Source organism: Canis lupus, chromosome 28 (assembly GCF_003254725.2).
Source record: "Canis lupus dingo isolate Sandy chromosome 28, ASM325472v2, whole genome shotgun sequence".
Classification (NCBI taxonomy): Eukaryota; Metazoa; Chordata; class Mammalia; order Carnivora; family Canidae; genus Canis; species Canis lupus.
The window spans coordinates 4,380,669-4,508,513 of NC_064270.1; the positions used below are offsets into that span (position 1 = coordinate 4,380,669).

The 127,845-nt window shown below is 41.7% G+C and overlaps 3 protein-coding genes and 1 pseudogene across 4 annotated transcripts; 3 read left to right on the top strand and 1 right to left on the bottom strand.

The window, feature by feature from the left end:
* The first annotated feature begins 13,617 nt into the window (after positions 1–13,617).
* IFIT5 (interferon induced protein with tetratricopeptide repeats 5) lies at positions 13,618–24,897 on the top strand. 2 transcript variants are annotated; one of them, XM_025466472.3, is made up of 3 exons: positions 13,634–13,767; positions 20,511–20,615; positions 21,872–24,897. In XM_025466472.3, the coding sequence occupies exons 2-3, from the start codon at positions 20,608–20,610 to the stop codon at positions 23,313–23,315; spliced, it is 1,452 nt and encodes a 483-aa protein (XP_025322257.1). In that variant the 5' UTR covers positions 13,634–13,767; positions 20,511–20,607; the 3' UTR covers positions 23,316–24,897. The 2 variants fall into 2 exon arrangements, with proteins under 2 accessions (XP_025322258.1, XP_025322257.1); XM_025466473.3 differs by lacking the exon at positions 20,511–20,615 and having other exon boundaries at positions 13,618–13,767.
* Positions 24,898–38,837: 13,940 nt separating this feature from the next.
* SLC16A12 (solute carrier family 16 member 12) lies at positions 38,838–118,280 on the bottom strand. Its single transcript, XM_035708047.2, is given in 8 exon segments — positions 38,838–41,510; positions 44,584–44,843; positions 46,830–46,999; positions 47,001–47,410; positions 49,202–49,345; positions 52,793–52,896; positions 64,805–65,051; positions 117,906–118,280. Coding segments are annotated over 7 exon segments (1,473 nt in total). The 5' UTR covers positions 64,915–65,051; positions 117,906–118,280; the 3' UTR covers positions 38,838–41,235.
* On the top strand, positions 61,389–61,788 carry LOC125753935 (SLC35A4 upstream open reading frame protein-like). The gene has a single exon (XM_049103515.1). The coding sequence runs from the start codon at positions 61,404–61,406 to the stop codon at positions 61,713–61,715; it is 312 nt and encodes a 103-aa protein (XP_048959472.1). The 5' UTR covers positions 61,389–61,403; the 3' UTR covers positions 61,716–61,788.
* LOC112672033 (probable UDP-sugar transporter protein SLC35A4) lies at positions 62,142–63,344 on the top strand (annotated as a pseudogene).
* Positions 118,281–127,845: the final 9,565 nt, after the last annotated feature.

A 127,845-nucleotide genomic window follows, 5' to 3' on the forward strand; every position in this document is an offset into this window, starting at 1 on the left:
ATGTTATTTGAAGGGGTGACGGCAAGGAGTTCTCCAGGCATGCCACTAATAAATTATGTGACTCTAAACAAGTCATTTACCTTTTGGCACACTTTTTTCACCGCTTAGATAAAGGCAAAAATTTTAAATCTTCAAACTCTTTATACTGGCCGACTAGAAGGAGCAGTGATGCACCACTCTAGGTTGTACAGCAAGCGCAAAAAGAATGGCGCGAGGCTCATGAGAGTGAATAAGAAGGGCAGTTTTTCCTTCTGTGGCTGATGCCTCCTTTCCCTGAACCGTGCTGTCACCAAGCCTTCCGCGAGGTGCCCTCAGCTAGTGCTGCCGACCCTTTGCTCATGCGGCCCGCCTTATTTCAGTTCTTACAGCTGATCAAAGGACAGCCTGCAATGACTCTTCTTGGCCCTCCGCCAACCCTCCGGGACTGACCTGCCACTCCCCTAGCCTGTCGCACTGCCCCTAGGGAGCGCAAAGACTCCACGACCCTGGAAGCGCCACCCACGCAGAGAAGGGACCTAAGCAAAGACAATTTACAGACCCGGAGTGAAAGTGAGCACGCGCAAAAGCAGCCCGGAAGTCTGAAACCAGAGTGAAAACTACATTTCCCATAAGTCTTTGCCTCGGCATCTTTTGGGTGTTTAACAAACCACCACCTTATTCCCCCAGCTCTTTTTGGTTTACAAATTGACCAATCTAGCCTTACCCAAGGAGCTCCAAAGCATTTTATTCAAAGAACGCAATAAAGGTTTGTGGCCTAGGTGATGACTCCCTCTCTGCCTGCAGCCTGCCTTGACCTTCCTACTGGCTCCAAGGCCGTGAGTAATAACCTTGTCTATTTCAACTTCTTCTGTGGTCTTTTGTTAAACTGCAAAGAACTATCTTTTTCTGTATTACTTAGATAAGACTTCATAGGCCCCTTGTTTACCTATTACAAAACCAGACACAAACCCACCAAATTCCCATTCTATGCCTCATAAATGATCAGCTGAACCATTCATTCCCATGACCAATCAGAACAAAATACCTGTAAATTTAACTTGACCAAATTTCTCTTGTCCCTGAAATTTGCCTTATTCTTAAGGTTAAACAAGTATAGGAATGCCAAACGATCCCTCTCAAAACTTGGCTGACAAAATGGAAAGATCTTTCCTGATCTTGCCACCCACTCCCCTGCTCCTGACACCCAGTTTTTTCTAGCCTTGTCTACACTTGCATTTTAAAAAGTGAGTTGGGATCCCTGGGTGGCGCAGCGGTTTGGCGCCTGCCTTTGGCCCAGGGCGCGATCCTGGAGACCCGGGATTGAATCCCACGTCGGGCTCCCGGTGCATGGAGCCTGCTTCTCCCTCTGCCTGTGTCTCTGCCTCTCTCTCTGTGTGTGTGACTATCATAAATTTAAAAAAAAAATTTTTTTAAATGAGTTTCTCGGGGTGCCTGGGTGGCTGAGTAGGTTAAGTGTCTCCCTTTGGCTCAGGTTGTGATCTCTGGTTCCCAGATTGAGTCCCATATCTCACTTGGGCTTCCTGCTGAGCAGTCTGCTTCTCTCTCTTCCTCTCTTTCTCTCTCTTCCTCTGCCCCTCCCCACTGCTCATTCTCTTTCTCTCTCTCCCTCAAATAAATAAAATCTTTTTTTTTTTAATGAGTTTCTTTCTTTAGTTTTCATTGCTCTGTTACCAATGGGAGAGTCTGCATTGTATGAATGGAGGTACTGATTCTTGAATTACCCATAAAAGATTTACATAAGGATAGATCCATGCTCCAGTAAAGACAGCCAGAAGGAAAGTAGCAAGCCCAAAGAAGTTTAATTAAGGATATTTCACCCTTGAGAAGGGAGGGTGTACAGCCCAGAAGTGGCAACTGCACTGAGTTAAAGGTGTCTTTCTTTTTACGTTTGCGGAGGCTATGGGTCTAGTTAGGGCAGTCTCCAACAGAGGTTGTTTCTTTTTTTTTTTTTTTTTAAGATTTGAAAATTTTATTTATTCATGAGAGAAGCAGAGAGAGAGAGAGAGAAAGAAAGAGAGAAAGAGAGGCAGAGACACAGGCAGAGGGAGAAGCAGGCTCCATGAACCTGACTTGGGACTCAATCCCAGATCTCCCGGATCATGCCCTGGGCTGAAGGCAGCGCTAAATCTGGGCTGCCTCAGAGGTTGTCTCTAATCATCTAAGGGTCCCCTACCAGTTGGGAGGGGGAGTTTTAGCTCAACGAGATTCTGGCCCACAACTATCCTGGCCACCTTCTCCCTTGGGGAGGGAGCAGTTGAAACTACAGTATAAATACATTATAATGAAGCTATAGGTTACCCTGGGGCAGAGATTGAGGAGGAGAGGTGTGTTCTGAACCTGTGACCCTAGGTCTGTCAGCCTTAGAGTGTTGGAAGCCCTACGGCCAGGTTGTTAAAAGCCACAAAATCAGGATGTTGTACCCTCAGATTTCAAATGTGTCACCTATTTATCACCGGCTCAGATCTAACTGCCTACTCTATGAGCTCTTTCCTATTTGTAAAGAAACATATACACACACACACACTTTTGGAACTAATCTTTCAGACATTTGCAAACCTAAGATTGGAGATGTTTCCCTATTTCCATAGTCACTCTCTCTCGTTGCAGTAGTCACCTTCTTTTACTGCAATAGGTTTTTTTTTCACTTAACAAACTTTATTTTTAGAGCACGTTTAGGCTTATTAGAAAAAATGCACAGAAAATACAAAGTTTTAATACACTTGTCTCCACCCCCTCACCCTTCTTACAGCTTCCCTATTATTAATGTTACTGAACCCAAGTTCAGCTGCCAGTCCCTCGAAAGGCCATTACTCAAGAAACAGGTTTTTGTCTGGAAAGGAATTTGGGCTTTATTCAGGAGGCCAGCAACCTGAGGAGAAGATGGGGTCTTGCTCAAAAGTCAGCTCCAAGGGTTTTGCCTGGCTCAAGGGTTTTTAAAGGGTAGTTAATCAGCAAAGGGAGTGCAGTGGCCTGCAACAATTCTTGATTATGTGCAGAGTCCATGATACCAGCTACAAAAGTTATCTTAGTGCTTGGGAATTGTGTAAAGGGAGGTCTAGTTCTTGTTTCGTGATGTGGAGAAGTACTCTGTTCTTTCTGCAAAGGAAGGCAATGTCTACAGATATATAAAGGGAGGTCAGTAAAATCATTTGTGTGAGCAAAAAAAAGAAAAACATTTTGCTAAAAAAAAATTTCTGGGTTAATCAGAAAGCTGAGGCAGCTTTAACAGACTTGCTGACTTCTGTGGCCTATGAAAGTTCTGGTCCTTCACTCCTCAAAGCCAGTGGTCTGCAAATCTCAAAGTAAGTAAATTCCTATTTGTAAAGAAGTTGCAAATCAAGGGACTTAGGTCACCAAGTAAGGAGTGTGTTAACTTGAAGCAAATCAACCCTTAACACCAATTGTCATGATGTTATACTAACATGTTGCATTTGTATGGTATATTAGTTCCAGTTGATGAACCAATATTGATACATTATTCCTAACTAAAGTCCATAGTTTACAGTACAGTTCATTCTTTATATTGTACATAACATTAGGTATCTATCATTACAGTATCATAAGAAGAGTTTCACCGTCCTAAAAATATCCTGCACTCCACCTATACCATTCCCCTTAAACCTCTGGCAAGGACTGATCTTTTTATTATTTCTATAATTTGGCCTTCTTCAGAATGTACTTGGATTTATATAATATGTAGTCTTTTGGGACATATTTTTCAGGTAGCAATATACATTTAATGTTCCTTCATGTCTTTGTGGCTTGAGCACTCATTTGTTTTATTTTTATTTTTTTTTCATTTGTTTTAATTGCTGAATAATACTCCGTTGTATGGATATACCACAGTTTATTTATCCCTTCACCCAATGAAGAATATCCAGTTTTGCTTCTGATTTTGGCACCAAAAGGGGTACCTTATCAGCTAACACCCTGAAAGGAAATGGGTATGATTTAGTTCTGCATCTCTGGTTCTCTGAGTCTAGTCTGTCCCAGATGATATTTGCCTGGCTTTGGAAAAGTAAGGGACTAGATCTCACCTACAGGCCACTGAACAATTGATGACCTTCAGGAGGTACAAGTAGCAGGACACCTGAAACAAAATCATGCTTGAGTGGACATTAAGGACATATACTAAATATTGGGCCCCTATTGTAAAACTCCCAATTTCTAGGATATCAAGTTGGTGGTCAGCAGCACTTTCACAGACACAGGCACATATTCCCTTTTATCTGCTTATGCAGAATTACTGTGACTTGAGATACAAATCTGCTTTGGTGGTCCTAGACCAAAGCCTTCTGGAAAACCTTAACATGTGCAACCAGCATCACTACACATTGCATGAGCAGCGTCTAAAAATCTCCCTTAGCAGAGCCAGGCCTGGTCACAGTATACATTCTGGGAGTATTTTCTGGGTGGGGAGCCAGCAGGACTATGACTGCCAAAACACTTCAGCTTAAACCTCAAGAGTTAACCAAAGAAGGGTTTTTTTTTTTTCTGTACCTGAGAAAAAGATAAATGTCACTTCTGTGCTTACAAGGCAACCAACGTCTACCACATTTGAATAAATGCTTATAAATCTATCACTCCACTTAGATGGCAAGTCACTTAGGAAGAGAAAATATGTATATTTTGTATACCTGGTTTATCCAGGTGCCAAAAGAGCAGCCTGCATATAACTAATGATCATGGCTTGGTGACTTTTGAAAAAAATAAGGAGCTAATGGCAATGAAGGTTGCCTTGGACATACCAACAACATGTTCAAGCCACAGGCTCCCTGAACATCTAAGGGTTTCACAGAGCTATGAAATGATGTGAATAGTGGAACCTGTGCTTTTCCGCCCAATTTAGAATTCTAAACATTGCAATTAGAAAATATCTTCAGCTCTCTTCATTTTTCTTAGTAGACTGAACTCCCCAAATCCAAGAGATTTCAGACAAATCTAAAACTGTTTGCCTCCTAAGATCCTGAGAATTTTTCCCATAGACATCATAGAAGCAGGCTATGCAATGTCTTGAGCCTAGTCCAATGGTGTAAATATTCCTTAACATTTATATTGACAATTCCAAGTGAATGAATGCTTGACCTGTAAAAATAAAACACAAAAATTCCATATATTCCTTATATTCCATATAGAATATAAAGGAGTCAGCCAGAGATGTAAATCATGGTAGGCCAAAGACAGCCATTAAGACACTGAAGATGGTATGAAAATTACTGTACCTTTCAGAGCAGTGCAGTTCATGGTAGCTGAGTATTTTCTCTATGGATGTGATTGGCATGCGTTTGCAAACATGAGTAATCTCTGAGGCAGACATCAGACACTATGTATAGAGGTCAAAGCACTTTGATCTATATTCTTTTATCATATTGTGTGAATTATTAAGGTGAACATGGGGATATTAAGGTACAGAGAAACAAAGCTGCTGACTCAGAGCCTCAAAGAAAGATGGGCACATACTGGGAATGAGTCCCTACTCACACTTCTACAGCATTTAGACCTGAAAGGGACCCAGGAATCATCTAAGAAAGTACTTCTCAAACTTTTTTTAAAAGTAGGCTCTATGCTCAGCATCGAGCCTAACATGGGGCTTGAACTCACAACCCTGAGATTAAGAACTGAGCTGAGATAGAGTTGGACACTTAACCAATTGAGCCACCCAAGCACCCCTCAAACTTAAATGTACCAACAAATCATCTGGACATCTTATTAAAAGAAATACTCTGATTGTGTCAGAGGCCTAAGATTCTGCATTTCTAATAAGCTTTAGTTGATGCCGCTGCTGCTGGTCCAGAGACCATACTGAAAAGCAAAAACCAAGCACAGTGGTTTTTTTGTTTGGTTGTTGTTGTTCTTGTATTTTAAGATTTATCTATTTTAGAGACAGAGAAAGAGAGAAAGCGGGCACAAGTGCAGGGGTAGGGGCAGAGGGAGAGGGAGAGAAAGAATCTCAAGCAGACACTTCCCTGAGCCCAGAGCCTGATGCAGGGCTCAATCTCACCACCCTGAGATTATGACCTGAGCCAAAACCAAGAGTCAGACACCTAACCAACCGTGCCACCCAGACATCCCTAGTGCAATTATTATAAATCATATTTGTACAATAAAATTACCTCAGAGTTTCTTTCTTTCTTTTAAATACTGATAATTCCGTTGCCTGGGCTTCACTACCAGAGATTCTGATTCACCAGACTAGAGATCAGCTCAGATGTCAGTATCTAGTTTTGTTTTGTTTGGTTTTTTGTTTGTTTGTTTGTTTTTAAAGATTCCCAAGGAATTTTCCTGTTTGCAGCCAGGGCTGTAACCATTGTCCAAGGCTAACCCTTTTATTTAACTGATAAGGCAACACATAGAGTTTGACTCACCTAGCTCATCAGTCAAACACAGAACTGGTCCTGGAATTCTGATATTGGACTCATAGTTCTATGCTCAAGTTTCATTTCTTCCAGTCGAAACCTTGTTCATTTGAAATGAGTTTCCCTCTTTAGTTTTCATTGTTCTTTCCTATTTGTAAATACACAGAGACACACATATACATATAGACACACTTACATACTATATTGGCTATTTCATCTCTCCTTAATGCTACTGTCCTGTGAGTTCACGGGTTTGTTTATACCAAAGACACAGTGGTCAAGATTCCACATACCTAATCAGCTAAGTCAGAGCCCCACAGAACTGGGACTGCTGCCAAATTCATAGTGATCACAAGATAAACACTTGTTCTGTTTCTCTGACATACTGTCACTAGGTGCCAACAGGTAAAGGGGATGAAGAGGTAAAAATCTTCAGTTATAAAGCAAATAAGTTATAGGGATACAAAGTACAGCATAGGAAATATAATCAATAATATTATAACAACTTTGGTGATGGTATAGACTCACCATAGTGTTCAATATATAATGTAGGTAAACAATGAATTTTACACCTGAAACTAATATATGTCAACTTCAATTTAAAAATGATATTTTATGTGCACTAATTTGTGCACAAAAATTCCAAAGCCATACTGATATTAGTGCATACAGCCCTTCTAATCTTTATTTCAGTATTTGCTTACATTTCCATCCCTTTATTTCAGAGTTAGGTTAGACCTGGTGCCTTGCAGAAAATATTTTCACCTGAAAACTCAATTGGTCTGCTAGAAGCATCCCATCTGATACAGAACTAGGAGAGAACTGAGTAGTGATCCCCTTTCCAAACTCTCTTCTCCCCCATATAGGTCAGTCCCTCTAAGGGAAGGTTGGATGCCTCCTGCCCAAGAGGCTTTGCCAAGCTTCATGTGTGGGCACGTCCAGGGCTCCCTGACTCAGGCCCTAAGATGGGAAGATTTAGATTGCCCTGGCCTGAGGATCACAGCAGAGCATTTGCCTCAGCAGCTGCACAGAGACATGACGTAATTCCCCAAATTATAATGTGGAAGGGCTCCTGCTGGAGGTTAGTGCAGACTGCCTACTGCACAGATGGAGGGACTTGTCTGAATAGTGAAAGTAACATCCACAGTTATGATGGCTCTTCAATGAGACATGATATCCATGTGTTATTTCATTTCATTTCATCACAACCACATGAGGAAAGATATATTACTATCCTGATTTGATAGGTAAGGAATTATAGCTTAGAAAAGTGAACCAGGGCATCTGGCTGGTTCAGTCGGAAGAGCATACAACTCTTTTTTATTATTATTATTTTTTATTTTTTTAAATTTTATTTATTTATGATAGTCACAGAGAGAGACAGAGAGAGAGAGAGGCAGAGACATAGGCAGAGGGAGAAGCAGGCTCCATGCAGGGAGCCTGACGTGGGATTCGATCCCGGGTCTCCAGGATCGCGCCCTGGGCCAAAGGCAAGCGCCAAACCGCTGCGCCACCCAGGGATTCCCCCCCCCTTTTTTTAATGTACATATGCATCTTAAGTGATCCATTTGATATATTTCGGCACTTTGTTTAAATTTCTTTTCTTTTTTTAAATTTTATTTATTTATTTGACAGAGAAAGAATGAGCAAGCACAAGCAGGAAGAGGGGCAGAGGGAAAGAGAGAAGCAAGCTCCCCATCAAGCAGGGAGCCTGATGTGGGGGTCTAGGGGTTGATCCTAGGACCCCAAGATCAAGACCCATACTGAAGGCAGACGCTTAACAGACTGAGCCACCCAGGCACCCCAAGAGCATGCAACCCTTGATCTCAGGGTTGTGAGTTGGAGCCCCACGTTGGGTATAGAGATTACTCTAAATAAATAAACTTAAAAAAAAAAAAAGGTGAACCAACTAGCCCATGATTACATAGCCAGTAAATGACAAAGTCCAATATTGAAACCAGACAGTGTGATTCCAGGTGGCTTCACCGCTGTGTCTTGTGTGCACAAAAGCAAATGAAGATGAAATGTCTTAATATTTTTCATTGTGCCCAAGCTGGGGAGGAGTGAAGGAATCTTGGGGGGAAAATGTCTCATTGGTCCCATATCTGGTAATAAGGACTGTTCTGTGATGGATCTTTACCTATGCAGAGCACACAGCCCTGTAATAAGTGAGATGGTGTATGCCTGATGAATCCCCTACCATCAGGTAATTCTGTCAAGGGAACAGGTCTAAGACTTCTTTCTAATGCGTTAGGTTTGTTCATCTCCCATAGAACAAGCTTTGTCTAATAGCCACTCTTCCCTTTAAGTGAATTTAGGCTCCCATAATGGGCTAACCTGGCCACGGTCCCCTTTCCTTTACTCCTTTAGGGAGTTCTATTCTCCATTTCTATGATCCAATTTTCTTTAGAGAGTTTTACTACCTACTCCTATAATTATAGTTTACTTAGGGAGTGGGATTCTTATTATTTAGGTAATCTTGATTTGTTGGGTTTGGAAATGAACACATGGATCTAAACTATATTGTGGTCATAAGATGTCAGGTGGGCCAGCACATTCTTCTAGGAACTAGGAACTAGGAATGGACAGATGTGGTCTACCTCAAGTTAACTGAGGTAATTAACTTCAATGAAGAAAGCAGACATTTCCCCCAAACTTCATGCAGCTTATAATCCAGTGAGAAAAATAGTTAAAACAAGTTCGCAGTCGATTAAAGGTCAGCTTTCTCCATGAAGAAGTTTGGAACTTAATTTGCCAAAGTGTTCCAAGCAGTTCTCTTGTTTTATGCCATTTGGTTTGAAGCACTATTAATTCAGTCATTTGCTGGTATTGATCAAGAAACATGAGAAGGTTGCTATATGATTTGAGAGACCATCAATAACAAACACCTTTGATTATGACATTTTATTAAAAGAAGTTGCATGCCATATAATATTTTTATTTTGAAAAATATTTTATTTACTTATTTTTGAGAGAGAGAGAGAGAGAGTGAGCCTGAGCATGGGGATGAGCACGGGGACAGGCAAGAGAAGCAGACTCCACGCTGAGCAGGAAGCCCAATCTGGGGCTTGATCCCAGGACTATGGGATCATGACCTGAGCTGAAGGTAGATACTTAATCAACTGAACCACCCAGGTGCCCTCACCAAGTACTATTTTTAAAAGGAAAAAATTAAGGAAACAATGGTACTGTTTTTTCATTTTTGTATTTGTTTTGGGGGAAAATATATTAATTTCCTATTGTGGCTTAATTAATTACCACAAACTTGTTAGTCTAAAACCATACAAATTTATCATCTTACAGGTCTGGAGGTCAGAATCGGAAATGAGTTTCACTGGACTGAAATCAAGGTGTTGGCAGAGCCAACTGCCTCCAGAAGCTCTAGAGGACAATCCTTTTTGTACTTTTTCCAGCTTCTAGAAGCTTCCTACATTCCCTGGTAGAGACCCATAATCCACAAGATTATAAATCCCCCAGGCATTTATAGAACTATCTGGTAGCGTTTGGATTTCTACTGAACTCTAAATCGCAGGGAAGAAATTGCAGGGAAGCAAACTTTCTATCATTAAGGGCAGACATCAGAGTCAGGTAGAAGCCATCTTCCCAACTTGTTTATCACTAAAACAAGAGACTTATTAGATTTAACAAGAATGATATCCTAAAGTGCTTGGTTTGGCGCTAAAATGAGTTTAACCATTACCAACTGTCCTAGAGTGAGAAATATTAGAGGTAAGTATCTGTTGGACAGTTAGTCAACTCTTCTCAGGTATTGCTATACATCACTTGCACCCAGAAAGCAGAGCTCATTGATGCAAAGTATTTCCCTGGATTATGTGATGTGTTTATGTGAGGCCTGTTTAACAATCTCCAGAGATTATGGTTACTAGAGTGTCTTCTAACCCATCTCTCTATCCCATCCCTCCCTACTCTGGGAGAGATCTCCGCACTTCTTGGGGCTCTAAAGTGTGGGACAGCTTGGATGTTTACAGAGAATGACAAGAAGCATCAAATCCAGGAAAACAGATGCTCTTTAGTATTGAAAATGCTACTGCCAGGGGTGCCTGGGTGGCTTAGTCAGTTAAATGTCCAACTCTTGATTTTGGCCTGGGTCATGATCTTGGGGTCATGGGATCCAGCCCTATGTTGAGCTCTATGCTTAGGGTAGGGTCTGCTTGGGATTCTCTCTCACTCTCTCTCAGCCCCTACCCCTGGCTCACATGCTCTCTCTACATAAATAAAATCTTAAAAAAAAGAAAGAAAGAAAATACTATGCCAGGCTTACACATGACTACCTCCAGGCATTAACAAGTGGTCTCTTTATTTATAAAGATCTTATTTATTCATGAGAGACAGAGAGAGAGAGAGGCATAGACACAGGCAGAGGGACAAGCAGGCTCCATGCAGGGAGCCTGATGTGGGACTTGATCCCAGGTCCCCAGGATCACACCCTGCGCTGTAAGGCTGCGCTAAACCGCTGAGCCATGGGGCTGCCCAACAAGTGGTCTCTTTAAACTGACAGCTGAAATTCATGGGCTTGTTTCTCCCATGCAAATGACTGACAGAACCTCATTTGTGTCCTTAAAGTTACCCCCACTCAAGAATTTCTCCAAGTGCCCATGGGGCATGTCTCATGGACTCCTCAATCAGGCCAAACCACAGTGCCTGCCATTCACTATTGTTAAGGTACTCTGGCCCAAGTCTTTCCTAACTGCAGCCAATATACCACTGCAAACTCCAGCTCTTTGGGGATCACCCCAACCACCAATGTCTCCATTCCTATGAGGCTGTGAAAGCTGGAATTATACTGGGACTCAGGGCCCCTAGCTGTAACCTGTCGAGCTTGAATAAATCACCCTCAGTCTGAGTCCACAGCTCTGTAGCTTGTCCCCAGCCAGGCCAAATGTGATACAGCCAACTCTACTCTGGGGCCTATGCTGAAGGGAGTAGGCCTTCTGGGACATTCCCTTTGATATCCACCCTTTCATGCAGGTTCCTCCTGAACTCCAGTACCATCCCCAACTGCTCTTTATCTGTATTCAATCATTCTTTTCCTACCTGAACTGAAGTCCACTTCCTACATCTTTCAGGCTGTGCTCTGAAGACAAATTGGAATAAATTAGTTATATACATGACGGTATTATTTACAGCAGTGATTCTTGGGGGAGGGATATAACAGAGGAGAGGATTTTGTGCCTCAGAGCAAAAAAAAAAGTTGCTTTTGCCAAATTATGGAGATAATTTTTTTTTTTTAAATCACAACTGCAGGGTGCTGCTGACATCTAGTGGGTGTATATACATAAGGATGCTTCTTAAAGATCACTAGACAGTTTTCTACAGCATAGAATTATGCAGCCCAAATGTCAACAGTTGCCAAGGTCGGGAAACCCTGCCTTCATCTATTTCAGTTTCTCAGGTAGATTTTAGATCAGTTGCCATGTTTCACTTTCTATTTCCCTATTTCTTTTGTTGCTGTGTTTTATGTCTTGAGAAGAATACATACAAAAGACAATGCACTACTGATTCTCCAAAAAACACATCCAATCCAACATTCTGTGAAAAGAAATATTGATATATAAATTCCATCAAATAATTTTAACATGTTCAACACCCACTCAACAGTCAGGTCTTTGTTTCCTTTCAATCCTGAAAGTGTATATTCTTTCAATTTTTTTATGGATGGTTTTTGTCTTTCTGATTTTGAATTCTTAACAATATAGGTAGATAACCAAGATCTCTTTTTCCTTTGATGTTTACCTCTGATTGTTTAGTTGCTACCCATTTAAACCTTAATAAGCAAAGGTGATCTCTTGGCCCAGATACAGCTAAGAGAAAGGAAGGGAAAGAAGTAGGAACAAGGAAGAAAAAACATGATTAACACATTGGAAATATTTTCAATTACTGGAGCGCTATTAAATTTTTCTAAATCCTTAGTAAGAAGGAAACTCTGTGTTTATTTTTCTACCCATAATAAACCATTCAGTACCTTTTCTAAAATATGGCTTCCTGCTTCAGAAAGACATTACAGGGCAGCCCGGGGGCGGGGCTCAGCGGTTTAGCGCCACCTTCAGCCCAGGGTGTGATCCTGAGGACCTGGGATCGAGGCCCACGTCAGGCTTCCTGCATGGAGCCTCCTTCTCCCTCTGCCTGTGTCTCTGCCTCTCTCTCTCTCTCTCTGTTTCTCTCATGAATAAATAAATAAAATCTTAAAAAAAAAAAAAAATAGAAAGACATTACAATAGTCGTTTGGCCCACCGCATTACCTCTCTGATCTCAATTCTTAGGACTTTTTCCCTGCTCTTCCCACTCTAACCATACCATCCATGGCAAGTATGCTCCACCTTAATGGGTTTGCACTTACTGTTTCCCATGCCTGGAACTTTCTTCCCTAGCTCCATATCTACAGTGCTCATTCCTTCACCCACTTCAGATCTTTGTTCAGTTGCCACTTTCTCAGTGAAACCAGCTATTACCAACGGATTTATACTAGCAAGAAATACCCCGACTCCAAACCTCTCTTCGCTTTTTCTCCATAGCACCATTTGACATACAATGTTTCATTTGTTATTATTTTTATCTCCCATACTAGAAGATAACTCCTGTAGAGTAGGTCCTCTGTTTCATCATTACTATATTGACAGTGCCTTGAGCAAGGTCTGGTTCTTAGCAGTTGTCCAATATAATTTGTCGAACGAATGAATGATTGAATTCAAGGGGAACAAAAATTGGGGTTATCGGTATTCAGTATTTTCTGCTTAGATTCCCAAGACCAATCCAGGGTTTGCTAGAATCCTACTATGGTGAGTATGGTTGGCAAGGGCACAGAGGCGAGCAGTCGCACACAATTGGGAGGAGAAATGCATAAACTTCTTTGCAAAGCTATTTGGCAACACCTATCAACTTTTAAAATGCAAGGACTTCGGTTTCAGCTTAGGATGCAGAAAGCTGAAAAGAGCATCACTTGACGTCAGCCTTTACAACAAAAATAACAACCTCCTTTTTCAAAAAGAAAGAAAGAAAGAAAGAAATGGGTTGGGTGAGAGCCCAGGCCAAAGTCCTGAGGGCAAATTCCCCACCGAACCGCCCGAAGCTCTGTAACGTGCACCCCCCGCCCGCCCCTGGCTTCCCGGCGGCCCGGGACCCACTGCGCTCCAGCACAAGTTTCCGTTTCCTGGAGCAGGACTCCGCCTAGTCCGAGATCAGGTCCACTTTCCAGTTTCCTCTTCCCGCTCGGGTCCCGCGCGTAACAAAGCCAGCGCCCGGCCACAGACCTCGGCCGCAGCCCCGCCCGCCCGGGTCGCGCACGCGCACGCGCACACGCCCGCCCGCGCGCGCCGCGCCGCCCCGCAGGCCGGGATCCCAGTCCTGAGGAGAAGGCCCGAGGGGACCGCTCGGAGCGCGCAGCCACCATGAGGTGAGGCTCCCGGCTTCTGCCCCCAGACCGCGTGGGCCTTTGTTTCAAGCCCGTGTTTTCCTCTTGCCGTGGCCAGCGCAGTGCCGCGGCCCTTCAGGGGGCCGAGCCCCCGGCGCCCCGCAGCGGGGCGTCGGGTTGGGGCGCGCGTCGGGAGCGCCGTCCCGGTGGCGGCGTTTGGGGTCGGGCCTGGCGGTCGCGGTGGCGGAGCGCGCGCTTCCCCAAGCCCCACGCCTTCCGGGCGGCGGCGGCCGGCGGTCGGCACTGCCGGGCCGGGCGGACGGGGTGGGGGAGCCGGCGACGCGCCCCGGGAGCCCGCCCCCCGCCGCTCTTCGGGGAGGCGGCGACCGTGCTTGGTTGGCCGCGGCCCCGGGGCCTTTCCGGGCGGCCTCTACGTGGCGCGGGCTTTCCGGGGCGCGTCGCCTTCCCCCCTTCCCGGGACCGCAGCTGCCGTCCCCCCGACGTGGGCCGACACGGTTCGGCCGCAGCCCTGCAGTTGTCACCTCGGCCGGCTACTGCCATTTTGCCTTTCTGATGTCTGGGTCTGAGTTCTTCCCTCGCTGTGAGCGAGATTCTGCTTATTCCGCCCAATCCGCTACTTTAGGGGGTCCCCTTTACTGCCTCGCGTGAGGGGGGCCTTTTTCTCACCCGCTTTGTGTCCCCAGAGACTGGCACCCGCCCTTTGCTGCTGGGTGAACCGTCCGCAGTTAGAGGGTAAGGCCTGGGCTCCTGAAGCAGGCAGCTCTTGCTTCTGAACCCTGTTCCGAACACCTAGGAGTCGGGTGGTCCAAAGCAAAGTTGCTTCAACTCTGAGTCGGTTGCTCATCTGTACAAATTAATGACCTCCAAGCCTTAGGGCTGTGCTTAGTTGATTGCTTAGTGCTTAATATTTGCAAATGTTGTTTATTATTATTTTAAGTGAAAAAGAAACGTAATCCGGGCTTCACCTCTAACATTTGTAGGAAGGGCCTGAAAAAATGTGCCCGAAGAAAGGAGGAGGAAAGGGTAGGTGCACTGTATGTGTATGCAGATAGGCTGGAAGGGAGTGGACCCAACTTGGGGAGCTAACTGCCTCCCAAGAACTGCGAAAGACTGCTCCTTCCTGGCAAAAATGCCAACATTTTCTAAAGATAAATATTGCCTCTTCAGATACAGTAGCTTCTCTCTGCCAGCTTCCCAGAGACAGAGTTTAAAAATTAAGCAAAGTTTAAAAGGTAAAACTTCTCACAGCATCCAGTTGTGCATAAATTCCACAGAACCTGGGTAAGGCACAGTATCCCCTTGAGATCTCACAACCACATTCATATTATTTAAGGCAGCCCTCATCATCATCCTCGAGCTGGGCTGGTATCAAAGTTCACAACAGAAGTAGATGTTCATTTTACTCTTTGAATGGGCAGATGTCTGATAAGCCCATTTGCCATGGATCTGGACAGGCTTGCCCATGAGTTTGGTGCAGTTATACCAGAGAAAGGGACAGTCATACCAGATTTCCCGGTCAGGACCATGGGAAACAGTCCAAAACGTATTTTCAAAATCCAAACATTGGGATCCCTGGGTGGCGCAGCAGTTTGGCACCTGCCTTTGGCCCAGGGCGCGATCCTGGAGACCCGGGACTAAATCCCACGTCGGGCTCCCGGTGCATGGAGCCTGCTTCTCCCTCTGCCTGTGTCTCTGCCTCTCTCTCTCTCTCTCTCTGTGACTATCATAAATACATTTAAAAAAAAAAGTCCAAATATGAAGGCACAGAGTATGCCAAGATATAAAGACAAGTGGGATAGGGAAGACTGAAATGGGAGAGAGTTGGGAGGCATTAGCAGGAGGTAAACAACTAGTAAGAATCCCCTAATCTGGAATCCAGTACTTTTTATGCTAAGCCTGGGTTAGGACATACCAGAAACTGCCAGTATATGATTGTATTCATTCAACAAATGTTTATTTATTGAGCTTCTATTAACTATTATTCTAATAATGTTTTTTATTGAGCTTCTATTAATAGAAGCTCAATAATAGATTCCAGGAACACAGTGCTGGGGGCACAGTAGTGAAAAATACAAAATCAGAACAAGGTCCCAGGGGATCCCTCGGTGGCTCAGTGGTTTAGCGCCTGCCTTTGGCCCAGGGCGCGATCCTGGAGTTGCGGGATCGAGTCCCACGTCGGGCTCCTTGCATGGAGCCTGCTTCTCCCTCTGCCTGTGTCTCCACCTCTCTCTCTATGTGTCTATCATGAATAAATAAATAAATCTTTAAAAAAAAAAAAAAAGAACAAGGTCCCAGTTCTTATGGGGCGTACATTTAAATGGGGGAAATAGATAAACAATAGATATTTGACTAAAACAATTCAGAAAGTGTTAAGAGCTACAAGGAAAATAAAATAATTAATGGGCTAAGAGAGTGACCTCGAATGGAAGGGTCTATTTTAAATATTTCTGCTATGAGTAGCCTGGGTAGAGAATATTGGACCTGAGTTACAGGAAAGAACCAGTCATGCAAAGATTTAGAAGCAGAATATTCCACGAGTAAAAACAACAGGTAGAAAAGTCCTTGAACTTGATATGTTTGAGAAAGGAAAGTCAGTATGTCCAAAACACAGTGAATGAGAAGAGTAGAAGGAGCAAAGTTTGGACAGATAAGGCCAAGTTCTTTAGGAACTTGTAGGGCACGGCAAGGGCTAGGTTAATATCTAAGGGTGTTGGGAAGCCAGTGGGAGATTTTAAGCAGGAGACTGACATCATCTGGTTTACATTTTCAGAAGTATAGTAGGACTCCGAAGGGATCAAGAGTCAAAGCTGGGAGACCAGATTTTCACCCCAGCTCAAAGGAAAAGTAATTATGGTTTAGACTAGTAAAACAGCAGTAGAAATTGGAGGAAAGTGGATGGGAAATGGGTGGTAGAATTAACAGGACTTCCATTTGGATTGGATGAGAGGTTGAGAGAAGAGGAATCAGATTACTCCTGGATTAGTTGGCCTGTGGAATTAAGAGGTGCCAAAAAAGATTAAGGGAAGAACAGGCTCAAGGAATCCAGATTTCTGGATTGCATATGTTTATTTGAGATGCCAATTGACATTCTAGCTCTATTTCTCTACTTTCTTTTAGTAAAATTTCTTGAAAGAGTGGCCTCTATTCCCCATATCCACTTCTTTACCAAATATTATCCCCTCAACCCACTCCAGTACTGTTTTCATCCCTACCTTTCTAGTGAAACACCTATCATGGTCCTCCTCAGCTTTACTCCTGACAAAATAATGATCTCTGTCCTCAATTACTCAGTCTCTTAGAATCATTTTACACATTGAATATTCATCTCTCTTAAACATTTTCTTCCTTAGGCTTTCATTGATACCCGGTTTCTTAATTTTCCAGCTCCCTCATTGTTGTGTTTTTTGTTGTTGTTGTTTTTGTTTTTGTTTTGCCTCCTTTCCTGGTCCTTCTAGTCTGCTTAACTTGGGAGTGTTTTACAGCTTAGTTGTAAACCCTCTTCTCGGTTTATGCTCAGTCCTTATGTAATTTAATTCCAGATCTTGTGGTTTTAAAGCTCATCTGCATGTCAGTGACTCCTGATTTTATATCTTTAGTTCTAACTTCACTCCTTTTAAAAAAAAAAATTGTTTTTAATTTACTTATTCATGAAAGACACATACACAGAGAGGCAGAGACATAGGCAGAGGGAGAAACAGACTCCCCATAAGTAACCTGATGCAGGACTCAGTCCTGGATCCTGGGATCACGCCAGTGCCAGTTCAACTGCTGAGCCACCCAGGCATCACAACTTCACTCCTTTTTATCCTCAGTTGTTTATTCATTAATATCCAACTTCATACTTGGCATCTTCGCTTTAGACATCTCAAAATTAACATTTCCAAATAGTGTTCTTGATTTATCTACTCATTTCCTGAAGTCGAACGCATAGGAATCATCCTGGGGTATTCCCTCTTATGGCCCTCTCCACACCCAATCCATCAGAAAGACCTGTCAGCTCTGTCTCATGTAGAACCAATCCAGTCCTGACTAACCCTCCACTAGAACTATAGTGTAAACTTGTATCATCTCTCCTTGAATTTCCTCAACAGCTGCTTTTATGTCTCTTTCAGGGAAATGTCCTCTGGTCATGCTCTTTAAATTTTAACTACTTCTCAGACTCCCCTGCCAACTTCTCATTTTTTTCTCTCTTCTGCTTTATTTTTCTCTTTATTACAATCTCACATACTATATATTTTTATTTATTTTTTGGTCTTTTTTTGACACACCCACTGCCCTATTAGAATATAAGCTACATGAAATCAGGGTGTTTTTTATGTTTTGTTCATTGGTGTATCCCTACACTTAGAATAGTACCCTCTACATTGTACGTCTCGGTAATTCTTGGTTGAATAGATAGCTTCCCTATCAGTTTCCTTGCCTCCTCCCTTGACCTTCCATTATCCATTCTCTTCACAGTAGACAGAGGAATTTCTTTTTAAAACCTATATCAAACATTATCATTTTCCTACTTAAAAAGTTTCCTTCAGTGGTTTCCTCAGTCGTTTATTCATTAATATCCAACTTCATACTTGGCATCTTCGCTTTAGACATCTCGAAATTTAGGGTAAAATTTATGTTCCTTATCATGGACTACCATACCTTGCATCATCTGTCCCTGCCTAGTACTACACCTCATCTTCTGCTATTCCTCTTTACTATGCTTCAGCCACACTTTTCTTCCTTCTGTCCCCTGAACACTCCTGTTTGTTCTCAGATCAAGGCCTTTGCACTCACTGGTCTCAGGGTTTCTCGTCTCAATATTATTGACATTTTGTTGTTGGGACTGAGCTGTGCATTGTAGGATATTTAGCAGCATCCCTGCCCTTACCCAGTAGGTGCTCATAGCATTCCTCTAGTGGTGACAACCAAAATTATCTCCAGACATACCAAATATACCCTAGGGGGCAAAAGCACCCTGGTTGAGAAGCAGTGGCTTAGATCATTCTGCCCTCAGATCTTTTATGATTGCCTCCATTTCATTGTTGAGCTCTTACTTCAAATTGTCCCTTTCTACAAAAGTTGATCCTTCATAATTATAACTAACATACCCCTCCCCCTCCCATAACCGCCACTACCCTTAATCCTGTTATTCTGATTTTTTTTTTCCTTCTTAACATTTACTACTATCTGGCATTATGTTGCCCATTTCTTTTCATATTGATTTGTCTACATATTTGTTTTGCCTCAACTCCTTTAGTTCTTTCCTCGCCCAGAATGGAATTGCCATGAAGAAAGAGCCATTTTCTAACTTGTCCACTACAACTATAGAATTACCTAGCATATGCCATGGCATATATTACATGAGGTGCTCAATGAATATTTTGGTTTTTTTTTAATTTTTATTTATTTATTTATGATAGTCACACAGAGAGAGAGAGAGAGGCAGAGACACAGGCAGTGGGAGAAGCAGGCTCCATGCACCGGGAGCCCAACGTGGGATTCGATCTCGGGTCTCCAGGATCGCGCCCTGGGCCAAAGGCAGGCGCTAAACCGCTGTGCCACCCAGGGTTCCCCTCAATGAATATTTTGATGGCACTGTTACATAGTTCTATAAACATTTATACGACTATATATTTATATTTTACATACAAGGGGGGGGTGTTTGGTATGCACCAGAAAGGGAAATAAATACACATTCATACACACATGCCCTGTATACTGTTCATCCCACAATTAGGGCATTTTCCTCTTTGAGAGAAGCCTTAAGGAATTTTTTTTTCTGTACGTTCCTTAATTATGGTTAATCGTAGACTGAGAAAGCCTTTTTAAAAATATTGTATTTATTTATTTGAGAGAGAGAACACAAGAGAGAGAACACAGGCAACATGGAGGGGCAGAGGGAGAGGGAGAAGCAGGCTCCCCACTGAGCAGGGGCCCAGACTCAGGGCTCAATTCTCTGACCCTGGGATCATGACCTGAGCCAAAAGCAGACACTTAACTGACTGAGCCACCCAGGTGCTCCTAAGAACGTCTTCTTGACTGCCATACTATTGCTATTGGCAAAACAAATAAATAAAACCAAGAATGTTAATTAGGATTTTGTCAGTTGCAGACAGTAGAAACCTAATTTAGAGTGGCTTAAGGTGTGTGTGTGGGGGTAATTTCCTTAAGTAAATAGAAGGGGCAGGGGTGGACAGGGTGATCCAGGCAAGACTGTTTAGTCACTGTCTTGAGCAGTTTATCTTCCTAAGCTCTGCTTTCCTCTATATTAGATTCTTTCTCAGGCAGGGTGACTCTTCCCAAGTTTGGAAAGATGGCCACCAGCAAACCCAAGCTAATAGAAGCCTTTGGAAGGAAGAGAGATAGTTCCATCAAAGTTCCATTTCAACAAAAATATATTTTAATTGGACTATCTCTGAATAAATCACTGGGACCAGGGAATGGCCAGAATATCATGTGCCTTCCCAGACTAAACAGTAGACAGTCCATTTCAGATTATATAGACTAAGAGTAGAGGGAGAAGATGTTCCAGAAATGGAAACCGAAAGAAAGGATCCTCACCAGGTAAAAACCACGGATGTCCACTGCACTGGACTATGTACACTTCCTGGGTCACTTCCATGGAACTTTATGCTGAATTATAATTGTTTACTTAAAAGCTCTGCATAAGCAAGGCTGTGTCTTGTTCACAGTTACATACCCAGGGTTATTTAGAAGATCTTGCACATAAAAGAGCCTCAGTAATGAATAAACATTTCCTTGTCCTCCTTCCTCCTTTGTAGATTCAGAGGTAGTGTTTCCATTGTGCCCTGCAGAGATTATACTGTGCCTTGCACAAAGGGAGCTCAACAAATATTTGTGAAGTGAATTTTAAGAGCAATGTTAAGGTAATAATAAGTATAGTTGCCCACAACCCCAGAGGTTGAAAAGATGTGGCACTTATATCGAATCTATTAAGCTTACTTAATTTCCTTGTGCCTTTCCCCCATCTTTCTGGAAATCTGTTACTCTCCTTTTACCTATCTCAAACTTATGCTTCTCCCCATCTCTTAGTATACCAGTTACTATCCTTTTCTGTCCTTTTTCTCTCTATGGGGTATCCTTCTCCTCTTTCCTCCTTTCTTTTCCTTCATCCCTCTCTCCTTCCCTTTCTTTCTCCTCTGCAAAAATGACATTGGTGTGGCTTCTGTGTCTCCTTTTTTTTTTTTTTTTTTTTTTTTTTGCAGAGAAAAGTATGTTTTATTATTTTAAACCATAAATTATAATTCTTATAAAAGTTATATAAATGCAGACTGATCATCTTTAAACTCTCAAAAAGCCAAATAAAAATAAAGCACAGAAAACTGAATTGAGAAAGTTCTGACATAATTCTTCCACATGTTATGTATCATCAGGAAGAATCACTGCAATAGTTACCCAATGTAGTATTAAAGGTAACAAACAAGAGGTTTGGTCTTAAACATAAATTCAAATGTATAGTATATCTACAATAACAGGTCAAAGAGGAAGTATATCTGCAATTTCTAACGGTAATAAACAGTTAGTTTGCAAATACTGTATTCTTGAGTGAAATAAGAAAGCAGATCAGGGTTAAAATGTTGGACAGTCTTAACGACCAGGCCACCTTTCAGGACCATTTCTCACGGTACATAGTGCTCTACCTGTAACTAAACCATGTGTTATCCTTTAGTGTACTCTTTTTCTTATTTCTCACCTCTTCTTCTCCCCCTTCATACTCATAATATAGGAATGGAATTTTTATATTAAGTATTGACTGTATATATTTACTATTCTTAATTTTCAAGTTAAGTAAATAAAACATTTAAAATTCCCCTCAGTAAAAATTGAAGGCACTGGTGAGCTAAAGACTGCCAAAAGGAAATAGATTCCTGTGACATAGAAAACCCTGTCATCTCTTCAGAACTGCTTTTGCAGTACATAATGAGAATATTTCTGGAATTTAATTCTACACCAAGGAAGCCTATATAAAGATACAGGGGACTAGTGTTTGAACTGTAAGATCAAATAAAAGGTAGAATTGTTGTTAGGCAAAAAAAAAAACAAAAAAAAAACGTATTTAAGGTTTAAAGATTGATTATTTCCTTCATTTCTTCAAAATTAAAGGGAATTTTGTCTTTCACAGTGAAATTCCTAAGGAATCCTTGAAGGCCATTCTGTTGGAGTTAGAATGTCACTTTACATGGAATTTACTTAAGGAAGACATTGATCTGTTTGATGTGGAAGATACAATTGGGCAACAGCTTGAATTTCTTACCACAAAATCCAGACTCACTCTTTATAACCTATTGGCCTATGTGAAACACCTAAAAGGCCAAAATGAAGATGCTCTAAAGTGCCTGGAACAAGCAGAAGAAATAATCCGGCGAGAACACTCAGACAAAGAGGAAATACGAAGTTTGGTCACTTGGGGAAATTATGCCTGGGTATATTATCACATGGACCAGCTCAAAGAATCTCAGAAGTATATAGACAAGATAGGGAATGTTTGCAAGAAGTTGTCCAGTCCTTCTAACTATAAGTTGGAGCGTCCTGAAATTGACTGTGAAAAAGGGTGGGCACTCTTGAAATTTGGAGGAAAGTATTACCAAAAGGCTAAAGCAGCTTTTGAGAAGGCTTTGGAAGTGGAACCCGACAATCCAGAATTTAACATCGGCTATGCCATCACAGTGTATCGGCTGGATGATTCTGACAGAGAAGGGTCTATAAAGAGCTTTTCCCTGGGCCCTCTGAGGAAAGCTGTTACCCTGAACCCAGATAACTCCTACATTAAGGTTTTTCTGGCGCTAAAGCTTCAAGATGTACATGCAGAAGCTGAAGGGGAAAGGTATATTGAAGAAATCCTGGACCAAATATCATCCCAACCATATGTCCTTCGTTATGCAGCCAAGTTCTATAGGAGAAAAAATTCCTGGGACAAAGCTCTGGAACTTTTGAAAAAGGCCTTGGAAGTGACACCAACCTCTTCTTTCCTGCATCACCAGATGGGACTTTGCTATAGGGCACAAATGATCCAAATCAAGAAGGCCACACGCAACAGACCTAAAGGAAAGGATAAAATGAAAGTTGATGAGCTGATTACATCTGCCATATTTCATTTCAGAGCAGCTGTGGAAAGAGACTCTATGTTTGCATTTGCCTACACGGATCTGGCCAACATGTATGCTGAGGGAGGCCAGTATAGCAATGCTGAAGACGTTTTCCAGAAAGCCCTTCGTCTGGAGAACATAACTGATGATCACAAACATCAGATCCACTATCACTATGGCCGCTTTCAGGAATTTCACCGAAAATCAGAAAGTACTGCTATCCACCATTATTTAGAAGCCTTAAAGGTCAAAGACCGGTCATCCCTACGCACCAAATTGGCAAGTGCTCTGAAGAAACTGGCTATCAAGAGACTTGGTCACAATGCTTCAGATGTGCAGAGTTTAAGTGCCCTAGGGTTTGTTTATAAGCTGGAAGGAGAAAAGAGGCAAGCTGCTGAATACTATGAGAGGGCCCAAAAGATAGATCCAGAAAATGCAGAATTCCTTACTGCTCTCTGTGAGCTTCGACTTTCTGTTTAAATACATACTCTAGGAAATTAGTTCTAAGTTTTTCTCTCCATTTTGGGTCATTATATTTTTTTATTTTAATCCGTTGTTCATTACAGAGCCATTTTTTTTTTAATGGTTACATACCAAGCATCGTGCTAAATATTTTATATATATGCAATGATGAATTTTTTGCTGTTTTCTTTTTTCTTAATTAATATAACCCATTAAGAAACAGAAACCTTTCAGCTATTGTAACTTTTAAAAATGGTATGGCCATTATGACTTTATACTCTTTTATCTGTACTATTTATAATAATTTTCTATTAAATTGTTAAATTTCCCATATTACACAGTGAGTATAATTCTGCATAAACCTTTGACACCTAGGTCAAAAAAATCTTTCAGGAATGCAAAATCCTATTAGTTAAGCCCTTAACTAGGTAGCTTGCAAAACATGGGCCCTTCCAGTTATAGATGTTCTGACTTAGATGAGAATATTTAACCATCAACCTGATAGTAACCTAAAGAATCCACTTTGTTGAAAGAAAAAAGTTCTTAACAATAAAAAGCTTGTCATCTGTGGTGACTTCAAAAAAGGGAGGAAAAAAACGAATAGAAAAAAAAAGATTTCTTCAAATACAGAATTTAAGTGACCCATGAGAAATCACAAGTATCTCTCAAAATGTTCATTAAATAGCTAGAAATAGTTGTGAGGGAAAAAAAGAATAATGGAAAATCATGTAAGTTTCTCTGGTTCTTTTAAAACAGGAAGAATGAACCTATTGAACTAATCTAGATGAAATTAATTTTATTCCTTCCCATTAAAATTCCAGTATTTTTAGGTTAAAATCATTGAGATAGAAAGCAGGTCAATTGAGAAATTGGGAGAAATGATAAACAAATGGATAATATAGATGTTCCTAACCTACATCCTAGATTACCAAAATTTCCATGGTTTGGTTTCAGGCCTGGACTGGATCATTCTCATACTCCCAATTTCTGGCCTTTGGTTAACTGTTTTAGTATTCCAGAGTTACTTCTGTAAAGCTTTTTCTTTTGTCTAAGATTTTCAGAATGACATGTTTTCCGATAGATCCTACAGGAATAGTTAAGCCCTACTTTCAGTATTAATACCATCTTGGAAGGGTCACTGTTTAAGGGCTCTTATTCCAGGGGACATTTTTAAATGGGATGTTGCTAAAAATAGCTTCTCTAATGTTGTTTCTTTGATTATAGACTACACAATTATATTTACCACCACAGTATTAGTGGAAATGTGTGCCATGTGCTTTAATTCTCCATACCTCTAATGTAGCTCTTAAAACTACTGTATACATGTTTGTGTGTTTTTTTACTTCTTGTTACTTAAAAAAATTTTTTCTATTATTATTATAAAAGTAATGAATTCTCATTGTAAAACTTCAAACATAACAGATGCATATGAGTTTAAAGGCAAAAGGGAACCTCCTTGCCCTTCCCTAATTCTACACCCCCATGGTAACCTGTTAACAATTTAATTTGTATCCTTCCAGATATTTTTTCTATGCATAATCAAACATACATGGATACTGCAATGTATTTCATAAATTAAATTTTTTAAAAGTTTGCTTTACTTAAGTCCCTGCTGTTTTTGTTTATTTTACTCATTTCATTGTTTATTCAAGAAGGAAGAATGAGGAAAGGAATGATACTTAAGTATTTCAGAAATTCAGGACTGAAGTCCTAACTGATCAGTATAAGCATTTGTCACATTTTGTAGCAAATATTTTATTTTGCAGCAAGTCACCTTCCTCCATTGGGATTAATATTCTAATTAATGTTATGTTCCCAAGTAGGGAAGGCACACACAATATAATACAGTTATGATATCAAAACAACAATACAACTATAAGTCTCTATTTAGATATTTAGTCTTTAAAGTTTATAAAGTGACTTTAAAATTCACTAGATATTATACCAATATATAAGAAGTCATAAATACCAAGAAAGTATAAAATCAGCATATGAAAAATATAACTATAAAATACTGAACTAAAATTAGTATATTTATAATAACTTTAAATTTTGTCACTAATTACGCTTGCCTTCCTAAAATTTAAAACTACTTAGAGATAATTTCATAGTCTTGGATTTAAAAAAAGACCTCAGAGTTCACTCACCTTTATCAATTAACCATCAAAACTTAGAGCTTGAATTATCTTCATAAGTGATATTTTCATCTTCAGATAGTCCTTATTCTTAGAAATTTGTTCCTTCCACTTAACTGAAGACTTCTAGCCTAAAGTTTAAATATTTTGAGCTGTCTTTAGGGACCTCGAAGATCTTATCCTTTATAGATGTGATATCAGGATATCAGGACTCATAGTTTCAAATGGCAGAAAACCCAGCTCAAACTGACCTAAGCAAAAATGAGAATGTAATGGCTGTTGCAATTTAATAGTCTAGAGGCAGTACTACTTTCAGATAAATTTGAAGGGATAAGTGAGTCACCAAATTATATATCATGGCTATTGTAAATCAAGTAATACTGACTAGCCAAAAACCAGATGTTTACTATACATGTCTTAAAAGTGTTTGAAGACAATCACTCTATGTCCCCTAAGAATTCAAGTTAAATATGCCATTTTCTTTAAACCTATCCCCATCTCCATCATAATTAACTTTAGTTCTCTCCAAATTATGTTTATCCTTTGCTAGTGGTTTGTGCTAAGAGGTTAATTTAATAATACCCAAAGTAAGGTTTTAGGAAGATGGTAGAATGACCTTTTCTTTTTTCTATGAAGTATACTTCAATTAAGCCAAAATAAAAATCTCTCCTTGGTAACTACCCATGTGTTGGTTTTTCCACACATGCCTTTTAAGGGATGTTTTTCACATCCTGTACCTGAACATTTGGCTTTTGAAAGTGTTTTATGTCACTTGGTGGCATTCAGCACCTCAATTCAGATAACCTATACCTCTTAAAGAAGTTGAGAAAAAGTTTGTATATAAAATGCTAATCACAGGCGCAGTGGTTTGGCGCCTGCCTTTGGCCCAGGGCGCGATCCTGGAGACCCGGGATCGAGTCCCACATCGAGCTCCCGGTGCATGGAGCCTGCTTCTCCCTCTGCCTATGTCTCTGCCTCTCTCTCTCTCTCTCTCTCTGTGACTATCATAAATAAATAAAAATCAAAAAATAAATAAAATGCTAATCACTACAAATAACAGATAATGGAAAACTGAAGTTATCTTTATAATAGTAACAAATATTTATAATAGTAACAACAAATAGTAACAAATAAATAAATATAATAGTAACAAATAAATATTTTTCAAGCAAGACCTAATAATCTTGTTTAAGCAGTGTGACCAAGACATAATCACTCTACTCAGCTGTGATCAAATTGGACTATTCTAAGAAAGCTCCATCTTTGTGATACGCCACATGTATGGCTGCCACATGTACTCTGTCACAATACAGTAGAAAAGCATGTGTCTGCTCGCCCAGGGACCTAAGAAGTCCAAGTTTGCTGTCTGATAGGACTGTCGTAGAGTACATGCCATTCTCAAATCAGTCATCATGGCCAGAGAGTAAGTTCTCATGCTCTTTAGTTAGGCCTGAGGCACATAGCTGCCCCTGAAAGTGAGGAATAGGAAGAAAATGGACTTCCCTGGAAGCATATGGATTACAAGGTGCAGGGGTGAAATTTTCAAGAAAATTGGTATTGGATACTGACAGCCCAAACACCAAGGGTATATAGATTCAAATTAATACCTTCTTCCCCTACTCCATACAGTTCCCTATAGCAAGTAAAATACTTCAAAAAAGAGCTGGAGTCCTTCTTAACATTGAAGCCCCTGGTAAACTTTCTTGAGCTTTCAGGTGCTGTGTCTTCTTAATCTGGTTCTCTTACTCCTCTTTATTCCTTCAGATCTGTTTTCCACTTTAGCATCATAGAGGGCAGACTCGTAAGGGGATGGTGTATGGCAGACAGAAGAAGGGAAGTAGTCATACATTGTAGTGATGACTACCAATTGTAATTCAGACAGCTTCAGAAAGTAAAACAACCAGAAGCATTATGACCTGTGAATGTGTCTGAAGTACCAAAGATGACAACTGAAATTATCTATATCTGTAAAGCTGAGCAATTCCCAATAAAGCCATCATCAGCTTATTCACCAGCTGCTGTGAGGTCTCCAGGCCTTGAATAGGACTAGTGCAAATTCAAGGTGACAAAGGGAGAGGATAAAATTAGGTAGGCATGGAAAGATCTGGACATTGAAGGACAAAATCAGATTACCCATGTGATCAGCCTATATATATAATACATACATATATATGTATTTCATGATGGCAAAGACCCATGTAAAAATACTGCTTTGCATTCCCTATATTATACACTCTAGTATGTCACTTTATTTAACTATCTCAACACTGCAAATGAGTAGAGACAGGCTCAGAGAGGTTAAGTCACATTTTGAAGATCATATAGCTACTAAGTGGTAGGACTAAGATTTAAAACCAGATCTGAGGGGGATCCCTGGGTGGCGCAGCGGTTTGGCGCCTGCCTTTGGCCCAGGGCGCGATCCTGGAGACCCGGGATCAAGTCCCACGTCGGGCTCCCGGTGCATGGAGCCTGCTTCTCCCTCTGCTTGTGTCTCTGCCTCTCTCTCTCTGTGACTATCATAAACAAATAAAAATTAAAAAAAAAAAAAAAAAGAGAGGGATTGAGGCAGACAGAGAAGGAAAGAAGGAAACACCCTCAACCATTTCCTGATGCTCCTGCCTTTTCCCATGATTCTGGGCCTTATGTCTTTCCTTCCTCTATTACTCTCCCTCTGAAGTTAGAACCAATTCCTCCATTTTCCTTAAAGAGCAATTCAGTTCTAAATCATCCTAACAATCAGCCACAGATCCACTTACGCATAGCCAAGTCATCAAGTTCAACAAAAGGATCTTTCCTTTTTAACACCATCCACTTTCCTTTGAAGGCAATTACTGTTATACACAAATAGTATCCGCTTTTATTTCATAAGAATTATACATTTTAAAGGAAATCCAGTCCCTGATTCTCATGATTTGTGTACAATAAACATGATGTTTTATTTTATGTTTCCAAATTGACACAGAATACACTCCTTTATGTCACTTGGTTTCAACAATTCTCAAAATCTGACTTCTGATATGTGTTAAGAGTCTGTGTCTCACATATCAAATCAGTTAACATATTAGTAGGGAACCGGGAAGGGGATCTGGGATGGCAATCTGGATTCCTAAGGAAGGCAGAAGGCTCAAAAAAAAATTTTTTTTAAAGATTTTATTTATTTATTCATGAGAGACACAGAGAGAAAGAGGGAGAGAGAGAGAGGGAGAGAGGCAGAGACACAGGCAGAGGGAGAAGCAGGCCCCGTGCAGGGATCCCAATGTGGGACTTGATCCTGTCTCTCCAGGATCATGCCCTAGGCTGAGGGCAGGCGCTAAACCACTGAGCCCTCAAAAAAAATTTTATGTTAAATTTTACCAACTGTTATCTTTAGTTAAGTCAATCAAAACCTTCATATTAACTTTAATACTCCACATAGAAAACTGACATAGGCAATCAAAATGCTGAAAAATAGAACACAGCATCTTTATTCCTATATTTTTACTGCAAGAGGAAGAGGATAAACATGGGATGGATAATGAGCAGGAACTGGGGGCCAGAAAAGAAGGAAACAATAAAGAGGGCTCCTGGGTGGTTCAGTGGTTGTGATCCACAGAGTCCTGGGATGGAGTCCCACATCGGGCTCCCTGCAGGGCGCCTGCTTCTCCCTCTGCCCGTGTCTCTGCCTCTCTCAGTGTGTCTCTCATGAATAAACAAATAAAATCTTTATAAAAAAGAAGGAGGAGGAGGAGGAAACAATAACAAACTTCCATGTTTTTTCTAATGCTGGCCTTGTCCAATTGAACTGTAATTGGAGGAGTCACCAAATTTTGGGAGGTGATCTCACTAATTCCAGCAGATGGCAGTGCTGCATAACATGTCAATTTAAAACGAAAACAGGGAGGGAGCAAGATGGCGGAAGAGTAGGGTCCCCAAATCACCTGTCTCCACCAAACTACCTAGAAAACCTTCAAATTATCCTGAAAATCTATGAATTCGGCCTGAGATTTAAAGAGAGACCAGCTGGAATGCTACAGTGAGAAGAGTTCGCGCATCTATCAAGGTAGGAAGACGGGGAAAAAGAAATAAAGGAACAAAGGCCTCCAAGGGGGAGGGGCCCCGCGAGGAGCCGGGCTGAGGCCGGGGCGAGTGTCCCCAGGACAGGAGAGCCCCGTCCCGGAGGAGCAGGAGCTGCACCGACCTTCCCGGGGGAAAGGGGCTCGCGGGGAGTTGGAGCAGGACCCAGGAGGGCGAGGATGCCCTCGGGCTCCCGGGGACAGTAACAGCAACTGCGCGCCCAGGAGAGTGCGCCGAGCTCCCTAAGGGCTGCAGCGCGCACGGCGGGACCCGGCCGGACCCGGAGCAGCTGAAGGGGCTCGGGCGGCGGCTCCGCGGAGGGGGCTGCGCGGCCCCGGGAGCAGCTCGGAGGGGCTCGGGCAGAGGAAGAGGCTCCGTGCGGAGGGGGCTGCGCGGTTCCAGGAGCAGCTCGGAGGGGCTCGGGCGGCGGCTCCGCGGAGGGGGCTGCGGCCCTGGAGCGCGAATCCACCAGCGCAGGCTCCGGAGCACAGGGCGCCGGGACACAGCCCAGGATCCCGCCTCCCCCGGGCCAGGCAGAGGCCGGGAGGGCCCAGGACAGCGAGGACGCTCCTGCCCCAGCTGAGCAGATCAGCGGCCCCGCCCGGAGCCTCCAGGCCCTGCAGACGGAGTTCCTGCCGGAGCTGAATCCAGGTTTCCAGAGCTGCCCCGCCACTGGGGCTGTTCCTCCTGCGGCCTCACGGGGTAAACAACCCCCACCGAGCCCTGCACCAGGCAGAGGCACAGCAGCTCCCCCAACTGCTAACACCTGAAAATCAGCACAACAGGCCCCTCCCCCAGAACACCAGCTAGACGGACAACTTCCAGGAGAAGCCAAGGGACTTAAAGTACACAGAATCAGAAGATACTCCCCGGTGGTTCTTTTTTTTGTTTGTTTGTTTTTGTTTTTGTTTTTGTTTTGTTTTGCTTTTTGATTTGTTTCCATCCCCCACCCCCTTTTTTTCTCCTTTCTTTTTCTTTCTCTTTTTCTTCTTCTTTTTTTTTTTTTTTCGTTTTTTTTTTCCTTTTTCTTCCCTTTTTTTTCTCTTTCTCTTTTCTTTCCTTCTTTCTCTCCTCTCTTTTTCTCTTTTTCCCAATACAACTTGCTTTTGGCCACTCTGCACTGAGCAAAATGACTAGAAGGAAAACCTCACCTCAAAAGAAAGAATCAGAAACAGTCCTCTCTCCCACAGAGTTACAAAATCTGGATTACAATTCAATGTCAGAAAGCCAATTCAGAAGCACTATTATACAGCTACTGGTGGCTCTAGAAAAAAGTATAAAGGACTCAAGAGACTTCATGACTGCAGAATTTAGAGCTAATCAGGCAGAAATTAAAAATCAATTGAATGAGATGCAATCCAAACTAGAAGTCCTAACGACGAGGGTTAACGAGGTGGAAGAACGAGTGAGTGACCTAGAAGACAAGTTGATAGCAAAGAGGGAAACTGAGGAAAAAAGAGACAAACAATTAAAAGACCATGAAGATAGATTAAGGGAAATAAACGACAGCCTGAGGAAGAAAAACCTACGTTTAATTGGGGTTCCCGAGGGCGCCGAAAGGGACAGAGGGCCAGAATATGTATTTGAACAAATTCTAGCTGAAAACTTTCCTAATCTGGGAAGGGAAACAGGCATTCAGATCCAGGAAATAGAGAGATCCCCCCCTAAAATCAATAAAAACCGTTCAACACCTCGACATTTAATTGTGAAGCTTGCAAATTCCAAAGATAAAGAGAAGATCCTTAAAGCAGCAAGGGACAAGAAATCCCTGACTTTTATGGGAAGGAGTATTAGGGTAACAGCAGACCTCTCCACAGAGACCTGGCAGGCCAGAAAGGGCTGGCAGGATATATTCAGGGTCCTAAATGAGAAGAACATGCAACCAAGAATACTTTATCCATCAAGACTCTCATTCAAAATGGAAGGAGAGATAAAGAGCTTCCAAGACAGGCAGCAACTAAAAGAATATGTGACCTCCAAACCAGCTCTGCAAGAAATTTTAAGGGGGCCTCTTAAAATTCCCCTTTAAGAAGAAGTTCAGTGGAACAGTCCACAAAAACAAAGACTGAATAGATATCATGATGACACTAAACTCATATCTCTCAATAGTAACTCTGAATGTGAACGGGCTTAATGACCCCATCAAAAGGCGCAGGGTTTCAGACTGGATAAAAAAGCAGGACCCATCTATTTGCTGTCTACAAGAGACTCATTTTAGACAGAAGGACACCTACAGCCTGAAAATAAAAGGTTGGAGAACCATTTACCATTCGAATGGTCCTCAAAAGAAAGCAGGGGTAGCCATCCTTATATCAGATAAACTAAAATTTACCCCAAAGACTGTAGTGAGAGATGAAGAGGGACACTATATCATACTTAAAGGATCTATTCAACAAGAGGACTTAACAATCCTCAATATATATGCTCCGAATGTGGGAGCTGCCAAATATATAAATCAATTATTAACCAAAGTGAAGAAATACTTAGATAATAATACACTTATACTTGGTGACTTCAATCTAGCTCTTTCTATACTCGATAGGTCTTCTAAGCAAAACATCTCCAAAGAAACGAGAGCTTTAAATGATACACTGGACCAGATGGATTTCACAGATATCTACAGAACTTTACATCCAAACTCAACTGAATACACATTCTTCTCAAGCGCACATGGAACTTTCTCCAGAATAGACCACATATTGGGTCACAAATCGGGTCTGAACCGATACCAAAAGATTGGGATTGTCCCCTGCATATTCTCGGACCATAATGCCTTGAAATTAGAACTAAATCACAACAAGAAGTTTGGAAGGACCTCAAACACATGGAGGTTAAGGACCATCCTGCTAAAAGATAAAAGGGTCAACCAGGAAATTAAGGAAGAATTAAAAAGATTCATGGAAACTAATGAGAATGAAGATACAACTGTTCAAAATCTTTGGGATGCAGCAAAAGCAGTCCTAAGGGGGAAATACATCGCAATACAAGCATCCATTCAAAAACTGGAAAGAACTCAAATACAAAAGCTAACCTTACACATAAAGGAGCTAGAGAAAAAACAGCAAATAGATCCTACACCCAAGAGAAGAAGGGAGCTAATAAAGATTCGAGCAGAACTCAACGAAATCGAGACCAGAAGAACTGTGGAACAGATCAACAGAACCAGGAGTTGGTTCTTTGAAAGAATTAATAAGATAGATAAACCATTAGCCAGCCTTATTAAAAAGAAGAGAGAGAAGACTCAAATTAATAAAATCATGAATGAGAAAGGAGAGATCACTACCAACACCAAGGAAATACAAACGATTTTAAAAACATATTATGAACAGCTATACGCCAATAAATTAGGCAATCTAGAAGAAATGGACGCATTCCTGGAAAGCCACAAACTACCAAAACTGGAACAGGAAGAAATAGAAAACCTGAACAGGCCAATAACCAGGGAGGAAATTGAAGCAGTCATCAAAAACCTCCCAAGACACAAGAGTCCAGGGCCAGATGGCTTCCCAGGAGAATTTTATCAAACGTTTAAAGAAGAAATCATACCTATTCTCCTAAAGCTGTTTGGAAAGATAGAAAGAGATGGAGTACTTCCAAATTCGTTCTATGAAGCCAGCATCACCTTAATTCCAAAGCCAGACAAAGACCCCGCCAAAAAGGAGAATTACAGACCAATATCCCTGATGAACATGGATGCAAAAATTCTCAACAAGATACTGGCCAATAGGATCCAACAGTACATTAAGAAAATTATTCACCATGACCAAGTAGGATTTATCCCTGGGACACAAGGCTGGTTCAACACCCGTAAAACAATCAATGTGATTCATCATATCAGCAAGAGAAAAACCAAGAACCATATGATCCTCTCATTGGATGCAGAGAAAGCATTTGACAAAATACAGCATCCATTCCTGATCAAAACTCTTCAGAGTGTAGGGATAGAGGGAACATTCCTCGACATCTTAAAAGCCATCTATGAAAAGCCCACAGCAAATATCATTCTCAATGGGGAAGCACTGGGAGCCTTTCCCCTAAGATCAGGAACAAGACAGGGATGTCCACTCTCACCACTGCTATTCAACATAGTACTGGAAGTCCTAGCCTCAGCAATCAGACAACAAAAAGACATTAAAGGCATTCAAATTGGCAAAGAAGAAGTCAAACTCTCCCTCTTCGCCGATGACATGATACTCTACATAGAAAACCCAAAAGTCTCCACCCCAAGATTGCTAGAACTCATACAGCAATTCGGTAGCGTGGCAGGATACAAAATCAATGCCCAGAAGTCAGTGGCATTTCTATACACTAACAATGAGACTGAAGAAAGAGAAATTAAGGAGTCAATCCCATTTACAATTGCACCCAAAAGCATAAGATACCTAGGAATAAACCTCACCAAAGATGTAAAGGATCTATACCCTAAAAACTATAGAACACTTCTGAAAGAAATTGAGGAAGACACAAAGAGATGGAAAAATATTCCATGCTCATGGATTGGCAGAATTAATATTGTGAAAATGTCAATGTTACCCAGGGCAATATACACGTTTAATGCAATCCCTATCAAAATACCATGGACTTTCTTCAGAGAGTTAGAACAAATTATTTTAAGATTTGTGTGGAATCAGAAAAGACCCCGAATAGCCAGGGGAATTTTAAAAAAGAAAACCATATCTGGGGGCATCACAGTGCCAGATTTCAGGTTGTACTACAAAGCTGTGGTCATCAAGACAGTGTGGTACTGGCACAAAAACAGACACATAGATCAGTGGAACAGAATAGAGAATCCAGAAGTGGACCCTGAACTTTATGGGCAACTAATATTCGATAAAGGAGGAAAGACTATCCATTGGAAGAAAGACAGTCTCTTCAATAAATGGTGCTGGGAAAATTGGACATCCACATGCAGAAGAATGAAACTAGACCACTCTCTTTCACCATACACAAAGATAAACTCAAAATGGATGAAAGATCTAAATGTGAGACAAGATTCCATCAAAATCCTAGAGAAGAACACAGGCAACACCCTTTTTGAACTCGGCCATAGTAACTTCTTGCAAGATACATCCACGAAGACAAAAGAAACAAAAGCAAAAATGAACTATTGGGACTTCATCAAGATAAGAAGCTTTTGCACAGCAAAGGATACAGTCAACAAAACTAAAAGACAACCTACAGAATGGGAGAAGATATTTGCAAATGACCTATCAGATAAAGGGCTAGTTTCCAAGATCTATAAAGAACTTATTAAACTCAACACCAAAGAAACAAACAATCCAATCATGAAATGGGCAAAAGACATGAACAGAAATCTCACAGAGGAAGACATAGACATGGCCAACATGCATATGAGAAAATGCTCTGCATCACTTGCCATCAGGGAAATACAAATCAAAACTACAATGAGATACCACCTCACACCAGTGAGAATGGGGAAAATTAACAAGGCAGGAAACAACAAATGTTGGAGAGGATGCGGAGAAAAGGGAACCCTCTTACACTGTTGGTGGGAATGTGAACTGGTGCAGCCACTCTGGAAAACTGTGTGGAGGTTCCTCAAACAGTTAAAAATATACCTGCCCTACGACCCAGCAATTGCACTGTTGGGGATTTACCCCAAAGATACAAATGCAATGAAACGCCGGGACACCTGCACCCCGATGTTTCTAGCAGCAATGGCCACGATAGCCAAACTGTGGAAGGAGCCTCGGTGTCCAACGAAAGATGAATGGATAAAGAAGATGTGGTTTATGTATACAATGGAATATTACTCAGCTATTAGAAATGACAAATACCCACCATTTGCTTCAACGTGGATGGAACTGGAGGGTATTATGCTGAGTGAAGTAAGTCAGTCGGAGAAGGACAAACATTATATGTTCTCATTCATTTGGGGAATATAAATAATAGTGAAAGGGAAAATAAGGGAAGGGAGAAGAAATGTGTGGGAAATATCAGAAAGGGAGACAGAACGTAAAGACTGCTAACTCTGGGAAACGAACTAGGGGTGGTAGAAGGGGAGGAGGGCGGGGGGTGGGAGTGAATGGGTGACGGGCACTGGGTGTTATTCTGTATGTTAGTAAATTGAACACCAATAAAAAAAAAACAAAACAAAACAAAAAAAAAACAAAACAAAAAACAAAACAAAAAAAATAAATAAATAAATAAATAAATAAAATCTTTAAAAAAAAAAAAAAAAAAAAAAAACGAAAACAAAAAACTTCCTGAAGCTCTGGACCCTTTAAGAGAGAAAACTTACAAATTATTCCTTTTTATTTAATTTTTTTTAAGTTTTATTTATTAACCTTTACACCCATCGTGGGGCTTACACACAACCCCAAGATCAAGAGCTGCACGCTCTTCCAACTGAGCCAGCCAGGCACTCCTAAATGGCTCCTTTTTAGAGTTGAGAAGTGAATAACGAGTATAACCCCATTCCCTGAAAATTACCGTTTTCAATTTAGAGACCCCAAATCTCAGCAATCCCCAAAGTCCCAGACACCCTTATAGATCCGCTCATCAGAACATTTATTAGTGTTAACTAGTATTCAGGGCTCCCTTGGTGTTGAGTGTATGTGGGAACCTCGGGAGTCACACACATAAAGTGGCTGCCCACACCCCTTTTCCCTACTCCCAGCTTCTTCCCCTAAAAAGAGTAGAGGCTGATTCCAACCCATTCAGCCCTATATCTTAGTTCCTTGGAATGACCTTCAGATTTCTTCAGCCCTTAATGAATTCTTCCTCTCCTAACCTCCATAATATGCAGTGCTCTTAGCTTCAGGTCAGCATTTAACAACTTCATGGTGTTGCTGTTCTCAAGGCAATGGTTTCGATTTACCAATTAGGCAATTAACTTGAAATCATGGAGGGTGTGCTCTCTGTATTTTGGATTCCCTGCCATAAAAAAATGATATCAGATCCTGATGAGGTGCGTGATAAATAGTTGTTAGGTGATTAAAGCCTCTCACCAACTCTTGAAAATGTTTGCCAGCATGCTAATTTTCAGTAATGCGCTATGAATTAGAGGACAGCCATAGGACTGTGCAGAAGACTCTAGTCTTCCCCTGGCCAAACACAGGTAGTCTTCCCTGTAAAGGAAAAGCAGCTTGTGAGGTGCCTGTACCTGAAATCCCTTCTTGTCATGCATGAGACACAATGCTCCACCTTACCCTAATGTTCTGGGGCTCCTTGTGTAAGCAGTGCCCTACCCCTGGAGCTTCCGCTCAATCTGAGCCCAACAAAACTTTCTAGTTAAGCCTGTTGGGGTTGAACACAGTCACATCACTTTCACTTTCAGGCCTCAATCAAAAGCTTTAGTCATTTACTTTTACCAACTTTTCTCTTTGCCACCTTTATTTGCTGTCCCAAACCTGTCCCATGATACTTGGTGCTCTGGAGCTCCTACTATCATGTGATATACTTCACACCAGGTGTCTTATTTAGACCCATGGAATTAGAAACATCTAACATATCATATCCATTCTGAGTGCAAGAGCAACTTCAAGAAAACCCAACCCTTCAAACAGACCCCATACTGCTGTGTTATAATTCTCATTAGCAGTTGCTTTATTCATTCTTTTTTTCCTTTTTTTAAATTCATTTACCCACCAAGTATTATAAAGTGCCTACTATATTTTAGACACTGGACTGCCTGGTGAATAGTCAGTATGATCCCCATCCTCAGAAAGCTTGTGGTTTTGTGGAGGAGATAACATTTTAAAGAATATATTCTTTAAAGGAAAAGAACAGTGTTCTGAGAGTGTAATGTAGGTGGTGATGGTGGGGATATGTAATTTAGATGGGGCAGTGATTAAAGATGGGCTGTCTAGAAAGTGACATTTTAACCTAGAATTCATTCACCCAAAGTCCACAGGGAAAAAAAAGGGGGGAATCAATCAGCTTTGTAACTATATGATCCATTAATAGGTGATACCAACCACCCATACCCTCTGGTTGCATGAATAAATTATTCTTGCCAGGTTCAGTTATTCCTTGACAGCTGAAGGAACTCATGTCCTGTCAGCATGTTTATATATTTCAAATAGTTTCATCAAAGAGAAGAGTAAAGAGTAAGTAATTGTAGATGCTATGGGATCGTTATGTCAAGTTCATTTTACTGTTTTACTTTTGTACGTTTGAAAATTTCCATAATAAAATGTTTTAAATGTCAGTCTCTTTATTGTGATTTAGTATTTCTCTATTCTATTTGTGAAATAGTTCACAAATATTTCTCTGTGTTATGGAAAGAAATCCCAGTCATCTCTCACTGGTAGCTGCTCTGGCAACAGGTATAAAAATCTATCGTTTGGGGTGCCTGGGTGGTTCAGTCAGTTAAGCATCTGCCTTCAGTTCTGGTCATAATCTTGGGGTCCTGGGATCGATCCCCAATTGGGGTCCCTGCTCAGTGGTGAGTCTGCTTCCCTCTTTCTCTTTGCCCCTCTCTCCCAATCATGCTCTCTCTCTCGAATTAATAAAATCATTTAAAACATTTTTTTAATCTGTTCTTTGTCAGAGTAGAAAAAAATAAAGACTTGAATTTTGAAGTATGAGAAGAGAAACTCCAGTATCTACCTTGAGTTCACACTATTTCAGTTCAATAAACAATTTCAGAGACCAGGAAGGTGAGTGCCAGATAGACATTACCATCTTCGTTATCACTGGGCAATGAACTGCGCAGGCACTTAAGAAAGAATTCAACTCCTACCTGCGATTCTGGTAACGCAGAAGATAGAACTCTCTTTTGGGACAAAGTATGTTTTCCAACCTTCTCCCTGATACACAAACATAAATACTCCCAAAGAGAAGCCTGGATCAATAGACAGCAAATTAAACCACTTAGCCTGGAAGTAGTGGTCTTGATAGAACAAGACTCTTGGGAAAACTCTTGGAAGTTTCCATTCTAGAATCTTCCCATCTATATGAATTGTAAGAGTGAAGCATAATCCAAAGTATTTTACTTCCTAAAAGAGGGCCTGTTTTCAAATGGCTTTTTGAATCCACGTAAGAAGAAAACCCAAGTAGACGCAAAGGGAAGAAGGCAGGTTCCAGCATCAGATTGCTTCCTAGCTTGACAGGATTTCACTGAAACCAGAGAAATGCAGTGGCCACCTGGTGTCCCAGTTTGCACATCTATCAAATGACAATAATATAGGTAATTATGGGGATTAAATAAGATAATGCATAGGAAGTACTTAGTACAGTAGCTAATACATTGGAAGTACTCAATAAACGGGGTTTGGCTTTTGGAAAATTATTTGATTATTTACACATCTTTATATGCCAGCTACATTTTAGCAATCCAGACAAGCCCAGTCACCATTCAATATAAATCCCTTGTACAGGGAAAAGATTTTTTTTCCAAACACAAATATAAACTCATTTTATTATGCTTTTGAAATAAGAAAATATTAGCATAAATATCTGATTTATTAGTAGAATCACAATCTGGAAAAAAGGCCCAATGGTACAATGTATCTATAGAAGTTAGTTTCTTTGCTTTTCTAGTCAATTTCAAAGTAGAGTTTACAGTGATAAAAAGTAATATTTAGATGTAGAATCATTGCACCATAATTTTATTCTTGATCCCACAGAACATCATTTCCACAAATCCCTCCCTTTTGAAATAAACAGTATAGGCACATGGAACCTTAACAGTAAAATCTTGTGGAGTTGACAACAGTAGACTCTAAGATCTACATTTCCCTTGCTGGTTTTCTAAAAATGCTGCTCCAAAAGGGAAAATAAGATATAAATTTATGCATGTATAAAGTAAAAATATCTGAAATATCTTATACAAATTTTTTAAAGCTCTGGTTTCTATACTCATTTTTCATGAATACTTATAATACTTTTAGAGAAATTATATTGCAGAGCTGGATAAACAAAATTTTACTGTGATCACTAGGAAAAATATATATATAAGAATATTTATAACTATATTTTAAAAAATCCTTAGGCTTGAAGATTCAAGAAATGACATTTAGTGTAAAGTGCTGTTCCAAACACACGTAAGTTCATTGTAACTGACTTTTTACAGATATTTCCCAAATATTGTTTTTAAATTGAAAATGACAAAGTAAATGGGTTCAAAAGGAAAGTCTAAGTAAAAGATAACAGGCAACATTCAAATTTATCTTTGGAAAACAACTATGAAATATTACAGCTTTTTTCCCATTCAATCAAGTCAGCATTTCATTCTGAAAGCAATATATTAATATGTAATTTTATGAAATAATCCAGTGATAGGCAAAAACTCTTGTTGAACATGCTTAGCCCACCTAGGATCTTCCTCAGTGCTGGCAGGGAATTTGTGAAGCCTCTTCAGGGACAAATGATTTCTTTGGGGTTCAGATTTTAAATTTTTCAACAATTAAAATCCCCTTCCAATTGTGCAACTTGCTCCTCATTTACAGGTATATTATGATTTGGGGATTCAGCACTATCCTCTGTGGATATAAAATGGCTGACGACTGAAGGATCTGGCCTTTCCCTTCTTTCCCACATCCTCCCTCTGAAAAGTCAGAGATTATCCCAAACTATGGGAAAACAGAGTACCTAAGAATGAGTTAACTATTCCAATCCAATGAGTGAAGGTATGTGAAAGAGTTCTATGAACTGTAAAGTATCACTTTACAAGGCCACTGCCTTCTCAAACTTCTCTTCCCTCTCCCCTGACCAAAGCTCTAATTAAGGAGTACTGTGATGCTGAGCTTAACCCCTGAAGTCTTCTCATTCAACTGAAGAGGCCCATCAAGTTTCTAATGATTCTCGATAAGGAGATAAAGGGCTGTGGACATTGGAACAAGCAAGCATTAGCACAGGGAAAAGGAATCTCACCTTTAGACTATCTCTAGAACAATATTTTTCAGGCTAACCTCCCAAGGTCTGTTTTGGGTAATGATGAACCTAAATGTCTGATCTGAAAAGAAAACTCTCATCAGAGACCTGCTGATCCAAGAATTCAATTCCTGCCCAGTTGGAATACTGCCCACATTTTTCAGTTCCTAGCAGGAATGTGTGCGCAATTCAAATAAAAGCTTTGTTTCTAAAGAAAAAAAGGGGAAACGTTGGTGTTCACATTTCAGGTAGGATTTAGAAATAACCTTGTGATTTTGTGGTGTGTTCTGTTAAATTCAGTATTATATGTGATAGTAACAGAGGTGAGTGCCTGGTCAGAAGTCAGGGCTCAGTCATAGGAAGAAAGCTTGTGGTGGAGGTGGAAGGTGAAGATGCCAAACCTTCCTCATAATGGGGTCTCTCACTAGGGCTTTAGACAGGGTTGTTGAAGAATGCTTTAGATTCTTCAAAAGGCAGTGATTAATACAGACCCTTTTCTCCATAAAGTAAAGCATAAAGTAAGCAAACCTCCATGTCATTGTTTCTGTTTACATTCTGAGGGAGTAAGATGGAGGCACAGAGAGTTTGCGACAAAGCTTCCCAAGTCTGCCTTTGTCATATTTTGAAATTACCCCTAATACAGCTAATTATAGCAGCTACATCCTAACATTCCCCATGGAGTGATGCTCATTGCTTGAAAGATAGGAGTTCAATTGTGAGTACAAATGCTAAATGAGGAAACTCTGAACCACTCCAACTTGCTTTGTGATTTGCTATTTTCCCCTATAAACATGTTAATAAAACAGTAATAATAATTTCCTTGGAAGGCAATGCTTCTGCCAAAGTTAAATGCTTCAGAGACATGTACAATCTAGTGGTCCCACCTCTCTCAGCCCTGAAGATTCCCAGGCTCAAGGCCATTGGTCATGTGGGGTTGTAACCGACAGAGCTAGAGCCACAGACTGCTCATCTTTGTGATCTAACTCTCTTGCTACAGAATAAGCCACCGATCCATTGGTCCAGAGCTGCAGCTTCGGATCAGATTCTTTGGCAAGGAACCGCAGCTGGGTTTTTTTCATCTTCTTTACAAGTCTAGCAAAGCCAAGCAACACAGAACTAAATATCATTGAAAATCCACAGAGAAGAAATGCTGCAGTGTAGCTGCCAGTTGTATCGACAAGCCATCCTGTAACAAGCAACAGCAAAATTACATTGTTGAGTTGAAAATCCAGTTGTTTACCTACTCCCAAATCTAATAATTTCTAAGGGTAATGACGATAGATTGCTATCATCACCGTTATAATTTTGACACAAAAAGCATATCTAAAAATATTGTGCAGCAATTGAAAAGTGCATTGTTTTCTAGGAAACTCCTAAAATGTACTGTTTTTCTGTAAAGTACTTGGAAGAGTGTCTCATTCTCAATAATCACACAATATATATTATTTTTAATATGGTAGAAAGGATAAAAATGGTGTCACTCAAAATATTGATGTTGAGATCATCTATGTCTGCTGAGAGAATATAATAGTACTGAACGTTAGTAATATTCCCAGTACCCACATACTGTCTATCATGAGTAACATAACATGCCTTTGGATGAAGCCAAATCCAAATTTTCCATTAGATCCAGTCATTGTACCCTATGCAGTTTGAAAATCAGAACTTTGGGCCATTGTAGAAGTTGTCAATGCAAACTTCATCAGGTATCATTCTACAATCATGGCTTTTTTTTCCTCTTTATTTCTTCTTGCAACAAATGAATCTCAATATCATATACCCTGATACTCCTCAAAATTTTTTCCAGCTCTAAATTTTGAGGAGTATCAGGGTATATGCTAAGAAAATATGGGCCATAATGATCAGAGAATCAATGGAGTCAAATTAGACCTCGGCAGGCAAGTATTTTGTGATTAAAAAGTTTTTTTAAAAAACTCCTTTAAATTGGGGTGCCTGGGTGGCTCAGTTGGCTGAACATCAAATTCTTGGTTTCAGCTCAGGTTATGATCTCAGGATCATGGGGTCAAGTCCTATACTGGGCTCCACACTCAGTAAGGAGTATGCTTGAAGATTCTCTCTCTTCCTCCCACCCCCATCTTTTTCTAAAATAAATAAAATAAATCTTCTAAAAAGTTCCTCTAAACTTAAATCCACTGTAAAAGTATATGATTTTTCCTTTCACCCACTTCAACTCATTAATTAAAAATGGTATGTAGAAGTTGTTATAAGCCTCACAAAGTTTCTTGCAATCCAAACTATTCTCAAATATTTTAGTTACTGTGTGATTTACTTATGTACTTCTGTAGCACCAAACAGAAATGATTGAGTAGAGAATTGTCATTTTAAAGGTGATTAAATAAGAGAAGTATTACAGTAAGAACTTAAACCCTAATCCTCTGATACCTGGCAACGAGTATGATGTCTGATTTGCCAAATGAAGGCCATGGATGAAAAAAGATCTAGGAATCCCAATTCCATAATGCACTGTAACTTTTTAACAGAATTACACTGCTCCTAAAGGTTGGTAAACACAAAAATTGGCTATTGAGGGAGGATGTGGGGACATTTCGGGGGCGTTTCCTAAACGCATAGTCCTATATCACAGAATTTAAACTGACCAGGATTTTTAATCTGTAGCCATTAAGCAGTTTCCCTTAGTTTGCTGATTTAGCAATCATTGAGGTTTGAAAATAATTCTAAATTGTTTATTCATAATAGCAGCTAAAGCAGAAATCCTGCCTTCTTCAAAAATTCCCTTCCTTTCTTCTAAGCAAATGGCTCATTTCTTTTTTGCCTGTCTTCAGGGATCTTCACTCTCTTGGCTTTAGTTCAGGCAGGTAATAATCAGAACCAATTATCCTCAATCTTTTTTTTCAAGATTTTAGTTATTTATTCATGAGAGACATAGAGAGAGAGAGAGAGGCAGAGACAGAGGCAGAGGGAAAAGCAGGCTCCCTGTAGGGAGCCCAATGCGGGACTCGAACCTGGGACTCTGGGGTCACGCCCTGAGCTGATGGGAGACGCTCAACCACTGAGCCACCCAGGTGTCGCCAGTTATTCTTAGTCTTTAGTGTGCATGAGCATCACAAGAAAGCTCGTTGAGAATATAGATTCCTGGAAAGATTCAGATCACAATGGAGGATCAAGGAATCTGTATTTTGTAACAAGGGCTTCAGGAGATTCTGAGGTGGTGGGTGGGTGGGCGGTCCTATGACTTCATTTTGAGAGACACTGGTCTGGACCACATACCCTACCAAGGAAGGAGGGACTTTGACCTGTTTGCTGCTCTAGTAGCGCCAAAAGCAATGCTAGTGTACACAAGCAATAAATATTTGTCAAGTTACTTGTTTAACCACACTAAATTTCGACAGCATTTGACAGTTTACAAAACATTCTAGATGCTCTTTATCTGATGATCTCCAAAACTCTAAATCTAAATCTGGCCTCCCTCTAAAGCTCAGATTTCATCCTCACACAGCAATGTTGGACATTTTATTGGGTATTTCAGATTTCTGAATCTCTCTAAACTTTTAATTCATTATTTTTTCTGGCAAAGCCACTTTTTCTAACTTCCTTCTTGCTTTCAACCATGCCATTCTTTTCTAGCTTATCTTTGAGTTTTCCCCTCCTTCACCCTCACATGCTAAATTCAGTTGATATTTGTTTCCAAAACTTCCTCCTCACCCCCAGAGCTCACTTTCATTTTTGCTGCCATGGCCCTAGTTCAGGACTTTATCAATTTGCTTCTGAACCATTAGAATGGAATCCTAACTGCTTCTCCCCTAAAGCACCAGATCGATTGCTAGGTCACGTTTTCTAAAATAGACTCTTTACCCTATTACCCCTTTGCACAAAAACTATAATATTATCCATAGTCTCTGAAGAATATAGGGACTTTTTAGCTCCTTTGGCTGGCACTCAAGACACGCTATGACAGAGTCACTTACCATTTCAGCCTCACTGCCCACTATCCCCAAGTGGGACCCTGTACTCCCTCTAGATTTCCCCCTGAATGTGCCTAACTTATTTATAAATCTGAACAGCTGCTCCATTCCGTTGCTCCCATCATTAGTGTGGAATGGAATCAGGACCTTAATTTTGGATTTCTTCTTTCCAAGTAGGTTAAGGTCCCCACTCAATTGGAAGAAAATTATCCCAACTTAACTTCCAATCATCACTGTCTATGTGTGAGTTCACTGTTTTTTCACATCAGTATAGCAAAGAGAAGAGGTGCTTGGGGGATCTCTCTGGAAACTTACCTGCAATAGGTGGACTCACCAAGTATGGCACTGCATGAAGGAAGTATACTACACCAAGTGCTGATGACAAAGAAGTGGTCCCTACTATTTCTGCAGTCACTACTGGGATCAGAGTCACGTAGGCACCATCAAAGTAGCCAAAGGTACAAGAGAAAGGCACGAGCAGGGGAAGACTTTGAAGCATTGGGAGGCAGAGATAGCAGAGCCCATCTAGTCCCACGGCAAAGAGGTAGCAGACATACTGGTAATTCTTCAGGCACCTGTAGATTTGAAGATCAAGAATGAGTGCTGTATGCACAGGTTCTATCAAAGAGTTTTAGAACCATGGCCATGCAGCAGTAAGCACTGCAGTTATTCATAGAGAATAACTTCCCATGGTGTGTTATCTATGTTGTCTGCTTATCTTTCTTTTGGTATATGAAAACACAATTCATCTTCCCAGGAAACATGGTGTGGCAGAAAATAATATATGCTCTGAAGTTAGAAAGATGGAAGTTTGAATCCAGTTCTATCACCTGCTAACTGCTTAACCCTAATCTCAATTTCTTTAGCTATAAAATGGGAAGTTTATCTATCTCATAGGGTTACCCTGAGGATAGTTGTAAAATAACATGTAGAGTATCAGGAGACTAATATTTTCTAGCATTCTATCATATTAGATGCTTTCATATAGGACCTCCACTAGTATCTGGCACATTATATATGCTCAAAAACCCAAGTTACAAGGTAGAAGCTAGAATATGAAGACATTAAAATGATTTGCCAGGGATTATGAAGGTCTTGTACTAGGACTAAGTCTTATTTTGACCCTTCCCAGTGGCACTTGCATTCCACTTTTCCTCTATATCTCCAAACTCATGACTGATACCAAATGGCATTGATACCATCACTATTTCAAAGACTCAGTAAAATATCAGCACTGTTAAAAAATAACTAAAAGCACAACACATCACTATTTCAAAGACTCAGCAAATATCAGTAGTTAGTACTTTACAAACATTTTTTTCAACCCACTGTCCCCTTTGGGCCTCACAGAATGCTAAGAGGTTAATAGAAAAATATTGCACTGGCCTGTTTTATAGATGATGACCCCTGAAGATCTGAGAGTTAGTGATTTTCCTTAGGTCACAGGGATAATAAGGGACAGAGCCAGCACAAGAATTTAGGTCTTGAACATCTCCAACTAGAGATACCTCTATCAAACCTACACTGGGCTGTTGTTGAGTTGATTGTCAAGATAGATACCTCTGCTCTCCCCTCTTTTCCTTAACCATTACATTTTTTGGAATGAATTTTAAATATTATATTCATAGCACTGGAGAATGGCAGTTGAACCCTGATTAATTACCAAAGACATAATATGTGAGAAGCCACAGGATGATTGCTCTCCCAGGTCATAGCTCAAGTGTGAAGAGTCCATCATTGATGAGAAGATGAGTACCTCGCTCTCTTCAATTCTAACAGATAAGCATTAGCTGAAGAAACTACTTGGCAGATTTCTGACAACTCTGATTTCTAAGCCTAAAATGATAATGAAATAAGTATTTGCTATTTGTATTGACAAACAGAAATATGTGCCTATAGATTATATATAGTTATTGCATCTGATCTTCCTGCCTGGACTGAATTCTGCTCCTCTCTCCATCGCCAGACAGTCTCTGAGGTCGTTAAAAAATAACTAAAAGCACAACACCCAGCCTGAACACTGACTTGACTTGGCATGGAAATAAATCTGTCACCAGGACTTGTAGTTAACACAGGTTTCTACAACTTAGACCCACTCACTATCCTAAACCATCTAGAACAGAGGCCAGCAAACTATGGCCAAATCCAGCCCACCACCTGTTTTTGCACTATCTGTGCACTAAGAATGTTTTTCTACTTTCAAGTCATTGGTTAAAGAAATCAAAAGAACATTATGTTGATATGTAAAAATTATATGAGAAATTAAGATTTCAGTATCCATAAGTCCACTGGCACATGGCCATTTGTTCCCATATTGTCTACAGCTGGTTTGCGCTGCAACAGCAGAGTTGAATAATTGTGATCATATGACCCACAGAGCCAAAAATGTTTACTAGCTATCCCTTTTTAGGAAAAGTTTGCCAACCTCTCACTAGAAAAACCAGCAATTGAATTGAAAACAGGATTCAGACACAGGTTTTCTACAGGGTAAGAGGACGAGGGGAAATCAAAACTCAAAAGTCCCCTGGTAGGGAACCAAGTGTGGTTTCAATGACTTTTACCTTCTGTCAGTTAGCCATCCAAATGTGATATTGCCAACAATGTCAATCACCCCAAGTATGGACATAAGGAAAGCAGCTTGCTGGTGACTCACTCCGACACTCAGAGCATAAGGTACCAAGTACACGAAGAGAGGACTGCAGCCGTAAGCCATAAACAGAACAGAGATGGCCTAACACGACAAAGTCTGACATCAGTAAAAAACTGTATTCCTGCTGCAAAGAGCAACAAAGGCAGGTCTGCCCCCATTTTTTAGTCCAAGTGGAGCAGAGAGATACTCGCTTAAAGTCTTGTTTCTCTGTTCTACAGACGTGATTCTGCTCTGGAGTTGTCTGGTCTTCTTTCAGAGTAATAGGCCGCATCAAGGCACCGCAAACACAGAGATTCAAAACGAAGCCCCCAAGAATGAGTAATGCTCCCCGCCAGGAAAACTGTTCAATAAGGAGTTGAACCACAGGAGCCAATATGAAGGTGCCAATGCCACTTCCCGACATGGCAATCCCATAAGCGAGAGCTTTCCGTCTGCTGAAATACTTGCCAACCATGGCAATAGCTGGAGAGTAACACAGCGCAAATCCAAGACCTAAAGAGAGAGAGAGGTCTATGAGTGCTACCATCAACAGCCAATGAAAGAAAACCTCTCAGAATACATTTATTTGGATAAAGGAGAATCTGGCCTTTTGTCAAAGCCTTTTAAAACTATTTCCTCACCAAGCTGAAGCTGTCTTCCCCACCGGTCACCCAGTTTGGAGAGTACAGTATATGTATGACTTTCCCCTTGGGAAGAAAATCTTAAAAAATAGGACTTCTTAAAATGAAATGTAGAACTTAGAAACTATTACACAAACTGAATTTGAATTAACAAGAAAATCAGGATAATGCTGACCTAACCAACTTATTCTCCCCATTAACACTCTTTTTATCATAAATTATCCAGAGAATTACCTCAACTCTTCACTGCCCATGAAAACACAACTCTGCGGGCACCTGGGTGGCTCAGTGGTTGAGCACCTGCCTTTGGCTCGGCGGGTGATTCTGGGGTCCTGGGATTGAGTCCCCCATCAGGCTCCCCAGGGGGAGCCTGCTTCTCCCTCTGCCTATGTCTATGCCTCTCTCTGTGTTTCTCATGAATAAATAAATAAAATCTTTAAAAAAAAAAAAAAGAGGAAAAGAAAGAAAACAGAACTCGGATAATCTGGACCACCCTGGAATTTGGATTTAAATAGCATACATGATCCCATGAAAGTTCCAGAGCAATTTCACATAATTGGGAAACTTTATGTCAACTTTATATGTGAACATATAACCTGAAAATATTTCTTAAAGTCAGCAGAAAGCCTCTTAAAAATTTTCAGCTCTTATTCCTGTTAAGTCAAGAAAATCTGAAGGGTGTAAAACCTGGAATTCATGGCATCTAAATGGAAAAACAGAACCACCATCAGCTCCTGTTTCCATCTGTACTGCAGGGTGACCAATGATCCTGATTTGCCTGGACTGATGGGTTTCCCGGATGTGAGATTTTCGGTGCTAAGACCAGGATGCTCCTCGGGAAACTGAAATGACTAGACACCCTAGCAGGTGGGCCCTTTGGGTGACATAGGACAGATACCTTTTTTTTTTTTTTTTTTTTTTTAGCTGACAGAGCTAGATTTATAAAATCACTATGAGATTATGTCCTTTATTGGCCAGATCATGCTAACCCTATGCACAGTACCCAGACTATGAGTGCTACTACACATCCCTCTGAGTGATGGGGCAAATTGCCACTCCAGTGCTACCAACCAATCCCACCTTGATGCTAAGTAGCCTCCTTAGGTGTGATTTATGGAATGTACATAGGTGACTTCTCTTCCTACAGGGTTCCCTATAATTCTCTAAAGTATACTTCCATAACATTGAGAGAGAATGTATAATATAAGAATATTCACAATAAGGGGCTTTTTTTAAAAATTAAACTCCCATTTACTAGACAATGATCTTCACTATAAAGCAGGGGCAACTCAGGTTGACCACAGGCAGTATTTTTATGTCTTAGCAAAGATGTTGGGAGAAAGATCACTGCTGAAAATTTATGTTATGCTGGCTAATATCTCATTGCTTCTGATACAGAATCGCAGCCATACACTATTGCCAGAGGGGAGGCCAGCAGTTACTTCTATCATATGGCTGAATTCAAGTGGTGATACATTTTCATTACAGTAGTACAATCAATTGCATTTCTAGCTCTTTTAACTGATAGGTAGGTGGGCAGAAGAGAGATCAGCTAAATTATGCATCTAACAAGATGAATATTTTATGGATTATGGTTCTGTTGATGTGCTTGACAATACCTGAATGGGGAGGGGTGAGACAAAGTGGTACAAAGTGCCCTTACCTGTTAGAACTCCCAGAGTGAGGTAGAGATGCTTCAGACTGGTGGCAAATGAGCCCAGGATGAGACCAGTAGATGCAAGCAAGCCACCCAGCATGATTCCCACTTGACAGGATAAATGGTTACTGACAACACTCCCAAGTGGAGCTTCAAAAACAATAATAAATAGGTTCAACAGAAAAGCCTTGATGGCACTGTGAAAAGGCTCTGGTGTTGTATTGGCTAAGCCAAGAATGATGGACCTTTATAGCATCAAGCCCATCCTACTCATTCTACAGATTTGGAAACTGAAGAGAGAGGAAACGACTTGTCCCTGGTCACACAGAGAACCTGTAGCAAAGCTAGACATAGGGTCGAGTCTGCTGACTTGCATTTCAGTAGCCCTTCCACTTCTCCATTCTATCATCTCAGGGCTTTATATGTTTCATATAGTATTAATCATGTACCATTAGCAATAATTATGACCATTAGCTGGTGAGGAAGAAAATGAGCAACACCGTGTGGCCAGCAGCATTAGGCAGGAAAGGCCAGGAAAAGCCCACAGACAAATTTCACAATCTGGTACTGTTTTCAGGCTCTAGGAAACCCTGTGGATGAGAAATCAAAACAAACGCTTCACGTCCATGGTGACATTTTGGTGGGCCTCACTCTATTTGTGTCAGAATTGTGCCGACTTCCAGGTTATAGAGTATCAAATAAAGTGGAAAGTGACTGAGGAGAAATTGAAGTTTGGGGGAATATGACATGTCCAGGATCACCAAGAAGTACAGCTCAGGGCACCCGACACCAAGTGCAGGGTCATTTCACCCTTTTAACTCTGTCTCCTTGGGCCTCCCAGACTGATGGCTAGGGAGATGGGTGGGGAAAGCATGTGGATTCTTTCTATGGAACAACTCATACTGATCCCAGTACTCCTAGTAACAAGATCAGAAGAGCAAGTTCTCTGGGTATTTGTGGAGTATAACTTCATATTGATCAGGCTGCACCTGGGGCCTGATTCAAAAATGTATGTGATACTTGCTATCAGGGAAATACACATGAAAACCACAATGAGATACCACCTCACACCAGTGAGAATGGGGAAAATTAACAAGGCAGGAAACAACAAATGTGGGAGAGGATGTGGAGAAAGGGGAACCCTCTTGCACTGTTGGTGGGAATGTGAACTGGTGCAGCCACTCTGGAAAACTGTGTGGAGGTTCCTCAAAGAGTTAAAAATAGACCTGCCCTATGACCCAGCAATTGCACTGTTGGGGATTTACCCCAAAGATACAGATGCAGTGAAACGCCGGGACACTTGCACCCCGATGTTGATAGCAGTAACGTCCACAATAGCCAAACTGATGGACATTTTTGATGCCCATCGAAAGATGAATGGATAAAGAAGATGTGGTCTATGTATACAATGGAATATTCCTCAGCCATTAGAAACGACGAATACCCACCATTTGCTTAGACATGGAAAGAACTGAAAGGTATTATGCTGAGTGAAGTAAGTCAATTGGAGAAGGACAAACATTATATGGTTTCACTTATATGAGGAATATATAAAATAGTGAAAGGGATTATAGGGGAAAGGAGAGAAAATGAGTGGGAAAAAAATCAGAGGGGGTGATAGAACATGAGAGACTCCTAACTCTGGGAAACGAACAAGGGGTAGTGGAAAGGGAGGTGGGTGGGGGGATTAGGTGACTGGGTGATGGGCACTGAAGGGCCACGTAACAGGCTGAGCACTGAGTGTTATACTATATGTTGGCAAATCAAACTCCAATAAAAAAAAATAAACGAAACAAAAACAAAACCAAAAATGTACGTGATGGAACCAGTCATCAGCTTGATGTCTCCTGTCTAGTTAAAACAGTGGCTGGCTGTATATACAACCTCTCAAACACAGGAAGGAGCAAACCTCCTGAGAATATATCTAATTCTCCAGGCTGCTGCTATGGCTATCAGCAAGTGAGAAAATTTCGACCAAACTCAGTGAAAAATGTTTACTTCTCTGTTTATCATAGGGCACAATGCCCCTAGTGAGTGTCCTATATATGACTCTGCAGCCTCTTGTCCATCTCCTGAACTTAACTAATGTTGCCAGGTGAGCGAGCAAGTGGGCGCATGGTAATTAGATACAGCAGGCCTGAAGTCCTTGCATGGCCTCAAGTCTTTGAATTTAAAAATGCAACATCTAACATGACCCTGCTTTATCACACAGTCACCGTGATCATGTTGGTCACCGAAGGCCATTTATTCCTCTTCTGGGGATTACAAATATTCTCCAGAAGGTAACAGTGAGGGAAATGAGTCACCTGTGTCCTCTGAGAAAGATAAACATGGCTCACTCAGCATGCTCATACAAAGGCTGTGACTAATAATGTGACCCTGAAAACAAAGTGATTGTCTTATTGGTTTTAAAAAAATAGATTAGTGAACATGAAGCTATTTTTGATCCCATAAGACCTTCCAGTGTTATCAGGAGACAGAGTCAACTCAGCCTTCTCATGAAACTCGCTAAAACTGCTTTCAAATTCCTCCCAACAAAGGAAATACATTTCAGCACAATTCAATTGATTCCTGAGTATGTACATTTTTTTCTAAAAATAATATGAATCAGTATCTAGAATAAAGTTAGTTGAGGTTATTTACAAGTTATTGAATAATATGGTACTTCGCTTTTGCCACCAAAACATGGCTTGAAGAGATAAGTAGTTTTTTTTTTAATACTAAGGATTCATCTAAAAAAATAATTAAATGGAAATAAATAATTAAATAAAATCCAAACAGATCATTTCAATTTGACCAAATCTCAGAAACTCTCTAAGATATTAGTAACTTCAGTTTAAAATGTTCAAAAAGAAAAAAAAAAAGTTCAAAAAGAAAAATCTCAAGGTTAGTTTTTCTCAATTATATGATGGATTGAGAGATTCCACAAATTTTGAGAATACTCTATATACTTTGTACCCTTGGGGTTCTTTGAATGAAATTATAGCCATGGTGAGTGTGCTTATCTCATGACTACACTCTCCTATCCTTCCCTCATACTTTTTCTAAGAATGAAGATTTATGCATGAAAAATGAAATCCATGAGCCAAATTTTGAACCTCTGGGAAGGGAACAGAGTGAAAACAAGACTTGAGATGTGATGCACATATTGTTGGCACTTGTTTAAGGAGATTGTATAGAAATGGCTCAGAGTGCTATCCAATGACTGCTTACATGCCTGGAGAATGAGGCGACCATAGCATTTAAAAGAGAGAAGCCCTGCATGTACTGTATGGTTACCTGTTTCCCAAATCAGGAGGAGTCCTGTGATGCCCAGCATCCTATCTCATTATGGGAGAACCAAATAATATGTATCTTTTTCAGAGTATTAACTACCTATTCCACCTGCCCTCAGCCAACATCATTAATTCCAAGAGCATATCTGGTTGGGTTTGGCTGAAAGTAGGATTGGTCTTTTCTTCTTACATAGTCTTAGCCAATTTTTAGCAAAGATCTGCTCTTCAGAAAAAAATGGATAAACAAAAGCAGTAGAAGACCATTGTTGTGTATAGTTCAAGATTATCCAGTAACTATTTATCCCTGGTAAGTAATACTCACCACAGAGCATGGTCACACAATCTACAATGGAATGGATCCAAGCTGTTTGTGCATAATCCTGAGTGAAGTACGACTGGAACTCCACAAAAAAAATTGAAATACATCTGAAAAATACAGTGCAAGCATTTTATTATTATTATTATTATTATTATTATTATTATTATTATTATTATTTGAATGAATGAACATGGATCTAAACCACAGCTTGAAATTCTGGTTCAGCTGTTTGAATCTCCATAGGCTTTAACTGGTTTTCAGGGGTACATTGTTGGACCATAGTAAGTGGGATGTCAGAAGCTATTGGGCCATTTAAAGGATAAAACAAATATTTATCCACTGGAAGGGCTGCTGAAGCCAAGTGGGTATGAGGATGACTGCTGTAGGGAAGGTTTTATGGAAAAGATGGCAGGTCAGAAACATGAGTTCATATTTATTTTAATATTTCACTAACATCTGTAACTTCTAAGAGGTTGTTACACCAATTAAAATTTGACAATTAAGATACATCACCAGGCAATTTCAGTTCCAGGTTTTAAAAAGGTAATAATCAAATGATGATAATAATAGCAATAGTAGATACACATGAAAGGATATATTCTGGAGAACTATTTATAACAGCCAAATATCATAATGAATCTGTTTACCCATCAATAAGGAGCCTGGATAAATACATTTTGAATTATCAATAAAATATTTTTAGGTGTTAAAAAGGATGATTTGATATATATTTATTAATTTGAGAATAAATCCACAATGCAATGTTAAGTAAAAAAGTAAGTTACAAAGTACTTTATATAATAAGGCTTGTTTTGATTTAAAAAAAAACAACCCAGAGTTCATATAAATAGAAAAATGCCAAAGTATATAAATTGAAAATACTTGAATGGTGAGATTATAAATGATCGAGAGAGAGAGAGAGAGAGAAATAGAGAAGAGAAACTTTATGTTGAAAATTGTTAATTACTTAGGGAAAAAAGACCTAAGTGATTCACGAGCAATAGTTTGTATCACTGTACAATTTGAAATGAACATCATACAGATTAGCAAGTTTCCTAACTCAGGGCAGGAGCTTTCAGTACTCCGGGACAGCAAGAGTGAATCAGGCCCTGATGGGGATGAGACAGGAGGTTGTCAGTGTCTTTCCAGAGGGCTACAGTCTGACTCATGCTTCCGCAGCCCATGGTAACCTGCTATTTCACTCCTCCCCTCTCCAGTTGCTGCTGGATATGAAGGTGGGTGATGCAGAAAAAGAAAAAGGAAGAGAATCAGGTATAACCAGAGTGATTATGTTAGGCAAGTCTAGCTTTACCAGCATGCATCCTCTGCAACTGCCCAGAATTTGGTACTCAGAAGCACAGAATTTCAGCTGTCACACAGTCTTAAAATTCCTAACAATTTTATCTTTGAATTTGTCTTTTGTAAGTGAAGTCGAAAGGAACAATGGGGCACGCACACAAGCAGAGGAGACACACATACAATGTGCTTCGATTCTTTGCCTTTCCCTTGACAGATGTAGTATTAGAGACACAAACTCTGGTAGACTCACAATGTGTGGGAGTCTGGTAAGATGCAGAGTGAGCACAAGGTAAGCTACATCTACAACTGAGCAAGTATGGAGGTAGAGAGGCCATGCTTTTTTCAAACCAAAATTTACTTCAAATACAGAAAGAAGGTAATGGTGTTCTAAGGAACACAAAGAACTGAGGATGCTGGTGACCCTTTGTGCGCCTCCCTCAATCCATCCCTGTATGTGGGCGGGCGCCCCTGGCAGGGTGTGCTCCTGCTATTGGGGGAGGTGGCCACCTGTGGGGGAGGGAGCCCATGGACGCTGACAGCTGCAGGTCCTCTGCTGATGGATCCACCATGGCTGAGCCTGAGTGACACTCCACTGTGTTCACCACAGTCTTGCTCTTGTTCCCCGCACTGAGCACCCTAGGTAATTCTCTCTGTCACAGGATATGAAAAGTGGCACTTCTGCATCCACTGATTTAAGAAGCCAGACAACATACTGCACTAGATCTGATGCTAGATTAATCATTGTATCAGAGTTTGAAGTACCGCAACACAGTCATAGGTAATGTTATGGAGAACAGTGACATAAACTACTGGGCTGATGATATGAATTTCTTTTTTTTTAATATTTTATTTATTTATTCAGGAGAGACACAGAGAAAGAGGCAGAGATAGGCAGAGAGAGAAGGAGGCTCCATCCAGGAAGCCTGATGTGGGACTCGATCCCCGGACTCCAGGATCATGCCCTGGGCTGAAGGCGGCGCTAAACTGCTGAGCCACCCGGGCGTCCCATGAATTTGAATTTAATTAAAATATTGCAGAGCTTTTTTAAAAGCATGAATTAACTGCAACAGCCTTAAGCTAGTTTTAATTCAGTGCAACAGCAACAAAAAAACCTCTGTGATGTTTCTTAGTATCTTTTGGTAAAAGACGTATTTGAGGGAGAAAGTGTTTGCACAACTGGAGGGAGAGAGCAGAGGGAGAGGGAAAGAATCTCAAACAGACTGCTGAGTGCAGAGCCTGATGTGCAGAGCCTGATGTGGGGGTTGTTTCCATGACCCTGAAATCATGACCTGATCCAAAAATCAAGTCAGACGCTTAACTGACTGAGTCACCCAGGAGCCCCATGTTTCTTAACATCTCAAAGATTGTTTGACCATCATTAAAAAGTCTATTATTTTCTCCTAATCACAAGGCCTTCAATTTAAGAGAAAAATAACTTCTTGGATACAGCCTCATTTTTTAAAAAAATATTTTATTTATTTATCTAGAGAGAGGAAGAGAGATAGCATGTGTGTGAGCTGGGGAAGAGGCAGAGAGAGAGAGAGAGAGAGAGAGAATCCCAAGCAGACTCTGTTCAGAGCATAGAGCCCGACACAGGACTCAATTCCACAACCCCAACATCATGACCTGAGCCAAAATCAAGAGTTGGAAGCTCAACCAACTGAGCCACTCTGGCACCCCTTGGATTTAGCCTCATTATCAAAATAGTTAAGTTATCCTTAGCCCAGGTTTCTCAACCCAAGTACTACTAACATTTTGGTCATGTTGTCCTGTGCATCATACAATGTTTAGCACCATCCCTGGCCTCTACCCTAAATGTCTCCCAACATTGCCAAGTGCCCCTTGAAGACCAAAATCAGCCTGGTTGAGAGTCTAATCTATGGTCAAATTTTACTTATTCTACCTTATACCTATCTCCCAAATGCCTCCACATCTCTGCATTCCCCTTATCATTCATAATTCATGCCAATGCCTCTCCCCTGGACTACAGCCCAAACCCTCCTAACTGTTCTCCCCAAACTCACACGGTTGCCTTGGCTACATTTTACATACAATGGTCAGAGTAACTTTACTAGGACGTGAAATGTATCCTGATACTTCAAACCTTTTAACACAACTTCTGAGACCTACATGACTGGCCCTTCTCAGTGTGTACCCCCGACCCCTGTCCCCTACCCCGAAATGCATTCTGCACTTCACACCGATGGAACTGCTTTCCATTACTCTCAACACACCACCCGTACTGTTTCACACCTCTGAACATCAAAGATTTTTCTTCCTTTCTAGGATTCTCTCTCAGCTTGCCTCATCCTTTTATTCTCAAGATAACAGTCAACTCCTCCAGGAAGGCTTTCCCTAACTACCTGAATCTGGGTTTGACACCTCTCTTAAATGTTTACATGACATGCAGGACACTTAACCACATTACAGGCTTATAGCAATTCCCTTCGCCTTTGTGTGTACTCTCCACCAGACTGTTGCCCTGTGACAGCAAAGGCCATATCTGTCTTATCTTGCACTTAATCCCAAATATCTAGTACACTACCTTTCATGTAGTGGGTGCTCATTAAATATTGTCCAAGGTTCAAGGTATTGAAGGAAGAAGTGATTAGCATGAGTAAAGAAGTGATTGGAAGCTGAGGAAGCAAGGCTGAGTAGCAGCTTCAAGGACATATATGAAGGAAAGGAAAGACGAAGACCAGATGATAGCTACCCAGGAACGTGTAGCTAGACAAGGTACAGTAGAGATATGAAGAATCTGAGTGCATATGCTGACAGACGAATTCGTAGGAGGGAAATGCAGAAGCCTAAGAAAAAACGGTCCCAGATGATGATAAGACATTTTGGGATTGTAAATCATAGTCCCTCTCATCACTAAATCATTCTGAAGGATTTAATATTTGTACGACTATGTTTGTCTCTGTGACTTTTTGTTTTCTTGCTTTATGGTTTTGTTTTCTGCTTGATGGTTTTCTTAACTGACTTGACTAGTGATATCAGTCAAGCTTTAGGTATGTAAAATTCAAAAATAACACCGGACATTCTTATCTAAACATGTGAGTCAGTGTGCCAGAGGTAGTTTAATAACCACACGTATGCTTCTGATTGGCTGTGACTTTCATAAAATATGGGAAGAATAGGGGCACCTGGGTGACTCAGTCTGTTAAGCGTCTGCTTTCGGCTCAGGTCATTTTCCCAGGGTCCTGGGATCGAGCCCCTCAGGCTCCCTGCTCATTGAGGAGCTTGCTTCTCCCTCTCCCTCTCTCTGCCACTCCCCCTGCTTGTTCTCCATCTCTCTCTGTCAAATAAATAAACAAATAAAATCTTTTTTAAAAAACAGGAAGAATATTGTATCACTTATTTATTCTCAAAAGGGAAAAGTACTTTTCAAATGGTAAAGTTTAATGATTTATGGTTTCTAAACATAGGCTTGACCTTAAAGAAAACAAATGTTATTGGGAACACATGTGCTTCTCACTCCAGAAGTAATTTTTACTGTACTTTGGAAAATTTGTGCATCTGATATGTCAGGAAAGCTGGGTCCTGATCTCTGAGGCTCACACTGAGTAAGAATTTTGATAAAGCTTTATCTTTCAGGGTCTCAATTTCCTCATTTACGAAATAAGCAGTTTGATAAACACAACTAGATCTGTCGTAAGGTATTAGAAATCAGCTGCAGTAGCAAACAACTCCTACATCCTTCAATGGTTGATAGGCTCTATTCTGAAGAATGAGGAAACAAAGTATCACCCAAGTGTCATCTGGTGTGAAATAATATTCTCAAAGATACATTCTCTCAAGGGGACAAAGTGCCTACTATCTCCACCTTATCACTCTGCTATAAAACTCTTCTTTGGCTTCTGTAGAGCTGGATATTGACAACATCTGGTATTTGGTTAAGACTTCCTTCTGGTTGATGAAGTTATCCACTACATCAATGCAGGAAGTGATTCACTAGACAGTGCAGCCTAGTAGTAAAAAGAACTACTACTCACTAACTGTGTGAGTTTGTTTTATTTTTGGTTTTTGCAGCTCTTTAATTTTTTATTAAAGTAAATGTGGATTATTTGTATAATTTTCTTCTAATTTTTACTTAAATTTTACTTAGTTAACGTACAGTGCAATGTTGGTTTCAGGATAACAACGTGACTTTGGATATATCATTCAACCTCTGTTGTTTCAAGGATTAAATGACTTAATGAATGAAAAGTGCTTGCAACAATGTTAACCAGCACAGAGCAAGTACTCAGCTAACATTAGCTATCATTTATAGGAATTCAGCTGTTGTTAAAAGAGCTCCTCAATTTCACAGGACTTAGACATCTACTGCAATTAACTTAATTTGGATCCAGAAGACGTTGAGAGAAAAATAGGTCTCATAGCTGGAGGTTTTCCTTGAACATTTAAATCAACTACTGCTTTTCAAGTCAACCGCAACTCAAGCTGTCAGTTTACAAATAGAATGTCATGTAATTTCACAATGAAATATGATTCTTAAAATAGAGAATGTGTTTGCTAATAAGGTTATCTTGAAGGAAAAAAAATAATCAATACACATTAACAAACAGAGGGAAAATAAATAAGAATGATGGCTTTAATAGCCTGGGGAACTTTAAGCTTTACATAAATTTTACATGTAAGGCAGTATCACTAGTTACAAGGCAGGAGCTGAAATACGATTTTAAAGTGGCCTAGGTCATGATTGTAGCATTATCTGTAAAGCAAAAACCAGGGAACAAAAGTCCTTCAATAAAAATATGTTAAATTATGTATGCATCCTTGTGATGGAATTTTAAGCAGTTATTTTTCAGTGAGGTAGAACTGTATGTGTTGGTATAGAAGTATTTCCAAGAGATATTACTTAGCAAAAAAAAGTTCAAAACACTGTGTATAATATGAAAAGAATATGCTTTATATATGGATATAAAGTTCTTGAAATTTTTCTGTACAGGCCCAAAGAAACTATGAACAAGGTTAACTTTTTTTTTTAGAGAGATTTTATTTATTTATTCATAACAGATACAGAGAGAGAGAAGCAGAGACACAGGCAGAGGGAGGAGTAGGCTCCATGCAGGGGGCCCAACGTGGGACCTGATCCCCGGTCCCCAGGATCACACCCTGGGCTGAAGGCGGTGCTAAACCCCTGGGCCACCGGGGCTGCCCAACAAGGTTAACTTTGGGCAGTAAAACTGGCATTCAGAAAGTAAGGGAAAAAAGACTATTATATGCATCTCTGTTGTCCAAATTTTTTACCATCTGCATATATGGTTTAATTTTTTTTTAAGATTTATTCATTTATTTTAGAAAGAGGGAGAGTGAGAAAGAGAAAGCCCAGGGAGAAGAAGAGGAAGGGCGAGAGGGACAAGCAAACTCCCTGCTGAGCTTAGAGCCTGATGTGGGGCTCCATCCCAAGATCCCAAGATCATGACCTGAACTGAAGTCAGACATTTAACCAACTGAGCCACCCAGGCCCCACGCCCCCATATGGTTTAATTTTTAAGTATACAGTTTAAATGGGAGAAAAAGACTTAACTGACCCTCTGCCTTGACAAATCATCCTTCCGGTGGCTTTCCTTGGCCCTATCTCCAGTCCTCTTGGCTGCTGCCTGTTCATGACATTGAGTTCCAATGCTGGCTGTCTCTTCACACTTTTCTCCTCTAAGCTTAATTCTGCTTAGCTATGCCCCTCTCAGCCTCTCCCATTAACCTCTGATAATAAATAGGTCTTTTCTACCAGCCGCAACCCTCTTCCAGTTCCCGGCTAAACTTTTAGCTCTTCAGGAATGGGGGCTGCCCACCGTTACCACAGAGCAAGTAGCAGATGAAGTGCATGGACCTGATGCAGCTGGAAACATCTCTCTCCATTTCTTCCTGGCCAAATTCTACCCATTCTTCAAGTCTTCACTCCAGGGACAACTTCTCTAGAAAGCCTGCCCTGAACTTCCAAGGTCAGAATGAACCCCTCTCTCACCAGTGTTATTTTACACTCTGTTTTTACCTGATGTATATTTAGAACATTTTGATTTGTATTTCAGTGGTTTGTGCCTGAGCCCACTGGGTGGTGTGCCAACATCTGTGTTTGGGGAAGCACCTAGATAGAGCCTTGTCCTCAATGAATGCATTGTTATGTAGTAGTGGACCTGATTTCTGTTAAGTTGACGTTGATAACTTAAGGGGACAACCTAAAATATATATATGCAAGACCTTCAGCCTTTGGTGACAGTCATGGGTTCCACTGGCAAATCCACTGTGACTGAGAAAAAACTGAGATTCAGTGTCCTGCCAAACAAGACAAGCCACACAAGATGCTAAATGGCATTAAAGAGCAACAATATATCAGTGTCCTTGATATAAATCCTCCATTTTCTACAGACACCTTACCCCAAGTTATTTTCACAGTTCCAGAGGGCAGCACTCAAAGAATCCACATCTCCCAACCTTAATGTGTAGTTGTTTGTACACAAATTGGGGTAACAATTCTTATGACTGGTTACCAACAGGATGAGGAGAGGAGAGACCCTCTGTAAAAATAATTTAGAAGCAACTGTCCCCTGGCACCATGACTTCTCATCACTGACAGGACAACCCTATGGATATTAGGAAGTAGCCTACCTTAAGACAATGATTCCATCACCAAGGCAATTTTTCTAAAAACCTATGTTTAGAAGGACTATGCTATCCTAGAGGATAAGGTGCAAAGTATCCGATGGGACAAGGAACTGGCCACAGAGCTTCCTCAAAGTGCCTACATCTTGGAGCAGAGGCAAAGACTGAAGGCAAAGATCGAAGCAAAGTCACTTCTCACAATGAAAAGGCAATAAGAGAGGACACGTGTATGTGGAAGATCAGGCCAAAGTATGGGGCATGTATGAGAAATAACAGGATAGGAAAGTGCCTGACTTGTGTTGGAAGGAGTCAATGGATCATGTGTGCATGTGCAATGGCAAATACACAAGAAATAATAATTTAAAAAAAAGATTAGCAATCCAGTCCAGTTTTGTCCCACCAGATCAAAACTGTAGGTAAATCATTTAACCTTTCTGAGCACCAGTGTCCTAATCTATTACATGGGGGTAAATAAGCCTATTCTGCCTAAACTGAGTCATGAAGACTCTACTACCCAAAATATATCAACCTGAGCCCTCCTTATAAAGCCCTAAACTCACTTCCAGAACTTTCCCATCATGGAAATGATGGAAGCTTACACATGTAAGAACCAAGAGATTCCTTTTTAACATTATGACTCCCCACATCCAGCACACAAGATCCATGATACAGATAGAAGAAAAAAATCAGAACAAGTTAGCCGGGGAAGATGGCAGATGACAAGGATTCTCCACCCAAGCTTAAGGACCTGGCATTTCTCAAGAACCATCTGGAATGCCTGCAGCAGCGTGTGAGAGAAGAAGTCAGCAGTGGTATGAGCCAGGATGGCTTGCTCTTGTCTTCCCCATTCCTCAAGGACTTCTTAGCCGGCTATGTGGTGGCCAAACTGAGGGCATCAGCAGTATTGGGCTTTGCTGTGGGTACCTTCACTGGCATCTACGCGGCTCAGGCATATGCCATGCCCAGTGTGGAGAAGACATTGAGGGACTATCTTCGGTCATTGCGAAAGGGGCCTGACTAGCTCTGGATCCCATGGGGGAGAAAGGATGAACACCTCTGGCCCGCAGGTAGAGGCCTTTCAACCACAGACACCGTATTTGCTTCCCAACCTATCACCCTTTTGCTACCTCCAACTTCCCCACAGCCTTCATCCTTGCTTTCCTTCCTACAGAGGGTAAACAGTGGCTTATCAGCCAGCAGTTTGGATGCCCTTCCTTAACCCCATGGGACTGACCCCAAAACTGTGGCTTCTAGAGCCACCAGCCCCTTTCTTTTCCATCCCTGACTGTGGAGTTTGCTGCTGACTCTGATTCTCAGTATACTCTTTAGCAATGTACCACAGCTCCTCCCTCCGGGGAGCTGGCTCCATACTGATTTTCCCCAAACTTGATACAATTCCCACTGCCCCCTTGCTAGCTACACAGGCCGCCCAGGGTCTGGTTTGGGCATGAGTGTAGAGGATGGGGGTATGCCAGGCCTGGGTCATCCCAGGCAGGCCCGCTGTACCCTGATGCTACTCTTATCCACTGCCATGTATGGTGCCCATGCCCCACTGCTGGCACTGTGCCATGTGAATGGCAAAGTGCCTTTCCGGCCCTCCTTGGCTGACCGAGTTGACCAAGCTACTGTTGTGCGCCTTCTCCCTCTTGGTGGGCTGGCAGGCATGGCCCCAGGAGGCCCCACCATGGTGCCAGGCTGCCCCATTTGCACTATCAGCCCTACTCTATGGAGCTAACAACAACCTAGTGATCTATCTTCAACATTATATGGACCCCAGCACCTACCAGGTGCTGAGCAATCTCAAGATTGGAAGCATGGCCCTGTTCTACTGCCTCTGTCTCCGGCACCGCCTCTCTGCACGTCAGGGCTTAGCACCACTGCTGCTGATGGTGGCAGGGGCTTGTTATGCATTAGCAGTTGCTGCTGGCCCCATGCCCCTGCATATCACTCCACTGGACTGCTGCTTCTCATCCTGTACTGCCTCATCTCAGGCCTCTCGTCCGTGTACACAGAACTGCTCATGAAGCGACAGTGGCTGCCCCTAGCACTTCAGAACCTCTTCCTCTACACTTGGTATGCTCCTAAATCTAGGTCTGCATGCAGGTGGCGGCCCTGGCCCAGGCCTCCTGGAGGGTTTCTCAGGATAGGCAGCGCTTGTGGTACTGAGCCAGGCAGTAAATGGACTACTCGTGTCAGCTGTCATGAAGCACGGCAGCAGCATCACACGCCTGTTTGTTGTGTCCTGCTCACTGTGGTCAATGCCGTGTTCTCAGCAGCCCTGCTGTGGCTACAGCTCACAGCTGCCTTCTTCCTGGCCACACTGCTCATTGGTCTGGCTGTGCACCTGTATTATGGCAGCCGCTAGCCCCTGACCACCTTCACCTGGACTCCTGACCCTGAAGACTGGCCACCATCAGAGCCACCTCCCAGGCCTCCTGACCTTTTCCTCAGCAGCCAGCCCTGTAACAAATGCCTTGTGACAAAAGGTGGGGAAGTGAGAGCAGCCAGGTTAGTCTCTGGAAGTGAGTGAATGAAGGGTTACTCCAGGAGAGTAACCCTGGAGAGTCTCCAGCAGCACCTGGAGACAATGCCCCCTGCTCCCTTCACAGTGCTGCTCTCCAAATCCACCCAGCTTTGTTCTGGAAACTCCAGCGAGTGCTGGAGCTTGACTCATCTCAGGGAATGTTGCCCCTAGGCCCTGGCTTAAGGCTATATTCCTGATCTCTCTGCTCACTCCAAGGGCCTTCTCAAAGCCCACTGCCCCCTCTACAACTCCTAGGAGGTACCATTCTTCTCACTGTGGGTCCTGCCCCTGCCTAGCAGTGTCCTAGCTCTCAATAGTTTAGGGAAGCTCTACACAGAGTAACCTGGAACCAGGCACAGGGAAATTTGGCATAACTCAATCTGTGTCTCTAACTATGTAAGCAATAAGGTCTTAATAAAGTGTTCTGGGGTGCAGGTTGTTCCTGCAATTGACTATGAAAAAAAAAAAGAAGAAAAAAATCAGCTTCAATACCAATCGTATTATTTTAAACAAATCTATAGTTTTAATGATACATAATCAACCAACTCTTATTGTAGCAAAAACAAATATCCCGCTTCTTTCTTGCATTATATATTTGCTATGGGGGGAAATATTGATGCATGTGTGTATTGAGGATGTCATTTAAAAAAGTTTTTACTGCAGATTACTTTCATTCACTGCTAAAGGTGTGTTGCCAGAGAAGAGCAACAAATAGTTCTTACTTGAATGAAAGAAAGCACATGTAGAGGAAAGAGCTAGCACATGCAGAGTTCAAGCATGTATTTATTCCACATATAAATAAGATGAATGAGTCACAAGGTATACAAGTGTAATTTAAGCATATTCAACACTATGCCCTTGGATAAAAGAAAGAGAGAAGAAATGAACAAATGAGAATGAGAGTAGCCTGTACTTATGCTGTTCCTTTCCTTCAACCTAGAACTTAGCATCCAGCAGCACAGACAAATGTAAGATGAAGCAGAAGAATTTAAATTCTAGATTATAAGCCTTCAGTAGCTCAGTATCTGGTGAGTCAGGAGGTTTTCAAGAATTGTTTTGACCTTATGGGGACGCCTGGGTGGCTCAGCAGTTGAGTGTCTGCCTTTGGCTCAGGGTGTGATCCCAGGACCTGGGAACGAGTCCCACATTGGGCTCCTTGCAGGGAGCCTTCTTCTCCCTCTGCCTGTGTCTCTGCCTCTCTCTATGTGTCTCTCATGAATAAATAAATAAAATTCTAAAAAAAAAAAATAAGGATGTTTTGACCTTACATATTTTTCTTTTCTGGGATGAGCTGCTTATGAAAACAAATGGCTGGAATAGCCACAACATTAGTCTAAAAATGTCCTAATACCCCAGGTTTATGTGCCAGATATTATAGAAGACACCACTATCCAGGACTTTCAAGTGTCAAAAAATCACATTCCTTGCAAAGAAAAAGACATTCAAACAAAGGAAATATACACACACACATATCCCATACCTAAACAGATATTTTCAGAATGACAGGTTCAGAAATAGAATGAAGCAAACTTAGAAGAAAAGACAAGCCAGATCATCTTATTAATGAAGAAGAGAATGCCACCTACCTGGTGACTGCCCGGGTGCAGATGGTGACAAGGAAACAGCCAGCCACAATCATCCAGCCCCAGCCTCCATCTGGAGGAGAGGTAGACCGAACTCTAGTTCCCTTTGCCATGGCTTCAATTCTTTTTTCTTTTTTGAATTACTCCAGTAGCCCAGTTATGATCCTGGACCAGGTATGCCGTGCAGTGACTTCCAATTGGCGTTCAAGATTGGCATAGAATGCTACCTGGCACATGAGTTACTGGCCATCTAAAACCAAAAATCAGGACATAATTATATTTTATTGACATATCCAAGGTTGATTTTTTTCACTTGACAAAAATGATCACTACTTTCCTGTTAAATTTGATTATTTGTAACTATGAATGCTGGACTGGGGCAAAGACCATTAATTGTCCCTGGCACCATTTTTCTTCTTTTTAATAATAGAGCCTCCCAAATTTTAGCCAAATCCATGTCCACCCAGTTTGATACCATATTTCCTAGCCTCTCTTGAAGGTAGATGTGGCAACATGGTCTCGTTTAAATAAAAGATATAGAAGAAAAAATAATATATCATTTTTGGCTCATGAGCCCAAAGGCAAAGTTACGTTCCCAGGACTTCTAACACACAGAAGACAAGCATGGATGTGGGGGTGAGACAGCTTCACCCACATAGACCAGGATAGCACCCTGGGGGCTAGCAGAGCTACGGGGTAGAAGGAGCCTAGGTCCCCAGAGGATGGTGGAGAAAGGCTGCCTCTCCAGCTCTGGACTTCACATACCTCTACACCATAATACTAAATACCAAAAAACTTCCATTTTATTTGAGCCTTTGTATTTTGGAGTCTCGCTGTTACAACAACTTAGACCATGTCCTACCTATGACACTGAATGAGTCTGATAGTAACTTCTCTGGCATTTCTGACTAGCACTGCTATAATTTTTATTTTTTATTTTTTAAATTTCTTCTTCAATGCTATTTTTTTTAAAGATTTTGTTTATTTATTCATGAGAGACACAGAGAAAGGCAGAGATATAGGCAGAGGGAGAAGCAGGCTCCTTGAGGGGAGCCTGATGCGGGACTCATCCTGGGACTCCGAGACAACACCCTGAGCCAGAGGCAGACACTCAACCACTGAGCCACCCAGGTGTCCCCAATACTATAATATTTTACGTGTATACTTAAAGCAAGAAGAGAATGACAAATAAATGAACCAGAATAGAGGGCCCAGTACCAAGTACATAATAATTCAACATAGCTAAATAAGGTAGTAAAGATTGGTGGAGAAAAAGGGATTACTCATTATATTATGTTACAACTCTCTCCTTAGTTCTACTTTTTTTTAAAGGATTTTATTTATTTATTCATGAGGGACACAGAGAGAGAAGCAGAGACACAGGCAGAGGGAGAAGCAGGATCCATGCAAGAAGCCCAACATGGGGCTCGATCCCGGGTCTCCAGGACACACCCTGGGCCGAAGGCAGCGCTAAACAGCTAAGCCACCCAGGCAGCCCTCTCCCTTTAGTTCTTAACCTTCTAGATAGGTCAGAGTTAAATGCAAAAAAGAAAAAGAAAAAGAAAAAGAAAAAGAAAAAGAAAAAGAAAAAGAAAAAGAAAAAGAAAAAGAAAAAGAAAAAGAAAGGAAAAGAAAAAGGAAAAGGAAAAGAAAAAGAAAAAGAAAAAGAAAAAGAAAAAAAGAAAAAGAAAAAGAAAAAGAAAAAGAAAGAAATCATTAAAATTCCAGCTGAAAATACAGGCAAATATTTATCTGGTCTCTAGATAGGAGAAGGATTCCCTGAGATGTGAAGTCATGTAATAAACCAAAAGGAAATTTGAGTTAATTTGTCTAATTAAAATTTAACATTTCTACATATCACAACATGTAATAAATGAAGCCAAATGATAAGCCATAGATTTGTGAAAAAAACACTAGCAATACATGGTGCAAAGAAGTAATATCTGCAACATTAAGTCATTCAACTACCAGAATCTACTGAGTGTCTACTATGTCCCAGGTAGTATTTCAAGGCACTGGGAATCCTTATGGGGGGCAGACTCTAAGGTACTCCTATGGTCCCACCTCCTGTTTTTCTTGACTTTGTATAAACCCTCCCACTGAGTGTGGGTGGGACCTGTGACTTGCTCCTAACCAGAGAGTAGGGCACAGGTGAAAGGAGATGAATCCCAAGATTATATCGTGCTATGTAAGACTCAATCTTGCTAGAAAATTTGTTCTCACTCTCCTGCTGACCTTGATGAACAAGCTAATTGCACACTGCCTAGAAAGAGGGCCACATGGAGGGCACTGTGTGCAGCCTGTGGGAACTGAGGACAGCCTCTGGAAGATAGTAAAAAGCTAAAGTCCTCAGCCCTACAACAGAAAGGAAACAAATTCTGCCAATATCCCAAACGAGCTTGGAAGCAGATTTTTCCCTGGTGAACCTCCAGTTGAGAATGCAGCCTAGTCAACATTTTGACCACAGCCTGTGACATCCTGAGCCAAGGATCCCGTTGAGTCCTGGATTCTGGCCCCACAGAAACTGTGATATAAGGTGCTTCTTAAAGTCTTCTTTAACATGTCAGACAGGCTTCTGAATTACTGTTAGGGATTAATTGTTTAAGAGGCAAAAATAAGAGTTTTGACAGATACTTTTTCCCCTGGACAGAGCAAATCACTCAGTTGTTTGGTACAATTGGATTATGAGCACCAGAAGAAATCCTAAGTAAAAATGATTCAATGAAACATCATTCTAATTATGACAAAGCATGCATTACTTAGAACATAGGCTATGTACCACTTGGTAAATTATGGGAAAATCAAACTAATAAAAATTTTACTTTAAAACTACAATTCTTGGGGGTGGGGAGGGCTCACAGTAGAATCTTGCAAATATGCATCTTTAAAGCCATTGGAACAACCTGGCAGCCTATGGGTTCAGAGAGCAAATAGAGCAAAGACAGTGAATGGCATTCATTCCCTCATAGAGCGGCCCAGAGAGCTCCTTAACCCTCTTCTGCCAGATGAAGACACAGCATAAAGGAGGCTGTCTGGGAGCAAGGAGGTGGGCTCTCACCCGTGCCCATTCTGCCAGCCCCTTGATCTTAAACTTCCCACCTCCAGAACTGTGGGAAATAAAGGTTGTTATCCAAGCCATCCAGTCAATGGTAGTTTTGTTACAGTAGCCCAAATGGACTAAGACACCTAAAACTTTAGATTTCCCAATTCCCTTGAAAATTTGAAAGTGCTGAAGATATCAGACAGGCATTCTTTTGTGGCAGCTGTCAGAGAGAGTCAAGTACCAGCACATTCCTGGATAAGGCCTGTAACCCCACTTCACTCTGTCCCTGACTCCTGTACCGTCCAACCTCTGCTGTCTCACTCATATACAACACCTGACGGGCCCCTGCAAGCAACAGCTTCTCAACATCTGCCCATCCCAAGTTGCCATAAGTCAAAGTTTCTTAAACAGCCAGATGTGTCACATTTATGGGATGCTTTATGTCTAGGATTAGCATTCAAGGTTCTACCTGCACCTGGGCATACACACACACACACACACACACACACACACACACACACTCTGAAATAACTCACTGCTTAGACATAATTCGGTGCCAAGTATCATGGAATGATAAAATCAATTGTACAAGCAAGAAAGAAAACCTCTGTCTTAGTTTAGTTCTAGCCTCTTCACAGTTTTTTCCATTAAAATGACTATGACTCCAAGGTTAAGCTGTTTTCCAATTGAAGACTATAAATCCACCAACACATAAATGTCCTGTACAAGGACCATCATCAGTCAGTGCTGCTCAGGGCTGTTCAAGAATGCTAAAACACGCCACGTCATAGAGTGCAATAGATCAAGAATTAGAAAGTTATTCCAATTTTTTGAACAGTAATCTCATTGCTGGGAAGTTATTCTAACAAGACAATTTAAGACAGACACTAGGGGTGGAAAATAATAGTTGTATCATGAATAATATATAAAACAAAGACAACTTAAGTGCTCAACAACTAGGAAGTGATCCGAGAGTTATAACACATGGAACAAATGGAACAGTATCCAGTCCTTTAAAACCATAAGCAAGAAGATAATACTGTAATATGGGAAAGCATCTATGATGCCATGTTAAGGCAAAAAGATATCTCTAAAATTGTGTGCACATGGCAAGGGGAAGCTATCGAAAACTTACATAAAAGTTGTATACTTGCAGCTGTCACAAAGAACAGGAAGGATATGCAAAAAGGTATACAGTTGCAAAGACTATGCAAAAAGGTATACAGCTGGCATAATTGTTATGATTTGTTTTCAAAAATGGTATTCAATACCATTTTATTTTATTTTTTAAAAGATTTTATTCATTTGAGAGAGAGCAAGAGAGCAGGAGTGAGAGAAAGCACAAGTAGTGGGAAGGGCAGAGGGAGAAGCAGGCTCCCTGCTGAGCAGGGAGCCCAATGCTGAGGTTCAATGTGGGGGCAGGAAGGGGGCTCGGGGATCATAATCTGAGCCGAAGGCAGATGCTTAACCAACTGAGCCACCCAGGCACCCCCAATACCAATTTATATATAGTTTTCTTAGATAGTTCAGGTCTATTCCTGCGGTGTAAATATGAGCACAAAAATTTCCCCTGGATAGTATCTCAAGAACTAGAAAGAACCATATCATTTATTGTACAACACAATAAAAATTAGGTGATTTTACAGTAGAGGATGTGATATAGGTAACAAGCCCTGGCAAAATAAAATGTTCCGTTTCATTACAAAAATATTAAGCATCATTAACTTTTACTTTGCCTCTTGGGTCTCCAGATGATTCTATTTTCATTTGTTTTAGTTGAGCAACCTCTCTTTGGCATTCCCACATTTTATGAGTTAAAAAGTAATTTTCTAAAGATTTCATTTATTTATTCATGAGAGACACAGAGAGAATGGTGGAGACATGAGAAGAGGGAGAAGCAGGCTCCCCACAGGGAGCCCCATGTGGGACTCGATCCCAGATCCCGGGATCATGACCTGAGCTGAAGGCAGACGCCCAACCACTGAGTGACCCAGGCGCCCGAGTTAAGAAGCAATTTGTGAGGATCTCTCAAAAGATACACTTACTTAGTCCAAATTAAAGATGTGAGTAACATGCCCAAGCAGTGATTTTCTGACAGCACAGTGAGCAGCAGTCTGTTGTAAATTAAAGTCAACCTGGGTAAAACCACAGAACCAGGAACATTCTCACAGGGTTCCAGGGTGGGGAGGAATGGCTTTGAAGGCATCGGTATGCAGTACTATGATTAATGATTCCTCATAAACAGGCATACTTGAGCCTCACAAGCCCCAGGGACAGATCCTCCAGGTTTTCTCCCTTTCATGATGATGAAGCTGAAGCCCTAAGAAGTGAAGAGACTCACCTGGTAGTTCTCCATGGAGATACAGATGGAGACCAGCGGCTCTGGCAGATTTTGGACAGTGCACTTGCCCATCCACCCTCCAGATTTCAAAACCGCTATCGGTCATTTCTGTCAATAAGCTGTGCAAACAATGGTAAAGCTTGAGTACCCATTTGTGTGAGTGATCGCGACAAAAGACAGGGGAAAGCCTGCCCAAGGGTATACTGCCCAAAAAACAACTTGTGTTTCTTTCAAAACAGGTCATTTAATAGATCCATATGTATTCAGAAGAACGCACAGGTTACACAAGGCTAATCTAGTTTCATAGAGACTTTGGAGCAGCCTGCAGTTCCCCTAGAATATTAGCCTGCGCATTCTTATAAATAATTAACTGACCTGATATGGCACAAATATAAGGGGAAAAAGAGTCCTTTACTGAGTTAATAGTATACCTAAAACTATATGCAAAGGAAGCATGTTAGCATCACATAATTCTTCACTTTACTAATCAGCCTCCAATTTATTTCATTTTGACATCCAACCACTAAAATATAATTGCATTCTGCATCTCTTTCTAGTTCCAGAAAAATCTTTTTGGAACAAGAGAGGCTCTATGTCATGATGTTCCTCTAAGATTACTCCTTAATAGTACAAATTAGGATATATGCTCAATTTCACTTCATCCTCCTTGCTTTCAAAAATCTAACCATTTGCAAAGAATTCTTGCTAACAGTCAAGAACTTTCCAGTAAAGCATAGCATTTTTGGGGCAAATCTTTCGTGTTATCCTTGGTAAAGTCTTCTGAAGTGATCTCTTCTGTCGGTAGCAGACCTACTGTACTTCTTACAGGAGAAAAGTCTGACAGTGGTCCTGGAACCACTTGTTTTGTTAGGCTTCCAAACTGTCTTTCTTGCTCGTTCCTTCCTCCATTCCCTTTTACTTCCAGCACCTTAACCTTTAGCTATACCCTTCTTTATAAATTGCTTTGCAGCCACAAACCAGATAAAGGTGTGTGGGAGAAAGATATCAAGAGCGGGAGTTAAGACCATTGGGTCCAAGTGACACAACATTTGTTGTTACCATTTCCTAATCTATAAAACCAGGGAGTTGGATTACTGACGTTTATCCTTCAAACCAGGTAATTGATTATTAGGTATCTCTTCTGGTAGACTGGGCACTTCTCAGTAAACTCTAATTGATTCTACTCTTTGTTTTTATTTAAGAATCATGACATTTGCCAGTCTCTCTGTTTTCTGGGGCACTTCTAAAATATTCTGATACTGCAGGTAATATTTTTGGAATATCTCTTGAGGTACTTATTCCCTTTTGCGGGCAAGCTGGTTTTCTCTCACTGGTCCCCTTCCATCATTAAAGCTAAGCCAAGAAGTTTATTGCTCTGGGACACAGGAAGATGAGTCCCATCCATAATAAATTCATCTATAACTATGAAATCATAGGATTGTACTGTAGGGGAAATTTCTACTATACCAAGGGAAAGTAGACACCTACCCAGAGAGGAAGGGGGAAAGGTTTTGGTTTTTTTGTTTTTGTTTTTTTTATAAAGGAATAGTGATGAGCTGCCTAGGTTTTTCAGGAATGCATTTCCCATTGCCTTGAGTCTTGACCAGGAGTAGATAAGTGGAAGAGTGAAGAATTAGGAAACCGGGTATTTGGGAGAGGGAGTTGCAATAAGGAGGCTTGTGCTATGTACCCCGTGGGTACCTGGGAAAAGACCTAACTTCATTGGGTGCCCTTGGCCTCTGACGTGTCTGGGCAGAGAGAAAGCCAAAGACAAGGCTCAGTGTCTGTCCCTCACCTCCCTTGGGACACAGGAGTGTAACAGATGCTCTCCCATATTCTCAGTGGAGACATGGACTACAACTAAGAGATGAGAGGCAGAGCTGTGGCAAAAGGGAAATAGTCTGAGCCTGCAACAAGAAAGGTAGGCAACTCCCTTGGGTCCTGGTCATAGAGACAGTACGAACCAGAAGTTCCACCAGCAGCAGACATGTGGCACGGGAGACGGTGAGGACAGAAGCCAGTACCTAGAGGCCAGCAAGATGAGTGTCACCGGCAGAATGCCTAAGCACCAATAGTAAGGAAAGCTCTGCTTAGGCCAATGAGAATTCAAGGACCTGCAGGCCAACCACCTCATGAGGACACACAGGAGTTCTCCCCTAAACCAGATGGGCAGAAAGGAGAAGGAGGGAAAAATACCACAGAAAGAAACATCGCTTACTTAGAGGTTAACCTTGGATTTCGCTGTTGATCCAAAAAAGATTAAGATAAAAGAAAGTACTTTAAACTGGCAAAGACTGCTACAAACTTTTTAAAATTGAAGTATAATTTATACACAATAAAACACACCCATTTTTAAATCTATGTTTTGGTGACTTTTGACAACGTATAAGCTCACGCAACCACAACCACCACAACCAAGATAGAGAATATTTTCCTCACCCTAAATACTCCTTTATGCTCCTTTGCAGTCAATCTCCACCAACCTCAGCACCACACTACCACTAATTTACTTTCTGCCCAATATAGATTAGTTTTGTCAGCCAAGAATTCTGTAAAAATGTAATCACACAAAATGTACTATTTTGTTTCCAGCTTCCTTTTAATTGCTGAAATCTGTATTATGGATATACATAAATCATACAACAATACACACAATTTATTTATGCGTTCACCTGTTGATGGACATTAGGGTTGTTTCTAGTTTTAGACCATTATGAACAAAGATTCTGTGACATCCATATACAAGTCTTTTTGTGGACATCTACTTTCATTCTATTGAATAGATATGTAGGAATGAAATTACTGAGTCATTATGTGTTTTTTTTTAATATTTTACTTATTTATGCATAAGAATCAGAGAGAGAGGGGCAGAGACATAGGCAGAGGGAGAAGCTGGCTCCTTGCAGGGAGCCCGATGTGGGACTAGATCCCAGGATCATGCCCAGCCGAAGGCAGACGCTCAACCACTGAGCCACCCACCCAGGCGTCCCCATATTGTAAGTATATATTTAACTTTAGAGTTAAATACTCCCAGAGTATTTTTCAAAATGGCTACACAATATTATGAGTAATAGAAGTCCAGTTTCCCCAGCATGTAATGGAGTCTCATTGTAGTTTTAATTTATGCTTCCCTGACAGCAAAGAATGTTAATCTTTTCTTTTCATGTACTTATTATTCATACATCTTCTTTTGTCTATTCAAATATCACGCACATTTTGGGGGAGGTTGTTTGTCTTTTTATTGAGATATAAAATTTCTTTGTATTTGTAATACATGTCCAGGATCCCTGGGTGGCGCAGCGGTTTGGCACCTGCCTTTGGCCCAGGGCGCGATCCTGGAGACCCGGGATCGAGTCCCACATCGGGCTCCCTGCATGGAGCCTGCTTCTCCCTCTGCCTGTGTCTCTGCCTCTCTCTTTCTCTCTCTCTCTCTCTCTGTCTCTCATGAATAAATAAAATCTTAAAAAAAAAATTTAAAAAAAATTGTAATACATGTCCTCTGTAGACATTTTCTCCCATTCTGTGGCTTGCCCATTTGTTTCTTAGCAGTACATTCTGAAGAGCAGAAACTATTAATTTTGATGAACTGGAATTTATTCTTTTTTTTTTTCTCTTGTGTAGTCAATCGTACTTCTATATATTCATGGTCAGTAATTACAAATTAAAATTTAAAAATATCACTTTCTGGTAGCATCCAAAACCACAAAATGTCCAGGAATAAACAACATAATCTTTGCATTATTTTTACTCTAAAAACTACAAAACATTGCTGAGAGGAGTTTATAAATGCCTAAAAGAGAGTGGGAGATACTATGTTCCTTCCATGGACGATGTCGTCTATCCAAGTTGATTGATAACTTTCAATGGCCGGGAATCACAGAGGACAGCCTGTGTACCGCAGGGCAATCCTCCAAGTATGCTGGGAGAGGATTCCAACACTTTTCCGCCCAGCCTTCCTAGCAGCAGAGCAGTGTTCCAGCTGCTAGCCTTACAGACTTCTAGCCTGGGGCAAGCACAAGCTCTGAAAAGGACTCAATGTGGAGGGAAATTAAAGAAACTCCTGCTTGGGTCTGCACGGTCTCTGGCCCAGGGAGCCAACTATTTTTTCCATCTGGAGTCTCTGGTCTTAGAGATGCCTTCTAATGCATATGGATTTATTTATTTTTGTTGCTTAATGGTATTACACATGTGCTATGAAAAATAATATTGTTCTTAGTAAAGAAAAACTAGTCATTTGCTTTTTTCCCCCTCTCCTTTCTGCTTCTCTCTGCTTAGTCCTCCCACGGATTCTGGTAACAGGGAATACATAACTATAGACTTCAACCAGAAATTTTGTGTGTGGGGTGGGGGTGTCTGTCGGGTGCCTTTGAGCACTAAACACTGGCTACTGGTAACGAAGCTGCCTGAGTGCCTACACTGGGTGTGAGACCCTGGGGACAGGAAGACTTTACATAAGACCTAGAATAAACAGCAGAGCAATTTATATGGCATTTGGTTTACAGAAAGGGAGAGAAAGGTACAACTTGTGATCCACATAAGACACAGAGAGTAGAAAGCACCCTTCTTTCCCTCCCTGCCAGCTCCTAACCCCCAGAGTCACTGATTCTAGACAACATCAGAAAAATGCTTACTTCTGCACCTGTAATTCATAACCAGGAGCTTGCCCCCATGACCATTTTCTACAGTGATGGAGTTCTTGTCTCTCTTCCTTGCAAGTGCCAATAAAAGAAGTGATAGGCCTGGGCTATAGCCCTCTCCGATAAAAAAAAAATATGATACACAGTCAGGGATGCCTGTGCCTGGCACAGTTTCTGGCATATAGCTGATGTTCAACATTTGTGTGGCTCAGGGAATAAATTCCTGTGTCTAACTCTGTGGCCTTGCAGAAGTCTTTAATTCGAATTTTGTACTCTTACAGTGAATAGAATTATTAGGTCAGAATATGTTCTATCAGAGGTTGCTTGGCTGCAGAGGAGAATCTCGGGGCTTGAGATGTATCGCACAGAGTCTTTTTTGTTAGTTCACAGAGAACCTTTTATTGAAGAACAGCGCTGCCTGTCTATACCACAACAGTTTCCTCACTCTATAATCACTACCACCGCCATGTTGTTGGAATGGGAGAGGCAACCAGTCAAATATTTCAGTTGGCTAGAAGTTAACCCCTCAAGTCATGCAGTGTTGTGGAGAACTGGTGTTTGTAAGACAGTGTAGGCAGGACTCAAGTCTGCATGGAGTATGAGCTCCCTAAGAGCCGGGGGGCCCTTGATGCTCCTTTGCCTCTGACACAACCTGGAAGAGAAGAGGCCCTCAGTAGATATTTAGGGAATGAACATCCCTAACTCTCGAGTTATGGATCTTTTCTCAAATCACATGGGGAAGGGGTATGGGGAGCTTGAGGGATGGGGGCAAGGAATTACCCATCAGTTCTTTATTCTTTTTATCCACTCAAACCAGATTAACCAGCCTTCCAGCATCTGGGTAACAGAGCCTTAAGTGAATATATCTCACTAATCCCAGACCAGGCCAAACCTGGAAACATCATTGTCAGTATAATGGAAAAACTCAGATTTTTTTCCCTCCTGAGTAGGGAAAATCCAGTTGTTCCCTACTATGTGTTTCTCTCCCATGAGCCTCCTTTACCACTTACATAGGATGCTTCACTTCTGACACTTCTGGTGACCTCCACGCCAAGAAGCAATTCTTGCACACCAACAATGTATCCAAGATGTCAACTCAATTCTGACACTTCTATTCAGAAAAAGTGTCAGATCCCACATGTTTAGGGCTCAGTCCCAGAAGACTGTCCCTTGCCCTCCCTTCAGACACTAGTCACATGCCTAGGGTATCATCTTAACTTCTGACCAACCAACCGCTGATCTACCTCTTCCTTGGGTTCCACTAATTTGCTAGAGCAGCTCATAGCAGGGGAACGCTTACACATGTTTGCCAGTTTACTATGAAAGGCTGTGACAAAGAATACAGATGAACATCCAGATGCAAGAGACACATACAGCAAGGTATGTGCCCTCTCCAGGTATGACACTTCCCCCACACCTACATGTGTTCACCAACCCAGAAGCTCCCTGAGCCCCATACTATTGATTTTATGGAAACTTCCTCACATAGATGTGATCAATTATTAACTCCATTTTCAGCCCCTCTCCTCTCTCTGAAAAAGGGAGGTGGGTGTGGGGCTGAAAATCCCAAGCTTCTAATTACGGCTTGGCCTTTCTGGTGACCAAGAGAGCGGCTGAAAATGCAGGCGGGTTGCTGGAGGGCTCACCTACAGAGCCTGGCACTCAGCCCACTGTCTGCCCCACACTGCACAGGCCATCAAATTCCACAGGCCCTTAGAGATGTTTATTTTTGCGCTCTGTAGACTCTGCTCACTGCTTGAGCCACAGTAGGTCACACAAAGGACAAGGTGTTGACAAGGCTGAGAATGTGGTGTACTCTTTAGTGTAAGACCAAGGACCTGAATTTCATTCTGGAAATGAAAAACTTAGAAACGATTTTACAAAAATTCTTTCAAGATGTGGGTGGTCGTCTGTCTCCATCCTGAGAGAAATAGCTATAACTGACCTGGGTCATTCTACTTCCTTCTAGTTTTGGACCCAAGGAAAGGTTTGGTGAACTTTAACAACAAAGGTCTTAGAAGTTAAGTTCCCAACCAACATTTTCACATGTGAATTCACTCTATATATTTTTAAATATTTCCTAAAAGTAAATATTTCCTTAGCCAAACATGGCAATAGTTATATTTTTTACATGTTATTTGTTGGTTAAGAAAATATATAAAGGGGTGACAGGGTGGCTCAGTTGGTTAAGCATCTGTCTTTGGCTCAGCTCAGGTCATGGTCTCAGTGTCCTGATATCAAGCCCTGTCTTGGGCTCCCTGCTCAGTGGGAAGTCTGCTTCTCCTTCTCCCTCTGCCCCCCATTCACTCTCTCTCTAACAAACAAACAAAAAAATTTTTATAAAAGGAAATATATAAAGATATCAGTTAAAACCATTTTCATGGGCAGCCCAGGTGGCTCAGCAGTTTAGCACCACCTTCAGCCCAGGGCCTGATCCTGGAGACCCGGGATCGAGTCCCATGTTGGGCTCCCTGCATGGAGCCTGCTTCTCCTCTGCCTGTGTCTCTGCCTCTCTCTCTCTTTCTCTTGAATAAATAAATAAAATCTTTAAAAAAACCTTTTTTTTTCATGGTATTTTCAAATGCATTTTTTTTTTAATTTTAGAAATCACTAAGGCACTTAACAAACATTTGAAAAAGCCTAGCAACTGTGTAAGCTATTATTCTGTTCATGGACGGTGCTGCATGTACATGTGGATCTGCATACCCTGTACTAATTCTCTTGTCCCTTTCCAGGTCGGAGACCCTCAGATTAGAAGCCCTTCTCTGTTTATTAAGCATAAGGCTAGTACTTTAGAGAACATAAATTCCTTCTGAATTACTAGATATATTATTTATCCATGGTCCTAGTAGGGGCCAGGAAGTTGGGAAGGCTTCAACAAAGACATTTATAAAGATGTGAGCTGGGATGCCTGGATGGCTCGTGGTTAAGTGTCTGCCTTCGGCTCAAGGCATGATCCTGGGGTCCTGGGATCGAGTCCCACATCGGGCTCCCTGTGAGGAGCCTGCTTCTCCCTCTGCCTGTGTCTCTGCCCCTCTTTTTCTCTTTCTCTGTCTCTCATGAATAAATAAATAAAATCTTTTTAAAAAAATATGTGAGCTGTGTTCATAAACTCTAACAAAGGTCAGTTGAGTCCCCTGGGGCTCATAATAGTGGAAGATATTACCACCTCTAGGCCTGAAGGACAGAGAGAGAGAGCAATTACTGGAACCTTCTATAAAATTACCATAGGAAGTCTTGGGCAAAGGAAAGCAGCAAGTCCACGAGGATCAGACAGTAAAAGAGCCAAGGACACAAATACACTAGCCTCTCATTCCTGATGCCTCCCAAGTCCTCCCAGCGGCTGGACCCAATGGGGATCCAGTTGATGCAGCTCCTACATGTCACTCTCCTAGGGTAGAAAAGGATGGGCAGTGAACTTAGAGGGACAAATGGCAGCTGGCCCGCACTCCAGTGTGGGCTGTCAGCTTGTGTCATGCACCAGGGCTATGGTTAAAAGATGACGTCAGTCCCTAAGTCGTTATGGGCTCACCTTTAAACATCAAGTCACTCAAGGTTACCAACTCAGATCTGGCTTATTTCGAAAACAAAACTCAGTTGTGAAACTGATTGCCTCTTTTGCTTCTCTGACTTTAGTGCTCCCTTAATTTCAGCCAGCAGTCACCTTTAAAGGGACAATGTCAAAATCTTCATCTCCACTGCCAACCTTCCCTCAAACTTCCAACAGCCCAGCCGACAAGGTATCTCAAACTCACCTGTGCAAAAAGCACAGGCTCTTCTCCCCTGGAAACACAACGTGTGTATGTGTGTAATGCTTTCAGCATTTTCCAACTAGGCATACTAGAACGCTTTGGGTCCCTTTAACAACTCCCCAGCTCTCATAACAAGTGAGGCCAACTCTTTGTTTGGTTTTTAAAGATTTTATTTATTTATTTGAGAGAGAGAGAGAGAGAGAGAATGCATGTGCACATGAGAGAGCATAAGCAATAAAGAGGGAGAAGCAGGCCACTCAAAGAGCAGGGAGCCCTGCGCAGGGATTGATCCCAGGACTCAGGGATTATGACCTGAGCCAAAGGCAGATGCTGAACCAACTGAGCCACCCAGGTGCCCCATGGGGGAACTCTTATCACTTCTGCTTGTGTGCCTCTCACATCTGCCTTTCCATTTTTATTTCCCTTTGTCTTGTACCTGGGATGGAGTTGGAGCCTGCCCCAACCTGTCCAGCTTGATCCATCACTTAGAGACTGACCCTATTTAGACTTCTCTGCTACTCACTAATCGCAAACTCTTACTTAGTCTCTCAGGGCCTGGGTTACCTTATCTGCAGGACAGATCTGTGGACAATACCTACAACTGGGCACAAAGACTTCCTTTACATTGATTCATGTGTCAGGAACCCTGGTAGTTGTGACATCCTGGCCTTTCTCCACCTCCTCACGGACTTTTCCCCACAGGAGGAAAGCAGTTATCTGATTTGTGAGTTTGGGAGAAACAGATAACAGGTGCACATATGCTCGGTTCAGCCCTTCTCCTCTTTGGTGTCTGTTTGTTTTCTCTCCTCCTGGGATCTGCCTGTTAGTAGAGAGTGCTCATCCTTCTCAGGTCTCCCATAAATGAAATAGGGCCAGGTACCCTTGCAAGTTGCAGGGATCGTGACTAGGTAAGTGTGTGTGTGTTTTTTACAGACTTACCCAGGGGAAAGTATTGCAATCCTACTTGGCTGGTAGTCATAAGCCTCATTTTCCGATTATTAGTATCATGAACACTGAAGGTGGCATTTTGATCTTCATCAGTTGGATTCCTCTTCCTACTTCTAAATTGGCTTTGAGCTTAGAGAAAGGAGGAATGTTTTTCATTGATCCTTTCAAATCCCAATTCCTGCCTCATGGAGTTACTTGGAAAAAAAAAATGAAATAATCCATATTATATCATGAAGCATAGGCTCTCCCCACAGCATAAGCATTCAAATAAATGGTAGCTACTATTAGTCTTGTTATTGTAGACTGCCTCTATGGGCATTAAGAGAGGGGTGAGGAACTTAAGATTTCCATATTCTATGATTATTATAATTTTTTATATTGAGATAGCATGGGAGAGTAACAGGTACATCCCGGTAGAACTTTATAAACTGCAAATGAAGACCTATCATCTTTACCTGTCCAGAGACTTCACACTGGAGCATGTATGTGTGTTCTGAGGCTGGGTGTGAAAAATGTTCTGAGAGAGCAGTTCTCTGAGAAGGAGGCTTACAAGAGGCCCTCAGGCCATGATACAGTGGTAAACAGTAACATAAGATGGCCAGAAACAATTTTTTAAAAGAAAAAAGAGGGGTGCCTGGGTGGCTCAGCAGGTTAAGTGTCCAACTCTTGATTTGGGTTCAGGTCATGATCTCAGGGTTGTTGGATCAGCCCCACGTTGGGTTCTGCACTGAGCAGGGAGGCTGCTTCTCTCCCTCTGCACTGCACCTCGCCCTTGCCACTCTCTAAAATAAATAAATAAATAAATAAATAAATAAATAAATAAATAAATAAATAAATAAATCTTTAAAAACATAAAAAGAAACCCACATTCCTCTGACTGAATACCCCTCTCTAAAGGATGGCAGGGGTTCTCTGTCCCCTCTACTACTGCACCTTGGGCATTTTAAACTGCCACAAATACGAACATTGCATCACACTATTAAACACACAGAACAGTGCATTTGGGGTGGCTCAGACCTGTCTGGCTTGGAAACCCAGCTCAGACAACCACTGGCTGAACGACCTTGACACGTGACCTCCCTTTCTGAATCCCAGACTCCTGCTGTGTACATCTGAATTACTAGTTCCTCTCTAATAGGGCTTTAATAAGGAGTAAAGGGCAAGGTACATGTAGAAGCACCTCCCACCTATTAAAATATTCTCATATTAACACAGTACACACTCAAAACATGCTTACCTAAGTTAAACTTATACCAGTTCAAATAGTGACAAGATTACCAAATTATTAGTAAATGAATATCTTCATCATAGCTGAAAGCACCCATATTTCCCTTCCTAAAGCATCCAAAGGGAAAAAAGGCAAGGAGATGTTCAATGACTTCATGTTGCTATGTCAACTTTCTCTTATGATATACAGACAATACGAAAGAGTTCAATAATGGACAGAGAGAGAAAATGCAGAGAGAAAATGACAGAGAAAACATCAAAGAAATACTACAGTTTTTGAACATTTACTTATTTTTTTGTAGATGGTCTTGTTTTTTAAAAAATTTATTTTTTATTGGTGTTCAATTTACCAACATACAGAATAACACCTAGTGCTCATCCCATCAAGTGCCCCCCTCAGTGCCCGTCACCCATTCACCCCCACCCCCCGCCCACCTCCCCTTCCACCACCCCAGAGTTAGGAGTCTTTATGTTCTGTCTCCCTTTCTGATATTTCCCACACATTTCTTCTCCCTTCCCTTCTATTCCCTTTCACTATTATTTATATTCCCCAAATGAATGAGAACATATAATGTTTGTCCTTCTCCGATTGACTTACTTCACTCAGCATAATACCCTCCAGTTCCATCCACGTTGAAGCAAATGGTGGGTATTTGTCGTTTCTAATGGCTGAGGAATATTCCATTGTATACATAAACCACATCTTCTTTATCCATTCATCTTTCGATGGACACCGAGGCTCCTTCCACAGTTTGACTATTGTGGCCATTGCTGCTATAAACATCGGGGTGCAGGTTTCCCGCGTTTCATTGCATCTGTATCTTTGGGGTAAATCCCCAGCAGTGCAATTGCTGGGTCGTAGGGCAGGTCTATTTTTAACTCTTTGAGGACCCTACACACAGTTTTCCAGAGTGGCTGCACCAGGTCACATTCCCACCAACAGTGTAAGAGGGTTCCCTTTTCTCCGCATCCTCTCCAACATTTGTGGTTTCCTGCCTTGTTAATTTTCCCCATTCTCACCGGTGTGAGGTGGTATCTCATTGTGGTTTTGATGTGTATTTCCCTGATGGCAAGGGATGCAGAGCATTTTCTCATGTGCACGTTGGCCATGTCTATGTCTTCCTCTGTGAGATTTCTCTTCACGTCTTTTTTTTTTTTAATTTTTTTTTATTTATTTATGATAGTCACAGAGAGAGAGAGAGAGAGAGGCAGAGACACAGGCAGAGGGAGAAGCAGGCTCCATGCACCGGGAGCCTGACGTGGGATTCGATCCCGGGTCTCCAAGATCGCGCCCTGGGCCAAAGGCAGGCGCCAAACCGCTGCGCCACCCAGGGATCCCTCTCTTCACGTCTTTTGCCCATTTCATGAATGGATTGTTTGTTTCTTTGGTGTTGAGTTTAGTAAGTTCTTTATAGATCTTGGAAACTAGCCCTTTATCTGATACGTCATTTGCAAATATCTTCTCCCATTCTGTAGGTTGTCTTTTAGTTTTGTTGACTGTATCTTTTGCTGCGCAGAAGCTTTTTATCTTAAGTCCCAATAATTCACTTTTGCTTTTGTTTCCTTTGCCTTCATGGATGTATCTTGCAAGAAGTTACTGTGGCCAAGTTCAAAAAGGGTGTTGCCTGTGTTCTCCTCTAGGGTTTTGATGGAATCTTGTCTCACATTTAGATCTTTCATCCATTTGGAGTTTATCTTTGTGTCTGGTGAAAGAGAGTGGTCTAGTTTCATTCTTCTGCATGTGGATGTCCAATTTTCCCAGCACCACTTATTGAAGAGACTGTCTTTCTTCCAGTGGATAGTCTTTCCTGCTTTGTCGAATATTAGTTCACCATAAAGTTGAGGGTCCACTTCTGGATTCTCTATTCTGTTCCATTGATCTCTGTGTCTGTTTTTGTGCCAGTACCACACTGTCTTGATCACAGCTTGTAGTACAACCTGAAATCTGGCACTGTGACGCCCCCAGATATGGTTTTCTTTTTAAAAATTCCCCTGGCTATTCGGGGTCTTTTCTGATTCCACACAAATCTTAAAATAATTTGTTCTAACTCTCTGAAGAAAGTCCATGGTATTTTGATAGAGATTGCATTAAACGTGTAAATTGCTAAATTTTAATTAAAAAAAAAAACATGTAAATTGCCCTGGGTAACATTGACATTTTCACAATATTAATTCTGCCAATCCATGAGCATGGAATATTTTTCCATCTCTTTGTGTCTTCCTCGATTTCTTTCAGAAGTGTTCTATAGTTTTTAGGGTATAGATCCTTTACCTCTTTGGTTAGGTTTATTCCTAGGTATCTTATGCTTTTGGGTGCAATTGTAAATGGGATTGACTCCTTAATTTCTCTTTCTTCAGTCTCATTGTTAGTGTATAGAAATGCCACTGACTTCTGGGCATTGATTTTGTATCCTGCCACGCTACCAAATTGCTGTATGAGTTCTAGCAATCTTGGGGTGGAGGCTTTTGGGTTTTCTATGTAGAGTATAATGTCATCGGCGAAGAGGGAGAGTTTGACTTCTTCTTTGCCAATTTGAATGCCTTTAATGTCTTTTTGTTGTCTGACTGCTGAGGCTAGGACTTCCAGTACTATGTTGAATAGCAGTGGTGAGAGTGGACATCCCTGTCTTGTTCCTGATCTTAGGGGAAAGGCTCCCAGTGCTTCCCCATTGAGAATGATATTTGCTGTGGGCTTTTCGTAGATGGCTCTTAAGATGTCGAGGAATGTTCCCTCTATCCCTACACTCTGAAGAGTTTTGATCAGGAATGGATGCTGTATTTTGTCAAATGCTTTCTCTGCATCTAATGAGAGCATCATATGGTTCTTGGTTTTTCTCTTGCTGATATGATGAATCACGTTGATTGTTTTACGAGTGTTGAACCAGCCTTGTGTCCTGGGGATAAATCCTACTTGCTCATGGTGAATAATTTTCTTAATGCACTGTTGGATCCGATTGGCTAGTATCTTGTTGAGAATTTTTGCATCCATGTTCATCAGGGATATTGGTCTGTAATTCTCCTTTTTGGTGGGGTCTTTGTCTGGTTTTGGAATTAAGGTGATGCTGGCCTCATAGAACGAATTTGGAAGTACTCCATCTCTTTCTATCTTTCCAAACAGCTTTAGTAGAATAGGTATGGTTTCTTCTTTAAACGTTTGATAGAATTCCCCTGGGAAGCCATCTGGCCCTGGACTTTTGTGTCTTGGGAGGTTTTTGATGACTGCTTCAATTTCCTCCCTGGTTATTGGCCTGTTCCGGTTTTCTATTTCTTCCTGTTCCAGTTTTGGTAGTTTGTGGCTTTCCAGGAATGCGTCCATTTCTTCTAGATTGCCTAATTTATTGGCGTATAGCTGTTCATAATATGTTTTTAAGATCGTTTGTATTTCCTTGGTGTTGGTAGTGATCTCTCCTTTCTCATTCATGATTTTATTAATTTGAGTCTTCTCTCTCTTCTTTTTAATAAGGCTGGCTAATGGTTTATCTATCTTATTAATTCTTTCAAATAACCAACTCCTGGTTCTGTTGATCTGTTTCACAGTTCTTCTGGTCTCAATTTTGAATGGTTCTCAAAAGAAAGCAGGGGTAGCCATCCTTATATCAGATAAATCAGATAAAAATTTACCCCGAAGACTGTAGTGAGAGATGAAGAGGGACACTATATCATACTTAAAGGATCTATCCAACAAGAGGACTTAACAATCCTCAATATATATGCCCCGAATGTGGGAGCTGCCAAATATATCAATCGATTAATAACCAAAGTGAAGAAATACTTAGATAATAATACACTTACACTCAGTGACATCAATCTAGCTCTTTCTATACTCGATAGGTCTTCTAAGCACAACATCTCCAAAGAAACGAGAGCTTTAAATGATACAGTGGACCAGATGGATTTCACAGATATCTACAGAACTTTACATCCAAACTCAACTGAATACACAGTCTTCTCAAGTGCACATGGAACTTTCTCCAGAATACACCATATACTGGGTCACAAATCATGTCTGAGCCGATACCAAAAGATTGGGATCATCCCCAGCATATTCTCAGACCATAATGCCTTGAAATTAGAACTAAATCACAACAAGAAGTTTGGAAGGACCTCAAACACGTGGAGGTGAAGGACCATCCTGCTAAAAGATGAAAGGGTCAACCAGGAAATTAAGGAAGAATTAAAAAGATTCATGGAAACTAATGAGAATGAAGATACAACCGTTCAAAATCTTTGGGATGCAGCAAAAGCAGTCCTAAAGCATCCATTCAAAAACTGGAAAGAACTCAAATACAAAAGCTAACCTTACACATAAAGGAGCTAGAGAAAAAACAGCAAATAGATCCTACACCCAGCAGAAGAAGAGAGTTAATAAAGATTCGAGCAGAACTCAGTTTTTGAACTTTTAGATCAATTTTCACTTTGCAGTATTTTAGTTGGTTCTTTGGAAATGCACACTGAAATTCTTTGCAGGCAATTATCTGTACACCAAATATCTGAATCCACATTGTCTTCCCTTTTGATGACTCTTCCTAAGAGGTAAACGTATAGCACGTCCCAGGCATGGATTACAATAAACCCTTCCTAGTGATGGTCAGGACTATAGCAGCACCAAAACCACGCCAATGCTCAGCTAACTCAGAACACAAAATGTACGTGCCATGAGTACAACTACAGAAAATACATATGCATAAAGACAAAATGAGGAAGGAATGCACAAAAATAGAAAGTAGTTGTGTGAAGAAAGTAAGATTATGAATGTTCTTTTCTGAATTTCTTGGAAGACTCGGTCTTCTTATAAAAAGTAATAAAACCATTTCTACATACTTGTAATTGAGTGTGTACTTGCTGTTTCTTCCATTTTACATCAGTTTATATATGCTTTCTTATATATTTGACATACATGATATTTCCCATTGAATATATTGATCACATTTGCTGTCTTTATTCAACTTGTCAAGATTTTATCCTCCCAGTAATACCTAAGGAGGCTTTGCTTTGGGACCACCCTCTCACACATGAGTTAAAAGTCATCCTTCACTTCCTTTCTTCCCAACAGGCAGAAAACAAGAAATGTACCTGTGCGAAGAGAAGCTTTCTGATCATATTTAAGGTTGTCTAAGAAAAGATTAAATTGACAGTTTAGTTTTATTGTTTTTTTTCATATATATATGTATGTATGGTATAATGTGTGTGTATTTGTGTGTATAAAATAAAGACATTTATTCCTGATCTTTTACTATAATTTTCAAGTTTCTTTTCCTCTTACATAGTGTTGCAATATTTGATGGGTAAGTAACAGCATGAAAAAGTCTGCTTAGGACAATTGTACTGGAGAAAATGAGAATGTGACGTCCTTGCTCACAGCATCTTAGGTTCACATGAGAACATCATTCTCTCTTCTTTGACAATCTTTTTGAGGGAACTCTGACAATGACAAAATCATCTTCACTGGGGGAAGACATTACTTAATGTCTTCAGGATAAGAATACAGGCTTGAATTATATTGGATAATTCCTAGAATCTTGGAATGAGAATAATCTGAACAGAGAAAATAAACTTTTTTATTTTTTTAGATTTGATTTATTTATTCATGAGAGAGAAAGAGAAAGAGAGAGAGAGGGGCAGAGACACAGGCAGAGGAAGAAGCAGGCACCATGCAGAGAGCCCGACGAGGGACTCAATCCTGGGTCTCCAGGATCATGCCTGGGGCTGAAGGCAGCGCTAAACCACTGAGCCACCTGGGCTGCCCAATAAACATTTTTATTTCAACAAAACCATCATCTATAAGACTTAAAAGTATAGCTTTGTGTGTATTTAATTACTCATGTCTTAAACTGAAATTCCTCACTTAGAATTAAGTGTCAAGGGACGCCTGGTGGCTCAGTGGTTGAGAATCTGCCTTCGGCCCAGGGCGTGATCCTGGAGTCCCAGGATCAAGTCCCACATCGGGCTCCCTGCATGGAGCCTGCTTCTCCCTCTGCCTGTCTCTCTGACTCTGTCTGTCTCTCATAAAGAAATAAATAAAATATTTTTTAAAAATCAAGTGTCAAATAATATAAATTCAATTCATTTTGCTTCTCATTTCTCAAAAACACAACCAGTGAAGAACACAGCAAAAAAGGCTGATTGAATGGCCGAAGTCTACATTTCAAAGGCCAGTGTATTTTTACTGTGTATTCTACATGAATAAGTTATGGGTTTCAGGCCCACCAATGATAAGCTGGAATCATCGGAAGGGAGAGGGAGGTATCACAGACAAATCTGTAACCAAATGTGAGATCATTGCTAAGGGTCTAAGAGCAATAGAGATGACCTAGAAAAAAAAAAAAAAAGAAAGAAAAATTAAAAAAAAGAAAAGATCCAGTAAATTCAAGAGCTTAGAGTCATTTTTGCTAAATAAACCAGAGCAGAGGCAGAAATCTCTAGCATTTGTGCCCATCAGCTGAAAGGGTCCTCAATGAGCTGTTTGGTCCCCAGCGATGTAAGGGGAACTTGCAGGACTGGTGGGCAGCCAGCTCACTACCTGGCACTAGGAGCATCTGGCATTGGATGTAAACGCTCCATATGGTTTCCTTCTATATATGAAAAAAGAAAAAGTCCACAAAGACTGAGAAATAGACATCCCCTCACCTCAGTCAAAGAAGGAGTTTCAGGATTCAAAAAAAACAATCATTATTTTTTTTAAAGATTTTATTTATCTATTTGAGAGAAAGAGAGAGGGAGAGTACAAGTAGGGGGAGTGGCAGAGAGAGAGGCAAACTCCCCACTGAGCAGGGAGCACAACGCAAGGCTCAATCCCAGGACCCGAGCCAAAGGCAGATGCTTAACTGACTGAGCCACCCAGGTGCCCCCCCCAAAAAGAATCATTAAATTTCTCTGAGGAAGAAAATTTTTAAAAAACAGAGTCAAATGCTGTTTGTGATTAGCATATGCAAATTATGTTGTGACTCTGATGTATAATAAATACAAATAAGTCTAAAAACAAAGAAAAAAGGAAATGAATGTTACAGAAACAGAAGCCTCCTCAATCTCTTATTTCTTTTTCTCAGCTTTGCTTCTAATATGGAAATGTGATTCTGAAGAAAAGTTACTTTTGCAATTGGCAGGTCAAAGGTCCTAGGTCAGAAAACAGTAAATACACAGTGTTCCAGAAGAGATGTGTGTGCTTCCTGGTAGCAAATCAATCCCTGCAGGGCAAAAGACACTGAAGGATGAAATTTGGAAGAATGGGATGAATCGCAGACTTTTTCACTCCAGTAGGCAGTGCTTCAGAAAGCTAGTGGGCAGCCACCATGATTCCCTTTCACAGCCAGCTACGATGGAGGCCATAGGCTCTGTGCAATTTGTATAAAGGGTCAGATTCCTCCAAACAAGCATGACCATCATGCACAAGGCAATAAGTCTTCTCTAAGGGAAAGAACATTTGACTGACTAATTGGGTATTTAAAGGAAATGCCCAGAATGGTGTGGCAAAAAAGACAACTCAACATTTTAATTCTATAGATTAATATCATCATAATAGCAACAGCACCTGTTTTGTGAGCACTGATCTATGGGCCAGGCACTGTGCTCAGGGACTCACATACATAGTGGTCTTTCAGAAGAGGATCTGGGTACCTGCTCTTCACTGTCGGTGGAGTTTGGCATTGTGGTACCATGATTTTGTTTAGCAGAATTTCACTTTCCTTTCCAAATTGATACCATGCCTATAGAAGTGCTAATAAGAGCTTGGCAATCAAACACCCTCTCCCTCAAATTAATAGGCTGTGCGAAAGGTTCAGTGAAGTTTGAAAATAATCTAGCTTTAATTAATTTGGTCACTGTAATGCATATAACTTGGGCTAGGAGCAGCAACAAACCAAAGTGACAGTTTCCCACCAGATGCCTTAGAAATCTAGAGATGCTCCTTTTCTGAGCATTATGGATTCCCAAAGGACCACCACCTTTTTGTAAAAGAAATAAGGAGGAAGGATACAGTCAAAGATGCAAAGAGCCCATAGGGAACTAAGATACAGGCTCTACCAAGTGATACCCAGGCCTGGTTGAGATTACTCTGCACAGTATCAGGATTAAGTAGAAGCTTTGATGTGACAAGAGTCAAAATGAAAATGGACATGTCAGAAAAGTGACAAGTGAGTGGCTTTCATCTCTGTCAGCTCTGGATACTGTCCAGCCTCAGGGAAGGAGTCTTTCAGAGGAAAGAAAGAATGATTGTGCTCTTTGCTTATTTAAATAGTCAGCTCTAGAAAATGTGGGCATATTAGTATCAGTGGCATTATCATTGTCAAGAAACCTTTAAAATTACTCTTGGTATTATTTTCCTTTAAATAAGGAAGGCCTACCTCTTTATATAGGCACATTATTTTGATCAAAACAGTACCGCTCAATGTGATCATCAATATCGCTCCTCAGGAAAAAAAAAAAATCACACCTCAAACATGGCTCCAAATGACTGATGTTTCCAAAACTCACAGCACTTTCTTGGAGTGAAGAGCCACTGTTGATAATATTAAAAAAAAAAAAAAAAAAAAAAAACATGCTAAAAGTTTAAAGTACTTTCAAAAAAATGAGGCTCTAAAATATTGTGAATGATGATAGGTTGACCTTAAAAATGCCTAAAGTGGCTGTTTTTAAGATATATATATATATATTTTTTTTAGTCAATATTGTATTAAAATTTTTAAACATGTGGGGGCACCTGAGTGGTTCGGTGGTTGACCTTCTGCCTTTAGCTCAGCGCATGGTCCTGGAGTCCCAAGATCGAGTTCTGCATCGGGATCCCTGTATGGAGCCTGCATCTCCCTCTGCCTGTGTCTCTGCCTCTCTCTCTCTCTCTGTGTCTCTCATGAATAAATAAATAAAATCTTTAAATGAAAAAAAAACTAAATATGTGAACATATAATAAGGTTTGTTATACAGGGCACCGGGGTGGCTCAGTCGGATAAGCATCTGCCTTCAGCTCAAGTCATGATCCCAGAGTCCTGGGATGGAGCCCCGAGAGCCCTGCCCTGCTTCTCCTTCTCCCTCTACCTGCCCCTCCCCCTGCTTGTGCACGCGCAAGCTCTCTCTGTCAAATAAGTAAAATCTTTTTTTTTTTTTTAAGATTTTATTTATTTATTCATGATAGTCACACACAGAGAGAGAGAGAGGCAGACATAGGCAGAGGGAGAAGCAGGCTCCATGCAGGGAGCTCGACATGGGATTCGATCCCGGGGCTCCAGGATCACGCCCTGGGCCAAAGGCAGGCACTAAACCGCTGCACCACCCAGGGATCCCAGTAAAATCTTTTTGAAAAATAATAAGGTTATTTCTGAAATGATGAAAAAAAGGTGTATAAGTTATTGTTGACTGGTTCCTAATGGTATCAGTTCAATGCACTTCTACAATCAAGAGGATCAATATAATTAATAATTACTGGTCATCACCAACTGGAAATAGGAACAAACTACAAAATATAATTCCCCTTGTATCAAACATCAGCATCCATAATGCTACAGTTCTGTTCATTTCAAAATCAAGAAAAAGATAACAATTTCAGAAGGGTCAGAGATAGATAACTACAGTGTCTCAAGACTTCAAGAGTCTTCACAGGAAGAGGAATTAAAAAGTAGGGCTCTTCTTCAGCAGGCAAAAAAATAGATCAAATGTTGAAGGGCTCAAGGATTACAAAATCATGATGAATCTGGATTTGCAACAAACTTAGAACCTGCTGGCAATTCCTAAAGCCTAGAAGAGATTGTGGTGGCTTATACATGAAACAATGTTCTCTCTCAAACTCTCCTACAATCCTCCACAGCGGCGTATCCACAATTAAATTCTGACACAATCAATCCAGAGTTAGCATCAAACCCCACAAGTTAAAGGCCATAGTCTGCAGACTGCCCCCACTCTAGCTAGCCACCCTCTCAAGTTTTGGATCACCTATACTCCTGACCGTCCACTTAGGAACTGGGGTTCCCATGACCCCCTCCTCAGATTTGATAATTTGCTATCAAAACTCAGGAAAACACTTTATGATTACCGGTTTATTATAAAGGATACAGATGAACAGCTAGATGGAAAGGTATATAGGGGAAGGTCCAGAAGGGTCCTGAGTTGGGAGCTTCTGCCTATGGCCTTGGGGTGATCCACCCTCCTGGCAGGTCCATGCATGTAGATGTATTCAACAACCCGGAAACTCTCTGAATCTTATTGTTCAAGAGTTGTCATAGTGCTTAATCTCCAATTCCACTTATTTCCCCTTCCAGGAGATCAGTGAGGGTTGGAAAACCCAAATCACATGGTGTTTCCAGTAATCAGATCCATCCTGAGGCTATCAGGGGCCCCACCCTAAGCTACCTCATTAGCACAAACTCAAGTAAGCTCAAAAGCAGTTCCATTTAAGTGACAAAAGACATTCTCCTAACACTCAGGAAATTCCAAGAGTTTAGGAGTGCTGTGCCAGGAGCCAAGAACAAAGACCAAATAGATTTTTTAATCATACCAGAAATATGTTAATGTTAAAGTCTCATCTGAAACATTCAGGTAAAATAAATGTGAAATCCTATTGTGACTGGCCAGATGACTATCTTCAGAATTTACACACAAAAAACCTCATTCCACAGTTCTTGGGCTCTTCATCAGGCTCTAAAAATACAAAAAAGCTGAGAGAGTGGAAATTTAAAAAAAGATTTTTTTTCTTTTAAGGCAATTTTTTTAGAGATGGAGAATGCCCCCATCCTGCCTCAAGCTTAGAAAAGTAGGTATCAGTGAAACCACTGGAGATCCTACTTGGGACTCTGCATTTGAAAACATAGTCAAGGGCAGCCCGGATGGCTCAGCGGTTTAGCGCCGCCTCCAGCCCAGGGCCTGATCTTGGAGACCGGGGATCAAGTCCCACATCAGGCTTCCTGTGTGGAGCCTGCTTCTCCCTCTGTCTCTCTCACTCATGAATAAATAAAATCTTTAAAAAAAAAAAAGAAAAAGAAAACATAGTCATGGGGATCTGATTCCAGGCGCAGTGAATCAGAAGAATGGCTGATACATGGCTTTGACCTTGCCACAAAGTAGAGTGACTCTTCCCCCTCTCTCACAATGACTCAAGAGGCCAGGCCCAGACATTGCTGAGGGAAGAGCTGTCTAGAGCCATTAGAGTCCTGACCAAGGGGGCTTCTTGCCAGGGTTGGGGGTGGTGCTTCTCTAACATCAAAAGTCCAAAACTGCTGGAGAACCAGGAGTCAAGACAGTTTGCAACCAGCCAGAGGAGAAGTACCATATGCCTCCCAGGGTTGAGCAAAAAAACAAAACAAAAATAAAACAACAACAACAAAAAACTCACCCAAAACAAAAAAACAAGAGCCACAAACAAACACCATCCACTAGATAAAGAGCTGACAAGTGTAAGATTGTGCCCTATTCTCCTCATCCCCTCTCCTACTTGAGCCAGGCCCTAGAAGAAAAAAAAAATTGTAGCAAGCTAGTAAGGAAGGAACATTAGGCTGGCCAAAACCAAAGAATCATGCCTCCTTCTCCCACTTCAAACAGCCAATTTTTTAGTGGCCCTGCCTGGGGGAGAGGTTGAGGATTGGCATTAAATTAAATTCTGTGTTCTTGTTATTTGCATGGGTTAGCTATTCTAATTTCTGAATCGAGACCGTTTTTGTGACTTGAGGTGACGAGGGACCACCTATTATCCAACATTGAACAGAAAGCCATGGTACCTGTCTAGGTCTTTATTCGGATATGGCAGAGAGCTCTTCTCCACTGAACAAGTTCTAAAGGAAAATAGGAGATGAAAAATAAAATTGCAGGGCAGCCCGGGTGGCACAGTGGTTTAGCGCCTGCCTTCGGCCCAGGGTGTGATCCTGGAGACCCGGGATCAAGTCCCACATTGGGCTCCCTGCATGGAGCCTGCTTCTCCCTCTGCCTGTGTCTCTGCCTCTTCTCTTTCTCTCTCTGTGTCTCTATGAATAAATAAATAAATAAGTAAAAATTCAAAAAAATAAAAATAAAATTGCAGCTTTATTACATCCTATAACTAGTGCTCATTCAAAATACCATCTATACAAAATGAGGGTATATTGATAGGACCCACAAAAAAGTTTTGGAACTCAGCTCCAGAGGCAATACCAACTTAAGTATAAATAGATTCAAGGGGTTCCTGGGTGGCTCAGTCAGCTAAGAGTCTGCCTTCAGCTCAGGTCATGATCCCAGGGTCCAGGGATCCAGCCCCACATCAGGCTTCCTGCCCAGCAGGGAGCCTGCTTCTCTCTCTGTCCTTCCCCCTGCTCTCTATCAAATAAATAATATCAAAATAGGTCGCCAAGAGAAAAAGGGAGTATTTGGAAGATGCTGTCATACTTTGTGCTAACATAATAACCATGTCTTCCCATTAGCTTCTTTTATTTCTGTGTGATACCTACAAGCAAACAAAAGATCAATTTCAATGTTTTAAAACTGTGCATATCTTAATTGGCCATAACTGTTATGCACCAAGACAGAATAATCTATCATGATCATTATTTCACTGACAACACTCTATATAGATGATGATGATAAATGAACATAGACTATCCACTAAAGATTATCGATCTTCCCTTGAAGTTATTCTTCAGCTCATGGAGCCTGAGATGAGAACAGTTTAGGAACAAGCACAAGGACACTCTGTTCAGGCCTAAAAGAGCTTGAAAAAATTAACTACAAACAATTTATGTAGGTAACTCTGTACTACCTGGTCATAGATGAGTATCCATAAAATGTATAAAAAGAATATCTTACATTGGTTATATAGCACTATGGAGCTTATAATTCAAAACATTACTGTATTTCAGTCTCCAACAATCTAGTGAGAAAAGCAGGGAAGGGTAATGGTCAGCTCTTGCTTCTCTTTCTGCCCAGCATCCATGGCCCTTCCTTGGGCATCCTATCCCTTTTCAGTCCACATGGCTTGGGAACCTACATGCTCCTGGAGAGGCCAGACCACTTAGAGACACCAATTTATCCAGAGACTTGGGAGTCAAGCTAGACCAGTAAGAGTCAGCCATGGGACATTTGCTGAAATGGGAAATGTGTGCTTTTCAACTGGGAAAGAGTGCTTTCTTTATATGGGGGGTGGGGTGGAGTGGGGGGGTGTTTCCAAGCCAGAATGGATATATATAGTTTGCCAATAGCTGTTTTTAACTCTACTTGGAGAGACCCTCACCTAAAAAGCAAATGATCAACAGTGGGCACCTGGGTGGCTCAGTTGGTTAAGCATCTGTATTTAGCTCAGGTCATGATTCCAGAGTCCTAGGATCGAGCCCCACATCCGGCTCCCTGCTCCTTGGGAAGCTTGCTTCTCTCCCTCTCTTTCTGCCCTCTCCTCCCCACGCTCATGCATGTGCACTCTCTATCTCAAATAAATAAATAAAATCTTAAAAAAGAAAAAAAGATGACAGTAGAGGTATGCCTGGGTGGCTCAGTGGGATAAGTATCTGACTCTTGATCTCAGCATGGAGCCCACTTAAAGATAATTAAAAATAAGAATTAAAAAACAAAAATATGAGAGTAGAGGGGCGCCTGGGTGGCTCAGCAGTTCAGTGCTTGCCTTCAGTCCAGGGCGTGATCCCGGAGTCCCAGGATCGAGTCCCATATCAGGCTCCCTGCACGGAGCCTGCTTCTCCCTCTGCCTGTGTCTCTGCCTCTCTCTCTCTCTCTCATGAATAAATTTAAAAATCTTAAAAAAAAATGAGAGTAGAAATGTTAAATTTAATAGAAAAATTGGAAAGGAAATTTTTGTCTGCCCAGAAAGCAGACAAAAACACAAAGATACAGAATATTAGAGAGGAGACCTAAGAAAATTATCGGATTAACTCAGAAGATCCAACATACAGATAACAGGTGTCCCAGAAACAGAGAAAATATATGATGAAAAACACTACAAAAACATCCCCCATGGGGCAGCCCAGGTGGCTCAGCGGTTTAGCGCCACCTTCAGCCCAGGGCCTGATCCTGGAGACCCGGGATTGAGTTCCATGTCTGGCTCCTTGCATGGGGCCTGCTTCTCCCTCTGCCTGTGTCTCTGCCTCTCTCTCTCTGAGTCTCTCATGAATAAATAAATAAAATCTTTAAAAAATAATGTGACAAGAAAAAAACAAAGCAAATAAAAAATATAACAAGAAACAAGTATTACTTTTATGACCAGTAAAAATAAAGACAGTAACATTTACTAGTTCAACTGATTGAGATTAATTACATTTGTAATTAATTACAAATGATTTCTCATTTACATACGGTGGGCTAAAGTATAATTACTGACAAGGAAAGTTGTTCCAAATATATAGAAATGTAAATGCACTAAGTTACAAACTATGCATGATCTACCCCATTTTTATCAAACATAAATAAAATATTTATAAAACATCTGGAATATTACATGTTAAAAGGTCAGGATACAAAAAGGGAAGACAATGAATTAGCAACGCAAAGTCGGGTAGTAGGCAGCACCATTTATCAAATCATATCACTCCCCTGCTTAAAATGTTCTAATCGCTTCTGCCTTGCCCTGAAAATACAGCCTAACCTCCTCATAACCCATAAGGCCCTTTGATGTGATCCTTTTCAAACCTTCAAATGTTACCTTCTACTATTCCTCCTTTCATGAAATCATGAAGGAGTAGGGTCCTATACCTTCTTTCTGTTCTCTGAACTTGCCAAATTCATTTCTGCCTCATGACACTTGCTCCTTTACGCCTTGAAAGCCCCCTCGTTCTGCATGGTCACATAGATGGCTCCTTCTTGTCATTCAGATGTCAGGTCAAATGCCTCTTTCTAAGACAGCTCTTCCTCACCATCATAATTTACAATGTCTCTTATCCCCACAACCCCTAGTAACTTTCTACTAATTAGACTTTTTCATTCCCTTATAGCTACCTCTATTTGAAGTCTCATTCATTAATTGTTTCTGATTTGTCGTCACTACAAAACTGTAAGCTCCCAGAGGGAGGGAATCTTGCCTTTCTTATTTGAATACTGCTGGAGTCCCAATACCTAGAATAAGTCTAACATATAGCAAGCCCCCAACAAATATTTATTGAAAATGAGAGATTAATGGCCTCATAAATAGAAAACAGTTTGATCCTTACCATGTTGCTTTTCATTTCAGTTACATAGGTTGGCTACTCACAAATTCATAACTGCTTAGGAGCCCTGCCTGAGAGGAGTGAAGGGAATATACAGCTCACACAAGTACCATCCGATGCTGGAATTCAAGCAGGAGGGGCATCCACAGAAATATTCCTGGTACAACAGAATTGGAGCCTGCATGTGTTCACCAGCTGACGGGCAATGCTCCTGAGAATTCAACATCTTGCCCAAGGGGTTGCAGGATTTCAGAGCCAGGCACTGGAGGGCTATCAAAAATGTGTCAAGTGCGTTGAGCCCTTGGGATTGCAGAAGCAAATAAATATCACTCATCTTGGCTATGCATTTGCCAGGCATCGATAAAGTCAATACCCATTCCATAAAGAGCATACATTTAAGTTTCCAGCTACCAAATCACATGGGTTGCCACAGACTGAGACCAACAGATGCTTATAAATATTAATTTGGCAGGGGATCAGGAATTCCCCAACTTCATATCCATTAGACCTCCATCTGTCCAAAGAAGCCAGCAATTGGCTCTCTCTTACCTCTTCAGCAAAAAATTTTAAAAATGAGAAGCAACAGTGCCCAGCAAAACTTATAGAAAACGTGTGTTCTCCCCTTAACCAAAATTAGATCTGAGGCCAGGGTCAGGGGGGTCCCGTTAGGTAATAAGTATCTTGCAGAACAGACTAGCACTTAGTTCATTTCTCTCTGATGAATGTTCTCAGAAGCAGCCCCACATCATTCAAAACAATAAATTTTAAAAAGGATAAGGCGACCCTCTCTTTGAATAACAAATCTTATTAAATTATAAATACATCAAAACGGAGACACCTGGGTGGCTCAGTGGTTGGGTATCTACCTTTGGCTCAGGGTGTGATCCCGCAGTCCTAGGATGGAGTCCCACATCAGGCTCCCTGCATGCTCCCTCTGCCTGTGTCTCTGCCTCTCCCTCTCTCTGTCTCTCATGAATAAATAAAATAAAATAAAATTTATAAATAAATAAATATGACTTATTTCTTGTGACTTCTACCTTTTTTTTCATTACTTTCTTTTTATGTTAAATATGTCCTACTGAAGTGGTAGGTCCTGGATTAGCCATATTACATAAACATGGTCTTGTTTTTATCTGAGAAAGATTTTAAAATAAGGTGGTGACTTAACTTTGGTAAGAAGAAAACTGACAGGGCAGCTTGGGTGGCTCAGCGGTTTAGCGCCACCTTCAGCCCAGGGCCTGATCCTGGAGACCCGGGATTGAGTTCCATGTCTGGCTCCTTGCATGGGGCCTGCTTCTCCCTCTGCCTGTGTCTCTGCCTCTCTCTCATGAATAAATTTTAAAAAGAAGAAGAAGAAAACTGACAAATAGTTAATGCAATGCCCTTTAATCCACAGTTGCTATCCCATCTAGAATTTTAAAAGTTCCCTGTAAAAACCCTATTAACCTAAGAAGGACCTCTCCCAATGGCTGGCTGCCTTCTCCATGCACATATACACAATGGTGAACAGACAAACATGAAGCTGGCTTGCACCCTGTGGGGAAAGAGAGGAGGGAAAGTCCAGTGAGTGCTGGACCACATGGATTTTTCTAGATGTGTCTAAAGAAAGAAGAGACAAAAAAAAAAAAAAGAAAGAAAGAAGAAAGAAGAGACATAAGTGGGTGAGTCATAGGCAGTGACCTGAGGAAGACCATGGGGCCAGCAGGGTAGGGGGCAGGTGTGCTCTGTCTAACCTGAGAAGCTGAGCCCACACTCCGATTGTGGGCAGGCAGAGTGCTTTGCAGGGGGGTCCGCAGTCGTCCCCAGATGATTTGGGCCACCAAGGCCTGTGCCAGGTGGGGCCACAGTGCCAGAAACCAATGGCGAGCATGGAGGAAGACGAGCCGCCTAGTTGGGACATGGGAAGTGAGGGAGGAAGGTGATAGAAAGCCATACCCAGAGTCACTGACTGCTTCTCTTTGAGAAGTCTGTGAGACATCTGGGTACAAGAAAGAAATGTTGAGAGAAAAGGAAGAGTGGTACCTTGTCCAGATGGAACATGATGAAGACGTGCAGCTGCTCCTGTGCCTCCCGGTACACAATCTGCCCTCAGCTTCAACTCCGTCTATCTCTAAGAGGCCCCAGACTAGGTTGTCAGATCTTAGCCAGTCTTTCTCCTGTCGACCTGAAACCAGCACCGGGTGCTGACAGTTCAAATTTGAACCGTTCAACAGTCGCTTTGACTTTGCTTCAACATCTTGGCCCTCAAACTAGGCAGCCAGCACCATCAGGTCAAAACAAAACCACCATGAGAAGGTTCCCACAAAAGGTCACTGATAATTGATTAAAACACCCAGTCACAGGTACAGAGTCTCAACGGAAGCTGTGTTTCTTTATCACCTGCCCCACCCCCACCCTGTTCCCTCTTGCTCCCTCAAAAACAAGCCAAAAAGCCACCGTTTTGCTGCCTGCACATAATTTAAAAAAAGAAAGGAATAATTATTGTAAACTGGACAACTCTCATTTGCATAAATGTAGTAATGTGCTCCATGAAAGGATTACTTTTGACTCTTTCTGAACTGGTACATGTGTAATCCTTACTGCTTTGGAAGCACACAGGCTCTTGTGATGAAGGAGCCTTGAAACTCTTTGGAAAATTACAGAATATATAATTCACAGAATAAGAAGAAAGTAACTTTCCCTTTCAATTGTCATCAACTAAGAGGACCAGCCAAAACCTTGCTGAATAAACAGACACCAAAAGGAGATTTCTTTGTGCTAAAAATCCAAATGGTGAAGGAAGGTGGCCTAGGGCCACATGCTGAGACCTGGTTATAATAGTTTCCTTCACCTCATCCACTACCAAGAGAGCCTGGTGCTGTTCCACTCCGCAGAGGAAGGAGTGGCAGCCAGGCCTGGAGCACTGGAGCGTCCGTGGACGGCCTTGACAGGAAGAGTGGCAACATGGTAATGTTGGGGCAGCACTGAGTCCCAAATCAGCAAATATGAGAGCCCACATTAAGGCTGCACAGCCAGAGGCAAACAAGTTACTGCCAACACCTGAATTTACACAGCATGACTCTGAATTTCAGGCATCTTTAATTACACATAACATATATCCTTAATGCAGAAAAAGGAGAGAATAAAGCAAAAGGACGATAGTAAAAATCATCTACGTCCTGCCATCCAATAGGCACTGCTTTTATTTGGAGTCAGTCCTTGGAGAAATTTTTTCTATATTATGTATATGTATGTAAGTATGTCTTTTTAAAAACAAAACTGACACTTCACATCTATTACAATGACTATTATAAAAAACAAAACAGAACAAAACAAAATCAGAAAATAACAAGTGTTAGCAAGGACACAGAGAAAATGGAACCCTTAGTGCATTGCTGGTGGGAATGTAAAATGGTGCCGCCTCCATTGGAAATGATATGACAGTTTTTCAAAATATTAAAAAAAATTATCATACAATTGACCAATTCCACTGCTAGATATATACCCCAAAGAAGTGAAAGCAGGGATTCAAACAGATACATAGGGATCCCTGGGTGGCGCAGCGGTTTGGCGCCTGCCTTTGGCCCAGGGCGCGATCCTGGAGACCCGGGATCGAATCCCACGTCAGGCTCCCGGTGCATGGAGCCTGCTTCTCCCTCTGCCTATGTCTCTGCCTCTCTCTCTCTCTCTCTCTCTCTCTCTCTCTCTCTCTCTGTGACTATCATAAATAAATAAAAATTAAAAAAAAAAAACTCAAACAGATACATATACATCCATATTATTCACAGCATTATTCACAATAGCTAAAAGGTAGAAGCAACTCAAATGTTCAAATGAATGAAGAAACAAAATGTGGTACAGATACACAATGAAACATTATTCAGCCTTAAAATCAAGGAGGTTCTGACACATTTCAACATGGATGAACCCTGAAGACAGTATGCTAAGTGAAATAAGCCAGTTGCAAAGAGACAAATATTATCTGATTCCACTTATACGAGGTACTTAGAGGAGTCAAATTCATAGAAACAGAAAGAACAGTGGTTGCCAGGGGCTGGATGGACAAAGAATGGGGAGTCATGGTCCAATGGGTATGGAGTTTCAGTTTGAAATGATAAAAAAAAGTTCTGGAGATGGATAGTGGGGATAGTGACTCAACAGTATATGAATGTTCTTAATGTCACAGAACTATACTCTTAAAATGGTTAAAACGGTAAATTGTACCATATATATATATATATATATATATATATATATATATATATATATTTCACCACACTTCAAAAAAATCTAAAACTTATCATTTTATCTGTAATTTGTTCTTTTCACTTAGTTTGATACCATGAATGTTAACAAATATACTCTGATCATTCTGATAGCTACAAAGAATTTGTATGACTGCACCATGATTGATGTCACCAATCCTCTGTTGGTGGACAGTCATATTGCCTCTGATTTTTCTCTCCCAAAAAGATGTTGTAGGATTTAATCATGTGACACATCAGATCATACTACATTCCCAATTAACTTCCTTGGGCTATCCATGATCATTCACAAATATTCTGAAAATCTTACACTTCAGTCAGAGAACCTCCTATTTGCTCACGATCAAAAATTAAGTATGAGTACCTTTAATATATTAGAATTATTCATATTTGTTATTAACTATAATTTAAAATATTCAGTACCTGTGTACTTTCAAACTTACTACAGAAGAAAAAAGTGAGACAAGTTACTAATTGAACATGACACCATGGGCGATATTCAAAATATTTAACAAAAGGCTGTTAGTGGCACCAATCCATCAGAAGAGAGGCAAGCTGAACAATGGGCCAGCCAGATCAGAGCTATTAGCCTGGCTATTAGCCCTCCCAACCACAAAGAAACCATTAAACTAGGAGTATGAGGTTGAATGGGAGTTCTAAAGTAGAAGTTTCTGAAGAGCCCCTATCTTTTATTGGTTGCCCAGAGGAAGAGGAGCATATCTGGAAAAAAGAGGAGCTAAACTCTAGACTGGCAAAGTGCGACATCCTGGGACCCTGATGTAGACAGACCAGGGGCTCTGTTGGTCTAGAGCCCAGGAGAGATCTGGTGTCCAGACGTATACTTGGTGTTGGGGCACAGCAAAGGTCATGGAGATATTACAGAATAGGCCTTTCAGACTTCTGTGGGTATCTCCTTAATTGCAGATTCAGATTCAGCAGATTCAAATTTCTGACAAACTCACAAGTGAGGCCTATGCTGGTTCACAGACCCCAGTTTGAGGAGCAAGGTATCCTGATGGTGGGTGGAAGAGAAGAGAGAGCAGACTCTGAGAAATGCCAGTCTTTCAGGGAAGGTTAGAAAAAGCAGAGGCTGCAAGGAAATTGAGAAAGGTAAGGATAAATCCAGGAAAGCACAGGGTCAGAGGTCCGAGAAGAAAGGGAAAAGTTTATCAAGCCTATGGACAGATCAGGTAAGACCCTAAGAAGAGGCACGGAGCCTGTCCTAGTCTGCACAGGCTGTCCCCACAAAATACCACAGTCTGGGTTGGCTTAGACGACAGGCATTTATTTTACTGGAGTTCTGAAAGCTGGAAGTCCGAGAGCAGATTGCCAGCCGGGTGGGGCTCTGGTGACAGCTCTCTCTGTGGCTTGCAGAGGGCCACCTTCTGGCTGCGTGCTCCCACGGCCTCCCTTGGCTCTTCTCTCCCTTCCTCTTCCTCTAAGGATACTAATCCCATCCTGGGGCTTCCTCCTCAGGACCTCATCTAGACTTAAACCTCAAAGGCCCCCACTTCTAACACAGCCCCATTACGTGTTGGGGCTTCAATATATGAAGGGGAGAAACAAACACTGGCCTTCTAAAGTGCCCATGGGACTTTGTGTAGATGTAAAGGTGCCCATGAGATGTTTGGCCACGGTTTCAGTGGGTGATATGATCACTTGGGGCGCACGGATTCACTAGAACAACCCAAGGCGCTTCTGTAATAGGTGTGGTCATAAGGGCTCGCAGGTCCCCCCAGTTGAAAATGCTCCAGGTTGGGGATGCTGAGACCCTGGCTGGGCAGGATTGCTGCCTCCGAGTCAGCACAGCACCCCCGAAGTGCGAGAAAAACAGGAGCTCCCAGGCACACACGCCAACAAGCTCCCAAGACAGGAATCCAGCCCACACACATTCATGTCCTTAGTACCTGCTAAATTGCTAAAGACAGTCTCTCAAGGACAGAGGTCTCTTAACACCTGCCAGCAGCCAGCATTTTCTCTCTTCAAAACTATCAATCTGACCTCATTTTGCAAGCCCAGCAGAAGTTCCGTTTGTGAAAATGAGATAAAAGTACAGTCACAGATGCTTCCTATCCCCATTTTCCCACAAGCTCAAAGAAAAGGCACATGGTTTCCTAGGTCCGGGCTTGTTATTCTAGTGACTTCATCAGAGCCACACTGCTAGGCAGAAAACCAGGCCCACGAGAGGACTGCTCCCTGTCGGGGGTGGGGGTGGAGGTGTTGGGGCTCGGGGATGGGGGAGCCCCGAGCCAGGGAATCCGTCCTCTGTCCTCCGGGGTGCTCAGAAACTGCACAAGTCATCATCAAGCAGTCGTCACAATCAATATGAGGACAGGTGGAATTTTTCACAATGCTGCATTTTCCATGAAATAGCAAAACTAGAATGAACTAAACCAGGGCTGCCTTGTAGAGCCACTAATATTTTAGAATTGTGGTTATTTGGCAAATTAAGACAACAGAACAAGCAGAAGGCTGAGGCTTATATTGTAGTTACAGTCATCTCACTTATCCAGAAACATTGGCCATGTGACAGGGCCTCAAAAACGAATAGAAAGAATGTTCTTAATTTGGCGAGATCCAGGCCACTCCCTGTTAGATCACATTCACGCCTGAGCTCCTAAAGACCGGGGATTTTGCAACCTCTGGCTTAAGTGCCATGACCGATCATTTACTTATAAACGGATACTGTAAATAACTGATAAGATTTCTTGTAGGAATATATATATTCTCTCTGTGATCTTGTTTCTACAAGTTACTTGCTTAGCACCCTATTTTTACCTGGCAAGGTAAATGCCTACCTTGTTTCCTACTCAATTATAAACTCCTTTAAACTTGTTATTAGGGCAAATTGGCTGAATCAAGCTGGAAAGGGAAATTTTAGCTCAGTGCCTGGTCTTTGCCCTTGGAAAGTTCTCCAAACTGAAGAGGAAGACAGTGAGTAACTGTTTTAAATCCCCTCGTACTACTTGGCAAATGACAGGAACTAAGTGGTGCTGTAGTTTCCCATTTGAATTGTAGCACTTCTTCTGGGTCAACATTCTGGCCAAGTTACAAGAGTTTTGTGGCCAATCTGATATTTCCAATAAGGGTCAGGAACCCACTGAATCCATGATAGGCAAACAGTTCTTGACAAGGCTTAATTCAAGAAAAATTCAAATGTTTAAGAGCCTTTTTAAAAAAAATTCAAAACAAAAATCCTATTGGTAGAAGGGGGAGGTTAGAAATATCAAATGTAAACCTGATTCACTCACATGTAGAATTTAAGAAATAAAACAAATGAGAGTGGGGGGGAGTGGGGGAAGGGAGAGAGGCAGCCCAAGACACAGACTTTAACTCTAGAGAACAAACTGATGGTCACCAGAAGGGCAGAGGGTGGGGGGAGGGGTGAAACAGGTGATGGGGATGAAGGAGGGCACTTGTGATGAGCACCAGGTGATGTAGAGACATGTGGAATCGCTATGCTGTACACCTGAAACTAATATAACACTGTAGGTTAACTATATTGGAATTAAAATAATAAAAAATAATGTAAATCTGAGATATAAGAGAAAGTAGGAGAAGCAGTATGCCCTCCCGTTCCCTTCTGTAAAGTCTGAATTATTTTAGAGATAATTTTGAAAATTCAAATCTAGAAAAAGAAGCAAATAAAGAAGGTGCTATTTGAATGTAGAAAGATCTGGGTTGAAATTCAGGCTCTCCCACTGATTTGCTGTGTAACCAGGTAGGAGGGGCATCCTGGGGTCTCCAGTTTCTACTGCTGCCCAGGGTGGTACGGGCCCTCCCCCAAACAACTTGTCACTGCCAGAGCACTCTCTGTGTCCCCCCCAGTCCTGGTCACACTGTGTGGTCTACTGATGGTCCCCTCCAGAGTCCCACTCTTTTGCTTCTTCCTATTATCCCACTTGACACACTTGTGTTTAAAATTAGCTGAGGAAATGTACACTGGGTGTTATTCTGTATGTTGGCAAATTGAACACCAATAAAAAATAAATTTATTATAAAAAAAAGGAAATGTACAAAGGACAAATACAAATACAATTTGTATATGCTATGGTTGCAACTACAATTTTTTAAAAATCTATTTAAGAATAAGGACAGTTCCTTCCTCTGACTTTCCATTGCTCACATAGCTTTATTCATCAATATATCTGATGGGGTAGGAAGAGGTGGGAAGAGGCATTTTTTAGGAACCGTTGAGAGAATTACAAGGGAAGTAAAGTCATATGAATACAAGTCTTCATATTTCTACCACAACGCCAAAACAGATTCTCCATATTCATACTGCATCAGCAAAAAAACCCAGTATATCTCACTTCATTGTCTGCAACAACCTACTTGAATATTGTCTAAGAGCAGAGTTCCCAGCATGAGAGCCAGAACTATGAATAAAAAGCAGATGTTAAAAAAAAAAAAAAAGCAGATGTATATCAAAGACCCTCAGGGACTCTATCTCTTCAGGGAGACCTTCAGGGAGGCAGACCAAGAAGCCTCAAGGGCAATAACTCACATTAAGGAAAGGATGAACCAAGATGGACTAGTTTCTCCCCAGGACTTTACGAACCAATGAGAAGGAATTGACATAGGCTGGATTTCCTCAAAATCCAGCATAGGCTGAGCCACAGAAACACTGTTTTTACTATAATTGCAAGGGGGACCTGGGAAAATGTAAGTTAGATGGGGTTTTAGAACAGTTCAAAATATTTTATGATCCCAGACAGATAAAATATAGTAGAACGAGAAAATGCATAATGCCCAAATAACTCTAGTGTGTCATTTTCACCATTCAAAAACCTTCCATGTGGCTCAGCAGTTTAGCGCCGCCTTCAGCCCAGGGCATGATCCTGGAGACCCAGGATCAAGTCCCACGCCAAGGTCCCTGCATGGAGACTGCTTCTCCCTCTGCCTGTCTCTGCCTCTCTCTCTCTCTGTGCCTCTCATGAATAAATAAATAAAATATTTAAAACAAAAACAAAAACCTTCCATGAACCAATCGGGCAATCCATATAAAAAGTTTCAAACCCGTTGGTCTAGATTCTCCCTTTCAGGGGAACTATCTTAAGGACAGAAACCAAAATATGGGAAAAGTTCACTTCACAACAACATTCAAAGCAGGGTAATTTGCAACAACAACAACGAAAAATGACGCCCCACCACCTACTGACTTCACCCACCACCTACCGACATCATTACCTGATGGATCTCATGACCACTAAGCCTCAATACAAATGCAAATCCAGGCTTGACTTCTTCATGAGGCTCAGAGACAATATAGACAAGCATCTAATAAACATCTAATATTTCTAAAGCATAAATATACAAAAAAACTTATGTTTGGGAAATAAAGGAACAAGGAAAAGAAGAGTATCAAATATTCTAAAAGCACTTGTACACCTGTGTATTGCAAATCCCTGGCAAGGTGAGCCCTGAACTAGTTAGCTAAAGACCATCATCGGCAGACAAGGGAGCAATTGTCAGAGGCCCCAGAGCCAGCTTCCACTACTGGGTCACACAGGCCAAAAAAACTGAAACGCATAGGTGAACTGAACACCACCCCCTTCTCTGTCCCTAGCCTTACAGTTCCAGATCCCAGCTTAAAAGAGATCAGAAATAAAGCATTTAGTAGAATGCCTTGAGTATGATGGTTGCTTAATATGTGTTTAGTGAGTAATAAAGAAAATGCATCAAAGCCCATAGCAAGTGCCTGGATCACATAAGTGCTCAGTAAATGGAACTGTTATTCGCATCATCGTTATCATCATCATTGCTAAATGACAAATTAGCTCCTTAACATTTATATAAAGTGTTTTCCAGACCACGATGATCCTCTAAGAGAAAACAGAAGCTCACAGAAGCCGGTGATTTGCCCGAGTTCATACTGCCAGCAAATGCTGAAGTGGGGCTTGACCGCCATCCGAGGCTTGTTACCCTTGAAAATGCTGGAAATTTATAACCATGGCCTCAAGCCTTCTATCATGGACGTGATTCCCAACATCCAGTCCATCCCAAGTGGTTAATCAAGAATTACAGCAATCCTGTTGGGCCTGCCAGTCATGGACTGATTTAAGGAAAGGGCAGTGACCCCATCTTTGCCAGGGATAAGGAAGTCTTTTGGGAGCTTCTGGGAAAGATTTCCTCACTACTGAGAAGGCACGAAGATGCAGCTTCTCCCCCTCCACTGGATGTTTCCTATCTCCTTGTGACTCTTTGAATAATTGTAGCCATCTGGGAACCACAGGGCAATCAGGTTGAGAATGAAACCAACACATGGCAGGGACAGAGCCAAGAGAATCACAGAAAAATAACATCAGAGCCCAAATGTTCTGCTCCCAGACTTTCTCCTAAATGAAGAAATCCTTTTACTTGCCAGTGAAGCCAGTCCACGTTGGGGTTTCTGTTCCTTATACCCCAGAACAGCCTACCTGATTCACTATCTACACATGCCACTCATATTCATATCATGCTCAGCACACATATTCTGTCCCTAGGCAGTAGTTCCATGTCTTCACGTGTGGGGCTGCTGAGCTTACATCAGATCTAATTTTGATTTCCTGAAATCCTGAATGGGCAGAAGAGAAAAGCAGACAGTGGTATGCACAGCTGTGGAGGCAAAGACACCACACTGAGTCCTCATTTAAGTTTCTGGCCCCTCTCCCATGACCCCCACCTCCACAGATCACAACAAAGCTCAACAGCTGGAAGCCTGATGATCTTCAGTTGCTTCTCTACCCAGAGTGCTGTACTGCACATTCCCAGAGAAAAGAAAGATGGGGGAGAAGGAAGAAGAAGAGGAGGTTTCATCTGAGCACACAGTCCTTTCTTTCCATGGTGATAATGATGAAGTTGCTTGTGAAACGTAGTTTTTGCCAACGGATACTTGCAAGTTATTTTTTCAAAAGCTACCATGCAAAATAGAAGCTATTCAACCATTTTTTTGACAATGTTCTATTGAGACTATCAGATGATATTTATTGCATGCCAGAGATCAGCCAACCTTTTGCATCTTTTCCAAGAACCATAATATGCTTGGGTTGTAGCTTTCTAAAGTCCAGAGCAGTCCTTAGGGCTACTGGGCACCATCTTCCAACAAGAATCAGAGTATAGTAAACACATGCCCAACATCTCTGCCAATCTCAGCCTCAATCTTGACCTCATCACATCCTGTAAGATTCACCTCCATTCAATTTCAGCCATGTATTCCCCAAGTCATCAACCAAGGTCACCTGCACCAATCCTCACTTTTGAAATCTACGGTAGTTGTGAGATGTTAGTATCCCTCCCTAACCCCAGCCTTCTCTCCTCCACAATTCCCTAACTCTTCTTGCACCTGGTTTCCAACCTCCTTGAGCTCCCAGGCCCCTGGCCTCTCCCATTCCCTTAGCTTGCCTGCTCCTTAGAGACTGGAGCTTGTTCTCCATCATGTCAATTGCTCTCTTTTTGACACCCCCACTCCTTCCAAGCCACCAATCCCCAATTTTGAATCAATCTGACCATCCAAACATTTCAGTTCCTATAACTGGTAAGGCAAGTTTTGCTAGAGGAAGTCTCTCAACCTTGCAAATTAAAGGCGCAGTGATGATTTCCAACCCAAACTAAATGCGTGGAGTGACTCAGCAACAACACTTGTACCTGTTCCACATGCACACTGCTTATTCAAGATCTTAAGTACTCCATGTACTCCTCAGCAAGGACCAGCTTGAAAGGCATCCTGGTCCGGCCTCTGAGCAGCTGCACAACCTCCGGCAAGATGCTTAGCCCATCTCTGCTGTTATTGTCTCATTTGTAAAATTAGGATGAACTCCATCCTCACATGACTGTTGCAAGAACTCAGAGAGTTAACATACATAGTGGTTTTAACAATGCTTAGAACATATAAAATGTCCCCAAGATACCAGTTACTAGTTTGTAGAGAAAACATGGGCTGTTTTTTTTTAAAGATTTTATTTATTTATTCATGAGACACACACACACACACAGAGAGAGAGAGAGAGAGAGAGAGAGAGAGGCAGACACAGGCAGAGGAAGAAGCAGGCTCCATGCAGGGAGCCTGATGTGGGTCTCCAGGATCATGCCCCGGGCTGAAGGGCTAAAGGCGGCACTAAACTGCTGAGCCACCCGGGCTGCCCACATGGGCTGTTTATTTTCCATTTTTTCCTTCAGCTTTATTCCTCCAGTTCATCCCTATCCACATGCATCCTTAATCCCTTTTGTTCCCTTGACAAAGAAAGATGCTCCCTCTCATATTTAATTTCTCAGGTAAGTCTCCCCTCTCCTGGATTCTCTATTTTGAACCTAGACCTTTACACTGGATCCTCTTTAGCCTATAAATTTCCCCAAATATCTCTCACCTTGAAAGCAGGAAGGAGGAATGCAAGAGAGGAAAGAAGGGAAGAGGATTGAAGACGGGAAGACGGCCCCACACCGGTCAACCCTGCCTGCCTCCCAGCAGCCCCCACTTACCTTCTTCCCTTCACAAACCCAGCCTCTTAAGGACCCGTCTATACTCTCCTCTTTTCTCATTCCCACCTCAATGGAATGGAATTTGCCTCCACCCTCCCCTATATGCCACTCAAGCTGTTTTTAAGCACCAGTGACTCCTAACTGCCCGCGGTAACTCTGCCATCCTTCATCAGTTGACCTCTCTGTAGCATCTGGCACTCCCTCATTATTGAAACTCTTTCTTCCTTGAATTTCCATGACAGGAGTCTTCCCTATTTATTCTTCTTCCCTATAGATCTACACTTCTTGCTTTCTTTTGCTAGATTCTTCTTTCTCTGACCACTCATTAGATGTTCTGTCATTGATTCATATATTCAACAAACACATGGAACACTTACCACATCTCAGGTACCATGACAGCTGCTGGGCCGAGCGAAGCAGCAACAGTTGAAGCACAACTCCAGAAGGCACTCTTCCCAGTGAGGCGCATCTACTCAGACACATGAGTGGTGCTTTCTGGAACTGCACAAGGATTTTATCTCTGACCCATCTCACGTCTCTATAAACACTCTCCCTGATTATTTCCAAACACAGGACTTGAACCGCGAACAATGGCAGTGACATTGGAAAGAAGACATAGTCCCTGCCCTCTCTGTTGGTCTAGAAAAAGATCAGCATGTAACCTGAGGGAAAAAGAAAGGTACAATGACCAACATGTGCCCAAGGTATAATGTGAACATACCCTAATTATTCTCCACAATTTTTTGACCCATTTCACACTTCATTCTTTATATGTTCCTCGGGTAATTACACCCAATTATGTCTCGTTTGTCCAATCCTGTCATGTTCAACTGAGCCTATTAGCTGATGGTGTCCACACTTGTATTGCTCGCCCAGAATATCAAATTGCCTATCAGACATCTCCACCAAATGCCCTAAAGGTCATCAAGCACCAAGAAGTATAAATAGGAATAAAGTAGAAGTCTTCATCATGAGGCAGGAACTTTACTCCCCATCTGTACCATTTCAACAGACCCCTACCTCATCACCTTCTTGGACCTTTCTTCAAGCCTCATCCAGAAATGTGTGTTTGAGACACAAGCTAATTTTATCACCAAACCCCCATTCCCACCCCCACTCCTCTGTTCAAAAGCCTTCAAGAACTCCTCTTAGAAGCCAAAGCAAAACCGAAACTCCTCTGTGTGGTACATCAAGACCCTGAATGATCTTGCTCCCGCCAGTTCCTCTGATCCCATCTGGCTTCCAGCCACATGTTCGCCCTGCAGGTCAGCTACACCTAACCCCCCTGAAGAACCACACGAGTCTTTCAGTGCCCAGTGTTACTTTCCTACCTCAGCGCCTTTGTACAAACTGTGCCTGCTGCCTAGAATGCCCTTCCTCAGGTTGTTCACCTGAGGAAGCATTAAGTACCTGACAGCATTAAGTACCTCTGGCTCTGAACCAAAGCAAGTGGTCGCTTAGGTGACTCATCACCATGCCCTAACTACTTGTCCACACATCTGCCTTCCCTAGGAGACTGTAAACCTTTGGGTAAGACCCTGTCTATTCCCTGTGGGCCTTCAGCACCTGACACAGTGTCTAGTACATGCTGGGTACTCAGCAAACATTTGCCTGATGAAAAGATAAATTCACTGAGTTATTTTAACATTGCTTAATCCCAGTATTTTTTTATTAGAGGCTTTAAAAGTAACTAATTCTATTTTATCTCATTCAAATGTCTCTTCCAAGCTTAAAACTAACAAAAAATTTTTAAAAACAAAACTGAAACTTTACCTTAACACAGCCTGTATTTGCTGCTAATTAGATATATGATCATGCAAAAATTTGTAAAGAAAGCAGAATGTGCCAGAATGATTCTGAAATGCCAACTCATATGCATCAGCTATTCAATGTCATTTGAAATTTTTTTAATTTATAAAATTTTATTGATTAAGTAGGCTTCATGGAGCCCAACACAGGGCTTGAAATCACTACTCTGAGATCAAGACCTGAGCTGAGATCAAGAGTCAAATGTTTAGCCAACTAAGCCACCCAGGTACCCTCTAATGAAATTTGAAATTTTAATTAGACCTTAATTTCTCATAAAATTAGAATATATGGTTATCTAGAGTTTATCTTTTTTTTAAAGCTTTTTTAAAAAAGACTTTATTTATTCATGAGATACAGAGAGAGAGGCAGAGACACAGGCAGAGGGAGAAGCGGGCTCCATGTAGGGAGCCCGATGCGGGACTCGATCCTGAGACTCCAGGATCACGCCCTGGGCCAAAGGCAGGTGCTCAACTGGTGAGCCACCCAGGTGTCCCTAGAACTTATCTTTTTTGAATGTGGAAGGAGTCAAATGAAAGAAGTAAAAACAAGAGGGAAAAATATGTAGTGCTTAATTTTTTGATACAATGACCCTTATCACTGGAACTCCCTAACTATTAAGTAAAATATTTTTGCCAGTGTCTTCTTCATGAACATTTATTTATTCTTTACCATGGTACTTTGATTTTTTTCTGAGAGGGTTTATGAGTTTATAAATTATGTTAACAGGCTGTTGCCTATTAAGACTTGTAACAAATTTGCCAAACAGCTGGCCAGCATTGAAGTTAGGATCTGTGTCAAAGAAACAAAATAAAGCTTCAGACCCCTTGGAATGGGGACTTACCTGAGGTCTCACTGGGACCATACTCAGAACCTAGCAGTCACCACTTTAGCACCACAAGTTTAGAATGAAGACCTGGAGTGAGGTGCGGGGGGGTGGAGTCCATGTTTTTAAAAACCAAGAAACCATAATGCTTCTTAATAAATCACTGCATGCCAAAAACACAGCAATGGCTCTCTCAGTACCAAATCCATGAGGCAAACACTTAAGTTTATCTTCTCCTTCTGTACATCAATACACATATAGAAGGAGCCCTCTAGGATATGTAGGGTATTCAAAGAAAGAGAAAACTTCCTTGGCTGCTTTCCACAGCCTATGCTCCGACCCTACCCCATACCCCCACCCCCACTTGTATACACTCAGGTTCCAGTTCTTTTGACAATTATGCCCAAGCATATGTGGGGAAATAGCAAACTAAAGAGAAAACTTTATTGACCACAATGTGAGTACAGAGAGTACCTGACCCAGCACAGCCATTCTTCAGAATTTTATCTTTGACTCACCACACATCTCTCTATCAACACTCTCATTGGGTGGTTACCTCCATACACACAGGACTTACACTGACTCTATGCTAATAACTCCCAATCTATGCTTCTTGCCCAGAATATCTAACTGCTCATTTGGCTCTCTCTCAGGCACAGAGGATATAAAGTTAATAAGACCAATGTCTTCCCATGCATTTTCAACACAGGTGCACAGTAGTATTTTGAAATAATTAGGAACTACCAGAATGACATAACCAAATTTGGCAGGGAAAGGGAAACAGAAACTTACAAACACGTGGCCCAATCATTTACAAACCTATTTTCACCAAGAAATCCATTGTTCAGATAAAATCTTACTTGGAAACCCAAACTGTGAAATCTAGAATAGCACACCTGCTCAGGTTACAGAAGAGATCACCATAAAGAACCCCACGCTGGATGAAGGACATCTTTCCCCGCATTGTCCCCATGTCCCTAACAGCTCCCGAGACTCTTTGAAAACTCACAGAAATCTGCAAAACAGAGTTCAGACTGGTCAAATCCATCACAGTGCTACTTTTAATACAAAAATCAAAAGTGAAGATACATTTGGGGATATCTAACTGGTAACAAGGGGTAAGAATTCCCATTACTATGTAAAATAAGAACAAATGTCATTAAAAACAAGATCACTTCTAAGAAGTCCACTAGATCAGCATTTTTCACTTTGTCTATCACGGTACCACATTTCTCAAAGACAATAAAAGTACTTGTACCTTAAAGTTACTTGTGGAAAAGCCTGAGTACAAAATCTTTCTGTATTTTAATATAGTTTTCTAATCTTTTACAGCTTTACCACATCTCAGCAGTAGTAAGCTGTTTGTTGATGTTGCCCTTTCTCTTTTTAGCTTCATTGTCTTTGGAATAGGGGTTGAGATAAAATTTCTATTTTAATCATTTTAAAGGCTACAGTGGTTTTTAGTGCACTCACATGTTATAAAGCCATCACCACCATCTAATTCTGGAACAAAGCCATCATCCCAAAAAGAAATGACGTACCCATTGCCAGTCATGATCAATTTTCCTCGCCCCCACACCACGCCAACCACGGACATACTTTTGTCTCTATGGATTTGCCTATTGTGGACGTATCATACAATCTGTGGTCTTTTGCATCTGGCTTCTCTCACTTAGCATAATGTCTTCATGGTTCATGTTATAGCATGTGTTGACATTGTTTTTCGAAATAACTTACTTTTATGCGCCTATGGCAATCAATTTAGTTTTTATAGAAAAGCATTCTTTGGCATTTACCTTATGTAAATGTATCATTGTATCACCTTATGTAATATTTCATTAAACTGCAAAATTATAATGGCCAGTGCTACTGGAATACACAGGACTATGAGCAAACACTACTATAAGCATGCACAAGAGCTCATAAAAAAGCAAAGTACACCAATTTACTGTGATGATAGCTATTTGCCACAGTGACCTCTGTGCTCTCAGCAACAACCAGGAGGGGTTTCAGAGGGAAGGAGAGTACTGGCTAACCCTGAGTTGTTGGTTGTTCTTTTTTCCTTTAAAGATTTATTCATTTATTTTAGAGAGAGAGAGAGAGTGGGTAGGGGGAGAGGCAGAGGGAGCGCGAGAGAGAATCTTGAAGCAGACGCTTGCTGAGTGCGGAGCCCGGACGCAGGGCTCAAGGTGATCAGGTCCCCAAGATCAGGACCTGATCCGAAACCAAGAGTTGGCCACTTAACCAACTGAGCCACCTAAACATCCCAACCCCGAGTTATTTTAGTGTGGGTCAGTACTCTATTACCCAAGATGGAGGGCGAAGCATGCAGAAGTGATAAGTGTTTATCATGCAACCCAACACAGCTTTACCTGGCCCCTAAAAGGAACTCTTTGATAGTTCTTTAAAAAAGAAAAAAAAAAAAAAAAGCAAAGGTATGTTCCCATAAAGACAGATCTACCCTCCTGCTTCTAGGAAGCTTTACCATCCTACCTGTCTTTCAAGGAGAAGCTCAAGCATGTCTTCCCCAAACCTTGTACTCCTCACAGCATCCGCATGCTCTGCATGCTTTCTCTCCTCCTCTTTAATTTCCAAAGTACTTACCTACCTCATGGTGTTCACAACCTGTCTTATAGCTAGTCATACAATGTCTTTTTTTTCCCCATACGAGGCTGTAAGCTATTGCAGAGGCAGGTTCTGTGGCTTTATATCCCCTACTGCCACCAGCATGGAAAAAGAGGTGCTCAAAACCCCATCTTCATACAAATATATAAAATAAGGAGAAGTTCAATAAGTATTTATTATTTATTAAGTAAACAAAGAAGGAGCACATTAAATAATTTATTTAGGTGTGTGACTTCCTATGTGGCTACAGCAGCTCACCCCATCCATCAATGTGGGATAAAAGAAGAGGGAAAGCGGAGTTGAGCATCTGATGGGGCAACGTGGTGGCCAGCTGAAGGCAATCAACTAATCTGGGTCCCTAGCGGCCATCAGAAATCATGACTCTTGGATGCCTGGGTGGCTCAGCAGTTGAGCATCTGCCTTTGGCTCAGGGCGTGGTCCCGGTCCAGGGATAGAGTGCCACATCGGGCTCCCTGCGAGGAGCCTGCTTCTCCCTCTATGTCTCTGCCTGTGTGTGTGTGTGTGTGTGTGTGTGTGTGTGGTGAATATTTTTTTTAAATCTAAAAAAAAAAAAAAAAAAAGAAAAAAGAAAAATCGTGACTCTTCTCCAAGTGTTTAACAGAGACCATATTCAAATAGGACATTGTTAGATAATGACACTTTCTGACATCCTTTGATGTCGAACAAATTAAAAACAGAAAAATCTTGGTACTCAGAATCTCCCAACATCAAATGTGGATTTGATTTTTTCTCAATTAAATTATTATACTCTACCACTTTAATGGGTGAGTTTTGAGATATCCTACCAAGGTTCTCAGAAGCAAATAGCTTCCAAATTAGCGATTTTTAAAAGCAAAGCAATAGGTTAGGTAAGGAATGCATAAACAACCACAAAAGCTGCACTGAATACTTTTTTTTGGCTGTATACGACTGAAAAACTGCCAAGTTCATTTTGATAAGCCTTTGTTAAAAACAATAAACATGCCTAAGCTTGCAAACCATGCCATTTTGAAGAAAAAGCAGTTGGGGGAACTAGAAAAATGCTTAAAACTGGAATGTCTGAATAAAACCTTCCGTGGTAACGGATTTACCGAGAAGCCACAACACTGTGAGGCCTGGGGATGCGGAGGGGAGTGGGGGACAGAATGTAAAGTGAGAGAAAATGAAAGCAGAACACCATCTTCATAAATAAATAAGAAGCTCCATCTCACACATTGGTACAATTACCGTATGCAACACTAACATGGCTAGCGCTAACGCTATCAAGAACACGAATTCTCCCACACTTCATTAAGTTTAATGTCAGCACAATGATGTCCCTGCACTAAAGGAAATATAATTTAAGGGTCTCCAAATGAACATACATAAAATAGACAACTGTGGGACCCGCTCTTCATGTACAGGAGGATATACATTCATAGGAGTCAAAGTACTTTATATGAATTCCCTTCTTTTGTTTGTTTTCAGTGATTATAAAATCAGCAGGATCAGGGGATTGGAAGGAAGATAATTTGGAACATTTATGTTCATTTCCCCACTTTAGGCAAAACCAAAATTCTCTTCTATCTGCCAAACAAAATCCAGAAAAAATTCCAATGAATGAATCACAACTTGAGCTCCACAGAAACAAACTTCGTTGCTGTGTTGGCGGATAGATCCCAAATGCCCAGAACAGCACCAGGCACATAGTAGGCACTATATAATATAGTAGGTGAATAAATATCTCTGTTAAATTGAACTAAACTGAAAAACATAAACAATGTGCAATGCCCAAAATGCTGAAGAAGTCAGCTTAGTGTTCCCATCTCAGCTCTGTTATAAGTTCATGCTGTTCATCATGGCACACAAATGATCCTCATATCCTCCTTTTCTCAAATTGGCCCCGAAGTCATACATTGTACCTTTCACTCTAACCAGTCATCTCCACAGGGAGCTGAGATTCCAAGGAGAGATGGAGATAAACTGAGCCCACCTGTTTTGAGTACCTTTCTTCTCTGGATATTTGTCTAGGATATATCTGCATATTTATTCATCATTGTTCAAGAATGCAAATATTACTTAAAATTAAGGGTTTGTAATTTTAAAACTGTACTACAGAGGTGGTTTGACTAAATCAACCTCTCAATTATTTCAAAACTCCACCAGTTAAAATAAATAAATAAGAACAGGAAAATGATATCATTCCAGGTGATTCTACTTATATCCTTTTTGTTCAAAATGCCTAGAAGCAAGATGCTTTGAAAGCAGAACTAAGTGGAGAGGAGAAGGCCTGGACTGTGGTGTTGCTTCCATCACCAATGAACAGTATGAGTTTAGCCAATCCTTGCCAATGGGCATCTGAGCTTCCTGGCAGGCAAGGTAAAGGGTTTGAGTAGAAGATCCCTAAATCCCTTTTCAATTTCCAAGATCCTGTGATTATGTGACCAAATCTAGTCACTTATTTATGACTCTTTATTTTCATCATTTATTTCGTTAACAGACACACTTCGGGCACCTGGGGAGAGTCAGACACCATTAGCCTAGTTTGGCATGATAAGGGGTGGTGGAGGGCAGGGAGACAAACTGCAGGATCCGTTGATGATTTTAAAAGCTAGTGATCTCAGGTATCTGTGGAGACAATGTGTTTCTAAATTTGTCAGGCTTCCACCTCCAAGCAAATGGTGGGTACTCCTAAGGGGATGGGGTAACTGGATGATGGGCAGTGAAGAGGGCATCTCTTGATGGGATGAGCACTGGGGGTTATACTATATGTTGGCAAATTGAATTTAAATTTAAAAATATAAAAAAAAAAATTGTCAGACCTTGTCTTTCTTCTGGGTTCAGCTGGCTACGCCTTTAGAGTGCCCAGCTCTCAGCAAACAAGTTGGATGAAACAATTTGAGTCCCATCAGAATGGAATGGTTTAACCAGTGTTCTGGTAGGTTCCATCTGACTCAACATGGGGGGTGGGGCGGGGAGAGTTGTAAGATGGTCCGAAAGCTGAGTTGTGGAAACGGAAGGCTAACCAAATAGCCCCAGGGCTTACTGGAATCGCGCTTTAAAATTTTGCTTGCCAACACTTGTCCCTAAGTGTGCACTACAGCTATCAGGGCCCTCCTTGAGAACAAGAAACGGAAGAGAAATTAAGTTCAGTAAAGTGAGGGTTCTGAAGGCTGACGTGTTGTTAGTACATTACACACGATAAATGAAAATCATTACCTGAGGCAGAAGATTTAAAACATTTTTTTGAAAAAGACACCGACAGCCCAGTCCAGCGGAAAAGCAGTCTCTCTCCCACCGGGAAATCTGCCCTTGGAAAGCACGGGGGGGGCGGGGGGGTCAGAGGCGCTTCCTCTGCGGCCACCTGCGCGGACCCTGCAGGGGCGCGGGCCCGACACCCGCAGGACAGGTGGGCACGGCCCGAGGGGCCCGGGTCCGCCGCGCAGGAGCCCCGCGTCCCCTGAGCCCCGCGCCGCCGGGGAACCGGGAGAGGAACGGCCGCCCGCGGGAGGCTGCGCCCGGGGAGCCCAGCCCGGCCCAGCCCAGCCCAGCCCAGCCCGGCCGCTCCCCGCGCCCCGCGCCCCGCGCCCGCGCCCGCCGCGCCCTCACCTCGCGTGGACCGCTGTACCCGGCGGCGCGCGGACATGCCCCCGGCGCACCCTTCCCGGGCCGCAGCCGCCGCGGTCCGCGCTTCCGCGGGGCGGGGAGCGCTCGGGGCGGAGGCGCGGGCGGGCGGGGGCGGAGGCGCGGGCGGGGGGCGTCGCGGGGAAGAGCCCGGCGCCCGGACTCCGAAACGCGCCGCAGGTTCGGCCCCCGCCCGCCCGCGCCGCGGCGGACCCTGCCCCGCGGGCCGAAGGGGCTCTCGGCGGGGATCGGCCCTCGGCTGGGCGCGGGCGCGGGCGGGGGCGCGGGCGGGGGCGGGGGCGGGGGCCGGCGCGGTTCTGTGGCGGGTCCGCCCGCGGTGTCCCGAGCCCGCCCGCCCGGGGACCGCCCTGCGCTCCCGGGGGCCGCCGAGACCCGGAGCAGCCGTGGGCGAGCGGAGGGAGCTCCGTGCTCTCAAAAGGAACTTTTCCCTGCAGGTCGGCGAGCAAGGCCTGGAGAAGGCGGGCAGGGGGCTCCCTTACACGGTGATGGCAGGGATGCGTCTTCCGCCGGCCACAGCTCGGGAAACTGAGGCTCCAAAGTGTTAGTCTAAAGCGTGGTGTCTTGGAGTTAGATGAAGCCGGATTCAACTCTCCTGAAACGCTTGTGCCCTTGAGCGAGTTAAGCCCCTGAGCCTCACTGTCCTCTCCTGCGAAGGGAGAATAATCACAGTCCCTGTGTGTGCGGGGCGGACCCGGTGCAGGAGGTGCAGGTGCTGGGCGCGTAAGACGCCCCCGCGAGACGTTACTGCGGTTGGCCTGCCGAGGTTCGCCCCATCCCTCCAATGTTGCCTGAAAGCTGGGGTCTCAGGGGCCTGCAGAAGCGGCGTCCCAGCTTTGCCCAGACGTTCCCCACCTAAGGCAGATTCTAGGCTAACCTTCCTGTAGATCACTCTGTCGGAAGCAAGTTCCCTCATCTGCCGGTCTGATTCCAACCTCTTGCCGTCTCCACCCTTCGCTGCTCAACAGCACCGCGGTCATCTGGGAGCCTGCTAGGGCTGGGAGACCTCCGGCCCAACCCCAGCACCTCTGGGTGGTAATCTGCATCTTAACAAGAATCCTTGGGTGATTCGGTCAGTGGCATATCAAAGTTTCAGTATGAGTTAGATTTTTAGGAAAATTTGAAAAGGGAACTGCACAGTTACTGAGCAGTACCCACCCAATACTTCAGGATATTTAAAAAATAGACTAATAAAGCCCTTCCTCAGTTTACCCCTGATCGTTCCTTCTCCCCCTAATCTTCTGCTCTTTATAAATCTGGACTTTATGTCCTATTTTCCCTGCAATAACCTCTGGATTACATCTAAGTAATGATTAGCGAATCTATGTCTAAAACACACCTAAGAATTAGCAAATACGGCTTGTAAAAGAATTCATTAGCACTGAAAATGGATTTATAAATGCAGAACCTTGGAAAGCCCTGAGCACTCATCTGTGAAGGTCTTTAGGTTCCAGGCTTGAACACTTTTGCATTTCATAACATTGAAAATGTGGCAAATAAGGTCCATTCTCCATTTAAATAATGTAGGACAACCAGTTCTATGAAAAAGTTTTGAGGAAAAAAAGTTTTGGAGAATAGAAGGAAACCTCACAGGCTTCCTTTCTGTCTAACTAAAGTCACCACTTACAGAGCGGCTCTAGCAAAGCCCAAAGCATGTGCTTTGTTTATTTCGTTAAATGCTATGTGTTTGGGTTTTGTGTTTGTTTTTGATTCTTGGAATGTTCAGATTTAGTTTGCCTGATTGTGGCTCTGGCAGAATGATTTCCGTCCTGTGAGAGTGGAGTAATTGCAGATTGTTGATGAAGAAGAGGGTGATGCCGCCTGGCAGTGCCTGATTTGGAAAGGTCATTTCCGTTTGCGTATGTAAGGCTGTTGAACAATCTGATGCCCTGCGGATGGGCAGTGTGGAAGTGGAGCAGGGAAAGAAGGGGAGAGGAGAGGAATCTCCTTCCTCAGAGGTTGGAGGTTTGGAGGAGGTGGGAGGCGAGGAGAAAGACCCTTCTGCTTGCCCTGGAATCCAACCAGGGAGGAAAGGGAAAAGGCAACATTTCTCCTAAGCAGCGCTACCCAATAGAACATCCTTCAAGGGTGAAAATGTTTCGCATGCCATACGGCTATGAAATGTGGCAATTTATATTTATGTTTTAATGAAAATTCAGGTGGGGTGTGTGTGTGTGTGTGTGTGTGTTTAGTGCTAGTCTGTTGCACTAACCAAGTTTCAAGGGCTCCATACCAAGGTGTGGCTTGTAGCTATTGTATTGGGCAGCATATAAACCATTTTCCCTCATCACAGAAAGTTTTAGTGTACAGTGGTGCTTAGAGCCAGGATTTTGATGAGGAAGCGAGCCCCAATACTCCAGCTTTTCAAATCTTTGTCAGAACCTCAGCTGTCCTAAGGTGGATGGAGGAATTGATAATTAAATGCAGGCCACTGAGTCCTCGTGGTCACTGAATCCTCGTGAGGGTCAGAATGGAGTAATCCATAGGATGCACTGAATGTAATTCCCTGCATATAGCAAACATGCAAAAAATCTTACCAGTATATGCATTAATAGCCATTTTGCTGTAAAAAATAAAGTTGTTGGGGGGACATAGCACTACAGTTACATCATTATTAGTTAAATGGCCTTTTGCTGACATGTCAGCTGCTCTGGGACTGCAGCTACCATTTAGAGCTGTGCTCCAACCCCACCCCTCCGTTCTTCCTCCCTGCTCAGAGCTGGGCGCTGCCTCTACTGTCCTGGCCTGGAGGCTAGGCATACTTGCTCAAATCCCTACCATTTGGGTCCAGTAATAGGAAGAGTGTTAACTAAAATCATATTGCACCATAGTTCAGAGGAATCAATTTTCAGCTGAGATTCTTGGAAGCGTGACACCTTAGGGTACATCCATTATAGAGGGAATTGTTTGTTCCTGTTATTTGGTCAAACAAGGATGTGTGGACTCAGCAGAGAGAAATGAGAACATTGGCTCCAGGTAAGTAATATTTGGGGTGTCCACGTCAGACCGGAAGCTACTGGAAGCTTAAGGGTTAGGGCTGGCAATTTGAGGCTTTTGCCTAAATAGAAGTTGAAAGCTTATTTTTATGACTAATCACAATTCTAAGGAAAGCGACAAACAGCATACAAAAGATGCGAGTATTGTCAGCTGCCAGTTATACAAATTAGGGCAATCTGTGGAGTGGGAAACAGGGACCTTGTTCCCGGCACACCAAGAAACATAAATTTCTGAATGACCTTCTTCTCAAACTCCTAATCTTCTGGCTTCTTTAATAAAATCACATCCTGTGGGCAGCTTTGGGATCCCATTTTCTTTATTGTCTTCCTCGGTTCCTTTTTCAGCACTTCTTTTCTTACGAAGATTTTCTTAGACTTCAGCCTCTATTTCTCTGCTCTCTTTTCTTAACCCATATCCCACACCCCTTTTGTCATGCCCATGGCTAACACCTGCCTGTCACAGGCAGTGCATTTCCGATTCTGACCTCTTTCTGAGTTTCAGGTCTTCTTGCCAGATCCCCAGTGGACATAGTCACTTAACTTATCCCCACCCCCATCCCTTCAAATGTTAACCTATCAGGAACTGAAGTTATTAGTACACTCTGTGGTTAGCCACCCCCCCACACCCTGACTTTCTGTTTTTTCCTCTTAGACATCACCACCTTGGTCTTTGGTGCTAAAATTCTCCCATTTCCTGTGACTTGAAACAATGGGATTATTTTAACCCCTTTTTCTTCTTCTCAGAGTCCTTAATATAACTGGAAAACATTGAATTTGGAACCAAAAGACCAAAGTAAAAACCCCATTTTTCCACCCTTGGCAGTATGAACTTAGGAAATTTCTTAACCCTCTTAAGCCCATGCTTCTCATCTATAAGCTTAGACCAATAGTACTTTTCAAAAAATATGACTTGAGCAGCTACTTATCCCAGCTTCTGAACTAATTAGGTTAGACTCTCATCCTCCACACTAATTACATTTTGGACCTGATAATTCTTCATCGTGAGGATGCCCCATGCATTGTAGGATGTTCAGCAGCATCCCTGGTCTTTACCCAGCAGTAACCCTCCTGGTCATGTCAATCAAAATTGTCTGTAGACGTTGCCACAATGTCCCCTGGGCAGGGGCAAAATCACCTCCTGTAGCAACCACTGGGTTAGAGGAATGCTGAGAGGAGAAGAAGTGCCTCCCTCTCTGGGTCTATGAGGATTCTATGAGATAATGGGCATGAATGCAGCTGGCACAGAGCCTGACCAGGTCAACATCTGCAGAACATGGATATCCACTCACTCACGAAGCTCTGTCAAGTGAAGGTATTTTCTGAAGATCACAGGTGAAAAACATTATTAGAAAAAAATTAATTTAGATTGTGTTGTTCTACATTATTATTCTATCCTAGCAAATACTGTTTTTGAATTTAAGCAACAATAAAACAATAAAACAAATTTCTTATATTAAATTTTCTTAATAACTATGTTCTCTCCCTATCTATTCTTACCGATCCCCAGACTCAGATTTCCTTATGCAGAGCCTTCTATTAGTTTAGTATTCCCTTACTCCTGCCAATCTGGACAACTAACCTTTACGGTACTGTTCATGCCCTACATTCTTTCTGCTGGAAACTCTGGTTGTTCCTATTTTACTTATTTATTCTCATTGAAATGGAATTCCTCTGTTGGTTCGCCAAAGTTCTCTTTCATCCAGCCTTCCTGTCCATCCTTCATTATCACTCTCTCCACCTGTTACCCTCTGTCATAGTCTCCTTCTTGCTCTGTGAAGTCATCATGCACATTCCTGCCCAGTGTTCTTTCACCCACACTTTTCCCCATACCTGGACTTCTGCTTCTTCTCTCTCTTCCATCTTTATAAACTTGGTAACATCTTTCCAGGCTTAATTCAAATCCCAACTTCTACTGACACTTGTAACTTCCTTTGTAAGGCATAAAAAAAAAAGTGAATGGTTGGATGGAGGGAGAGAGATGGAGAGTCAGGTGATAAGCAATTTAGTTGAATGTTAACCTAGAATTTAGGAAGCAGCAGATGTATACCTTTTCAACATTTTCTCTGAAAATTGTCATAATAAAAATAAATGAGATTAAAAAAATAAAACAAACATATCAAAGCCTTCCCATTTAACTCTAGCCCATAGTGATTAAGAATTCAGGCTCAAAAGAAAAAAAAAAGAATTCAGGCTCTGCTTTTAGGTAGATCTGAGTTCAAAGTCAGCTCCACCTTGGGCAATGCAAAATTTCAGCTTCTACACCTACAAAATGAAATAAGAACACCTTCCTTGTAGGTCTGTTGTGGAAGTTAAATGAGGCATACTACTAAAGTACCTAGCACAGAAGCTGACACACAGTAAGGACTTAATAAATGTTCACAGAATTATTCACTATAGGAAGTGATTATTCACTATTAGGAAATTATACACTATTTAGGAAACCACCTAAATATCTGCTGCTGCAAATGGATAAAGAAAATGTGGTATGTGTTTATAAAATGGAATATTATTCAGCCATAAAGAAGGAACTAGATCCTGCCATTTGGAACAACATGGATGAACCTGGAGGACATCATGCTGGGTGAAATAAGCCAGACATGGAAAGACAATTCCTGTATGATATTCCTTACATGTAGAATCTAAAAAATTCCAACTCACAGAAGCAGAGAGTAGAGTAGTGGTTGCCATTGTCGGTGGTAGAAGAAATGGAGAAATAGTGGTCAAAGGATATACACTTTTACTTATGAGAAAGCTCTGGGAATCCAAAGTACAGCATGGTGACTATAGTTAATAGTACTCTATCGTATATTAGAATTTTCCCAGTGGGTAGATCTTAAGTGTTCTCACCACACACACACAAGAAAAGTAACTATGTGACATGATGGATGTTTTATTAGCTTGATTGTGGTAATCATTTCATAATGTGTGTATATATATATATATATCACATCATTACATTGTGCATATTAGATCAATCTTTATTTGCCAATCATATCTCAGTAAAGCTGGGAAAAAATAAAAATAGATGTTAGCTGGGCAGCCCGGGTGGCTCAGTGGTTTAGCACCACCTTCAGCCCAGGGCCTGATCTTGGAGACCCGGGATCAAGTCCCACATCGGGCTCCCTGCATGGAGTCTGCTTCTCCCTCTGCCTGTGTCTCTGCCTCTCTCTCTCTCTCTCTCTCTCTGTGTGTGTGTCTCTCATGGATAAATAAAATCTAAAAAAGAAAAAAATAGATATTAGCTGAAAATAACAAATACTCCTCTCTTGAGCACATAGAGGATAGGCTACTTGGTGGCAGGAATCCTGTCCATTTACAATCCCCCCCCCCCCACACACACACACCTCATGCTAGCAGAATAGGAATTTCAAGAAATCTTTGCAAGATGAGTGAAGGTAGCTATGCATCACCTTGTTTGTTTACCTCTGCTGTTCTTCCTCTGGTAGATTCATTCAATTACTATTTATGAAGCATTTACTCAGAACAAAGTCAGCAGCCATGGGCAGGACCATGATAGCCTCAGACCTAACCCAATGCTTTCTCCCTGAAATCAACAGTCTCCCTGTCTCAGAGCTGCTGTGTGTACAGTTTGAGAGTTCTCTGACCAAGCTGAGATTCCTTCAGGGAACACATCTGGGATGGAAATGCATGTTTCCATAAAGAATGGGAAAGAGACAAAAGCTACTGGTTTTGTCCCAACCAGATGTGGAGTATGGAAAAAAAGGAGGTGAGAAGTTCCCCAGGGCCTGACCCACAGACTTCATGACCTGCCCTTTCTTGCTCCCATTGGAGGAGCACAAGGCCCTGAGGATTTTAATAACATTGAGCTTTGTTTCCCAGTTAATTTATCCACAATCTTTCAAATTATTGCTGAAACTTTTAGGTCATTTTTTCCCCAATGTATGTGTTTGGTTTTAGCATTTTTGTTCTCCAGATTAAATTTAAATAAAGTTAATGTCCATAATGTTCACAGCTGGTGTACACTTGTTTCCCACCTTGATGTGGCTGGAAGTGGGTTGTGAGGGGGTTTACTGAATCCCCTCCAGTGCTCCAGCCCTGTGTATTCCATTCATTCTTGCAGTGCCAATTTTCCAAGTGAGGGAAAGTAGCTCAGAGTTTTGGGAAGTAAGAGCTCTTGTCCGTTTCTCGGTCCTTCTAGCTGGACTAAGAATCAAATGGACGTGAGACAGATGAACAAGAGAAAATTAAATTTATTAGTGCATTTATAGGGAATCCACACAGACACAGAAATTCTGAAAACAGGCAAAATGAGGTGAGGCATATTTATTTTCCTGAATAGGGGAAGAAGGTCTAGGACTTCAGAGACAAGGAATGCAAATCACAGGGAAACAAAAAGAGTAGATGCTTGGTATTTAGATGTTTGCCCCGCCATACAGATGGTCACTTAGATAAAATTTACCTCTACCAATAACCCTTATTCTGGGAAAGGCCCTCCCTGACCCCACCCCCAATTTAGATTCTTCTAGGGAGTTCACAGAGAGGCAAAAGTCTCTCAACCTGTAGGGTCTCGATTGTCTTTGGCTTCAAATAATCTTCATACCGGAGCAGCTCATCTTGGGGCAGCCTGCCCTTGGCCCCGACACAGTAGTTCAATGGATTGCCCAATACTATGCAAACTAGAAAGCAGTGCTGGTACGTGGAACCTGGTCAAGTCTGGAGTAGACTGAGTGCAAAACAACTGGGACGCTCTCCACCTCTAGTTCCATATACTTTGTCATGTGAATTTGTATCTTCCCCATCAAAAGTGGGGTCTATTACTCCCCCCTTGAATCCCAGCTAGTCTGGTGATTATTTTAACCAGTGGGAAAGAGTAATAGCAATGGGCTACCTCTGAATCTTAAGAGGCCATGCCCCAACCTGGTGAGCTCTGTCTCTCTGTCTCTCTGTCTCTCTCTCTCTCAACACTGCATGGCCACAAGAACAAACCTGGGCTAGGTGGGAGAACACATGGGGCTGAGTTCAGTCAGCTCAGCCACCCTACCCAAGGCCCCAGATGCCAAGAAAGCCAAGCCAAGATCAGCAAAACTGGCTACGATCCCCACAGCCGGTTTGGGGGACATTAGTGAGCGCACTGAGAACAGCTCGGATCAGGAGAACTGCCCAGCCAGCCCACACACTCACACAGAAATAATGATTTACCGTTGTAGCCACTGGGGTGTTGTGCTTGTTTGTCATGTAGCATCATTTAGCCAAGGAAGAAAATAAATTCACCAGCCAGCACCTCTTGTATGTTATGAAGGGATACACTTTTGCAAACACATCTACCAGAAGTCCTTCCCCCCAGTTTTTATCATGCTACTTTGTTCTTTTCAATTCATCACGGGGGGGGGGGGGGGGGGGACGACACTGTGAGCAATATACTTGAAAAGAAATAATTTGCATTTCATGGGTCAATTGAATGAGCAGCTAAATTGCAAACCGAATTGCAGTGTGTGTCTCTCCTTCATTTCTCTCATCAGACAAATCCAGTGCAAACCAACCAATAGTTTTGAGTGTCTGTTCAGGCACTGTGCACAGTACAATAGTGTTTTTAAGACATGGTTCTTGTCTTCAAGAAATTTACAATCCGACATATAGGTAGCCATGAAATGAGAGAAACTGAATAATGAGAAAGGATTTCAAGAACCCTGCACTACAACCTGATGTCTCAAAAGGAAAAGATGTGTGACCATTTTGAAAAAGGAAGTCAGAAGTGGAATTCTTGGCAGAGAAGCTGCCCAGGTGGAGGCTGACTTTACAGGTGGGGCTGGAACTCTCTCTGGGAGCCTTTCAGTAAGCAGATAGGAGGGCTGTCTTGGTAGGCGCAACTGCAGGTAATATTATTAGCAAAGGGAAAGTGCAAGGTGTATTTGGCAGAGAGTAAATAAGTCATTTTGATGAGGGCAGAGAAAATCAATAGGATAGAGTGCCTGATGAGAGATGGAGTGGGAGAGACGTGAGGACTGTGCGTGTCTCCAGCCAGGAGGATGGTGATCATTAACAGAAGTTAAGAGGTGGTAGCAGCTGGGGAACTCTGCAATGTTAGACACGTGGAGCTTGAGGCGGGTATGAAATGCTCAGCAGGCTGTTGGAAATTCAGGTCAGGGGCTAAGGGGAAAGGTCAAAATGAGAGATATGGCATGAAAATCTTCAGTGCAAGCAAGCCAAGATGAAACCAGAGCAGAAGGGCAAGGCCTGGATCTTGGGGAATGTCTGCAATGTCTAGTAGGGGAGATAAGAAAGATGTACAGCGGACTGCTGAGCAGGATGTAGCAAGTGCCAGAGGAGTCACAGAGGTGTGATAATGATTCAGAGAAGGGCGAGAGATACACACCAGCAGAGTGGAAACATTCTCTTTCAAGAGAAGAACGAGTGATCATGGGCAGGACCTGCTCTCAGCAGGAGCACATGGCTTGTGAAAGTCATTCAGAGGGATGCGTGGCTCCAGCTGGACAACTCACCTGCTAACAACAGAAACACATTACAGACTGGTTACACTTACTTGCAAAAGCAAAAAACCCAAACCATTATAACGGAAAACAAAAACCAGCCAGCTTTGTTTGGGGCTGATTTACCTTTTGTGACCTTCTGTGTTGAATCTTCTTAATGGATTAATTAGCATGTTTCTGCTTCACCTTTATTCATTTTAATAAATTCAGAAAGTATAAATTGATGAAAGATGGGGGTAAAGCCAGTTCAAATAGATAAGGCATCATGGGAAACAAACAATGGCCAAATCCTTTTTTAGTTTCTTTTAGTTTTTTATATGCTGTAAGTATATCCAAAATGTTCTGAAGCTGCACTATGGGACACTATTGTCTCTACTGCTTTCAGCAGAGACACATATTTACACATCCATGTTACTTGTTACTTAGTTCTTGTGGTTATAGATGACACCACAACAACATCATTAAGTTAAGAAAGTACAATTCAAGGACACTTGGCTGGCTCAGTCTGTAGAGCATTTGACTCTTGATCTCAGAGTTGTGAGCTCAAGTGCCACTTTGGGTGTGAAGCCTACGAAAGAAAGAAAGAGAGAGAAGGAAGGAAGGAAGGAAGGAAGGACAGACAATTCATCCCAACCACTGGAAGAACCACTGGTAGAGTTTCTAGGAATATAAATAATAGCTACTGGTTCTATTGTATTTCAGTAGAGTGTGAAGAATAGAAAAGCACAAGGTCCACAAAAAAAAAAAAAAAAAAAAAACCCACTTCTTTAAAAAAAAGAAAAAGCTTACAAAAAGGAGCCATAAGCCTGCCAGCAAACTGCTTGCCAGTTGCTTTAAGGTATTTCTAATCAACAATCCACAGGTTAATTGAAAGCAGTGGATATGTAGTTCCTATCAGGAGACACATCCAGATTAACCATTCTGATCTGTCTCTGCTCTAAGTGCTCTGTTCCAGTAACACTACATGTAGGAACCAG

Excerpts from the sequence above, each read along its gene's own strand:
- LOC125753935 (XM_049103515.1), top strand. The coding sequence starts at position 61,404 with ATGGCAGATGACAAGGATTCTCCACCCAAGCTTAAGGACCTGGCATTT.